The sequence below is a fragment of the Schistocerca nitens genome, chromosome 8 (genome assembly GCF_023898315.1).
Source record: "Schistocerca nitens isolate TAMUIC-IGC-003100 chromosome 8, iqSchNite1.1, whole genome shotgun sequence".
Classification (NCBI taxonomy): domain Eukaryota; kingdom Metazoa; phylum Arthropoda; class Insecta; order Orthoptera; family Acrididae; genus Schistocerca; species Schistocerca nitens.
This window is the reverse complement of record NC_064621.1, coordinates 417,957,567-418,101,745: the sequence shown is the minus strand read 5'-3', so window position 1 is coordinate 418,101,745 and position 144,179 is coordinate 417,957,567. Positions and strand designations below refer to the sequence as shown.

The 144,179-nt window shown below is 41.3% G+C and overlaps 1 protein-coding gene, 1 non-coding gene and 1 pseudogene across 2 annotated transcripts; 2 read left to right on the top strand and 1 right to left on the bottom strand.

The window, feature by feature from the left end:
- Nucleotides 1-47,442: 47,442 nt before the first annotated feature.
- On the bottom strand, nucleotides 47,443-143,242 carry LOC126199269 (sialin-like). The gene is made up of 9 exons (XM_049936078.1): nucleotides 143,190-143,242; nucleotides 134,802-134,989; nucleotides 129,262-129,495; nucleotides 99,277-99,364; nucleotides 82,016-82,263; nucleotides 58,578-58,733; nucleotides 58,365-58,494; nucleotides 50,765-51,006; nucleotides 47,443-48,808 (listed from the first exon to the last, which is right to left on the bottom strand). Exons 1-9 carry the CDS (start codon nucleotides 143,206-143,208, stop codon nucleotides 48,653-48,655), a joined length of 1,461 nt encoding a protein of 486 aa, XP_049792035.1. The 5' UTR covers nucleotides 143,209-143,242; the 3' UTR covers nucleotides 47,443-48,652.
- On the top strand, nucleotides 51,527-51,644 carry LOC126199925 (5S ribosomal RNA; annotated as a pseudogene).
- On the top strand, nucleotides 87,741-87,812 carry Trnat-agu (transfer RNA threonine (anticodon AGU)). Its single transcript has one exon. It is a non-coding gene; the product is annotated as a tRNA-Thr (tRNA).
- Nucleotides 143,243-144,179: the final 937 nt, after the last annotated feature.

Sequence of the window (144,179 nt, the reverse complement as noted above, 5' to 3'; positions counted from 1 at the left end):
TCTTTTATTTCCATCATTGCTTCCTCGATGTACAGATTGAAGAGTAGGGGCGAAAGGCTACAGCCTTGTCTTACACCCTTCTTAATACGAGCACTTCGTTCTTGATCGTCCACTCTTATTATTCCCTCTTGGTTGTTGTACATACTGTATATGACCCGTCTCTCCCTATAGCTTACCCCTACTTTTTTCAGAATCTCGAACAGCTTGCACCATTTTATATTGTCGAACGCTTTTTCCAGGTCGACAAATCTTATGAAAGTGTCTTGATTTTTCTTTAGCCTTGCTTCCATTATTAGCCGTAACGTCAGAACTGCCTCTCTCGTCCCTTTACTTTTCCTAAAGCCAAACTGATCGTCACCTAGCGCATTCTCAATTTTCTTTTCCATTCTTCTGTATATTATTCTTGTAAGCAGCTTCGATGCATGAGCTGTTAAGCTGATTGTTCGATAATTCTCGCACTTGTCAGCTCTTGCCGTCTTCGGAATTGTGTGGATGATGCTTTTCCGAAAGTCAGATGGTATGTCGCCGGACTCATATATTCTACACGCCAACGTGATTAGTCGTTTTGTTGCCACTTCCCCCAATGATTTTAGAAATTCTGATGGAATGTTATCTATCCCTTCTGCCTTATTTGACCGTAAGTCCTCCAAAGCTCTTTTAAATTCTGATTCTAATACTGGATCCCCTATCTCTTCTAAATCGACTCCTGTTTCTTCTTCTATCACATCAGACAAATCTTCACCCTCATAGAGGCTTTCAATGTATTCTTCCCACCTATCTGCTCTCTCCTCTGCATTTAACAGTGGAATTCCCGTTGCACTCTTAATGTTACCACCGTTGCTTTTAATGTCACCAAAGGTTGTTTTGACTTTCCTGTATGCTGAGTCTGTCCTTCCGACAATCGTACCTTTTTCGATGTCTTCACATTTTTCCAGCAGCCATTTCGTCTTAGCTTCCCTGCACTTCCTATTTATTTCATTCCCCAGCGACTTGTATTTCTGTATTCCTGATTTTCCCGGAACATGTTTGTACTTCCTCCTTTCATCAATCAACTCAAGTAATTCTTCTGTTACTCATGGTTTCTTCGCAGCTACCTTCTTTGTACCTATGTTTTCCTTCCCAACTCCTGTGATGGCCCTTTTTAGAGATGTCCATTCCTCTTCAACTGTACTGCCTACTGCGCTATTCCTTATTGCTGTATCTATAGCGTTAGAGAACTTCAAACGTATCTCGTCATTCCTTAGTACTTCCGTATCCCACTTCTTTGCGTATTGATTCTTCCTGACTAATGTCTTGAACTTCAGCTTACTCTTCATCACTACTATATTGTGATCTGAGTCTATATCTGGTCCTGGGTACGCTTTACAATCCAGTATCTGATTTCGGAATCTCTGTCTGACCATGATGTAATCTAATTGAAATCTTCCCGTATCTCCCGGCCTTTTCCAAGTATACGTCATCCTCTTGTGATTCTTGAACAGGGTATTCGCTATTACTAGCTGAAACTTGTTACAGAACTCAATTACTCTTTCTTCTCTTTCATTCCTCGTCCCAAGCCCATATTCTCCTGTAACCTTTTCTTCTACTCCTTCCCCTACAACTGCATTCCAGTCGCCCATGTCTATTAGATTTTCGTCCCCCTTTACATACTGCATTACCCTCTCAATGTCCGCATACACTTTCTCTATCTGTTCATCTTCAGCTTGCGACGTCGGCATGTATTCCTGAACTATCGTTGTCGGTGTTGGTCTGCTGTCGATTCTGATTAGGACAACCCGGTCACTGAACTGTTCACAGTAACACAGCCTCTGCCCTACCTTCCTATTCATAACGAATCCTACACCTGTTATACCATTTTCTGCTGTTGTTGATATTACCCGATACTCATCTGACCAGAAATCCTTGTCTTCCTTCCACTTCACTTCACTGACCCCTACTATATCTAGATTGAGCCCTTGCATTTCCCTTTTCAGATTTTTTAGTTTCCCTACCACGTTCAAGCTTCTGACATTCCACGCCCCGACTCGTAGAACGTTATCCTTTCGTTGATTATTCAATCTTTTTCTCATGGTAACCTCCCCCTTGGCAGTCCCCTCCCGGAGATCCGAATGGGGGACTATTCCGGAATCTTTTGCCAATGGAGAGATCATCATGACACTTCTTCAATTACAGGCCACATGTCCTGTGGATACACGTTACGTGTCTTTAATGCAGTGGTTTGCATTGCCTTCTGCATCCTCATGTCGTTGACCATTGCTGATTCTTCCACCTTTAGGGGCAATTTCCTACCCCTAGGACAAGAGAGTGCCCTGAACCTCTATCCGCTCCTCCGCCCTCTTTGACAAGGCCGTTGGCAGAATGAGGATGACTTCTTATGCCGGAAGTCTTCGGCCGCCAATGCAGATTATTTATCAAAATTTAGGCAGTGGCGGGGATCGAACCCGGGACCGAAGGCGTTTTGATTATGAGTCAAAGACGCTACCTTTTTTTTTTTTTTTAATCTCATTTTGTTCGTTTTCGTTCGTTGTGTCTGCTCGGGGCGGACGTCGTAAGACATCCGTTTAAGTTCGTTGATGATCGATTGACTCAGTTTTTTTATTACAGAGGGCGCGTAACCCTCTCACCGAACACGCTGAGCTACCGTGCCGGCTATCCTTAGACCACGGTAACCTAAGGAATCACTATACTACCTTGTAATTACGCATCCTGTCAGAAAAGGCCAACAGGTGTAAGTTTTTTGTAGGCCTACATTTAAACAAGTGTTAGTGAGTGTTAATGAGAAAAGTATAAATCTTCTTTTTGATGTCGAAGTATGTAAATCTCAGTGCAGGGCACCTGAATTATGTGAAAATTTATTTTTGAAAGGAAATATGTGGAGCTCACGCTACACCTTGCAAAATCCACACTAGCCGGTACATCAAACCGTTCTTATGCAAGGAAGCGATCTGTTTTGAATGAAATCTAGATAAGCCATCTGACAACAAAACAAAATGACTTTGTCGGCCCTGAATATTGCTATTCTTTGTCTTTAGTCCTGCAGACAGTCACTGTACCAGAACTTTTACTGTAATTACATACCAAATGAACATAAAAATTAAGCCTCTGACTTTCTGATAAAACTGCTGAAAATTCACAAAATAGCACTTTACAGAAACCTTTTACTAGTATTAGGCCTAATTCTCTGAACTGATACTGATAATATTTTCACAAATACACTCTGCTAATTACTGCGCCTTAAAGAGAACATGCACTATGATGGTAACCTGCTGAGTGAACGATACGCTCGTCTACTCTGCAACTTGTTGCTATTAGGAATAATCATGAGATTGTTGAAAATCAGATTTCATATTCCCTACTTGTGATGGGCAATGGAAGACGGTATCATACCAATTTTTATAATTCTTCTCAGTACACAACTCACAACTCACGATGTGCAATGCGAGTGTACAAAGAGAGTCATGAAAGTAATTCAATATTGGGAACTAATCTTAACGACTGACAAATAAGAAGAAATAGTCCAAGTTTAACTGTGCTTCGTTAAGCCATAGCAACAGTACACCTTCTCATAAAGTTCTAACTCCTAGAAAAGTTAGCTAAATATTTCTTAATAACTCCTGCGTACAATTGTCCCCCTTGACATTATTGTTTAAACTGTAAGACTAGACCATATGCTTTATTTTAAAATTTCTACAGCAAATTTCAACCATACGCAGTGTTCTAACAGCTACACAGCTACAAATATGAAAAGCTAAATTACCCTAAAAGTTGACTGTTATCATTTTACCGTTAATATAATCTCATTTGCTCAATATCTTGCCTCAAAACGTATTATTACAAAATCCTTTTCAAATAATGCTGACTTCACCACATAGCAGGCCAGCTTCCATCCCATTTAAACCACCTATATTTCCAGACTCTCCAACACACTCTGCTACTGATATTGTCTTACTTACTCTGACAAAGCGAAGTTAACCTCTGTGACCCTCGCCTCTGGTCTCAAACACATGTTTACAAAGAATATGGTTTTATCGATATTAAAGACGTCGAGTAGATTTATCAAATTCGCAGCTTCGTTCACATCTATGGCCAAAACTTCCTCAAATTCTTCATGACAAGAGGGCAGCCCCTTTCAAATATTCTAGCGTCCACTGTTCCACTCACTATCCCCAAATAAAAAATTGACTATATGTAAACCCATAACAACCAGAATACCAACATGCAAAACAAAAACGTTAGGAACTTAAGCACCAACCAAATACGTTTGATCGTTTCTCATTTTTCTATGCTAGCGGCTTTCCCTTTGTAATAGAAGAGTGAGAAGAAGTGGATTCCATACGACGTCGCTCTGTTAACTGACTATTTCGCGATGAGAACTAAGCTATTATTAAGAAGTGCCAATACAAGTTCCTGATTCATAAAACCTCTGGCAGCTAGTGGTACCAATCGTGACGTCACGAATGGCATCACTAGTGTCCGTCGGGTAAGTCTTGCACACAGATAAGGGGTGCTAAGATAAATTCGGTAGTTCTTCCTGTCTTTGCAGTCGCAGCAATATATATAATAAATGGATGGGCAGAGGTGGGGGGGGGGGGGGGGAGGAGTGAGAAAGCGTGAGACATTTCTTCGCAAGAAACTTCGCTTAAAGGACTAATATTCGATCCTAAATTGAGAATGAGCGAAGATAATTATCAATTCTTACTGTCCCTTTTACACGTTCCGAATTGTGAAGCAAGTGGGCAGAGAATAACGCCTATCAAATAAAAATATTTTGATACGAAAATATTGCGATTCCTAGCATAATTTCTCCTTCAAGTTCTGATAGCATCTCTTCTCTTGGCGGTATTGTTAAAGCAGAGTTTTTATTTCCTTTTTACTTTCCTCCCAGTTGTTTGTAGTCTACACTCTTTTAAAGCACGGCGTGTTTCTTTATTTCTCTTGCTTGTGGCAGTATTATTTTGTGGTAGTGATCTTTCAGTGACAGCGTGGAATGTGTAACTAGGTTTGCATGCGTATCAAAAATTTCCTGGCATGTAGGATGCAGAACATTACGTATCTTTAATAGACAGTCATCTACACAGCCCTGGATTGTAATAGCACTTTTGCTATTCACGTTACACTTTCGGAGATCTCGTTTAAATTTGAGTTTTACTTGATGATAGACTTGGTAGTGAAGATATTCTATTTTGTAAGAAGTAGTATTCAGGTAGATATACAGGCATACCAAATATCTGTCTGTGCAAAGACAGGCAGCTAGTTCTTAATGCAGACGAATGTAAAGAAGTGCACTGCACGAAACACGTAGGCGTGGTATTGTAAGAGTTTTCACTAATTTGCTTCGTTACTATTGACTTCGTACTGCTATCTTGTACTTCGGTGGCAAAACTGTGTTTGCAATATACGTACACTGACGGAAAAATATCGCGACACCGAAAAATAATTACTGCAGAATAATGAATGCTGATGCATTAATAACCAGGGTAACTAGCAGAATGCTGAGAATGGAAGCATGCAAATGTGCATGCATTATTTTGTTCAGGTGTCCGATGTCAGTTTGTGGGATGGAGCTCCGTGCCTGTCGCTCTTGATCGGTGAGTGCAGGAACGGTTAATGCTGTTTGTGGATGACGCTGGGGTTGTCGTCTGATAATGTCCCATATGTGGTCGATTGGAGGCAGCTCTGGTGATCGCGCAGGACAAGGCAACATGTCGACACTGTAGAGCAAGTTGATTACAACAGCGGTATGCGGGCGAACGTTATCCTGTTGGAAAACACCCCCTGGAGTGCTGTTCACTAACGCACACGGCAGTTATAGTGTGTATTCAAAGCATGCCTGATCTGCATCCTTATAGTCAGGTCAATACCACCGCTCATATGCGGCTGGTGCGAAATTTGATTAATCATCATCTTTCAGATGTATAAACACATCTACCAAGTTTCGTTTATGTCGTACAACTCGTTCTTGATGTTGCGATATTTTTCTGTCAGTGCATATAAACACTTCAAAAAAAATTTTGCATCACTTTGATTCCGAGAGTTCCGGAACCTGTACTGAAAATTTGAATAGAGGTCAACATAAACATCATTTCCTCCCTTTTTATTGCTCATGAAAACCACACGTTACATGTTGTACCACGATACAGCGAGACCCTCAGAGGCGGCAGTCCAGATTGTTGTACACCCAGTACCTCTATTCCTTTACTACCCTTTTTATTGCTCATGAAAACCACACGTTGCATGTTGTGCCACCATACGGCGAGACCCTCAGAGGTGGTGGTCCAGATTGCTGTACACCCAGTACCTCAAATCCTTTAAAACCCAGAAGCACGTCCTCTTGCATTGATGCATGCCTGTATTCGTCGTGGCAAACTATTCACAAGTTCATCAAGGCACTGTTGCTCCAGATTGTCCCACTCCTCAACGGCGATTCGGTATAGATCCCTCAGGGTGGATGGTGGGTCACGTCGTCCATAAACAGCCCTTTCAATCCATACCAGGCATGTTCGATAGGGTTCATGTCTGAAGAACATGCTGGCCACTCTAGTCGAGCGATGTCGTTATCCTGAAGGAAATCATTCACACGATGTGCACGATCGGGACGCGAATTGTCGTCCATGAAGACGAATGCCTCGCCAATATGCTGCCGATTGGTTGCACTATCGGTCGGAGGATGGCATTCGCGTATCGTACAGTCGTTACAGCACCTTCCATGACCACCAGCGGCGTACGTCGGCCCCACCCCAAAAAATCAGGGAAGCTCGACCTTGCTGCACTCGCTGAACAGTGCGTCTAAGGCGTTCAGCCTGGCCGGGTTGCCTCCAAACATGTCTCCGACGATTGTCTGGTTGAAAGCATATGCGACACTCATCGGTGAAGAGAACGTGATCCGAATCCTGAGCTGTCCATTCGGCATGTTGTTTGGCCCACCTGTACCACGCTGCATGGTGTCGTGATTGCAAATACGGACCTCGCTATGGACGTCGGGAGTGAAGTTGCGCATCATGCAGCCTATTGCGCACAGTTTGAGTCGTAACACGAAGCCCTGTGGCTGCAGGAAAAGCATTATTCAACATGGGCGGTCTGAGCGACGCATGTCACTGACAGTTCCTGTCTCTCTGTATCTCATCCATGTCCGAACAACATCGCTTTGGTTCACTTCGAGACGCCTGGACACTTCCCTTCTTGAGAGCTGGTTCAAATGGCTCTGAGCACTATGGGACTTAACATCTGAGGTCATCAGTCCCCTAGAACTTAGAACTACTTAAACGTAACTAACCTAAGGACATCACACACATCCATGCCCGAAGAAGGATTCGAACCTGCGAGCGTAGCAGTCGCGCGGTTCCGGACTGAAGCGCCTAGAACCGCTCGGCCACCGCGGCCGGCTTCTTGACAGCCCTTCCTGGCAAAAAGTAACAATGCGGACGCGATCGACCGTCTAGGCATGGTTGAACTAGAAATAACACGAGGCGTGTACCTCCTTCCTGGTGGAATGACTGGAACTGATCGTCTGTCGGACCCCCTCTGTCTAATAGACGCTGCTCATGCATGGATGTCTACATCTTTGGTCGGGTTTAGTGACATCTCTGAACAGTCGAAGGGACTGTGCCTGTGATACAACATCCACAGTAACACGTCTATCTTCAGGAGTTCTGGGAACCGGGGTGATGCAAAACTTTTTTTGATGTGTGTAGTTAGTCTAAATAAACAACATTGACACATGTAAAATTTACATAATAGAAACATCTCCTTGTCGTCGGAGATCTTTTCAACGAATCAGCCAATGTCTCTGCAATCTGCAATTGGGACAGATGGAATCCCAGTAAGACATATTTGAAAGAGGCCTTCCAGTTTCGACGTTAGCCTGATAACCAAGATTAGCTCCACAAAAATCTTCGTCGAAACCTGGGGTTTCATTTCTGGGACAATGTCAATTGTCACAGACAAATATCAAAATTTAGTGTACGTGTTTGTTGTGTGTGTCGGGTTATGTGTCCTGTGTGAGAGCTGATGCGTTAGACGTATGACTGTACACCGTTCTCCAGCCATTAGAGCCGTGTGGTTCTGGTCATCCAAATACTAGGCAATGTGGTAGTGGGACAGAGAACGTTCTCTGTCTCCAGATATAAAAGGAAACGGTCTGACGCATTCACTGATTCATAATCGGACAGCGCAAACCACCAAGCATAGAGATTTGAAATTTGGAGAGGGTGTTGAACTTACACTTTAGGCATCGTTTAAGAAGGGATTTTTCGAAATTCCATCCCTAAGGGGATGAAGCAGACGTTGAAAGGTTCTTTTTTAAAAATTATGCCGCTATTAAGGCAATTTTGAAGCAAGATCTACTAAACCTGGTATTTTGTTTCTCGCTCAGAAAAAAAAGAAACTACATGTTTCACCACTTTTGTAAATTCCACCCCTAAGGGGGTGGGGTGGAATAGTGAGTGAAAGATGTTTTTGAAAATAAGTCATTATTAAAGAACTACTAAAGGATTTTCAAAGTACCACTTTGGAAATTGGTATTAGATTTCTCTGTCAGAACCAAAAAAAGAAAAAAAAATGTTTCATCGTTTTTAGAAATACAACTGCTACGGAAGTGAAATAGGAGATGCAAATTTTTACGAAAATATTTCCTTGGATTAAAACATTTTTAAAGCTAAATAGATGAAAAATTGATATTTGACCTCATTGTCAGAAATAATGAAACATGTGTTACGGGATGAAATAATGAAACATATGCTCGGGGATGGAAGTAGCTATAGAAATATCACCACAAGAACTCAAAGTAGGATTAATAATAACCTCCGACTCAGGACATTTGGAAAATTCCCTGCTTCTATGGCCTTCATTAGTGTTAAAAGTTTAGAAGGTGCAACTTCTGAACCAAGTCAAAGAAAGCTATTATCAGTCACCACGATTAATCGGCTTTGTCAGAAGGCATAGAAAAAGAAACGACTCTTAAATATATAATAATAATAATTATTATTATTATTATTACTATTGTTAATAACCCTTTAGGAGAGTGTTAAAACACAATCAATTTTCATGGCACTTTTTGTCTCTTACTTTTTTCTTCCCAAAAACCTCTCATATATTCACTGTTTTTCTTCTTGCTCTCTTCTGTACACTTCTTTCCTGGTTTCTTCTCTTTTGGTATTTTCTCGAATTTCTGTTTCCTGATTTTTTCTCTGTATTTTTCTGTTTTTACTTGATCTGTGGAGATATTTAGTTTCTTGAGGTCTTCCATGGTTTCCTTTGCACAGTTAGTTTTAATCGTATTACTCATCACTACGATAAAAATCTTATTGATCAGTCTATTTTCGTTCATCCTATAAACGTGTGCAGTCCTGTTTTCTGTACATTCCCAGGTATTTGAAATTTTCTACTTGTGCTATCTTTCCATACTTTGTTACCAATGTGTTTCTGTCTGTGGATTTTGTGTCCATGTACTGGGTTTTTTCATACGAAATTTGTAGTCCTCTTTTGGCTGCAATTTCATGTAGTGTCTCTAGGGCTGCAATTTCATGTAGGGTCTCTAGGGCTCCTTTGGCTTCTTTTCTGTTATTTGTTGTGATGGCTATTTCATCGGTAAAGACCAGACATTTTATGCTAATAGTTCTATTTTTGCGTCTCCCCATCTGTACCCCATTGGCTCGTTTGTCCCATGTCCTGATTATTTTCTCTAAAACTGGGTAAAAGAAAATGGGTGACAGGACATCTCCCTGTCTCACTTCTGTCTTTACTTCGAACAGTTCCGAGATCTCTCTCATGAACTTCAGTTAGGATTTTGTATTTGTTAATGTTTCCTGGATTAATTTTCTGGTCTTGTTGCCTATCTTCATTTCCTCCAGTGTATTGAAAAGTGTTTCTCTGTCTATGGAATCGTAGGCCTTCTTGAAATCAACAAATCTTATTGCGCGGTTTCTATTCTCGTTGTTAATACTGTTCTCAGACACCAGATCTGTTCACTGCATGATCTTCCCTTCCTGAACCTTGCTTGGTACTCTCAAATATGTGGCTCCGTTTGAGGTTATAAGCGATTTAACAGGCCTTTGGATGGAATTTTGTAAGTATAAACATATAATATATATTTATATGTAATGTAATTATATATATTAATTAAAAATATTAAAATTATTTAATTATAATTATGTATATTATATAAATACATAAAATTATGTTTGTTATAATTACTCCACAAATGTGAGCGAAGCAATGGTCGCTAAGCTAGTTGGGTTTAAATGAGAGGGACTTACCAGTACCAGTATTTGCCTAATAAAATAACAATGAGTTCAATGTTACTGGGTCGCTTAATTGCATCGAAATTATCTGCATTTCGTTAAGGGATCATACGTTCCTATAATCTATAGTATAAAATCCGTTTTTGGGAGTCTGTCTTGGACTTATTGTTGCAGATGGCCTATCTAGCGGCTTCTAGGGACAACAAAAAGTTCATTTTCAGTATTTCGAGTAATTATTGGCCGAATTTAAAAATTTAACATGCTATCGTAATCTTATCATTAAGAGTAAGTTTAACACGATAAGTGTTGCAATTAGAAACTAAGACCTTGAAGCTGATGGCGCTCAAATATTTCAACTTTGTTCATCCATTGCTCAAAAATGATAAGATTTAGCAACTTCCAACAAAGTTCACACGTAAGTTCAAGCCTTGACGAAAATTTTTCTCGCTGACAGCTCCTACAAAATTATGGAAGGAAAAAAGTTTATCGTTGGTTACATTTTCGCTGTTCATTTCGTCAAACTTCAGCATGTGCATGATGTTTAAAATTTTTATTTCTTGACTACTAATGCTATTCGCAATACACTTTGCAGACATTATATATATATATATAATGAATGCACCTGCAGAATTAAATCTCTGTACGGGGCATAGTTCAGGGCGTTATGACGTGTCAAAAACTAGCTTCTCCTTACATTGATGTGTAGTAAACTATCAATGTCAGGCGTGACGTTTTAATATATCATTTCTTTACTACTTATACCATTCGCAACACATTTTGCGTATAATATCTACATACATCAGTAAATGCACGTGCATCACAGTATCGCAGTACCGAAAAAAGTTCATAAGATACGACGTCAGAAGTAACGAGATGCGTCAAAAACGTGCTTCTGCTTAAAATAGAGCGCAAATTACCGATCCTATATTTATTGAGCGGAATGAAAGCATTTAGCGACTTTCAACAAAGTTTAAGCATAATTTCAATCCTTTTCTACAATTTTTCTCATTTACATGCTTATCGTGAGAATAGCGGAATTAGAGTGCTATTAGGAAGAGCTCGTGGCCGGCCTCGGCCAGTGCTTTTAGTGGTACCACCTAAAAATAGGTGTGTCCGATAATTTCACGTTAATTTCTCCACATTCTGGAATCAATCAGCAATATCATCATCATGTTCCTCCTTTGGATTTCAGGAATAGAAGAATTGGAAGTGGACGGCCACGAACTTAAGTGCGTTTTCTTCATGTTACTGAGCATATTTTCAGTAGGAACAAAATTTTTGCATGAGCTGCTCTTCTCAGACACTGGCTCGCAAACAAACACCCGTTCACTGTGGGCGTGACGGGCCTGTTACTGTTTTTTACTTTCGTAAGAGTAATCTTACTAAAACCTATTTCACAATCATCATTTGAATCTGTAAGGGATAAACATTAGAGCGTAAACTTTGATAGGATCTGGAATCCTCTCTCACCAGATAAAGATTTCATGTTAAGTACGTTCCCCCAAGATACGTCCACTTCTGAATAGTTCTTAATATTTTCGTCTATTTTTAGGATAATAAGTATCCTCCAGTCATCATAGATATTTTTTTGACGCTTATCACCATCTAGAGAGACTATTCTTGGCAATTTTGACATCAGTGGTGTAAGAGAGGGAGTTTTTTTCTTTGCTTGAAAGAGCCATTTTAGGCGTCAAAACTGCAACCAATGGAAATACGTTATCATCAACATTATACCTCTTTTTCAGTTCTGAACATCCCGTCAGCATGAAATCCCTATATCAGCGGTAAAAGTCTTACACGGCATCCCGTTCATTATATATTTCTGGTTTCGGAACTGCCTTCAGAACTTCAACTTATAAACACGTATCGCTGTCAGGAAGAAACTGTGACTTGTTCTTGGTTTCAATGTCAATCAGTTTATTGGTTACGACATACTACCGGTCAATGTAGCAAGGCATTTCCTTGTAGCGTTCTACCATCTTTACATGTAAGTCAATAATAAAAACTTTATCACTCTAGAAATACTTACTCAAATTGTGCATTTTGTTGAAATATAGGCCAAAAATAAATAAAATAACTTTAAAAAATTCTCATGAGGGAAATAGAGACGCAAAACTTTCCAGTGGTTTACAATTCTCATTACAACGGCCCGCAAAGACAGCCATCTTGTCTGTGATTGATGCAACAATTTAGGAATTTTGATATCCAAAAACTTTTGAAATTCATGAAGTTGTGCCTGTTTCCTAGCATTAGCTTTAAAATGGTTATGAATGTTTCTTCACAACGCCTGCGAAGAAATTCACAAGCTTCACTAGCACATGTGTGAAGCGAGTGACATATACATTTGAGAATAATTAGTCCAGGACGTTTTTCAGTTAACCCAGTAGCAACAGAGTTTCTTGACCTCACCATAGAATTAGAGGCATCAGAAGCAAATTCTATAATATTGTTTCCAGCAACGCTTTACTCAGAAAATGAAAGCATCAGATTAGAATAAAGGTGTTTACTTGTTGCACCTTCGTTAGCATTGTCATACTCATCCTGCTTAAAAACTTCACACAGTTGCCAAAATTTACTTTCAATTTTATTTGTGTCTTTATCAAAGTACCTATCCACGACACACGACGTTTTCACAGACCCTGCGGCTGCTGGCTTATCTACAAGAACATTGAAATTTGTATGTATCAGTTGTTCTGCAAGTTAGTTCTTATGTCTCTCTCCTATCGCCTTCTTCACGATCTGGTAACATTTACAGCGACGCAAATGTATAGCGTTAGCGAATTTAGAATGGGGAAAGTAACTCTTAACTATGCGCTCCAGGTGACCTGCGACGTTGAAAGGACGTTTGTGTTCTGCTACGAATCCTGCCAATTTAATTTCAGTAACGTGAGTCTGGTTATTCAAAAACGCCTCAACTGTAAATGATTTTACAAATGTACTCAAAACTGTCTGCTTTATAGCTGGCACCACGTTTACGTTTTTGACATGATTTTCGCTTTTCGAATGTTTTAACACATCCCAATTCAGATACAAAATTTACGTCACGGATTCTACGTCTAGTCCTTTTTAGAGATCGATTCATCAGTGCACGACCAACCTTTAAATTCAGGATTAGTTTCCCAAAATTTCTATATTTTTGTTTCCGCCTCTTACATTTAAACACGCCATCTGTACAGTTTTTGGGAGTACTATGACTACTATCACTGTCCTCTGTTTCCATTGACACAAGTTTGCACTACTTAACACCTTAAAAATTGCTCAATGTCCTCACTTGAGACAACAAGTTAACTGTAATAGTTTTCACCTATGTGTTAGCACCGCACAGGATGTAAAGCAGTTAATACGTTGAATTCCCCAGGGGACTCATCTCTGGGAAAAGCTTAAGTTAACATACGGAGGAGCAGCGTAACGAAATTGTGGAATCCCACGGCTGGACAGACCGGCATGTAGAATGCTCAAAATCGTATTTACGCAATAAACTATCAAAAATGAAATACACCTTCAAAATTAAAGTAACAGTGTTTCAAAAGACCGTGCAATTGACGTGCGATTCGTAAGGTGGATCGTATGTTCGTGTACCGTTATAAATTATTATTGTACATGTACGATTCAGATCGTGTGGTTGGCAATGCTGCAGAAAATACACAACATTCGCACGTAAAGTGCATGTTGCGCAAATTCACTCCCAACGTCCATGGCTCTAAGTACTATGGGACTTAACATCTGAGGTCTTCAGTCCCCTAGACTCAGAACTACTTAAACCTAACTAACGTAAGGATATCACACACTTCCATGCCCTAGGCAGGATTCGAACCTGCGACCGTAGCAGTAGCGCGGTTCCGGACTGAAGCGCCAGAACCGCTCGGCCACATCGGACGGCTCCAACGTCCATGACGTGGTCCACCTTTGCAACCACGACACCATACAGCGCGGTACTGATGGGCTCAACAACATGCCAAATGGACCGCTAAGGATTGGCATCATGTTCTCTTCACCAATGAGTGTCGGATATGCCTTCAACCATACAATCGTCGAAGACGTGTTTGGAGGCAACCCGGTCAGGCTGAACGCCTTAGACACACTGTCCATCCAGTGCAGCAAGTTGGAGGTTCCCTGCTGTTTTGGGGTGGCATTACGTGGGGCCGACGTACTCCGCTGCTGGTCATGGAAGGCGTCGTAACGGCTTTACGATATTTGAATCCGACCGATAATGCAACCATATCTGCAGCACATTGGCGAGGCATTCGTCTTCATGGACGACAATTCGCGCCTCCATCGTGCATATCGTGTGAATGATTTCCTTCTGGATAACGATATTACTCGACTAGAGTGGCCAGTATGTTCTCCAGACATGAACCCTATCGAACATGCCTGGGACAGATGGAAAGGGCTGTTAATGTACGACGTGACTCACCAACCACTATGAGGGATCTACGCCGAATCGCCGTTGAGGAGTGCCTTCATAAACTTGTGGATAGTATCCCACGACGAGTACAGGCATGTATCAGTGCAAGAGGATGCGCTACTGAACGATATTGCTCGACTAGAGTGGCCAGTATGTTCTCCAGACATGAACCCTATCGAACATGCCTGGGACAGATGGAAAGGGCTGTTAATGTACGACGTGACTCACCAACCACTATGAGGGATCTACGCCGAATCGCCGTTGAGGAGTGCCTTCATAAACTTGTGGATAGTATCCCACGACGAGTACAGGCATGTATCAGTGCAAGAGGATGCGCTACTGAGTGTTAGAGGTGCCGGTGTGTACAGCGATCTGGACCACCACCTCTGAGGATCTTGCTGTATGTTGGTAAAACATGCAATGTGTCGTTTTAATGAGCAAAACAAAGGGCAGAAATGATGTTTATGTTAATCTCTATTCAATTTTCTGTACAGGTTCCGGAACTCTCGGAACGGTGATAGCGTTAAACTAGTTTAGATGTGCGTATATTCCCAAACATATATTAAAAAGCAGCCGTGGAATATAGCGTACATGCATGTGTCTGTTATACCTAAACTTAAAATTTGCATTGCGGGATTATCGTGTAAGCAACAAGTAAAAATACTAAAGGTTCCAGTAATTTCGCCTGCGAGAAATTTTCTAAATAAATAACTTTTTTACGAAGTATTAGAAGGTAGTCTTTAAACTTTCTGTTAATTTCAAATAAGAATGCTTTATACACTATGAACGTACATGTGATGCAGCTATTTTTGTTCGTTTTTTTTTTTTCACTGACAATGCTTGTAGTGACTGAAAAGTGGGCAAAGGAGTTTCTCCTGCCCGACGACGTTCAAAGAGGGAGAAGGGTGCTATGTGCTCTGCCCTTGATGTGCGACCCACATCAGTGTGACGACTCTTCCTTTTTAGTATCGCAGAATTCGCTTCTAAAATTATTGATATCTGTTAAACAAGTTATGAAAGGCTATAAATCGCCAGTCTTTGAAAATGAAATCTATGTAGTGTAGTTAATGACACGATTTTCAGTCGGGATGGATACTAAACTCACACAAAACCGGTTTCATTAGTACAGACCATGTATCCAGCTTTTATTAGAATAAAATAGTCAATAATTTATTGATTGAGCATGAGAATGAAATCGATGTGTTGCATTATCAAGGTTTTGCTTGTAGCACGCGTTCTTCTTCCCACAACACTATTTGTATAAATAACATTTCAAAAGATATTTCTCGTTTAACACATCCCATACACACGCTCTTCGGCAATTCAGGTCCTTCTAAATCCGAAAGTATGGGCTGTCTTTACACCACAATCCGCACCGATAATTAATTATTGATGTACTATATTGAAGTTTTTTGTGCATCTCGCGCATCGGGCCACCATCCAGTCCAATAAAAGCAATTACGTCTCTCTTGACTCCACTATTCTAAAACTGTCTCCATCTCCTCTGCCTCTCAGCGTTATATAGGCAGGACTGGTTTAACGTACAAGCATAGCTGCGCAACGTTAATCAGAACGTTAACTTCGCTAATCGTTAATCAGTTACTAAAAAACCTTAACTTCATTAAACGTCAAAGCGTTACTTTACAGGCGATTTATCGAAATTTAAAGTCGATCGTTAACGCGTAATACCACACTGTGTCTGTAGTGAAATAAGCAAGTGAATCAAACGTATTACCGTTGCTTAAATAGAAATTTTAGGTTGGGGAAATTTGGGTAGGACACTGAAGATGAATAAAAAACGGTTTAATCAATTAATCATTTAGGTTTATAATTATTTAGTTATCAGTGCTAAATTTTAATCGTGTACACGCCAACGCTTCACGCATTCTGGCCCTTGTCAGGATGTAAAAAGCGATCAGTCATGCCCAAATAACTTAAAACTGTGAGCTGTCCGGCAGTCAGCTGTAGTTGGCAGGCAATCGATTTTGCCAAGTAAAGTGAAATAATTTATGACTGATTAAACCACCTCGTTATCACGACAGCTGTAAAGGACTCGAGACTTAGTGATAGATCACTTATCAATGGTAAGCAATGAAAACCTCGTAAATCCATTTTGTGAAATTTTGCCGTTGAAGCAAAAGGTTTCTAAAAAACAATATAAAGTGATACAGAAAGTTGCTACTTGTGTAACTATAGCATAAATCTAGTTATTGACACATTAGAGAAATCAATCCATGCATCTATCTTTGATTATGGAGTTACTGGTTGCTGGAATTACGAGTTTTCACAGACACATGGAGTTACGAAGTTTTTATTGCCTACCATCGATATTACACTTCGTAATTCTCATAATTATCACAGCAAAATCTAAAATGTTTAACTTTTGCTTTCAATGCAATCACGTAATAACTGTAACAAGTATATTGTTAAAATGATATCTGTCTGTAATCTAGATTTTAAAAGCCCTGAACAAGAAAAACTACACTACCGTTCACAAATATAAAAGATAAGATTTTCTTTGTTGCCAAAACGAATTTTTTTTAAATTAATGACCCGTACTCGTCAAATATTCGTAGGTATGTTGATTTGAATTCCAATGAAAAAGTATATAATTACTTAACAAGATGTTGCTTTAAACGAAAATGATCATCGACGATGAATCTGACTAGTGTTCTCTTCTAAACTGAACTTTTTCTGGGGTTATAAATTCATATCAGCTTCTCAGATGACTTCGATTCGACCATTTATAAAGGAATCATGTTCGTGACAAAAGTTTATTATGCAATGGTGCACATGAACTTGCGACACACCGCTGCCAGCTGTTGCTTCTCTGTCGTATTGCTTTTCTGAGATTACTGCTTCTGATTCCGCTGTCTATATCTGAAAGCCAAAGACTGTTTATGCTTTTGGCTTCCCTCGACCAGATCCTGCCTTCACTGTTTCTTCGAACTGTACGTACCGCGATTCGTACATGTTGTTTCAGATTGTTCAGGCTCGAAGTATGAGGCCAAATTGTTGATTTTTTAGGCAAGCACCATATGCAATAGAAAAGTATTTGTCATCCCGATTGGGATACAAAATTAACGTAATCACTTAAATGCGACCACAGATTTTTATCAGTTGTAAAGCTAGAATTGGCGAGGAAAGCGTTTCTGAAGAAGAGAAATTTATTAACATCGATTGTAGATTTAAGGGTCAAGAAGTCGTTTCTGAAAGTATTTGTATGGAGTGTAGCCATGTATGGAAGTGAAACATGGACGACAAATAGTCTGGAGAAGAAGAGAATAGAAGCTTTCGAAATGTGAAGAATGCTGAAGATTAGGTGGGGTAGATCACATAACTCATGAGGAGGTACTGAATAGAATTGGGGAGAAGAGAAATTTGTGGCACAACTTGACGCGAGGAAGGGATAGGTTGGTAGGACATGTTCTGAGGCATCAAGGGCTCACCAATTTAGTATTGGAGGGCAACGTGGAGGGTAAAAATTGTAGAGGGAGACCAAGAGATGCATACACTAAGCAGATTCAGAAGAATGTAGGTTGCTGTAGGGACTGGGAGATGAAGCTTGCACAGGATAGAGTAGCATGGAGAGCTGCATGAAATCAGTCTCTGGACTGAAGACCACAACAGCAACAACAGAGCTAGAATCAGATTCCGTGCTTTAGTCTCCACAGTTAGTTCACTAACCAAAAGTGGTACTTAACGCGAAATCAGTAAACAAACGATCAACAGCCAAGACCTATAGTTATTCTCGTTCTCACTCACTGAACGCGAAATCAGTAAACAAACGATCAACAGCCAAGACCTATAGTTATTCTCGTTCTCACTCGCTGTTTACCACAAAAGTCCGCACCACAACTTAGCCACATCTACTTCACCGGAACTTGTGAGAACATGATTTCCGCTGGCGGCGTGGCGTCATTTCTGTCATAAATGGCAGGTACCTGATTAACAATTAACGGAGGCAAAGAAAATTAACGGAAGTTAATGTTCTTCAAAAGTAAGTTAAAAGTTTATCAGTTAGTCGAAAAGTTAACGTTGTTGACTAATGGTTATCGGATTAACGGTCTTAGTGGCCGCTCGGTGCGTCAAGCTGATTGGGTCGCCAAAGGCACCCAAGTGATAAATCATTTTGCGTGATATAAAAATGTCATATGCAGGATGGAATAATGATAATATTATGAAAAGGATAGATTGCTACTCACCAAATAGGGGAGACGATGAATAGCAGACAGACACAGCAAAAAGACTACTGAACACGTAAGCTTTGGAGTAGAGGGCCTTCTTCTGATATAAACATACAAACACATACATTCACACAACCGAACGCAGCTCACACACACATGACCACTGTCTCTAACTGCCTGGGCTTTAAGTGTGTCCGTATGTTGTCTATTTCAGAAGAAGGCCTTTTGGCCAAAAGCTTACGTGTTTAGCAGTCTTCTTGTCGTGCCTGTCTGCGACTCAGCATCCTCGCTACATGGCGAGTAGTAATCTGTTCTTTTCGTAATGTTGTCATAAAAATGTGATACCGTATTTTACGGACTATAAGGCGCACCTCAATTTTAAAGAAATGTTTTAAATAACATTTTTACCGTCTTTATTATAATACAGCAAACCAAGACTAAAAAAATTATTATTTTATAAAGCCGAACTGACCTTTAAAATCGCTGAGAAATTGTGATCTGAACTTTCTTCTTCCTCTTCGTCGTCATCGTTGTCCTCTTCATATATAAAATGGTCCTCACTGCCATCGAGAGCATTCTTATGCTACACTTCTTGAAAGATTTAACAATAATGTCTTCTCTCACTCTGCGTTGGTTGGTTGGTTTGGGGGAGGGGAGGGGGAGGGGATTAGACAGAGAGGCCATCGGTCCCATCGAATTGGGGAAGGACGGGGAGGGAATTCGACCTTTCCCTTTCAGAAGAACCATCCCGGCATTTTCTGAAGCGATTTAGGGAAATCACGGCAAACCCAAACTGGATGCCGGACGTGGGTTTGACCGGCGTCCTCCCGAACGCGAGTCTATTATGCTAAACACTGCGCCACCTCGCTCGGTCTCTCACTCTAGACCACGACTATTCTATCCAATATGGCACATATGTTTGACTGTAGGTCACTTTAAAGCTCCCTTCGGCGTGAATTAATGTTGGGTTTCATCCATCACCCATTTGTTCCATTCCTCTCCCACATGCACTTTAAATGGTTTATTTATTGAGGTATCAAGAGTTGTGAAGTACGTCCTCCCGAAATAACACCAATCTCTGTATTACCCAGTCTTAATTTCTCTTTCAAATGATTCTTCAAATGACTACTAACTGATGTAGCACAAGAAGTAAACTATTCTTCAATAAAGCACCTTTCCTTCTCTCCCACACTCTGTTAATACACAATTTCATACCAGCCTCCTCCATCCAACCCTTGTCAGTAAGTGAACAACAATACCTGGCTGTATTTCAGAAGGTTTTGCACTGTTTTGCTCTTGAAAATGATAATAAATTAAGTTTAGTACCGTCAGAACAGCAGGAAAGGACAACAGTATAGTGTATTTTGTCATGTCCACTTGTTTTTGTAGTTACTGTTTTAGCACCATTCATGGAAATAGTTCAGTAATTCGGGACATGAAATGCCAGAGGAATTTCGTCCGTATTCGCTATTTGCCATAGTTCCATACTGGTTTTCTTTCGATGCTGAATAATAAAACGATGGAGAGATAATATTTTCTCCTCATACGCTTCTGAAATATTTTGGTTTTGCTTCATAAAACTATAGCAACAACCAACTCCATCCTTAAAATCTCTTTAAGTTCCTCTCTAACGCTAGTTTACGGGCGGGTATTTGAAACATTTTTGTATTAATTCCAGTGTCATTTTGATTGTGTCCATGAATCCATTTCAATACGTCATGTTCTAGTTTTGCCATTTTGCATACTGTCCTCAATTTGCTTATTTAGTCTTCCTCATTTTTTGTCTGTTCTTATTTGCTATCCCGCCAATCGCGACTGGTTTTTCCTGTTGGTGGAAGGCCAAAATGCCGCTCAGCTGTTCTGTTTCGATGTTCTCCTGCATATGCTATTAATTTCAATTTATAGCCTGCATCGTATCAATACTTTTATTTTTTTCTCCGTTATGAAACTAGCTGCGGCAACGGCCTTGCCGCAGTGGATACACAGGTTCTCGCGAGATAACTGAAGTTAAGCGATGTCGGGCATGGTCGGCGCTTGGATGGGTGACCGTCCAGGCCGCCATGCGCTGTCGCAATTTTTCGCGCTGCACTCAGCCTCGTGATGCCAATTGAGGAGCTACTCGACCGAATAGCAGTGGCTTCGGTCAAGAATACCATCATAAAGACCGGAAGAGCGGTGTGCTGACCCGATGTCCCTCCTATCCGCATCCTCTACTGAGGATGACACAGCGGTCGGATGGTCGCGGTAGGTCACTCGTGGCCTGAAGACGGAGTGCTATGAAACTAGCTACTGACAAAAATGTTGTACTGTTACCGATAACATAAATCACTTTCAATTCAAGTTCATTGGTATCGCAGACTGCAGTGACACATCATAGGCTAGACAGTGTTATGGGCTTGTGATGGCGGGACGGGAGGGACACAGTATTAGCAGACTTGTGAATCCCCCCAACTCATGTCTGTTACATCGGTACACTGCTGCTGGCATTTGAATCCAATTTTGCCAGATAGATGGTTGGTTGGTTTGGGGAAGGAGACCAGACAGCGTGGTCATCGGTCTCATCGAATTAGGGAAGGATTGGGAAGGAAGTCGGCCGTGCCCTTTCAGAGGAACCATCCCGGCATTTGCCTGGAGTGATTTAGGGAAATCACGTTGCCAGATAGAGACAGGTTTCCTGTGACATCGAATATTCGGCCATTTTTAAGACTGGGGGGAATTTTAAATCAAACACTGCAACTCTTTATATCAATTTCGAATATAAGACGCACCTGAATTTTGGAGGAGATTTTTCGAAGAAAAATGTGCGTCTTACACTCCGTAAAATACGGCAGTTACCTTTGTAAACACCCTACATGTAATCACGTAATTTATCTTCTGTACATTATATTTATGATAAAAGTAAAATGGTTGTGATTTGATATTATAGAGCCGGCCATAGTGGCCGTGCGGTTCTAGGCGTTACAGTCTGGAACCGAGCGACCGCTACGGTCGCAGGTTCGAATCCTGCCTCGGGCATGGATGTGTGTGATGTCCTTAGGTTAGTTAGGTTTAATTAGTTCTAAGTTCTAGGCGACTGATGACCTCAGAAGTTAAGTCGCATAGTGCTCAGAGCCACTTGAACCATTTTTTGATATCATAGACCTCAGGGCATTTTGATTACTACATTGCCTCTGCCCTTCACATAAAATTACAGAGCGCTTCGCCAGTGCTCAGTGATACGGTAGACTCTCTGGGGGCACAGAATCACGAGCCCCAGCCAGCTGCGGCGCCTCCCTCCTCTCCACCCACAATGCGTGGCCAACAATGACACAAAAACAATGTGGTAGCAACATTTGTTCCAGACTGCAATCGCTATGTTCAACGCTCGTCTAGTACTTTTGTGAAGTCACTCCGCATTTTTACTGTGTTCATCCTAACGAACCAAATGAAAAAAAAAAAAAAAAAAAAAAGCCGGCCGAAGTGGCCGTGCGGTTAAAGGCGCTGCAGTCTGGAACCGCAAGACCGCTACGGTCGCAGGTTCGAATCCTGCCTCGGGCATGGATGTTTGTGATGTCCTTAGGTTAGTTAGGTTTAACTAGTTCTAAGTTCTAGGGGACTAATGACCTCCGCAGTTGAGTCCCATAGTGCTCAGAGCCAGCCAAATGAAAAAAAAAAGAATGTCGCTGGCCAATACTATCTAAAACGAAAATCGCAAGAAAGGGAGGAAAACTAAAAACGAACTACTGCCATACAAAATTCCATTACGTTGCCTTCTACAAACAGAGAAAAATTTTGCGAAGCTGCTATTTCTTCACATATCATTACAGTGAACTTAAGTGATGACCTCCCTACAACTACAACTGTCTCTTATGAGTTGAACCATTGCCGGTGAAGGTATGAGCTTTTGCTACTTACTTGTTTCTAAACTCAGTTTCTTGTTTCTAAAAATTACGAACTTTGTATGAAAATTGAAATTTGTTAGCGTAGTTCTTTATTCTTACAGTCAGCAAATAATCTGTTATCAAATAAGTAAAAGTAACTTTATCTTCAAAACACAAGGAATTGAGTAAACTCTCGACTAAATGTAAACAATGTTTGAAGGTGTGTTTGTCTGTAAACACGGTCTGCAGTTGTGTAAGAGTTTGGCTGATGGTTGTGAGGGACCATGCACACCAGATAGGCTGTGTTCCCTCAGGGATTGTATACAGTGTTTGGAAGCTATTGAAAAACATTCTCGAATTGGGTAAGCTGTTGTGCAAGTGCTAGTGTGAATCCCTACACCGTTTGTGGACCACTGAAGTGCTGTTCTGTCTAGAGGGATGCAAGTGGTACTCAAGTGCGATGTTTACTGATGTATGTTGTGTTTGGCTATTTTCTGCCAGAAATTATTGAAGGAGACTAGGGCAGTACACTGAGTGTTGATGAAAGTGTGGGAGGTTAACTCGTTTATATAGCAGTGCCCGCATTGTACTTTTGTTGTTTTGTGTTGTGTTGTGTTGGTCATTAGATACATGTTTGATCTTTTATGAATATGGCTGTGTGTACAGGTCGATAATTAGCACTGATGACTGTGGAATTGCTGTTGATAGCAGTAGGAAATGAATTTGTTTACACGTTTAAGGTGACTGATGTGTATGCACAGTCACATAGATGACAGAGTCTTGCCTGATGTGTGCTACACCTCACAGGTGTAACTGTAATGTCATGCAAGAGTTTGGCTCACTTTTAAAAAAGAAAAAAAAAAAAAAGAAAAGAAAAAAAAGAAAAAAAATGTCTAGCGACCATCCAGCCTTCAGAGAAGTAGAGGTAGGGGTGTAAGTATGGAAGCGTGTGGGTAATGTGGAAATGTCTAGTATCTGGCCTGCAGAGTGATGCACTCTAGCGGGGCAGCCAGAAATTGTTGCAATAGTTTCTATTTGTCACGGTAGAGGGTTAGCAGGCAATTGAGCAACAGACGCCGTGACGGTGATGCAATTCACGTTCGCGCATTTTCTAAAACTTTTTCGAAATAAGTTGTGGTATTACATTTATCTACATACTTTCTAGTTATCTTTCTTTACGTCTGAAGGCTTGTAAATGGAGGTGTATAGAAGGTTTTAGCAGTCCTTTGTCAACCTTAAATGGATAGTTACTTAATGTAATCTACCGAAATTTAAAATGGCCATTGTGTAGGTAATGTGGAAGCATACATACGATGACATTGTGGAAACGTTTCCTCAATACCAACATCAAATACATTGCGTCTAATACGGTTTGCGTCTGTTTCTAGAAGCCACGGAAGCTAACTGATCGGAAACCAAGTGCTGTTGTGAAGAAGTGGGATGTTGAAAACATGATTAAGGCTATGATACCCTTAAGGGAAAAGCAGGTGGGGTTAAGAAAAGCAGTAAAAGCTTTCAGTGTACCTCAGACGACACTTCAAAAGTTTGTGCATAGTGATATGTCACCTGAAGAATGTGTTTCTTTGAGACTTGGACATAAACCTGTACTACCTGATGCTATTGAGGAACAGTTGGTACAGTATCTCAGTGAAATGGATAATCGCTTCTATGGCCTTACCAGATTAGATGTCAAGAGAATGGCATATCAGCTAGCGGAAAGAAATAATATTAATCATCCTTTTACTTCAAATGCTGCAGGTAGAGCTTGGTTTGACCTTTTTCTTAGATGACACAAAAATAAACTCACAATCCACAAACCTATGGGGACCTCATTCTCGAGAGCAAACGGGTTCAACAAAGAAGCTGTAGACACGTTTTTTGACACTTTGGAAGCTGAGTGCAGTAAACACTCCTATAGAGCTGATCGTGTGAACAATGTGGATGACACTGGGATCTCTATCGTCCAGAGCAGAATACCATATGCAATTGAACTGAAAGGTAAACGTCAAGTAGGTGCCCTCACATCAGCAGAATGAAGATTCCTGATGACTGTCATATGCTGTATGAGTGCTGGCAGTACTTTCATACCACCAATGATGATCTTCCCCAGGAAGAAATGGACTGATACTCTACGGAAAGGAGCACTACCTGGAACAATTGGTAAATGCCGTCCTTCAGGCTGGATTCAAACTGAGCTCTTCACTGACCACTTCATTTCTAAGGCACATCCCTCAAAAGAATCTCCTGTGTTGTTAATTCTTGATGGGCATAACAGCCATGCCAGAAACCTTCAAGTTATAGAACGTACAAGGAGAACCATGTTACAATGGTGAACATCCCGCCTCACACCTGTCATAAAACTCAGCCTCTTGATAAGACCTTTATGGGCACTCTAAAATCCTGTTACTCCGTTCGCCAATGGTTGCCGCACAGCAACCGGCCCTTAGAACCATATGACATATCTGAGTTGTTTGGGAAAGCTACCTAAAGTACCAGACTGGCTCTATTGCTGCAAAAGGATTTTTGGAGACTGGAATTTTCCGATGTGACAGGACTGTTCTTGCAGACATCGACTTTATAGCTGCCACATCGGCTTTAGATGAGGCCAGAAGTCTGAGAGGAACTTATGAGAATCCAGCATCTCCAGGTGGAAGTAATGACCTCAGACAAGAAGACACTCAGAACGCATTCAGACCTGTGACAACTGACAGCCCATGTGAAGATGACCAAAGAGAAAGTAGAATGTCTATATCGTTGTCAATTACCTCATCGAACATGTGTGTGTCTCCACAAGATATCATAACAATCCCTCCTCTAAAGAGGACGGCTTCCAACAGAGCTCGTAAGCCAGGTTCATCAGCTGTTTTGACATCTTCACCTTATAAAACACGCCTTGAAGACTCCTTACTGAAGGGTAAACAGAAGCTTCCAAAGGCACCTGCCAAAAGCAAGAAAAAACGTGAAGGTCCTCCTAGAAAACCATGGAAAAAATGGCTTAAGTTATCTGAGAATTCAGATGAAGAGCACAATGCACCAACTGTCTCTTCAGGCGAGTCAGATTTGGATCTCCCAGTTGCGGAAGAAAAACCTACTGAAGAAGATGCCATTTGTATTTTTTGTGGAGGCGCATTTTCCAAAGACGTTCGGGAGAAATTGTGGATTATGTGTGTAGTGTGTGAGGAGTGGAGTCACTTTTTGTGTGCCGGATATGAAGGAGATATTTACATATGCGATTTTTGCAAGTGAACTTCGCTTATGAAGCATTTTTCTATTACAGTTGCGTTTAAAAATATTTTTATATAATTTAAATTTAATATAAAATAAAATAGTTTCAAACATTTTTAATAGTTTTCGTTTGAAGTAGTCAGTTGCCCACAATTTTAAGGCGTTTCCACATTACCATCACTTCTTGAAAAATTAATGAGTTGTTGTGCAAGCAGAAAATGTTTTTTTAATTTTTAACATATTTAGTTTTTGTGTTTCATAATATTACATTCATTGCTAAAACATTATGAATTAGCTTTGGCTAATTTTTGAAGCTGAAAGAGAAGTAAACATTTCTTTTACACAGTAAAAACAAACTGGGTTTCCACATTTACACCCCTACCTCTACAGATTTTTAAAGCATTGCAAGCAGGTGCCTGCTTCGATCGCTCAACTACCGTGTGCAAATCTGTTGCATAAGGAAAAGGGTGAATTTCCTTCAAGTGTCATGTCCATTATTTCACGCTTCGTGTTACTAAGTTAAACGTTGTAACATTCATCTTAAAAAGTGTACGGCTATTCTTGGATATGGTTTTCTGTAATCAGTTTTAAAATGTACTCTACAGTTTATTAAAATAGGTACTAGCGTTTACTAAAAGATTAGAAAGTGTGTATCTGAGAGCGTTTTGTTGAATAAAAACTTAAAGAATTCCGCACAGTTTCGTTTTGCGGGCGTATTGTCCGTGGTCGATAATAGCTAACGCTTTCTTTCCACCATTTCGCTGACATGTTTGGTTCGCATTATTTGAAGTATTTTCCTTCAAACCTTTGACAGTGCTGTCGTTTTAAACTACGTTTCTCTTCACATTTTTGGCAGTCCTGACCTTAAACGTCAGCGAAACGCCAGGAAACTGTCGGCAGTAGCCAGTTCCTACGAAACCAATCTGCAGGGAAATGTATATGGAAGAGCGAAATGCTGAATGTTTTTGTTTAAGTAAGACAAATTTTTACTGGTACATTTGGCCCAGTTAATGCCCAATTACAGAATTTTAGCCTATCTGATTTTTTTTATTTTTTTTATTTTTCTTATCCAGCCTGCTCTTGCGTGATGTTATTCCAGTTCATCAGTAGTCCATTCTATCCCTACAAGAATTTCCATTGCCTCTTGACGCCCCTGTAATGTATTATCATCCCTGCTTTACCATCCCACCTCCTTTTCTTCAACACTTTTAGTGATATCCAGTTCGTTTCGCCCTTTTACTTCATACAAAATGTCAGCGTTTTGGAAAAATATTTATTGTAACGTTCTCAGTCGCAATAAATATTTTTTTAAAATATACAGCTGCGGCATCTCTCATGACAATACATGGTCTGTCACCAAAACTGTGTTAGTTTTAGGGTCATAAAACATCTTTCGTGCGTAGAAGTATTTATCATTGCTAAGTAATAGTTTATGGTGTTACACACATCAATTTTCATATGAAAAATATGACGGAGTTAGTTGCCAATAAATAGTTTTTGTTACTGTGATCGCTCAGTGATCTGCCGCAAGAAATCGTATTTAAAACAAGGCAGCAGACTTGTCCAGGGAACTCTCTGACTCAACATTAATGGGCCATATCGGCCATCACATCTGCAGCTCGTGACGGATATCAGCACGTCACGCAGCGGCCACAGATAATGTTTACAGGAAACCACTTAAACTACAGCTGTGTTTGAACATGACTCGAACGTTTCGAACAGTTTACGTCACAGTTGGGGAAATCTCGAGTTCGACTTTTTGACCGGCCTGCAATCTAGTGTCTTCTGTTGGTACTATCACGACTCGTCTTAGAGTATTTAATGGACTGTGGATTTTAATAACAAAAATAACTGGAAACACAGACTGGACTCAGTCAAGTAACAGTTTTGGAGGACAACATTTTTGTCTTTGTCTGTTAGCTTTACTTAAAAATCAGCATAAATGTTAAATGTTTATACATCCATACATACCGGTACTGAATGAGAACTCGTAAATTTGTTTAGACACAATAGGGGTTTGTACAGAGATAGGATTTAATGCTGTTTTCTCCAATGTTACACAACATTGTTCAATTTCAAGCAGAGCCATAGCTTATTGTTGTGGCTATTTCGTAGTTTCTTGCGTATCCCTTACACTCGCGCCACGCGAGTCAAATGTCACGTGATTTTTCGAACAAGCTCGACACTATATCGAACGCTGCGGCGTATCGTGAAACCTCAAGCCTGTTCTGTTTGCTCAGCCCAAACTTTAACCTTACTTTGGTCTTGACAAGGCAAATTTTTATATAGTAAACTATTCTGAAAGAGATTACATCCTCTTTACACAACAAATAGGTTCGGATTGCCCTGACAGAACAAACGTGCTACATCATCTCATTGTTAGTTGTCACGAGGCAGCACATAGACGGCACCATATTGTCAGTTTCCAGCCTGAAGTGTTGCCAGTGCTTTCGTCACCGTTGAGTCGTTTCAGGGGAGCGTCGAAAGTCTTCAATCTGCGTTAACAAAGAAAGAACTGGTGAAACCAAGTTAATATTAGCAAAAATTAAGAGTGATAATAAAAGACCGTCATTTCACATATCAAATGAATATTAAATTATCGATATTATATCTTGTGTCTTAGTTTTGTTTTCCTTTTCAAAACCTGAAGTCTATTATACTGTGGAGAATTTTATGATGCGGAAGGATTTGCAGACGCCAGCACGTATTAGAGAAAGGAGAAGCTTCTCCAAAGAAAAGGGCATCGAGCTTCTGCGAGTTGTCATTTATGTTGCCATCATTCAGCAATATAAGTAGGAAGCGTTTCTCGTTTTCGCCCGAGATGCGTGGATAAATCGTCACTAACCACTCTCTCCACACACATGCCTTAGGTATTCATGAGCACACACGCCTTATGGAGAACTGTTGGAGCAGGCGAGATGGCAGCAGCTTAGTACGCCGCTTTTCAGCCTACAGACTTTGTTAAAAAGATGAAGAGAATAAATAATAAAAACAGGCGATAAAATCGGAGACTTAAAGAGTAACATGGCGAAAAAAAAATCGTGGAACTTAAAACAAAGAACAGAGGGATGATGATGCTAATAAAATACATACGAAGCAGACAGGTAAAACAATAGACGGACAATTAAAAAAAACACGGCGACAGTCTGGTTTCTGTTCGTAAAAGACATAAAATTCACACCTAGCGACAGCATGGTTTCTGTTCGCAACACGAGAAAGACGAACAACACTGAACAGTCACTGGAATACTGCACTAAAAAGTTGGCAAATGTGACGTACCACAGCCGAGAGTAGGTGGGGGGAAACTGGACAGATGATGGGAAAATAAAAAGGGGGGAGGAGAGGAAAAGCGAAGGGGGGGAGGCGCGAAAGGAGCCGATGGAGGATGAGGACCCGTAAGAGGGGTGGGGGGTGCTGGGCAGACACGACAGGGAGTGGGGAAGGCAGGGGGGGGAATACAAAAGGACTCGGGGGGAGAAGGGAAGTAGGGTGAGGTTTGGTGGGGAGAAAACAGGATGGCAGGGGGGGAAAGAAGGATCCCAGGGAAAGGGCAGAGGAAAGGAGAGGGGGTGGGGATCAGAGTTGATAGGAGGGATAGATGGAGGGAGAGAGGGCATCATCCAGGAGGGGGAATTGATGGAAGGCACCTTGGGAAAGGAGATGAAGGGTGTAGAGATGGAGGGTAGGGGGGACACAACAGTGAAGGCGTGGCAGGGGGAGGGGATGGGAGAGGAGCAACCAGGGGGTGAGGGGGATCAAGGCGGCGGGAAGTGTAGAGTATGCAGATATGTTCGAGGAAAAGGAGCAGATGGGGGAAAGGAATGAGGTCATAGAGGATCCGCGTGGGGGACGGGAGGCATATACGGAAGGCGAGGCGGAGTGCATGACGCTCAAGGATCTGGAGGGACTTATAGAATTTGGGGGGGGGGGGCTGATATCCAGGCGGGACTGGCATAACAGAGGATAGGACGGATTAAGGATTTGTAGGTGTGGAGGATGGTAGAGGGGTGCAACCCCCATGTCCGGCCAGAGAGGAGTTTGAGGAGTCGGACGCGGTTGTGGCTTTGGATTGGATGGAGCGGAGATGAGGGGTCCAGGTGAGGTGACGGTGAATGGTGAGGCCAAGGTAGGTGAGGGTGGGGGTGAGGCGGACAGGATGGGCGCAGATGGTAAGGGAGGAATCCAGGAGCCGGAAGGAGTGAGTGGTACAACCTACGATGATTGCCTGGGTCTTGGAAGGATTGATTTTCAGGAGCCACCGGTTACACCATGTGGCAAAATGGTCAAGGTGATTCTGGAGAAGGCGTTCGGACCGTTGGAGGGTAGGAGCGAGGGCGAGGAATTCGGTGTCATCGGCATATTGCAAGAGCTGTAGTGGTGGAGGGGTGGGGTGTTGGGGCATATCTGCTGTGTACACGAGGTAGAGGAGAGCGGAGAGGACAGAGCCCTGGGGCACACCTGCAGAGGGGTAGAAGGTGTGGGAATTGGCATTATGGATGGTAACATAGGAGGGCGGCGGGAGAGGAAGGAGGCCATCAGACGGATGTAGTTGACAGGAAGGGCGTAGGTTTGGAGTTTAAACAGGAGACCGGGATGCCAGACACGGTCGTAGGCCTTTTCGAGGTCGAAGGAGACAAAAATGGCAGAGCGACGGGAGTTAAGCTGGAGGGAGAGGAGATGAGAGAGGCGGAAGAGTTGGTCATCGGCAAAGAAGGAAGGTCGAAAGCCACATTGGGTGTTGGGGAGGAGGTGGTTTTGGCGGAGGTGGTGATGGATGCGCTGGGAAAGGATGGATTCCAAGAGCTTGCTGAACACCGATGGGAGACAGATAGGACGATAGGAAGAGGCATCAGATGGAGGCTTGTTGGGTTTGGAGAACATCAGGATACGGGAGGTTTTCCACAGGTCGGGATAGAAGCCAGTGGCAAGGATGACATTGTAGAGGGTGGCAAAGACTGAAAGGAAGGAGGGAGGGCAGTGTTTGAGGTGGCGGTAGGTGAGTTTGTCAAACTTTACTTCACTGAGAGAACAGTTCTCTTCATACTGTGCGTGTAGTAACATTCTTTGAGTGGATAAATTTTTAATGATTTGTTGGAATTATTTCGTCCTCATGTCGAATAAAAGGATACATTTGTACTAAAATTTATTCCTTTAACAATAACAGACGACATGGTTCCATTTGAACCACCTAGAATTTCCTAATTTCGTGAAATATGCATGGTAGCGACATCTGTAGGCCACCCTTTATGTCTCCAGTAGGTGCTACGCTGTAGCAGCTCCAGTATGAACTACTTCATTTGTTTCAAATCCTAGCAGTTAGGCGAACAAACGTAGGGACCAATTTGTATGCGTTTCATGATTGTCTTTGTTTTCAAATTGTATTTGAATCTGTCTGTATAAGACATGTTTTGCGCATGGATTAGGTGCAGCAAACTTTTCTGTTCAAATTCATGCTCTGTATATTGCGACACTAATTAAATATATGACTTTATTTTCCTAACTCTTGTTGTAATTCCTTTTGTAACCACTGCTGCACTAAGGACGACATGACTGTGACAGGTTGTTGTATTTCCAAAATCACAAGATGTAGTCTCGTAGAATAAAGGAAGAGGCAACTCTGGCGTTCCTTTTGGAGGGGATTTCTTCTGGTGCCGACTCAGAGATTGACGGTAGCCGTGAAAGTGGAGATGTGTTAGCTGAAGATAGTGATCTTCGTTTGGGGATCATATCCTATAGCAAATAGTTTCCCAGGCTAATCAGAAAATCCTGGATGTCCAAGAACATCATCAGAACCATTAGCAAAATAATGTAAAATTGTTTTTCCAGTTGAAAGACGTACAATAGAAGCAAAGCAACTACTAATACACGGCACCTCAAGCACCGTGTACACTGCTCCACAAAGAAGGAACCTCACAGCATCAGACTGAAGTGTGCTCTGTGTCTAGTATCCCTATGCCGATATGCAGAAAGGAGCTGCTTTTTACCGTACCACCAAACCTAACGACATTTCGTTTGCAGTGGCTTCATTTGAAGCTATGTGTTCAATTAAGGTATGTAACACTTGTTTTTCACATTTTTCTGTCTTATGTATGCCTGATAAACTAGTAATAGGAGAGATAAAATTCAAAGAAGGGTTACATACCACACACCTCTCAGTTTTGCGTTTAGAAATAATTTTCCACCTACTTGATCGGATGTGAGCAGCTTATCGGTTTATTACAAATTGCATTTTATGTTGCAGGAAAAACGACCTGTCTCAAACACTATAGACTTATCGGCTGACTGCTGCATTATCCAGATAAAGTAACTGATGACTTACCATAAACTCTTGTAGGAAGACGCTCTTTTCAAGTAACTGGTGTTAACTTTCCTGCTGATAAGAGGGGTAGAAGATTTACACCTGCAAACTACAAAAGAAAATTTTCATACGGTGAAGAAATCTGTAGAGAGTGGCTCATTTTTTCTGTTTCACAAGATTCAATTGTTTGCTTTTGGTTACAAACTGTCTCGCTTGCAAGTGCGTCAGGGTTTCCAGACTGAAAAAATATGTTCAGACTTACAGTTGTGTTCACGTCTAGGCAAAATGGTCTATGAAGACAATCAGAAAGTCTTTCAGGCTGAGACTGAACATTGGTATGATGTATTAAAAAGTTTGCTTTGTGTCACACAATTACTGAGGGCACACGGATTGGCATTTAGAGGGAAAAAGAATATTCTCTTTAAAGAAAATCAATTCCTTGAAACTAGTTGAGCCCATCGTTATATCTGATGTGTTAAAAGAGCATTTGCGAAGAGTACGTTCTCATGAAACCAATGTTCACTATCTAAGTAAAGTAATACAAAACAAGTTCATCACTCTATTATCGATACACATTCAGGATCACATTTAAAATGAACTTAAAAGAGCAACACACTACGCAGTTATTTTAAAGTGTGCTCCTGACGTGGGTCACAAAGAACGAATATCAGGGGTCGTTCGTTTTGTTCAGGCAGAGCCTTATCAAAGAACATTTCCTGGGCTTTATTCCAGTTACAGACGAGCTGGGAAGATTCTCTTGAAAAATGTGCAATAACAGACGACATGGTTCCATTTGACACCTAGAATTTTCTAACGGTTCCAATATGAGTGGGAAATTATGAGAGTTCAAAGAAAGGATTAGAGACCTTAACCGCCGACCATTTTTTTCCTTGTGTGGCTCATTTGTTAAATCTGGTCGTGAGTGATGCAACGCCATCATGTCCTATTACTGTCAACTTTTTCAGTATTGTTCAAGAACTTTTCAATTTCTATTCTGCATCTATCTGTCGATGGAGTATTTTGAAGGAGCACGTATCTAATTTGACTGTAAAAACTCTCAGCCGTACCATTTGTTAGAGCTGAATATATACCTTGGAGCCTCTTAGGTACTACACTGAACAAGTGTATAGTGCTGTTTATGAAGCTAACGAAGATTCTAAATTGGATGTTTTTGGAACAAACATCACCACTGGTATTGCAAGAAAGCTTCAGGAATTCAGCTTTCTTTGTTGTGTGGTAGTCTGGTATGAAATTATGTTTAACGTCAATCATGTCAACAAAGCTCTCCAAAGAACTACTGTCAATCTACAGAATGCTGTCGACCTGGTTGAAAGTGTTTACGGTTTAAAAGGAAGATGAGATCGGAAGAGGGCTGTAATAGTGTGATAACGGATACGAAAGTGCTTCCTGACAATTTTGGATCTCATCCATCCTTTGAAATAGGAAAGAAAATTCGTCCAAGTCGAGTGAAGAAGCAATTTACCTGTGAGTCTAAAGATGAACCTTTCGATAACGGTGAAGCAGAACAATCCTTTAAGGAAAATATTTTCTGCCTTATAGTCGACACAACTATCTGCTCACTAAACGGTAGATTTGAGCTTATGAATAGTCATAACACTAGCATCAACTTTCTGTACGATATTCTGCAGACGTGGGATGGTGGAAAACTAAAGGCTGCTTGCGTGACTCTTGAGACTGTGTTAAGTGGTGGAAATAAATGTGACATCTTTGAGAAGGAGCCATATGATGAAGTTTTCATCTTAACATCCATTCTTCCTTCTGGTGCTCTCCACAACTTACGAATCCTCTTTACCAATATCTACAGCAGGAGGTGAAAGGAGTTTTTCGGAACTGAAGATGATAAAGACATACCTGCGGTCAACATTATCTCAAGAACGATTGTGTTCGCTGTCAACTTTAGCCATTAAAAGCGATACGTTAAAACAAATAGTTTCAGGCTCTATTTTGAAATATTTTGTAAGTTGAAGACAAGACAAATTTCCATATAATATTTCTGTCTAAGGAAAAATTTGTGAATCTATTTACTGAGCATCTGTAGGATTTATACCTTCTTTTATTAAAAGACATGTTTATCAATTTGCAACTATTTTCATGACAAATTTAGTAAAATTTAGCTACTGTACTTAATTGTGATTTTTCTTCAAATGTCACATACAAGTTATTCAGTTAAACAGTGCCATACTTTTAACAAGTCATTATAAAATTAGATCACATTTCTTTTAATTCTGTTCAACTTTTTCCGATTACAAGTGAATTAATTTGTAAATTATAGACATACAAAGTCTATTATGAAACTAAAAAAATTACAGAAATTTTATGTTTTCATTCTTTCTATCCAGTTTAATAGAGAGCACATTTTTATTGAAGCTAGAAGAATATGATATCTAGTTCTTCCTTTTTATATTAAAAACTTTTAAAGACTTCAAGATTCACCTTAAACGTACGTGAATTATTTCTTCTTTTAATATTTAGCACTGGTATCAGATTCAGAAATTCAATATCTGTTAGAGAGGAATGTCTGTGTAGTACATATTCTAAAATAAAGAACAAACTTGTTTTCACAATCATTAGATTTAGATTTATTTGTAAAGATCTTACCAAAAGCCTAAGGAAAGGAAACTAATGTACGTGTGTGTGTGTGTGTGTGTGTGTGTGTGTGTGTGTTTGTGTGTGTGTGTCTGTGTAGGGGCCGGGAGGGGGGGGGGGAGGTGTATCAAATTATTTGCCACTTGTGTTGAAAATGTTCTCGAACTAGCCCTGTATGTAGGTATTAATTTCTCTGAGCATAGTACTTACATAATATAAAATATTCATGTACAGTATTTTATACATCAATTTACATATGTCGTATAAAATAAATGGCGTATATGACAGAGAAGAAAAAACAAGGAAAAAAACCGAAGAAAATTCCGTCACAGTATCCTTTGAATAAAGTATTACTGCTAATCGATTAGAATCGATCACACAAATATTTAGGTGTAATAGTGGGTAGAGATATAAGGTAGACAACATTACATATATGAAATAAAAGACTGAAACCGATTGTGAATGAAGAAGTATTTATTAGCAGTTCTTGGCGGTTGAATAATGGTGCTTTTGAGTACTTAAGAGCAATGGGGCACCGAGAGGGATTTCTGGGAGAGTTCTGTGGCACGAGTTGTAAAAATACGTTTTTCCGTCGTTTCATTCTGATTCTTACGGGAGCGAGTGGGCAACTAGAGAGGTCATGCATTTGTGCACAGTGTCACTGATCTTAGTTAGATCTACACTCCTGGAAATTGAAATAAGAACACCGTGAATTCATTGTCCCAGGAAGGGGAAACTTTATTGACACATTCCTGGGGTCAGATACATCACATGATCACACTGACAGAACCACAGGCACATAGGCACAGGCAACAGAGCATGCACAATGTCGGCACTAGTACAGTGTATATCCACCTTTCGCAGCAATGCAGGCTGATATTCTCCCATGGAGACGATCGTAGAGATGCTGGATGTAGTCCTGTGGAACGGCTTGCCATGCCATTTCCACCTGGCGCCTCAGTTGGACCAGCGTTCGTGCTGGACGTGCAGACCGCGTGAGACGACGCTTCATCCAGTCCCAAACATGCTCAATGGGGGACAGATCCGGAGATCTTGCTGGCCAGGGTAGTTGACTTACACCTTCTAGAGCACGTTGGGTGGCACGGGATACATGCGGACGTGCATTGTCCTGTTGGAACAGCAAGTTCCCTTGCCGGTCTAGGAATGGTAGAACGATGGGTTCGATGACGGTTTGGATGTACCGTGCACTATTCAGTGTCCCCTCGACGATCACCAGTGGTGTACGGCCAGTGTAGGAGATCGCTCCCCACACCATGATGCCGGGTGTTGGCCCTGTGTGCCTCGGTCGTATGCAGTCCTGATTGTGGCGCTCACCTGCACGGCGCCAAACACGCATACGACCATCATTGGCACCAAGGCAGAAGCGACTCTCATCGCTGAAGACGACACGTCTCCATTCGTCCCTCCATTCACGCCTGTCGCGACACCACTGGAGGCGGGCTGCACGATGTTGGGGCGTGAGCGGAAGACGGCCTAACGGTGTGCGGGACCGTAGCCCAGCTTCATGGAGACGGTTGCGAATGGTCCTCGCCGATACCCCAGGAGCAACAGTGTCCCTAATTTGCTGGGAAGTGGCGGTGCGGTCCCCTACGGCACTGCGTATGATCCTACGGTCTTGGCGTGCATCCGTGCGTCGCTGCGGTCCGGTCCCAGGTCGACGGGCACGTGCACCTTCCGCCGACCACTGGCGACAACATCGATGTACTGTGGAGACCTCACGCCCCACGTGTTGAGCAATTCGGCGGTACGTCCACCCGGCTTCCCGCATGCCCACTATACGCCCTCGCTCAAAGTCCGTCAACTGCACATACGGTTCACGTCCACGCTGTCGCGGCATGCTACCAGTGTTAAAGACTGCGATGGAGCTCCGTATGCCACGGCAAACTGGCTGACACTGACGACGGCGGTGCACAAATGCTGCGCAGCTAGCGCCATTCGACGGCCAACACCGCGGTTCCTGGTGTGTCCGCTGTGCCGTGCGTGTGATCATTGCTTGTACAGCCCTCTCGCAGTGTCCGGAGCAAGTATGGTGGGTCTGACACACCGGTGTCAATGTGTTCTTTTTTCCATTTCCAGGAGTGTATATTGTATTTATACAGGGGTCAAGGATAAATAGCTTGTAAGTCAGTAAACTGTTTTTGATTTGGCTGTGCTGTGAAGGTTTTTCTTCTGTGGTAAATAAAGACTTGAGATTGTAAAATAAGGAAGAGCGATTCTTTATCAGCCAAGGTACTGTGATATTAAAAAAGAGCTGAAATTCTGAAGGGAGGAGATACGCCGTTTCATGTTATACTTGCATGGTTGTATGTTTGCTCCAACATGAGTGTTGGCAAGCATTGTTCAAACATTGTATGCGACACTGATGTATTTTCTGCTGCAAATCTACAGAAGATCAAAATAACTCTACAAAAGTGAATGGAATTATTTACGAATATTTTTTATCATTTTATCATCTCTTAGTGATAAGGATCGAGAGAAGGGACTTCTTTTTCCTTAGTGCAAAATTTCTGAAAATTCTTACGGAATTGCATTGCAGTTACGATGCTGATGATGAATATGTGAGATTTTTGCCTGAGCTTGAACGTGAGGAACTGTCGGATTCTTTGCAAACTATAGAAACCTGGGGCGCTGCTGAAACTTTGTTACCTGCGATTTCTGGTTTTTGTATTAGTTAAGTGCTCTATTGTAAACAAGTAACCATGCACAAGAGTATTTACAGATCTGTAGAATCAGCTTTCGAATTTGTATTATTAAGATGATAAGACTGAAGCTATTTTCTAAAGACAAGAAAAATTATCTTGATGAAACACTTCGATTTGCGAATGACACATGTGATGTGATGGGCATTCCTGTGGAAAAATTTGAAATGTCAGGAAGAAGAGAATGATGCGTGGAGAGAAGGCTGCAGACGACTTTGCAAACAGGAACTTAGAAGGTCAGTGTTAGGATACATCGACACGTATCTACAAGAAATCGATACAGGTTGAAAAACCATATCAGATCGTTTTGCTGTTTTAGAGTCCAGCAATCTGATTACAACCTTATCAGCGGAACTTACCCCAATTGTAAAAAGTTTAGTTGACAATTATTTCTCAAGATAGTATCTTTGCAGAAATTCCACACCTAAGCAAGCTCCCAAAGTGCCAAAAGAAGAGTCTCTTGGTAGGACATGTTTAAGATTCTAACAGTTCATGATTGAATATCAGTTTTCTTCGTCTGTTCCCAAACTCATTGTGACGTTAAGATTTTTCTCAGCTTTGTATTTTTCAGTAGCGTCATGTGAGTTGAGGTTTTCAAAAATCAACTTAATTAAGAATTGTCTTAGATCCATTACGAGTAAAACACGAATCTCTGTGTTTTGGAAATTTTGACATCGAAAATAGTGTAGCTAAAGGTATCGATTTTGATAGCGCAGTTTCAAAATTTGCAGCAGAAAAAGTTAGAAGGAAGAGATTCTAAGTTAAATATGAAGTCACCTACCACTAAGAAGATCTTTGTTTTTGTGTTATTTACAAAAATACGATTTACCAATTTTTCTCCATTAATAAAATAGCTAACGTTATACTTTGCTTACTTAACCACTCGCATCTCAAAATTGTTCCCCTCGGCCCAATAAATTTATATTTTTGTGAGATTGGTGGCGATGGAGGGGGAAGAGGATGACAACTTGAAACTCTGCACCGGTTGCCCAAATGCCTAGCTACGTCACTGGTGCACCACCCTCGCATGTCTGTTGAAACTTCCCGGAAAATTAAAAGTGTGTGTCAAAACGGGACTCGAATCTGGAACCTTCACCTTCCGCGGATAACTGCCCGGCAAAAGGTTGTAGGTTCGAGTCCCGGTCTGTAATACAGTTTTAACCTGCCAGGAAATATCCAATCAGCAGACACTCCGCTGCAGAGTGAAATTTGATTCTGGAAACAATCCCCTAGGCTGTGGCTCAGTCACTTTTTCCGGAACTCCTTTCTTACAAGAGAGGTAGTTCCGCTAGGTATGCATGAGGAGTTACGTGAAGTTTGAAATGTTGGAAAGAGGTACTGACGGAACAAAGACTGTGAATGCAGGTTACGATTCGTGCCTGTGTAGCTAAATCGGTAGAGCGAAGACAAGGATTCTTGGTCCGATTAACAGTACAACACAGTTCTAATCCGTCATGTTGTTTCATATCAGTGCACACCCTGCTGCGGAGTGAAAATTCATTCTGGTGTCACTGGACTGTTCGACTGGGGAGATACATTAACAGAAATTGTAAAAATTCTTAACTGACCGCCAAACGAATTAAGACGCCGTACATTTGCTTAGAAAATTTCAAGAACAGTCTTTTACGGCAGAAACTGCGAATACTCTTCAGTCTGCTATGTATCTACCATGCATATGAAACTAGGCAAATATGAGCTCCCACAGAAGCGACGACGCAGTTATTTTCCCCCACGTTCTTTGCCTTGAATGGAACGGGGAATTTGTGACCCCCATCTTTGTTCGACGTGAATGTGCAGTATTCACTTACAGATGGCAGGTGGTAGCACTAATAGTGGAAGGTATTTAAGCGTGTCGGTGGGGAGGGGGGGGGGGGGCAGGACGCGGAAAACAGTGTATTCGTACACATAATGCGGGAACTGAGCGATTTATCTGACGGACAAACAGAGATAATCATTGCCTTTAGAGCTAAGTGTGGAAGCATTTCCGGAACGGATAAACATGTAAACTGCTAACGTGTCGCCGTAATTAAAGTATACCGTGCATACCAAAATGGTGCTACCCAAAACCGGCGCCGGTGTGGTGCACCACGGGGCATAGACGACAGGGGTGAACGATGGCTGCGAGGCTGTGTAAGGCTGAACAGACGCGCAACTGTTGAGCAACTAACCGCTCAGATGAACCAAGAGGCTACGAAAAGTGTCTCCTGAACGATCGGTCAGTGAATGTTGCTGTGTAGGGGCCTCTGCAGCAGGCACCCGGTACATTTATCTATGGTGAGTGCTATTCATGTGCAACGAAGTCTGCAGTTTGCACGCCAGTACGGCTACTGGACATCCACTGAGCGCCGACAGGTGGCATTCTCAGATGAATCACGTCGTTGGCGTATAAGGAGTGAATCGCCTGAAAGTCAACACCCTGCAACAATCGTCGGAAGGGTCTAGTCCGGAGAAGCGAGTGTTATGCTCTGGACAATCCTTCTGTGACATTCCCCGAATGATTTTTGTTGCTTTCTCCGGGTGATCTCGTCATTCTGGAAGCACAATGGATCAAGACAAGTATGCATCTGTCATTGGGGACCATGTCGACCCCTACATGCCGTTTGTTTTTCCTCGGCAGGATAGAACCTACGAGAAGGACAATGTAACGTGACTTCTCATCCCTACGTTCCAGAACCTCATTGCCTCTGTTCCTGCACGTCTTGTAGCGGTCCACACTGCTCAAGGTGGTTATTCAGGCTTTTGACTAGTGGTCACATTAATGTGACTGTGCAATGTATGTATAAATGGCATGAACATCGCAAATAAGAGAATCTATCATATCTGTTTCATTCAATTCTACTCGGAGTCTAGATGGATAAAAAAGAAATTTTTGAACAAATCTCGGAGTGCTATCTTTACGAGGTTGCCCAAGAACTGTCTGTCTCTTTGAGCAAAGCAAGTGAATGTAACACCCACGACAGTTATAAACGATAGCGGCACTTCAGATAGCCTTTGCACTACTGCTGAGACAATAGCGTGTTACATTTGCGTGTGTCGGATTATTAACACTGGTACTAGAACGGAAAATAGTCAAAGGACCGATCGATTTATGCTCAACGACGCGCTCAACCTATACGAAATAACGTGCTAGATAATTTTGGAAAACTGAATCGGACGACTCTCAAATAGCCATTCCTCTCACAACGCCATACAAAATATTGGAGAAGTAACGATATGACTTCTGTGACAGTCGTTTATTTAACATTTTTTGTAAATCTTGTTAATTTGCATTATTATTTAATATTTAGTCCGATCCATCGCACGCGAATTTGCCTGCAATCAGCCGCTCAAATTGACATCCCACAGACGAGCGACTTGCCACGCGTTTTCAATCCGTGTTTTGAATGTCACTCTGTCGAGAAGTTCTCCTATGGAAAATGAACAGCTTTGTTTGGCAGTAATTGCATTTGTCTTCCGTATCCTCACGAATTCTTGCAAAACATAAATTTAAAATAAATGAGAATTATATTTGTTGAACTTGCTTTGAAACTCTTTCCTTGAGAATTGTAGTTACTTTAGAGGGTATATGTATTACATTTTTCACTGCCTCCATACGTATTGTGTACATTTTTCCAGTGTACCAATACAATTCATTTTACGTTTATTAATTCTCAATTACTTTTTTATTCTTGGGTGTTATAGTTTAACTGCAAGTATTTACACAATTTACTCGATGTGTCTATAGAGATGTTGTCATTATTAACGCTACTGATTACCGTTAACTCTTGTCGTAAATTGTATGAAGGGGAGTTACATTGTATGAAATGATAAGGGACTTCGCTATAACTGTATGAGAGATTTGCCCTGAACGTTTAAATTAAAATGTCCTCTTAACATTAACGTAGGTAGAGCTGCTAGTTGGTTGTATCACGAACATTTTTCCCAACGCAGCACGTCATTGCACAACCTTTTTGCCCGAGTTAAGCAGCTGTTCTGAGAAATAGATATCTTCACCGCGTTGAGGCAGGCCTGTAGTGCTCCACGACAACAACGCACACCCTAATTTGAAGACCATGTACTGCATAGCGTTGAAGAGAACCCGTCAACGAACCCTCGAACAATTGTGCGTGCTATGGGTGTTAGTCACAGCATCGTCTGGAACGTTTTTCCTGAACAAGAATTACGGCCGTACCACTTACAAAGGGGTACACTCTATGGGTCCATCCGATTTTCCAAAACGCGTTGCTTAGTGAACGCCGTTCCTGCACAGCTGCAACGACACACCACTGTTTCCACATGGATTTCTGCTCACAGATGAATCTAAATTCACTAGGGACTGTATTCTGAATTCACTCAACAGCCATATCTGGGCAGACGAAAACCTCGAGCCACGAATGTCCACGGCTTTCAGCACCGGTTTGATATTAACGTGTGGGCCACAAGCTAACTGGTCCTGCATACCTGATGTTCCTACAAAACGTATTGGACCCGCTCTTGGAAGCTGTGGCCCTGAACATCCGTAAGGAAACGTGGTTTGAGCATGACGGTGCACCACCCCGCTTCTCACGTGCGTTTCAGAGACATCTCAACAGAAGACATGGTGAAAGATGGACAGTCCGAGATGAACCAACTGCATAGCCGCCGCGATGGGCGGATTTAACTCCTGCTCGTGGGGCCGTATGCAAAGTTCAATTTACGAGACTCCTCTAGAGACAGAGGGAGATCTCCTGGCACCACTTCTGGCCGCTGCACCAGAAATTGAAGAGATACCAGGTGGGATGGAGAGTGTGTACCAGAGCATGCTTTGTACGTACAACATCTGTAGCAAGTTTGGTGGTCGCCACGTCGAGCCGCTGTTGTAATGCACCAGTACTGTTCCGTACATAACTTAGTAACGGAAATTCTGGGTTATTTTTTGTTTTGGAATAATGTAAACACGTAATGTTTGAGGTTAATACAAACAATTGTGCATAATTGATAAATGGATGTATCGTTATGTTTCCTTTCGAATTGTTACCTAACAATTGTACTGCTCACATCTAATTCAATTCCTCAAGCAGACGTGGATGAATTAAACATTTGAATTGAAATCATTGTAGAGCGGAAAATGTATACGTTTCCCGACATGGATTTCTGTTCAAAATACAGTATTTTGTACTCACTCCCCTCTACAAGTCCTATAAGTTTGTAACAGGAATTTCCGAACACCCTGTATGCAGAAGGCGTTCTCAACATTCAGTGTGTAGTGTGTCAGATTTGACGTACATTAAAAGACGGTGTTCGCCTCCAAATATGAGCCATGTCACGTGAATTATAGAGACGAAATACGAAGGGTTTTAATGTAATCCTTTTGTAATTGTTGTCTACGTATTTTGGTATATATGTTTAGATATCCAGATCGACGAACGGCAGCAAAACCCATCAACTGTGAAGTGAAGAACAGATTGGGTAGCGGCGATGGCGGAGTCCACAGATAGTCTACCATCGCAGATACCTCACCGCGATACGACGCCGCAAGAGCTATTTTCTGCAATGTGAACATTATTTTGAAGTCAAAAAATCGTTGCATTTTATCTGTGACATAGTTCCTGGAGATGTTGACTTTGTCAGACAGTTAGCTGAGGTCGGTTAACTTTTTGCTACGTACTGGACACTATGAAAGTGGTTGAATGCGATTACTATCACGTATAAAAATTATTTTAATTTTGCAGGGTATATGTATGTCAAATAAAAGCGCGACGAGGGTCATTATTATAATCTGCTGATCAATAAGATTACTTACTTAGGTTTACAGCGTAAGGTATTCCTAGCTAGCAAGATAACTTTCGATGCTGGACAGACGACATCTCATAATTAACTAGTTGAAGTTTGATATAGTTCAAATGTGTGGCAAATTCATTATTTCCAGTTGAAATTCCTTTCATTCTTACTTGCTTCTAACATTAAAGAGTTTGCATACATTGTTTGTAACATTTTTACACAGAATAAAACGAAAATTTTCTCCAGAAATAATTATTTTGTCAGTAAAATCGGCAGTCATAGACGCCAGCAGCACGAAATCCGTGATTTTGCTTTATCTTATATCAAGTATTCCACCCTTCGCAGATGACCAAGAGCTAATGAAATAACGTTTTAAACGTTCCCTCAGTATTTCATAGTGCGAAATTATAGATTCATTATTGTCATGTAATAATTCAGAGTGCATCATCATTACGAAGATAACAGAGTAATGCGCCAATCTCATATTTTCTGGTTCTTCTTCGTTCTGTAGCCTTTGATATTATTTTTCTTGCATTGCTTCCAAATACTAAATACAATCCTCTGTAGTTTTCAAAATTATTTTCATGGAAATATGAGAACGAAAATTATTGAGCAATTCGAAGTCAGTACATGTGTGATCCACCATTGTATGCGGTGATACTGGCCAATTGATTTTCTGTTTGTCTTGCTTGATAATAGTAAGAAGAAGCTATAGTTAAGTTGCCTCTAGACGCCAGTATTATTGCTCATTATTTCCAGATGTGCAGTAATGTAGAAAGTGTACTGTGTAGGATTAGAGGGTGTTCACTAATGTTGAGCAGGTGCAAAGATTTTGTGTTGTATTGCACTACCTGTGCTGGTGGTAGTCCTTATTCGCAACTGCGAATTCATTTAACGAGAAATATTGTGTCGTCCTTGGGTACTATTGACAATATTCTTGCCAGTTCCTGCGTGCTTCGTTTGTATTTATCTACTAAATATAGTTCTAAGCAAGGAGAAATATGGTTCATATTACAGTGTATCGAAATGTACGAATGGGATGTTCACATAGATGAATACCAAAACTGGAAAAATGAGCAAGATTCTTGTAAGTTGCTGGATACATAATACATTATAATTAAATTGGATTTGTAAGATTCGAGTATTCGAAAGAACTGCCAGTGGCAAGATGTCGCTGCATAACAGATAAACGCTGACTTGCTGGAACTGCATGATTGCAGGGTGTGTTTTTTGTTCGTAGTGGCAACTATTTCCAGTAATGTATCAAATGTTATATCATCAATGTATAAAGAGTTCTGACAATCATTTCACTTTCAACATCAATTCTATCTACAAGCTTCCGTGAATGAATTTTGGCGCTCCTTATAGCAATTCCATCTTTCTCCTTCTACATACAACAAAGTAGAGCAATTGCCGCAGCAGTGGCAGCTTAATCGTCCAATATATCGAACCAGATTAAATATTGCACAGTCTTATTACGTGTTTTTACTGTGTAGTTTAGAGAGAACTTCAGTAATATTACAGAATATTATTGCACATCACTATACACGTTCGAACGCGGCGTTACATTCAATTTTGGGCAGCTACTCCGTGTTTGTTTTTCCGATGTGTAAGCGTTTTTTTCAGCGTGGAACATGAAATCATGTAATTTTTAATGTTTGTTTGCCGTATAATCAGCAGTAGTACTGTAGACATAACAACGACATTCCTAATTTTCACAAAGGCCTTACCATATATAAAAGTGATTTTCACTTAGTAATAGTAACCTTAATGGCTTTTATTTTGTGATGGTACTTATTTGCTGATATGTTGGAAAAACAATGTTTTCTTAGGCGGAATGATGCTCTCTGATCAAAATTATTCAATAGCATATGAAGAATGCAGTGATGGTAAAGTTTTTTTTTTCATTTTTACAGCGAAACATTATTAAATGGAGGTTTATGTTTGTCATTCCAGCGGCACTTCAGCTGTGTTATGTGGTTATATCCAGTATTTGAACACCAACCTAATAATTTTGGCAGAAGCTAGACGTAAAGTAATGTGTGTAGTTTCACAACACGGTAGCCAATTCCTTAACAAAGCATACAGCCATAGTAAAAGTAAGGGAGATGAAAATGACAGGTCTGTAGGAGTGTGATTTATTAGCAACAACTATCTACTCATCTCTTCAGTTAATTTTCGTTTTCTGTAGAATTATTACCTTTCCGTTAGACACATAAGGCGCAGTGTACTCTAAACAGCAGCGAAAAACACCTATTTTGCGGTAATGTCTGTGTAGGAATTATCAAATTTATTCTGGTTTCAGCCTCCAAATATTTGGTAAGCATTAATAGATGCACAGCAACATGAAATTATTATGCTACCGCTGATCGTGTTCATTTATTTCGTTATTTTCATCACAGCATTTTCTATGGAACGTTAAATTATTTTTCTGCGAATAATCTTCAAAACAGTCTTTACAATAAACTTCCTTTAAAAGGGGATGGGTGCATTAGTCTTGTTGCAGATTTTAAATGATGCAACATCTACAGAATTTATGAAAGCACTGCCCCTTTCATGTTTTGCGTCCTTAAATTTCGTTCCACTTGGTAAAAGCTGTGAAATACTGAACTTTCATTTTTACATCACCTGAAATTAAAATATTTTGCTGTGGTTCAGTGTTTTTTCATTACAATTACGACTAGTTACTTACCGGCCTTACATAAGGTAAACTCATTTACTGCAGACACAGCTACTACATTAATGGAGTGAAACATTGACTGTGCGAAAACCGGAACAGAAGAGAATCGAAGCGTTTGAGATGTGGTGCTACAGACGAATGTTGAAAATTAGATGGACTGATATGGTCAGGAATGAGGAGGTTCTGCACAGTATTGGAGAAGAAAGGAAAAACAGTGACAAGAAGAATGGACAAGATGATAGGATACCTAGTTAGACATCAGGAAATGACTTCCATGGTTATAATTGGAAGGAGAAACAGCATTGGTCGTATTTTTTGGTTTCATTATCCGCAAAATCGATTTTCGGTCACTTAGTGACCATCCTCAGCGCTGTAATATACAATTAAAATTGGTAGGCACTGGTATCAACAAGCAATTTTAATTGTATATTACAGCACTGAGGATGGTCACTAAGTGACCGAAAATCGATTTTGCGGATAATGAAACCAAAAAATACGATCAATGCTGTTTCTCCTTCTAATTATATCCATTATCTGGTCGTGGTGCACAGAACACTCCATGGAGTCGCCAATCAATTGACTTCCATGGTATTATAGGGAGCTGTAGAGGGCAAAAACAATTGACGAAGACAGAGATTGTAATACATTCAGCAAACAGTTGTGAATGTGGGTTGCAAGTGCTACTCTCAGATGAAGAAGTTGATATAAAAGAGGAATGTGGCGGAGCCCATCAAACCAGTCAGAAGACTGATGACAGTAAAAAAAAAAAAAAAAAAAAAAATCACATCCATACACACAATTCAGAATGCGATACCATGGACAGACCAATTAATGGCGTAAGAAATTAAGGATGTACGTTTCTGAAGCTTTTCCTTACCTTGGCTATTAGTATTTTTCAACACAGTCATTAATGGTGGTAAGGAATAAGTGCAATGTAAATAAACCTGTAATGTACGAAGACATTTGGACATACATCATGAGAAAAAAGAGAGATTGTTTTCTGACTGAGCCTTATGGAATCACTTTAATATGCCAGTCACAAATTGAAATTGGTTAGGAAATCTAAAATAATTATAGGAGTGGGTTTAAGACTTGTAATGTTAAGGTTGTTATTTTATTTAGCAGCACCCACTAAGCCGGACAGCAAGAAATTTGGTCTTATTCTTGAATAAATCGTAAAGAGAGTGTGCCTTAGATATCAGGAGTTGGCAATATGGTTTTTAAACTCACCATGCAGACGTTGAAATTGGTTATCATCACGAATATTTGCTGAACTACAAAGCATTTTGAAAATCATAATAGCTATCTGAAACGTAATAGGTCTTACTTTACAGAACGTTTTTTTCACATGCTTACCCCATAGCTAGATATTGTACACAATCCGCAAGACAAGTACAGCTATGAGTGATGCGTTCAAAGACGACATTTGGGAGTATAGTCTTAGGAAGGTATAAAGAAAATGCTCAGAAAGTATTACGCTCAGTTCTTTATATTTTTCATGTAAACAGACAATACCTTGATTTATTTTACATACAAAAATTACAGATCACATGGTCCTGATTCCATCTTTCAGTGTACTTTTACATGCCGCCTCAATTACATCACACAGGGAAAGTATAGAGGTGACCAAAATAAAACTGATCCGGAAATACGAACCAAACCGCAATCTTAATATCATACAACAGCTGCTCAACCTAAAGGTGAGGATATTTTGTGCATTACGTCGCGTATTCTGAGTTCGCATATCCAGATTTTTCGAACCAGGCCTCATCTAATTAAATTAATAAGTGAGGATTCAAATATGCCGATAGCATTCAGAAGCCACCGGCAGAACTGAACATGTGTGGCTTAGTCTGAAAACTTTTGCCTATGCGCAACAGAAAATTTGTTGAGACGAAAAGAAGGATCCTTTGTGAGAGCATTGCGACACGACAATATTTTAATTCCTACTTGCTTGCACAGCTGACCAGTGTTGTGAATTTGTTGAACATTCTTAGAACCTATCTATTGTCTGAGTTTTCTTTTTAGACATTTGAAAAAGTTTCGAATAGCTTTCTAACCTTTTTTTTTCGTTTTCGATAAAGACGTCACGATATGTCCAAAATAGTAGCTATTTTATTTTGGCCACCCTTTATAAAAGTTCAATCAGTCGAACCTGTAGGGGTAATGTATGGTCGAAAAGCCTACGGTAGTGAAAGCGTATGAGACTTACGTTGGCTGTATGCCGTTTCAAGACAACCATACACTTTGGTCTTAAGCCACCTCTGCGGTTAACGGAGCAGTGAGTGGCTTATTTAATAAGTAATAAGAGACATAAATTACACAGTTATTTGGTAACATCACAAATTTACGATTTGTCGACGTTTTTTTCTCAACGTCACTCTGATCCATTTCAGCTATTCCTCTTCTTCACCTCAACGCGTTTCTCGTTAAATAATGAATTAGAATAAAGCTATTCGCTGGTTGGGAGATACAAGCCAACAACGTTCTAGGCCGTTATTCTCTATGTGCTAACATTGCAGTTAACGTGAAATATAGGAATGAGATGCAACAATAATTCATCACGCTTTCTGCGTGTAATCTATTCAGTGCTACATTGGTGTTCATCTTTCTCTGGATATTAGAGAATATTCAGAGTATTTTGTACGCGAAATAGAATTAAACATTCCTCAGATGACACTTCACAAGTTTATTTATGGTACACATTGCTGTTTCCTCTTCATTTTTCTCTTTTCTATCCATGGGGTTTCTTGGTCTTCAGCAGAACCAAAAATGAGATAGAAAACGTAAGGTAATGTGGCCATTCCCATTGATACGTAGAACACATATTTCCATTGCTGCACAGTTTGCTGTAACAGCGTAAACAAACAATGATTGACATTAAGTCTGAATGTATGTTGAATACATGATGTAACACCTAACCGGCAAGAAATATTCGTTAGAGCTTGTTAGAACTGGCTGCCACGACCTGTATGAAATGATTTATTATTAATTTTTGCGTGTTACTGCTAAACAAAAGTCTCCACTTCCAACACAGCCAACTGATCATCCATCAATTGTCATTTGAAATTGACCCTCGAACGAATGAAATGGAACGATAATATGAAAATAATTCTGGAGCAAGTTATTTATTACGCAATGAATAAAAATATCAATGAATGTAAGAGTATATTTATAATACGTACAGACAACTGAGATAAAGGTGCGTTAAGTCGAAATAGTACTGAATCTCTACACAAATGTGTTATTTACGAGGGTTGTCCAGAAAGTAAGTTCCTATCGGTCGCGAAATGGAAATCACAGTGAAAACCAGAAACGTTTTATTTGCAACAGTTATATACACCTTCCACCTACATATTCGCTGCTCCAACTTCGTGTTTTGTCGTAGTGTTGTATTAACTTTCCAATATCCTCGTCATAGAAAGCAGCCGCCTGTGCTTTCGGCCAGATAACTGCACTGGTCTGCCGCTCGTTGTCTGTGGAAAAATTTTGTCTTCTTAGCCAGCGGTTCTTGTGAGCAGAGATGAGACTCAGGGGGAGCCAATTACTGACTGTCTTGTGGGTGATGAAACACTTCTCATCGGAAACGCTGCAGGAGCGTCTTCATTGCCCCTGCACTGTGCGGCGGAGAATTGGCATGAAGAAGGAACTGCTCGACAGTTGTGTTGTGTGGACTGCATGACACAGGCGAAATCTCTAACCAGGCCCTCATACTTGGCGGGAGACGCTATTCCATACGCATCTTAACGTGCTCACTGTTCGCTCAAAACTGCAACGAGCGAAGCGACACGATCGACGGGAATACTAGAGACACTGCCCAACAAATCTGTGCAAAGCTTTACCGGATTTTCCCAGTGGTTTCCATTTCTCGACGGATCGGAATTTACTTCCTGGACAACCCTCGATTATTAGAGGTAGGCACATTAACAATAAATGTGATTCCGTAAGCAGTAAGAACTAAACTGAGTCGCTAATTTTACTGCAAACACCCACATTACAGCCTGTTCTGAAAGAAATGAAAGAACGATACAAGTCGCCAAAGAAAGGGCAATTAGCCATCAAACCATTTTTTGACGGCATTGACCGAAATAAACTTGACAACTTAGCACTTAACTTCTTTTTGTATGAGATGAAATTTATTTCGAAAGCTAAAGCTATTGTAAGTAAAGGGGTGTTTGCACGGTTGTCAGATGCTCGTAAAAGGAGTCGATACACCAGAATTTTGCTCCCCAGCCATTTGGCTTGGCGGAGAGCAGTTAGGAAGTAGTGGAGAAAAGGACAGTGACGATAAACTGCTCAGGAACAAAGAAGAGCCAGCCACCCCACAATGCAACTTTGAAGAGAGAGAGATATAGAGATAGAAATAGAAAGAGAGAGAGAGAGAGAGAGAGAAGCAGGAGGAGGGGGAGGAGAGAGAGAAAGAGAGAGAGAGCGAGAGAGAGAGAGAGAGAGGGGATGGGGAGGAGAGGAGTAGGTCTCCACCTAAAACTCACTATTGGATACAAACTTACAAGAATTTAATAAGATGAGACATTCGAGCCTCTCGCATAGCGCCAATTGATTGCCGCTACTCCCATCGGTCCCAATTAGAGTCAACAACTCAGTCCTTGAATTAACCTTGGGTGGCTCAATTGGCCATCACAGGTTCGGTACCTGCGAGTTGCTCTGAGAAGTAATTTTTATGACTGCTGGTTTAGACGCTCCGTAACTTCTATACAGTAGCTTCCCTATCAACGAGAAATTGACTTAAGATGTAACAGAAATGTAAAAGAGTACAGTGAATGGCAAATGATGCATGAACTTACTCTGCCAGAAACAAAGGCGCTGGTGACAAGTGGTGTGAGGATACCAGTTAGGTTGGAGGCAGTCAGAGCGAGCCCAGCCGCGCTACCGTAGGCCTGCGGGAAGAGGTACAGGTGGTTCATGTAGGAGCCGCCGTACACGGCGCAGCGGCTAACCATGGTCAGCACGAACAGCACGATGATCACTGTGACGTCACAGTTGACCAGCGTCACTCCCAGTAGGCACAGCGCGCTGCCGATGCACGCTGTCAATGAAGAAACCAAACACCTTCTGTGGCGAAGCTTTCCAAGTGACACTGTGCATTATTTGCTTATGATTTTAGGTTTACGGCATGAAGTTATGACTATCTACAGCTATATAACCAATTTAGCATTTTTATGCTAATGTATTGTATCCAGTTGATGTTTTATGAACTAACTTTTCTTCAAGTTGTTTCACCACATCTGTGGCAGGTTGTCGGTTTTTATATTCAGGGCTACCGTAAACTATTCATTCGTTTTCAGAGTTCTATATTTTCCACAGTATTATATGTACTAATAGGACTGATGCCTGAATAGAACTGTAAACTCACTGAGTTTACATTATAGCGTTACAAGTGCAATGCCTTGACACAGTGGCAACAAAGCAAGGAAAGAATTTTTGTGTGTTGGATAATATGAGATGTTTGTCTCTTACAACAGTGCAGCATACATTCTGAAGGAATTCCGGCAGAAAACCAAAACGGAGATTATGGTTGTATTTAAAGTACACCAGTTGCAAGACGTGCCAACGGCCTTGCCGCAGTGGTAACAGCGGTTCCCGTCAGATCACCGAAGTTAAGCGCTGTCGGGCTGGACTAGCACTTGGATGGGTGACCATCCGCTCTGCCGAGCACTGTTGGCAAGCGGGGTGCACTCAGCCCTTCTGAGACAAACTGAGGAGGTACTTGATTGAGAAGTATCGGCTCCGGTCTCTGAAACTGACATACGGTCGGGAGAGCGGTGTGCTGACCACGTGCCCCTTCCATATCCGCATCCAGTGACGCCTGTGGGCTGAGGATGACACGGCGGCCGGTCGGTGCCTTTGGGCCTTCACGGCCTGTTCGGCAGAGAGAGAGAGAGAGAGAGAGAGAGAGAGAGAGAGAGTGAGAGAGAGTTGCAAGATGCAATGGATACATTCACTGCGCGATAACAGTGGTTATGTAACTAAAGCAGAGTTATTAAACATGGTCGAAATTCCTTCAGCAAAGAAGAAGAAGTAAATATTCCAGAACAACTGCTAACATTAGTAACTTAGAAGTAGATATCCTCGGAGTAATAAAGCAAAGGCCTCCGCTCCACGGTGTATACCAGATATGTTCCTTTCAGAGTACGCTGCACAATAGCTCCGTACTTGACAATCTTATACAACCACTCGCTCATCGAAATATCTGTACCTAAACACTGGAAAGTTGCACAAATCACAACAATAACCAAGAAAGTAAAAGGAATAATCTGCTGAATTACAGACCCACAATGAGAGCTGGCAATACTCTCTTAGGATTTAAAGGTTGGCTACAGCGCGCATACACAAGCTCTGGAATCGCAGATATTGTTGTCGCGCTTCGCAGCGCACGGATTAACTAGTGGCAGTTTTGTAGCCAGTGTAGGAGCCCGCCTGCTGTGGTGCGCACGTGTGTTGGGCGAGGGTTCGTCGTCGAGCTGCGTCCGCCAGCAGCAACACAGGATTTGGTATTGAGTTGATATTTTTTATAATATGCAGCGCGCTTATTAATTTAAAGAAAAGGGTTTGTGTATGTGCGTAGCAGCAGACGGTAATTTTGATAATGATAGGAGTTGTATTCTTAAGGGAAACCATCGTTAGGCGAATAGATTAAGTATTGATTTTGTCATTGATTTCTTTTGTAATTGTCAGGGAATTGTTTCACTATGTATTTAATTGAGAAGTGTTTCTGTCTGTCTCAAGAGTTTGATTAATTTGTAATATTAGTTTAATGCCACTGGAGGCAGATTTACATACGAAGCGATTATTCAAAGAGCTTCTAGCGTTTTGTTAATTGAATGAGAAAGAATCGCTTTCAGAATATAGTTTTGAAAAAAAGGAATTACTTATTTGGGTTATCGTTTATCGACTTTAGATTTGACCAAACCCTTTCTCTTGAATTATATGTAGTTGTAGTAAGCAGCAGCAGCCGCAGCAACAGCAGGAGCCGCCGTACAGAACGTGAATTGCACTCAGAATCAATAATAGGTTTTTATATGTTTTTGTTAAATAATGGAATGCAGCAGATCAAGCAGTGGCAGCAGAAAGACCAAGTAAGTTATCTTTTGCGCACAGGACCAATTAAAAAAAAATAAAGTTTAGGCGATCTCTGTAATAGTAAAGTTAACAAGAGTACAAGCACGAGATTTTCAGTAGAAAACACGAGATAAGAAGATAGAGCTCGCGACTTTCACCTGTCGACATGCCTGCCAGGATACTTTTTTTTTTGGATGAGTCGTAGTTAGATATGCATCGTATCTCTACTGCCAACTGCAAGCTTACGCAACAGTAATCATTAGTGGAGGCACAGCATTTTGATCGCTTGCGCACTGCTTTGTATTAACACAAAATTTTATTTCAGCAGTTTTGTCTTTGAATTTGTTGGTGCATTGTGTAATAGTTAATTGAAGTTTCAAAGATAGAAACTCAGTTAACGACAGCAGCTAAACAGGTAGATGAATTATCCATGAAAGTGACGGAACTGAACAGCGGGTTAGAAACGAGGTCAGATGAAACTCAGGCGGTACCGATCGCGCTTACCGAAGAATTTCAGTCTCTGCAACGTTTTAAACAAGGGCAGATGACAATTAATCAGCAAAACATGCGTGACGTAAAAATATACAGGAACAGCTTGCCAGCATCGAAGAAAAGATCGATCGCAGCAATGACACTGGTAGATCTGATAATTACGAAATTGGTAACGACAATGAGCGCGATAATTATGGAAATGCTGACCACTTTTCTCGTGAATATGACACGTTTGCGGGACGTAATGAAGGAAACGTGAGTCATGCTGTAAAAGAAAACTCATCCGCTAAGAAAAATGACGAGTTTGACTATAAGCATTTTCTCACAGTTAGGAAATTTAAAATTTTTCAGAATGCTAATCACTAAATCCACCCTCGAGAGTGGTTACAACAATTTGACTATTCTTTACCACCAACATGGCCAATTGGCCACAAACTGGAATTCATTTGCAGTTATCTTGAAGGAGAGCCTGCAACAAGAATGCACTCAATAGTACGTGAATGCCACACATATGGTGATTTTTATCACGCATTCTTATCTGTTTACTGGTCAGAGACTACACAAGATCGTGTAAAACATTACATCATTATGATGCCAAGTTATGAGCAGTCGAAATTTTCAACTCCAGTGCAATATTTTGAAAACATGATGCGCATGAACACATATTTAACGAATCCGTAGAGTCAGTCGGAATTAATTCGTTTCTGTTTGACAAAACTGCCGATCAGATTACGCCACGTAATTTTGGCAGGTAGGTGTAAAGATGACTTGGAGGCATTCGAAGCTCTTTTGCAAGAATTAGAATTTGAAAACTATAAAAACATACAAAGAGATAATAGTAATCAGTATTGGGAAAATAATAATCCGCGGCGTGACCGTAAACGCGTATGGAACTCGGACGAACCTCACGCGAGCAGGGCGGAAGAAGATAGGCGCGATATGCGTCATCAACCGTATTAAACAGATCATAGACGCCAGAGAAATGATTTTTATGATCATAGGAACTCTCAGTACAGTAATAGAGATCGCGGACCGCGAGAGCAAAGGCGTTATGGAAATAAAAATTATTTTAGAAGGAATGGTCGCGGTAGAGACAACCGAAATTGGCACGGACACGCAAATTACAATTCGGAACGCGGTGCTCCTGCAGAATACAGAGCATCGAGCCCACGTGATAATTATGGCCAAAACAACTACGAGAGCCAAAACAGTTATGATGTTACTGTTTACCGTCTTGTAAATCAATCAGAAGATCAAAACCAATTGAAAGTTGATATAGACAAGATGTCTGTGTGATGCGAAAAGTGGCAATTGACTCCAATAAAAAGTGTGAAGTCAGACACACAAGTATTAGAAGGAATGCGCTAAATTTCGGTTACACGATAAATTACAAAAATCTAAAGGCTCTAAACTCAACTAAATACTTATTGATTACGATTACGAAGATTTTAAATTCGGACGATCATACAGATAACGTTGTGGGGAAAGTCAACCAAAGCCTGCGATTTATTGGCAGAAGATTTAGAAAATTAAACAGGTCTGCTAAAGAGACTGGTTACTCTACGCTTCTCCGCCCTCATTTGGGGTATTGCTGTGCGGTGTGGGATCCACGTCAGAAAGATTGGCGGAGAAGGTCGAAAGTTTTCAATGAACGGCAACTCGTTTAGTTCTACCGCGAAAGTGCCATTGATACGATCCGCGAATAGGGGTGGAAATCATTAAAACAAAGGCGTTTGTCGTTGCGGCATGATCTTATGAAATTTCAATCACCAACTTTCTCCTCAGAGTGTGAAAATATTTCGATGGTACCTACCTACATAGGGAGAATGACCATCGTAATAAAATGAAACTATATGCTTCTAGAGACATTTTCATTTCCGCATCAACGATGATCTATGTAAGGAGGCTGATGTGACGGATGAAAATTTATACTAAAGCCAGGATTCGTGAACATGGCTGCTGTTCACTAGGCAGATGCACTAACCACTAGCACCGTGGCTTTGCTGAACTGCACAAACTACCCTAGAACACCTCCCTCCTCAATGCAAATTCCCATTCAACTTAAACTCGAATGGCATTGCGAAGGCTCTCCAACTGTATTGGAATCGCACCTCGGCATCGAACGAAACGGGGGATTCTGCCTGAAACCCAGCCATAGTTGTTTTAATCAAATGAAACTATATGGTTCCACAAAACTTTTCAAGTCTCAAGCATCTGTGTTGTGTATAGGCAGACCGAAGCAACGAATGAAAGTTTGTACCATGGCTGGGATTCGAATCCGGGTCTGCTGCTCATTAGGCAGATGTGCTAAGCACTATGCCACCATGGCACAGTTGAAGAGCCTCTGCAATGCTGTTCAAGATCAGGGGGAATACCAGGTGGGCTGAGGGGTGAATAGGAATTAGGATTGAGGAGGGAGGCATCCTAGGGTAGTGCTTGCAGTGGTACAAAGGCACTGTGGCAGGGTGACGCCGTGGTTAGTGCATCGGCATAGCGAGCAGGAGACCATCGTTCGAATCCCAGAACTAGTACAAATTTTCACTCGCCTTTTCAGCCTCCATATACAGGGTGGTCCATTGATAGTGACTGGGCCAAGTATCTCACGAAATAAGCATCAAACGAAAAAACTACAAAGAACGAAACTCGTCTAGCTTGAAGGGGGAAACTAGATGACGCTAAGGTTGGCCCGCTAGATGTCGCTGCCATAGGTCAAACGGATATCAACTGCGTTTTTTAAAATAGGAACCCCCATTTTTATTACATATTTGTGTAGTAGGTAAAGAAATATGAATGTTTTAGTTGGACCACTTTTTTCGCTTTGTGATAGATGGCGCTGTAATAGTCACAAACGTATAAGTACGTGGTATCACGTAACATTCCGCCAATGTGGACGGTATTTGCTTCGTGATACATTGCCCGTGTTAAAATGGACCGTTTACCAATTGCGGAAAAGGTCGATATCGTGTTGATGTATGGCTATTGTAATCAAAATGCCCAACGGGCGTGTGCTATATATGCTGCTCGGTATCCTGGATGACATCATCCAAGTGTCCGGACCGTTCGCCGGCTAGTTACGTTATTTAAGGAAACAGGAAGTGTTCAGCCACATGTGAAACGTCAACCACGACCTGCAACAAATGATAACGTCTAAGAAGGTGTTTTAGCAGCTGTCGCTGCTAATCCGCACATCAGTAGCAGACAAATTGGGCGAGAAGCGGGAATCTCAAAAACGTCGGTGTTGAGAATGTTACATCAACATCGATTACTCCCGTACTATATTTCTATGTACCAGGAATTGCATGGCGACGACTTTGAACATCGTGTACAGTTCCGCCACTGGGCACAAGAGAAATTACGGGACGATGACAGATTTTTTGCACGCGTTCTATTTAGCGACGAAGCGACATTCACCAACAGCGTTAACGTAAACCAGCATTATATGCACTACTGGGCAACGGAAAATCCACGATGGCTGCGACAAGTGGAACATCAGCGACCTTGGCGGGTTAATGTATGGTGCGGCATTATGGGAGGAAGGAAAATTGGCCCCTATTTTATCGATGGCAATCTAAATGGTGCAATGTATGCTGATTTCCTATGTAATGTTCTACCGATGTTACTACAAGATGTTCCACTGCATGACAGAATGGCGATGTACTTTCAACATGATGGATGTCCGGCACATAGCTCGCGTGCGGTTGAAGCGGTATTGAATAGCATATTTCATGACAGGTAGATTGGTCGTTGAAGCACCATACCATGGCCCGCACGTTCACCGGATCTAACGTCCCCGGATTTCTTTCTGTGGGGAAAGTTGAAGGATATTTGCTATCATGATCCACCGACAACGCCTGACAACATGCGTCAGCGCATTGTCAATGCATGTGCGAACATTACCGAAAGCGAACTACTCGCTCTTGAGAGGAATATCGTTACACGTATTGCCAAATGCTTGAGGTTGACGGACATCATTTTGAGCATTTATTGCATTAATGTGGTATTTACAGGTAATCACGCTGTAACAGCGTGCGTTCTAAGAAATGAGAAGTTCACAATGATACATGTATCACACTGGAACAACCGAAATAAAATGTTCAAACGTATCTACGTTCTGTATTTTAATTTAAAATACCTACCTGTTACCAACTGTTCGTCTAAAATTGTGAGCCATATGTTTGTGACTATTACAGCGTTACATAGCCATCTATCACAAAGCGAAATTAGTGGTCCAACTAAAACATTCATATTTCTTTACGTACTACACGAATGTGTAATAAAAAATGGGGGTTCCTATTTTTAAAAACTAAGTTGATATCCGTTTGACCTATGGCTGCGCCATCTAGCGGGCCAACCATAGCGCCATCTGGTTTCCCCCTTCAAGCTAGACAAGTTTCGTTCTTTGTAGTTTTTTCGTTTGACGATTATTTCGTGAGATATTTGGCCCGGTCACAATCAATGGACCACCCTGTATAGCCGCTGGTATGTCTGAAAATTTCCAAACTTTTCCTTCCAGGGACTTATCAAATCACATTTTCCGATGTGTACGGCAGTTGACTTTTTCAAGTAGACCATTAGATTAATGTGTGTAATGTATTATTTTGTGTGATCTGGGGTCGTATATTCAGCGTCAGTCTATTTTGCATACCCACGGAGCTCCTGATGAGCAAGAGGCCATGTTCACACCACAATCGGCTTCAGGAACCTTTACCAGTACCATCATTCCTGATTATGTACGGGTCAGCAGTTTGGTCGGTGTTAACGACTTTACTGATAACGGAAAATTAAGTAATTTACGCATAAACCTATGTTAATAACGTTTCAAGTACAATTTACCTACGGCATCCCAAATTCTCATGGTAGTAATAACACGCATGCCTTTTTCGGTAAATTTTTGCGTTAGGAAACTGTATACGCTGCAACTGATCCACCCAAAGAGATAAGGCAGCGCCGATATGAGACCAGCCTGAAACAGAAGCAGGATAGTGTGTTGACATAATTTCTACATGTACCGTAGCGGCCGCATAATTTAAGTGCCGATATACTCACATCGTCAATGTCATAGTGGAGAATATTCCCCACATATGTCGGTAGCTCTGAAAGCAACGTGAAGGACACCCAGCCTGTTCCAAACATGATAAAAGCGTGTACCCACATTGGTGCGTTCGTCAGTATCATTGGCCAAGGGTTTCCGATGAGGTCTTCCTGTACATTTAAATTTATATTAAGGTTCTGATTATTTTTTTGGCAATTGTAGATATTAAGAAATGCTAAAGTACTGACGTACGTGGAACAAAAATTGAAAATATCTCATTTGAACATGTCACATCGAATTTGTAATTTAAAGTCCTCTTAGACGTTCTGTGGTTATACACACGCACGCCACACACACATACACACATACACACATACACACTACTTAACACGCTAGTACAGTTCATATGATTTCTGTTTCTCTTCCGAACTATGAGTTCATTAGTAGTAAACTGTTGATTTGTCATGTTGATAAACAGTTATTGCATGTTGAATAAAAGTTTTGGTACACTATGTGATCAAATGTGTCCAGACACCCCCAAAAACATACGTTTTTCATATTAGGTGCATTGTGCTGCCGCCTACTGCCAGGTACTCCATGTCAGCGACCTCAATAGTCGTTAGACCTCGTGAGAGTGCAGAATAGGGCGCTCCGCAGAACTCACGGCTTTGAACGTGGTCAGGTGATTGGGTGTCACTTGTGTCATACGACTGTACGAGAGATTTCCACAGTCCTAAGCATTCCTAGGTCCACTGTTTCCGATGTGATAGTGAAGTGAAAACGTGAAGGGACACGTACAGCACAAAAGCGTACAGGCCGACCTCGTCTGTTGACTGACAGAGACCGCCGACAGTTGAAAATGTGTAATAGGCAGACATCTATCCAGACCACCATACAGGAATTCCAAAATGCATTAGCATTCACTGCAGGTACTATGGCAGCTAGGCGGGAGGTGAGAAAACTTGGACGTCACGGCCGAGCGGCTGCGCATAAGCTACACATCACGCCGGTAAATGCCAAACGACGCCTCGCTTGGTGTAAGGAACGTAAATATTGGACAATTGAACAGTGGAGAAACGTTGTGTGGAGAGACGAGTCACGGTGCACAACATGTGCAGTTACACAAGCGTCGAGAGTCGACGGAACTCGTCTGGCAGTGTCCATCCACCGCTCTGGAGTCTGAAGATGACTCTATGAAAGAGTCGAAACCGGTCACTCATTCCAATAAAAAATGGCGATCAAGACTGTTTTAAATTTTAATTTTAATATTCGTAAGAAATACGTGCAGGGAAACGAGCAGCGGTCGTAATGTCGCAGTCCCATTACGCTGCGTCAGGGATAATAAGAGCTGCTGACTGCACGGGAAAAAATTATTATTTGTGGGTACAGAGTAAGAATGTAAAGGGCACTGATACAAAATTATTAATAGATGGTGGTGCGCATTTCAACCTTATAAAGGCCAAGGTTCTAAGAGATCATGTGGAATGGGATCCCAGAAAGGCGATTACAATAAGGAGTATCGTGAATGTAGAAATTAGGACAGAAGGTCCTGTGGCAATACGATTGAGGTCCAAGGTAGGAGCTGACTGGGTTACGCAATTGCAAGCCGTAAATGATCGTATCTATTTACCATTTGACAGGTTGTTGGGACTAGAGTTCCTGGAAAAGAATAAAGTAGTATTTGATTATGGCCGTAGAAACATGAGAGTGCAGTGCGAATGGGTTGAATTATGAAAAGCATACTAAGAGGCAACCACTGGTAAACTCGCCGTACAAAGTGGCAGAGAAGGAGTGTCTCAGCAAGCGAGGTATGTGGAGGTGACAAACTATGGTAAATCCCGGCAAAGACAGCCGCGCGCCCAGAAACAAGATCCGCTCCGCAAGCAGAAGATAACAGCCCGTCCTGAGTTGATAATGAGGGCTCAACTAGCCAACAGACCGCCGCCCACATCATCCCAAAAAGCTAGTACGAAACCCGAAAGAAATAAGCGCGAACGAAACGAATGCCAAACTAGAGGACCGAAAAAGCAAAGTACCGTCAATACAAGTGAGGGTGACATATTTCAAGCGCCAGAAGACATTCGGGAAATAAGAATCGGGCCAAGAGAAGAAAGATTTCTAAAAGTTCTAGTGACAAGAGGACTAGGGACCGAAGCGGTAATCCCAAAACAAGAAATTAGACCAGAGGTCTATATACCAGAGGCCATAGTGACTGTCCGGAACGGAATGAGCATAACAATTGTAATGAATACCAAGGAACAAGAGATCTGGTTACTGCACCGGAGGTGTTAGCAGAAAGAGTTCCACCCCCGAGCAGTTATTAAATCCGACGTATACAGCCGGAGAAGACGGAAGGAAGGAAAACCCGACAGAGCTAACTGAAAGAAAGTATGTGTATCTCACACTTAAATTGGGAAGAGCGAGTAGCAATAGAAGAGCTATGTTTAGCATAAAATGATGTGTTTCATTTACCGGGAGACATAATCACGCACACTACTGTAGTAAAGCATCAAATTCTGTCGATAACTGAGGCGGAAGGCGAGATCATAAATCAAAGGCCTTATCGAATTCCCCAAGCGCAGCAAGAAGCGCTGCATACAGAGATAGAGGGAATGTTAGCTGACGCCATAATTTCTCCAAGTAGTAGCACATGGCCGCACGGAGTGGCCGCGCGGTTAGAGGCGCCGTGTCACTGACTGCGAGGCCTCTCCCGCCGAGTCCTCCCTCGGGCATGAGTGTGTGTGTTGTTCTTAGCATAGGTTAGTTTAAGTTACTTTAAGCAGTGTCTAAGTCTAGGGACCGATGACCTCTGCAGTTTGGTCCCTTAAGAACTCGAACACATTTGAACATTTGAACTAGCCCATGGAATTTTCCCCTCATATTATTTCCAAAGAAGTACGATGCAAGTGGAAAACAAAAGTAGCGAGTAGTTGCCGATTATCGGAAAATAAACGATATATCATTTAATATGGTTTGCCCGTTGCCCAGATTCGATGAAATATTCGATAGATTAGGGAAAGCAAAGTATTTCTTAACACTAGACCTCGCTAAAGGTTACTACCAAGTACTGATAAACGAAAAGGATCAGGAAAATATGGCGCTAAGTTCATCTACCGGCCACTTTGAATACAATAAGATGGCGATGGGGCTGAAGACATCTCCATCCACGTTTCAACGATTAATGAATACAGTGCTGATGGGCGTACAAGGCAATAAAGTATTCCTATACCTAGACGACATTGTAGCCTTGGGTACGTCAGTAGATGAGCACAATGCCCGACTCAAGGAAGTGTCTGACCGTCTGTAAAAAGCAAACCTGAAGTTGCAAGCTGGCAAATGTGAGTTTCTCTTCTTTTCTAGGGCACATATTAATGGCGGAGGGTCTGAAACCCGAACCCACAAAGCAGTGACAGAGAAGTATCCCCAACCAAGGGCAACTAGGGAGTTAAAGGCATACCTAGGAGTGGTCAGGTATTACCAACGATTCTTGAGCAATTTTAGTAAAATTGCAAAACTCCTACACGAGCTGTTGAAGAAAGGAGTTCTGTATGTTTGGGATGTAGCGCAGGAAGAAGCATTTCAACAACTGAAGGAGAAGTTAGTTAGTCCACCGATTCTACAGTACCCGGATTTCATTAAAGAATTTATGGTAACTACAAGCGCGAGTAAGTACGTGCTGGGCGCATACCAGAGCCAAGACTCAATGGGAAAGGACTTGCCAATTGCGTATATATCACGTACGCTCAACAAGGCAGAGTTGAATTATAGTATGGTGGAACGGGAGTTGCTTTCGGTAGTGTGGGCAGTTAAATACTTCCGACCGTATCTATTCGGCAGAAAGTTAACGATAATTATGGACCATAAACCACTGGTGTGGTTGGGAAGTATTACGGATACGTCGTCAAGACTAACGATGTTTCGCTTGGAAGTTGGAAGAGTACGATTATCAGATCCTGTATAAGGAGAGTAAACAAAACCGCATTGCAGATACGTTATGAAGTATTCAAAGTGTGATGGATGGCAACAGACAACCACAGCTAGTGGCTGAGGAGGCTGCAGATGAGAAGGACAAGGACGGAGATAAACAGGGAGAGGCCGCGCCCGTGAAGACGAGCATGGAGAGGTAGCAGAGACAGTAGAGGCAAGCAGAGCAGCGAGCCAGGGAGAGCCAGCTGACACGACCGGGATAAGCGGAGAAGCAGCCCTGAGCGCCGCCGATAAATTGGCAATACTAAAGGAGATGCACATATCTCCAATAGGTTGACATCAGGGAATGGGAAGAACGTATTAGCGAATAAAGCAGTACTGTACATGGCCCGGCATGAAAGCCGACATAGAAAAATTCATAAGGACGTGTGAAAGTTTCCAGAAAAACAAGATATGATTAAGTAGCCATTAGGCCTAACTCCGACCCCCGAATTCATCTTTGAAAGATTCGACATTGATTTAGTAGGTCCATTACCAACTACCCAATCTAGAAGCAGGTATATTTTGAAATTTCAGGGTTCCCTCATGAAGTTTGTAGTAGCCGAACCAATCGATCGGAAAGACGCTGACACAGTCGCGCGTAAATTATTGGAGAGCATAATTTTAAACTTTGGGATTCTGACTGCTCTGTTGAGTGACATGGGAAGTAATTTCATAGGAGATACTATGAAGAGAGTTTGTAAGTTATTAAGGATAGAAAAGATTCAGACGACAGCGTATCATCCTCAGGCCAATAGAGCATTAGAGCATACACACCACACCCTGACCGAGATGCTAAGACATTATACACTACTGGCCATTAAAATTGCTACACCACGAAGATGATGTGCTACAGACGCGAAATTTAACCGACAGGAAGAAGATGCTGTGACATGCAAATGATTAGCTTTTCAGAGCACTCACACAGGGTTGGCACCGGTGGCGACACCTACAACGTGCTGACATGAGGAAAGTTTCCAACCGATTTCTCATACACAAACAGCAGTTGACCTGGTGAAACGTTGTTGTGATGCTTCGTGTAAGAAGGAGAAATGCGTACCATCACGTTTCCGACTTTGATAAAGGTCGTATTGTAGCCTATCGCGATTGCGGTTTATCGTATCGCGACATTGCTGCTCGCGTTGGTTGAGATCCTATGACTGTTAGCAGAATACGGAATCAGTGGGTTCAGGAGGGTAATACGGAACGCCGTGCTGGATCCCAACGGCCTCGTATCACTAGCAGTCGAGATGACAGGCACATTATCCGGATGACTGTAATGGATCGTGCTGCCACGTCTCGATCCCTGAGTCAACAGAAGGGGACGTTTGCAAGACAACAACCATCTGCACGAACAGTTCGACGACGTTTGCAGCAGCATGGACTATCAGCTCGGAGGCCATGGCTGCGGTTACCCTTGACACTGTATCACAGACAGGAGCGCCTGCGATGGTGTACTCAACGACGAACCTGGGTGCACGAATGGCAAAACGTCATTTTTTCGGATGAATCCAGGTTCTGTTTACAGCGTCATGATAGACGCATCCGTGTTTGGCGACATCGCGGTGAACGCACATTGGAAGCGTGTATTCGTCATCGCCATACTAGCGTATCACCCGGCGTGATGGCATGGGGTGCCATTGGTTACACGTCTCGGTCAACTCTTGTTCGCATTGACGGCATTTTGAACAGTGGACGTTACATTTCAGATGCGTTACGACCCGTGGCTCTACCATTCATTCGATCCCTGCGAAACCCTATATTTCAGCAGGATAATGCACCACCGCATGTTGCAGGTCCTGTACAGACCTTTCTGGACACAGAAAATGTTCGACTGCTGCCCTGACCAGCACATTCTCCAGATCTCTCACCAATTGAAAACGTCTGGTCAATGGTGGCCGAGCAACTGGCTCGTCACAATACCCCAGTCACTACTCTTGATTAACTGTGGTATCGTGTTGAAGCTGCATGGGCAGCTGTACCTGTACACTCCATCCAAGCTCTGTTTGACTCAATGCCCAGGCGTATCAAGACAGTTATTACGGCCAGAGGTGGTTGTTCTGGGTACTGATTTCTCAGGATCTATGCACCCAAATAGTATAATATATTTGTGCAATGAATACCCGTTTATCATCTACATTTCTTCTTGGGGTAACAATTTTAATGGCCAGTAGTATATTAATAAAGATCAGACGAATTGGGACGAATGGATTGCATTCACAAGTTTTGTATACAACACTACCCCTCAACAGTAAAATGGGATACACCCAGTTCGAGATGTTTTTTGACAGAAAGTGCAGTTTACCCAAATGGTTATAAACGAAATCAGCAAAGGCAATCTACAATTATGAGGGGTATGTGACTGAGCTCCGACACTGGATGCAAATGTTACACCAGGAAGCCCATACAGCAACACAAGAACATAAGGAGAAAATAAGTTATTATGACAAAACGCAAAATCCGAAGGAATTAAGAAAGAATGATCGTGTATTGCTGTATGACGAGAGCATGCATAGGGGACGAACAAAGAAACTAGATAGCCAGTGGCAAGACTAGTTACTGGGGTTGATGTGCAAGGACCTAACGTTACAATTAGGATCAAAGGAACGAAATGTATAAAAGTGCAAGCCAATCGACTAAAGGAATTTCACTAGGGACAAATAGGGAAGTTTCTTAGAGGGCCATAATGTAAAAGAAGGGAGGAGGCAGAAAATATAGGAGCAGAGGAGTGACAAGTGCGTTTTTCTTCCAGATGCCAGGGATGACGGCAATGTGGGTAAAAGCCATTATCAGGAGTATCTTGCAGATCGGCACTGCAGGACGAGAAGTACCGCCACGGGACATACGAGTACAGAAATTTCAGTCTGCTTCGGAGATTTATTACGATAACCAGGGTATAGTTAGCTTGTACAGTACAACCTGGAGAGTTGTTACATATTTTAACCTCCTAGAGCTGCATGAAAAGTTTGAGCAAGCATAGGTGCTCGCCAACAGGGCGATCGCACATTGCATAAGCAAGTTGAATCAGGTGAAAATAAGCACCGGAGAGTGCGAGAACACACAGAAAACTGTGAAGTAGTATGTAGGCAAAATCACAGGACCGAAAGGGTTGATTGACCAGTTGGCCAGGAATGAACAAACGAGGACCAAAAGAGGAATATTAAACGTTATCGGAGATTCAAGTAAAGTGATGTTCCGTACATTAGATAAGGGCGATACAGTATTCTTCAACGCTAAAATAGACGTGCTAGAAGAGCAACAGAGGGAGCTGTTGCGGCTGTCCAAAGAACGAGTAACAATAGAAAGAGCTTCTCTGATAGGGTTAAATCAAACGCTTAACATAGTAACCAAGAATACTCAGATAATTGCAGAAGGGATAAGAAAACTGAATATGCACGTAGAGAATTATGAGAATAGTACTAGCAAAAAGATACAGCAGGTTCTGATTCTCATAACTATCACCCAACAGTTAATATAGATTACAGGAATGTTAATGAACTTGAACGGGAATACGACTTATTGATCTCTGCAATTGTGAAAGTGCAGAAAGCTCTGTTAGTGCCACATTTAATCAATCCAGTATAAGTAGTCAGGTATTTAGAGCTAATAAAAGATGACTTGAAAGACAAAAAAATTCCCGTTGAACTCACCAAGGACCAGGGATATCTATTACTTCGTATATTAGATTTAGACGTATTTCTAGCCGGCAATACGTTAAGCTATTTGTTAAATGTACTATTAGTGGATAGTAATGTATATACATTATATACACTCCTGGAAATTGAAATAAGAACACCGTGAATTCATTGTCCCAGGAAGGGGAAACTTTATTGACACATTCCTGGAGTCAGATACATCACATGATCACACTGACAGAACCACAGGCACATAGACACAGGCAACAGAGCATGCACAATGTCGGCACTAGTACAGTGTATATCCACCTTTCGCAGCAATGCAGGCTGCTATTCTCCCATGGAGACGATCGTAGAGATGCTGGATGTAGTCCTGTGGAACGGCTTGCCATGCCATTTCCACCTGGCGCCTCAGTTGGACCAGCGTTCGTGCTGGACGTGCAGACCGCGTGAGACGACGCTTCATCCAGTCCCAAACATGCTCAATGGGGGACAGATCCGGAGATCTTGCTGGCCAGGGTAGTTGACTTACACCTTCTAGAGCACGTTGGGTGGCACGGGATACATGCGGACGTGCATTGTCCTGTTGGAACAGCAAGTTCCCTTGCCGGTCTAGGAATGGTAGAACGATGGGTTCGATGACGGTTTGGATGTACCGTGCACTATTCAGTGTCCCCTCGACGATCACCAGTGGTGTACGGCCAGTGTAGGAGATCGCTCCCCACACCATGATGCCGGGTGTTGGCCCTGTGTGCCTCGGTCGTATGCAGTCCTGATTGTGGCGCTCACCTGCACGGCGCCAAACACGCATACGACCATCATTGGCACCAAGTCAGAAGCGACTCTCATCGCTGAAGACGACACGTCTCCATTCGTCCCTCCACTCACGCCTGTCGCGACACCACTGGAGGCGGGCTGCACGATGTTGGGGCGTGAGCGGAAGACGGCCTAACGGTGTGCGGGACCGTAGCCCAGCTTCATGGAGACGGTTGCGAATGGTCCTCGCCGATACCCCAGGAGCAACAGTGTCCCTAATTTGCTGGCAAGTGGCGGTGCGGTCCCCTACGGCACTGCGTAGGATCCTACGGTCTTGGCGTGCATCCGTGCGTCGCTGCGGTCCGGTCCCAGGTCGACGGGCACGTGCACCTTCCGCCGACCACTGGCGACAACATCGATGTACTGTGGAGAACTCACGCCCCACGTGTTGAGCAATTCGGCGGTACGTCCACCCGGCCTTCCGCATGCCCACTATACGCCCTCGCTCAAAGTCCGTCAACTGCACATACGGTTCACGTCCACGCTGTCGCGGCATGCTACCAGTGTTAAAGACTGCGGTGGAGCTCCGTATGCCACGGCAAACTGGCTGACACTGACGGCGGCGGTGCACAAATGCTGCGCAGCTAGCGCCATTTGACGGCCAACACCGCGGTTCCTGGTGTGTCCGCTGTGCCGTGCGTGTGATCATTGTTTGTACAGCCCTCTCGCAGTGTCCGGAGCAAGTATGGTGGGTCTGACACACCGGTGTCAATGTGTTCTTTTTTCCATTTCCAGGAGTGTAGAATATGGTCATTACCCGCGGAGTATGACAAGGCAAAGAAGTTGTTCGCTTACATAGAAAAACTATCTAATTATCGATTATGCAAAACGACAGTATGCGCTATAGTCCAGTGACCAATTACACTGTAAAACAGTCACGCTGAGATATCAGACTAGCAAACAAAGGTTAGTTCTAATATCCACTTATGATCACGAGCAATGTGAAGATCGTATGCTACAACCAATACGAGAAATTCCAAAAGAGTGCAATCTAAAATATATTATACTAAACGACAGTATCTGGATGCAGATACAAGACAATGAATGGTTTTATCTCGCACCAAAGGACGAGGGCTTAACCATATTGTGAAATGAACTACTTCCTAACGACGTTATTATTAGAGTCACTGGGAAGCTAAGCTGTACAAGCCAGTTTAAAGTGTATGGTGCGCAAATAATGCCACGGCTTGACCATGTTACTAGTATTAATATCAGTAAGAGGAACATAGTACGTAATCTAAATTTAGACATAGATTGTTGTATAATAGATGATGAGGAGCAAGAAGTCACTCGAATACATATAGTGTTACCTTTAGAGCATATCGTAAGACATTTAAATGACCTAAAGATAGCAGGTCAAAAAATAGATAAACTACAAGATAAAATAAGTTAAAAATCAACGAACGATCTTCCGAGGATGGTCATAGAGTATGTATTCCATGTGGGTATACTCGGGTCCAGTAATAATATGAATAATGACTGTAACATGTTGTTCATGTGTTTATTATAAGTGTTGTAGAAGGTGTGGTAGAAAACAGTGTGAAGTGGGAGGAAGTTGTAACAAAGTGTGTGTGTGACAAATACAGTGGTAATTGAGAAACGTTATAAAAGAAATGTACGATACACTCCTTCCGTACATTCTGAACACTGCGGAGAGGATGAGGACGTAGGAGAATACGAGTTAAAATATATATAGTGTACTCCTCTCCCCGACAGAGTGTGGTGGAGAGAGCAGAGACATACACCACGACTCATTATTAGAGTGAATCACATATACCTGTTGTGGAGACATTAGTACCCAGGACTGACAAAAGATAAATTAGGAAGGGAGAAAACATACTGAGGAAAAATATAATGTGGTGGGAAATCCTTATTATTAAAATATACTGTGTAAAAATGTAATGATGTTTGAAACCTTGAGCATTAAAATATAGTGTGTAAAACTGAATTGTTGTATGTAAAAACGAGCTAATAATGTGTACTACTGTGTGAAATATTGAAAAGTAATATGACTAGCGTGTATATATATGCAAAGTGTCGAAAAATAACCTATGTCAAATTACGTACTATGTATGAATCTGTCAAAAAGACCCAAATATCTGTATGCATAAATTTTGATCCTTATGTGTGTGACGTCATGCAAGTAAGAGTTTAGAGATACATGTCAATGTGTGCATGTATGGAATTCTGTAATGTGGAAAACTAAATGAAAATAAAGGCTGGCAAGTTTCACTAGCACCCGATGTTACAGAACGAAAACTTTGCACCCTCGAAGGTCGAAGCTTACAAAACTTTCCCCTCGGGAACGGGGTTGTCGCGAATAGTAGAAAAACAAGCTAAATTCAGTAGTACAGTAGTACCCCTACTGGAAGCGTTGTTGTTGTATAGTCTTCGGGAGGAGGTTATGTAGTGTCACTGTGTGGCAGGGGCTGGACTTAGAAGAATCCGATGTAGGCAACACTTAGGCCGGCACGCTCGCCTCTGCATCATGAGACTCACGCTCAGGGAAGAATAGGAAGTCTATCTATAAAGTGTCTTCATTGGATAGACTAGTACGCAGGGGATGTGCCAGGGGGTGCTTCCAGTAATAGTAATCCTATCTCCCGCTTTATGATATTCTACTCGGATCCCCGAGATTCCTACCGAGTTCCGTACTCTAACCAACTCGGTAGCCTGCTTTTCAGCCAAGCTAGTGGAGAGCAGGCGGCCCACTAGCAGAAGTTGTTCTCTTGTCGGTGTGTTCCATGATGCGCAGTCATGCAGTATTTCCTACTCCCTCTCAGGACTCGTCAGTGTGATACGACGACTGTTTCTTGACCACAGAACATTTTCCTTAGCAGTAAGTTCAGGAACTTGCGCAGTTAGCTCTTCTTCATTTTATAGTGTAGCTACAGAGGCACAGGCTTCAGCAGAATAACTGCCTTCACACTGCCAACAAAATTTTTTGCTTTTATGCGTCTGCAGACCTGTCAATTATGCGTGTTTGTTACAAAATTAGCAGTGTGCTTATATCTCAAATAACATAGCTTTGTGCGGGTTGATGCAGCGGGGGAATCTACATATAACTACAAAACAGAAGACATACCAAGTGCATGAGCAGTGTAACTGTACCATTACGGGTGCAGTCTGTGTTGTTACCAGATTTCCGATAATGTCATCGATAGTAACACCGTACAACAGTGTCATATTCCCCCATTCCCACCCCTATGACATCATAGATCAACTATCCTTTGTATAAAAATGCTGGAAATTAAAAACAGCCAGATGCGCTACAGAGTTTTCCCTCAATCTTGCTGACATCACATACCACTTGTGCTAAGTGTAAAATGGCGCGAAATTCAAAAAAATACAAAATGGTCAATTATCCTATTAGCGGAAAATTCAAGATGGTGAACAGAGGTGTACTGATACAGCCTGCATGGTTGTCAGGTCCGCTGCGTTTTGCCCTGCCCTGTGATTTCAGAATATATGAGGGTGGGCCTTAGTGCATCTTTATGACGTCACAGGTCCCTTGCCCGCCGGCCGCTGGTGGCCAAGCGGTTCTAGGCGCTTCAGTCTGGAACCGCGCGACCGCTACGGTCGCAGGTTCGAATCCTACCTCGGGCATGGATGTGTGTGATGTCCTTAGGTTAGTTAGGTTTAAGTAGTTCTAAGTTCTAGGGGACTGATGACCTCATAAGTTAAGTCCTGTTGTGCTCAGGGCCATTTTGGTCCCTTGTCCTAGCCGTAAAATTTTCCATCCTAAGTTTAGAGTCCCAAAAGCTGACTTGCCCTATGTTAGAAACTGTATGGTGTTTAAGCATTTATGGTTTGCGTGTGTGTGTGTGTGTGTGTGTGTAGTGGGATGGGAACAACTGCAACTTTATTTAAACAAAAATGTAGTGAGGACCCCTTCTGTGGTCTGTTAACAACGTCACCGTGCGCCAAGTCTGCTCTAGCAGTTTATTCTTAAGTGTGGGCACTACCCACCTGTGCTACTCTGCAGGCTGAGCGCCAGCAGCTCCCAAGCATTGTGGAAAGACTCATAGCACCTGGTGGGGGCTCCACTGACCAAACACCAGCAGTTACCATGCCCTGTGCAGAGGGTCACAGTGCACTGCAACGAGCCCTGTGCATGCAGCTGGCTGTGCAAGATTCAATCAAGTGCTTGGCATGAAGATCGGGAAGTGCTTGATGGTCTCCTACATCTCAACACAACATCTACATCTGCATCTGTATGGATACTCTGCAAATCACATATAAGTGCCTGGCAGCATTTCTGCCCTATTACAATAACTTCAAAATCCAAGACAGTAGTTCCAGTTTCTGCCATGAGTATGTTGTTTATGACCTAAGTGAAAACTGTGGGGAAATTTTTAACATTTGAGAATGCTCTAACCTGTCTCGAAATATGATGGAAAATCAGTTGCTCAATGGCCCACATATACATTCTGCAGGGAAATTAAAACTTCAAGGACACTCGTCCTCTTTAAGAACTTGAATTATGGAATGTTCAGGTACAATGTTTTTAAAATTACCCACTAAAGTTAGTGTGTGGGTGGGTGCAGAAGCTATCAAAGAAGTGTAACCTTCCTTGTTCTTAGCCATGCTCCAGCACTGTCGAAAACATGTCAATGTTATATGCCCCAATCGTGTATCAACTACGTCTGAAAGCTAAACATGTTTGTGTTAATTTACTAATTGAACCGTGACCAAAAACAGGACAGAACAAGGCTGTGTTATTTACAACACTGGATACTCCTAATATTAAATTTTATACAAATCTACATGGAGCTGTTACAGTTGGTAGTCCTAAAGCATAATGTGCATTATATTCTGAACTACATGTGACAAAAGGGGCTATAGACAATGTTCGTCTGTATAGAATTGGTTTCCTTGAAGAGACGGCAGTACTGTTCTTTCCACATAGGAACATAACTGTTTGCTACAAGTGTCCATCTTTCGTTACCTTATGTGCTATGTGACAGAATCCTATTATAGCTAGAGTAAGAGCATTTTTGTCCTAATTGATTCAGTATTAATATATAGTTTTGATATATAAAATCTTTAACTGCATTATTTTCATTTTTCATTTTGTTACTTCTAATAATGAGCTGCTACTGCCAACAACAACTGCAAAATGTGTAACCTGCTATGTCTCTCTAACACAGCAATAGCAGCTGAAAGTATGTATGAACTGGTAAATTACTATCACATTGTAACAGCTGAACTATTAAGTTTCAACTCCGTAAAAATGTGCTAAGTCTTTTCAACATAGCAGCAACCGGACTGTAAAGTATCTCTGACACTGAAAATGTAGGAACTGCTAAGATTCTCTCTCTCCAAGAACTGAACTGTTAACACTTATGGATGATGCAACATAATGCAACTTGTAAAACGATCATTTATTATTATATGTATTTTGATATAACTTTTATACATTGTTAATATACACTCTTTATTTTGTTAACTGTGGAAAGTATAACACTACCATTAAAGTATTGTTATTTTCCTTTTTCTACATCAGCCCCATTCATATTTTACAAATAACGGTTTTTTATAAGCTTTAAGTTCAGGGTGTATTGCATTCAAACCAGTTGTAGCACTAAAAGACAAAGACATGCCTTCCATAAACCTTGCTTGTATGGAGTTTCTGTTTATAGGAGTATTACTAGTAGATGCTGATATAACACATATACCTTTGTTTTTTCGTAGAATCATTGATGATCTGAAGACCATGAAAGCTGTGCCAGTATCTTCAGACCCACTATCTTGGATATGAAAAGTAGTAATTTGGATTTTAACAATGGCACACATGAAATTTGACAGTGATGGATAGCTGTGAGCTATGGATGGTTCCGACGATCTTTACACAGATGTCATTGCATTCCTGAGAGAGTGGATTTGCATGATGCCACATTCCTGATGATGAAAGTAGTCATGATAGGGTGTGACTAAGAGTTATTCTACCTGTGAACTGATGTTTAAAACTACTCCAATTCATTGATGTTTGTGCGTCCATGCTATCAGGATGTCACATTACCAGAATCCTAAATATCATGAATTACCCAATACATCACCATGTTACAGCAAAATTTTAACATAAATGCCCTGACCCAGAGAAATGAACTAAGAGGTTTCAGGTAACAGCACTGAACACTTGCAAAAGAAATGATGAACCATCTGTTAACGGTCCTGTAGTAGCAAGATTGGTATGTGAGTGACTCAGAACTTGTAAAAACCTGTTCTGATGGGTTCATGATCTGCCCTGCAGCTCTTGTGGAATCTTACATCTTGTAGGCAATGAAAGTGACCCATATGTCGCCACTGCTATTGCTAAATCGTAACAGATTACTCCATGCCTCGTTATATTATGGCAAAATTGTAACAAACTACCTGTGTTACAGTGCAATTGTACCAAAATACCTAAAGTTACATGAAAACTGTAACAAACAGTGAAACTGTAGCAAATTGCCCCATATTACAGGAAAAACTGTAACAAAATGTTAACAGCAAAATTATAAACTAAAATTCCTCTTACAGTGAAGTTGTAACACATTACCCCTGTTAACAGCAAAAGTTGTAATAAAATGCTCCATGTCAATGGAAAATTGTAAAAATACACTCCTGGAAATGGAAAAAAGAACACATTGACACTGGTGTGTCAGACCCACCATACTTGCTCCGGACACTGCGAGAGGGCTGTACAAGCAATGATCACACGCACGGCACAGCAGACACACCAGGAACCGCGGTGTTGGCCGTCGAATGGCGCTAGCTGCGCAGCATTTGTGCACCGCCGCCGTCAGTGTCAGCCAGTTTGCCGTGGCATACGGAGCCCCATCGCAGTCTTTAACACTGGTAGCATGCCGCGACAGCGTGGACGTGAACCGTATGTGCAGTTGACGGACTTTGAGCGAGGGCGTATAGTGGGCATGCGGGAGGCCGGGTGGACGTACCGCCGATTTGCTCAACACGTGGGGCGTGAGGTCTCCACAGTACATCGATGTTGTCGCCAGTGGTCGGCGGAAGGTGCACATGCCCGTCGACCTGGGACCGGACCGCAGCGACGCACGGATGCACGCCAAGACCGTAGGATCCTACGCAGTGCCGTAGGGGACCGCACCGCCACTTCCCAGCAAATTAGGGACACTGTTGCTCCTGGGGTATCGGCGAGGACCATTCGCAACCGTCTCCATGAAGCTGGGCTACGGTCCCGCACACCGTTAGGCCGTCTTCCGCTCACGCCCCAACATCGTGCAGCCCGCCTCCAGTGGTGTCGCGACAGGCGTGAATGGAGGGACGAATGGAGACGTGTCGTCTTCAGCGATGAGAGTCGCTTCTGCCTTGGTGCCAATGATGGTCGTATGCGTGTTTGGCGCCGTGCAGGTGAGCGCCACAATCAGGACTGCATACGACCGAGGCACACAGGGCCAACACCCGGCATCATGGTGTGGGGAGCGATCTCCTACACTGGCCGTACACCACTGGTGATCGTCGAGGGGACACTGAATAGTGCACGGTACATCCAAACCGTCATCGAACCCATCGTTCTACCATTCCTAGACCGGCAAGGGAACTTGCTGTTCCAACAGGACAATGCACGTCCGCATGTATCCCGTGCCACCCAACGTGCTCTAGAAGGTGTAAGTCAACTACCCTGGCCAGCAAGATCTCCGGATCTGTCCCCCATTGAGCATGTTTGGGACTGGATGAAGCGTCGTCTCACGCGGTCTGCACGTCCAGCACGAACGCTGGTCCAACTGAGGCGCCAGGTGGAAATGGCATGGCAAGCCGTTCCACAGGACTACATCCAGCATCTCTACGATCGTCTCCATGGGAGAATAGCAGCCTGCATTGCTGCGAAAGGTGGATATACACTGTACTAGTGCCGACATTGTGCATGCTCTGTTGCCTGTGTCTATGTGCCTGCGGTTCTGTCAGTGTGATCATGTGATGTATCTGACCCCAGGAATGTGTCAATAAAGTTTCCCCTTCCTGGGACAATGAATTCACGGTGTTCTTATTTCAATTTCCAGGAGTGTATTACACCATAATACAGAAAAATCGTCCTTCATGCTACAGTAAAATTATGACAAATCGTCCCTCATGCTACAGCAAAATTATAACAAAATGTTTCGTATATTGCAAGTTATTTAGTTCAGTTCTGTCCCGCTGTTTTCATTAGCAAGTTTACTTTAGGAACATATTAAGCCTAGCTGTCACCTTTGTGGCACAGAATAAGTCACAATCATTATTAATTAAATTTAGTTATTCTTCCTATATCATATTTAGAAAAAGGCCTATGAGGCATATATGCTGCTGTTAGATACAGTATCTCTATGCTCCTCATTTCTGTACTCTCGTTCAAAGTCTGTTAGATCCAATATTATGTATTCTTAACATCAACACAACAGTAGAAAACGCACTACCAGCTACATGACCAAGTCTATGCCTAATAGTTAATCAGAAATTACGCTCCAGAGAAGAGGTATTATTCATATCACTTCTTACTTTGCCCAGTGCATACAATTTTGTGTGGCTTTTTCAGCTTCCTAGTTGTCACGATTTTGAGTCTGTGACATAACTTGTGAGATTGTATTAACCTTTCAGCACATTTCCTTAGCCACTTGCTTGGCAGTATGTCTGAGAGATCAGGATGTATAAATGCTGTGTTCATTTTTGTTACATTATTATCGTACCTACAGCATGCTGTTACGTTCAGATCTTAAACGCCACTGCCTGCCTACTATTTATGCCAATGAGTTTGCTTTCATCACATTGTCCTGAGACATGTGTGTTGATGATAGACTGTTTTGAGTGTTCTCCACCTCCATTCTGATGTTCAAATTCCTTTATCCAAAATGATTTCATGAGAACTAAATCATTATTCTTCCAAGGAAACCCATTTAAGTTCACTAAGCATTTCTGCTACACTTTCATATGTATCAGCCTGTTAAGATCCTCTGAATTCAATTGACTGTAGTCATGTCTTATCGATAAGAGCTCCAAACACTTGAAAACTACTGCAGCATTTATGGCACTAGCACTTTGTATGCAGTTTCCTTTCCAGGTGTATTGCATTTTCCCAGAATACTTCCATTTGCCTTCCATAACACCGATATTACATGATTGTTCCATTCAGTAGTATTAAACTAGATACTTGTACAATGTCTATCACTTATCTTGTAATTAAATACTGTCAGGTTCTTTCTGTGTCTTATAACCATTGTTGTACATTTAAAAGTAGCACCTTTCATGATACTTAAAGGGAAATTTGCCCTGGCTTCTCCACAGTTACTTACAGTTGCCCAACAATGATACTTTTTTCTATGCAACAGTATTGTCACCAATGCTGCTGGCCCTATCTACGAAATTGCTTGTGTATACTGAGCGTGCAACATCCAATAGCCAGTACGTCACACTGTCTGCTGTTGTTGTTGTTGTTGTGGTCTTCAGTCCTGAGACTGGTTTGATGCAGCTCTCCATGCTACTCTATCCTGTGCAAGCTTCTTCATCTCTCAGTACCTACTGCAACCTACATCCTTCTGAGATCTGCTTAGTGTATTCATCTCTTGGTCTCCCCCTACGATTTTTACCCTCCACGCTGCTCTCCAATACTAAATTGGTGATCCCTTGATGCCTCAGAACATGTCCTACCAACCGATCCCTTCTTCTGGTCAAGTTGTGCCACAAACTACTCTTCTCCCCAATCCTATTCAGTACCTCCTCATTTGTTATGTGATCTACCCATCTAATCTTCAGCATTCTTCTGTAGCACCACATTTCGAAAGCTTCTATTCTCTTCTTGTCCAAACTATTTACCGTCCATGTTTCACTTCCATACATGGCTACACTCCATACAAATACTTTCAGAAACGACTTCCTGACACTTAAATCTATACTCGATGTTAACAAATTTCTCTTCTTCAGAAACGCTTTCCTTGCCATTGCCAGTCTACATTTTATATCCTCTCTACTTCGACCATCATCAGTTATTTTGCTCCCCAAATAGCAAAACTCCTTTACTACTTTAAGTGTCTCATTTCCTAATCTAATACCCTCAACATCACCCGACTTAATTCGACTACATTCCATTATCCTTGTTTTGCTTTTGTTGATGTTCATCTTATATCCTCCCTTCAAGACACCATCCATTCCGTTCAACTGCTCTTCCAAGTCCTTTGTTAGATATTCAAGTAAAAACTTCAAATGCTTCAAACAGGATGGTTTTAGAAAGTCTCAGATTTATTTTGTTTGCTTTAGTTAAGTTTCCAGACCACATCATAGATTTTTTAGCGTTATATAACAGCTTCCTGCTCAAGATTCTATTCTACTGACATACAAGACAACTGCTCTCATGCCTATAATGGAACTTTTCCCTGATATGGCTACTGACAAATTTTCTATCACAAAAATGTCTACGTATAGTAAAAATAGATGGTAAACAAAGGAAACTACAGTCGTACATCAACAGAGTACTTTTCATTGCAATGTAGCAAGTTGAATTAAACTATAAAGCGATGTAGCATGTATGGACATCTTAGTGGAGCCCATATGTCTCACTCAGAGGGACGTGCTCAGGTGCATGCCTAATACTTCATTGGTTCAGATGGGGTAGCTTGGGCTGCAGCATTATACTCTTGCCACAGTGCCATTAGCTTCCACACTCTGGTAGTGGACAGTTCCACATTCATGTGTGATGCAGGTGTTGACTTAGATGTCTGGGGAGCTGGCCAAGCAATGGACTCTGGGTGTAAGATAGCGTGAGTTCCGATGCAGATGTATAGCAGATCTACTGTCATGATTCATGAGATCACCTCGTGTCATAACCTGTTATTCATTGGTGTCTCTCTTTGGCTTCAAACACTGGCTCCACTGTTAAGATACGCTGTGGTACATCTATTGCTGACAGTTTTTTCGTCTCGAAATGCATCACACAACAAGGTTACTGACCACCACTGTTGTAGTATGTTGTTCTGTTCATTGTTTATATTTGTACCAATTTTGATAGTCAGGATTCAGCTTTTAAATTAGTAGAAACGTGTTTAGCTGACAAATGTGCTGGATACATGCCTGGTGCATATAAGATTGACAAGTTTTTGACAGAAATGGGGTTTAATTATGAGCAAAGCAAGTTACTGATGGCTTCATAGCCTCTACTCATATCACATATTAAATTTTGGTTGGGATTTTTTAAAACATGTCACGTAAACATTCTGTAGCTTAAATCCTCCCAGAGGAAGGTGTGCTTGAAATTTTAATTTCCCTACAGGATGAATGTATGGGCCAGTGAGCAATTGTAAACATAGAACTATTTTGAATTTCCTTCCTTTTTTCAATATGGGTTAGAACATAAGTGTGATTCTTGCATTTTAAAAATTTCTCCTCCATTTTCACTTTGTCACAAATAACGTACTTGCAGCAGAAAGTGAAACTACTATCTTGGATTTTGAATTTCCAGCAATTGTTACCTTATGACAGATGTGCTCTGTGGTTGCGTAGGAGATCACCAAGCGTTTCCCACACAGTCTATTGAACTTACAGTGGCTAATTGGAGAGTTACAGTGGGTGGCAAGGCACTGCAGCCCTCTCTGCAAGGCAGGGTACCTGCTAGCACTCCGTCAATGGAGTGGCATGGCTGGGTAGCACTTGCACTTACCAAGATACCACCGGAATGGACTTGCTGCCTGGAGGCCTCCTAAGCAGACTGCAGGAAGACTCTCGCTGCATATTTGTTTAAATAAAGATGTAGTTGTTCCTATTCTATTACACGCACATACACACACACACACACACACACACACACACACACACAATGAATGTTTAAACAGCACAAATAGGGCAAGTGAACTTAGGGTGGCAAATGTTTGAATATGTAAGGTGCGTTTTAAATGTAAGGAAAGTAGGTTTTTCATTTTCGCACCATTTTACACCTAGTATAATTCACATTTGACCTCATAGTTTTGCACTAAGGCCTACTGTTTTAGATCCTGATGCCATCGAGCTGAGGAAAATCCAGAAGGTCTGATAACCATACAGGCTGCACCAGTATCCTCAGTTCCACAATTTTGAATTTTTCACCAATAGAATAATTGTCCATCTTTTTTCTTTCTTTTTTTACTTTCTTGCCATTTTGCACTTATCGAAAGCGATATCTGATGTCAGAAGGTTTGGGGAGAACCCGGTAGCACACTGGGATTTTGAATTTACTGCCATTTTCCACTTAGGACATCTGACCTATGTCGTCGGGCGTAGGAGTGGTGTGGAGAAATCTGTAATCTTACGAGGTAACGTCAGCGATGATGTCACCAGAAATCTGGCAACAATGCAGACTGCACCAGTAATGGTACAGCTATACTTCTCGCCTGATGTGCGAAAAAAAAACTACGTTCTGTCGGAGGTTGCCCGTTACGATTTGTCTTGTTGAAACATCAATCACAAAATTATTTCATTCAACGAGTCTCGAGTGCCAGTGGGAGATGATACGGTACAATCTCTTCATAGAGCACCGACGTCGGTAGAGTTCAAATCTATCAGTGCTGCCCTATTTACGTGATTTGCCTGTTTTAATCGAAAGTTTATCTGAAGTAAAAGTTAGCTGGTGATAGCATAATGAGTGATGAGTCACATTTCATTGAGATATTTGTTTCATTCTATAAGGTAAATGCTACGAGAGAAAGAACTGTATTTGACGCTAGTCGATGGATGAATGCATCTGATAATTGAAAGTTGTTGGTTCTGGACACTTTCTTGATTATTGGTCCTCTGACTTCCTCTTGTAGTCGCTAAATCTAAATATCTGTTGATCGCTTAATGTATGGTATTACAGATGCTTATTGGTACAAATATTATCGTATGATGTAAGTTTCCATGAAAAGTGGTGCATACGCTCTCCTTAAAAGAAGCACTGCTGCCTTCTGTCATTTTTAATTCATTTCTTTATGTTGGTATGCTAATTTCGAAACAAACTGGACTGTGCTTCTGATGTTAAACAGATTTGTGGTTAGGTGATCCGTCTGTAGTTTTACTTCGTATCTTCCTTCTGATTTACTTTTGGGTTCATGAGTGTATAGTGCATGTTTTTCAGCAAGAAGAACTACATCCTAGTTTCGTGATTCTGTGTAAGCTGCTGCAAAAAGTGGGAGGGGGAAGTTGGTTGCAGTTTACCTGGTGGCCATCGCAAAGGGGATGTTCCTAGTGGCGGCCGGAGTGGCCGTACGGTTCTAGGCGCTACAGTCTGGAGCTGAGCGACCGCTACGGTCGCAGGTTCGAATCCTGCCTCGGGCATGGATGTGTGTGATGTCCTTAGGTTAGTTAGGTTTAATTAGTTCTAAGTTCTGGGCGACTGATGACCTCAGAAGTTGAGTCGCATTGTGCTCAGAGCCATTTGAACCATTTGAACCATGTTGCTAGTGTAGCAGTGCTTTGCTGGCCTGGAGTCGATACCTGCGTCCAAGCACTGCATCAGCAGGCGCTGTGGTGACGTTGTCGGTGGAGTAGCCCATTTGTACAAGGCAGCAGTGCCTGTGGATACGGGGCTCTGTCGACAAATGTGGAGATGGACAACGCTTGCGCCTCGGCGAGGGTGTATGAAGATTGTCAGACGATGTTTTCTGGACACAGAAAACATGAAAGCAGTTTTTCGTGGGCATTACTGGAGTGCTGGGTGAAAATATTTTCCCCAAGATAACATCTTTTATGCTGCGTGAGGAGCAGAGACCACTTTGGCTGCGCTCTTTTCGTATTTTTGTGCGAGCAAAAGGCACCAGTCTGGCGGCGAGCCTGGGAAAAGATTTGAGCACTTGCTCATTCAGAAAATCTCATTAGGTGGAAGATGTAACTCCGTCTTTAAACTTTCCATTGGGCAGAAGCTTTGGAGCCAGCCTTCGGGCTGGGGGAAGAAAGAGCAAGAAATTATAATACCAAACCCTGGAGCCGAGAAGCATCGGAGTCTCGGGGTGATTACGTGGTAGGCAACCTTGCAGTAAAATTGTTTTGTGTCTTGACTTTCATTACGCACTTCTCACAGCAACTACTGGATTAAAAATGTCACACTTATGAACTGCGAAAGGGGAAGGACGATGAAAGCGAGAGACAAGTAGTCGTCCCAAAATTGATGTTTGGGGCTCATCCGGTTGCGGCAGTGGACGTGCTGCAGCAATAGTTTCTGGCACTCAGTTGATAAGACGTATCTGCGGCACGGGGATTCGAGACTATAATGAATTTAGCTGCGTTTGGACCACTGTTTGGTTGTATTCATTCTGTAATTGTCGTTCTATACTGTGAATGTTCGCTTAGCTAACCAACGACTTACTGGGCAAATTTTGGTGTCTAAGACTATGTAGAATATATCTGTCAGATTTATGTACCCACTCACACAACGTGCACCTAATGATAAAGTATGAGGTTGCCTTTAAAATCCAGTATGGTATTATTCATTTGTTCACCCACTGTCAATATGGTCTTGCCAACCTTGTATTATACTAGTTAACTGTATCAATTTTTGTATGTAGTATGATGTCATTATTCCTTCATACTTCGCCATATGAAATTAGTGTACCTTGTTGTTCGCATGTGAAGGGGAAAAAGGGGAATAAATGTTGTAATTCCCCTGCACTCTGGATTTAAGTATTTGTAAATTGTATCGCATTTAATGTTAGGTCTTATAAATGCATAGATACCGACCCCACAACCAAGTTAAAGGGCCTCATTTTGAAATCGTTTAAATCATATATTTTCATTAAAATATTTTGCGTTCCTTTGCCTCACAGTTTTAATAAGTATTTGTATTCATAGGAGCAGTCGGTCAAATATAGGTCCAGGCGGAGCAGACACTTTTTACCGAACTGCCGTTTGTAGTTCGGTCAGTATCTTGCAATTTCTTTAGATCTCCGAGAACAGGAAAGAAAGAAAAATACTATGATATAATCAATTACAAAGATGCTGCAAAGGGCAATACCGTTAACAGGTATCTTACACGCATTCATTGCGGAAATAATAATAACAAAAATATATTCTTAAATGGATCAAATAAACAACTTTTATTGTCATACCTTATGGTGTGAGTCAGTATTCTTCTCAGTCCTTTTTGCACGATTACCCTTCGTATTTTCGAGGATGTAGATCTTCTCTTTCTCTGAGACTCTGGGGTGAGATTCCGGCTCGTCATACACAAAATAAAACCACGGAAGTACTGAGAATATTGTGATGCCACCGTATATGTAAAAGACAGAAGTCCACCCCAGATTCTTCACCATGGATCCTGACGACGACATGGAGAGCACAGTACCTAGATACGTTGCTGCAACAGATAACAACTGAATTAATTGCTGTTGATTGATGTTAAGAACATTAAGGCGCCGCAAGGAAGGTAAATGTGGTCTTCCTAAACAGTGGCATGGTAATTATCTTGATAATACACACATAAAAAAAAGTTTTGCATCACCCCGGTTCCCAGAACTCATGAAGATAGACGTTGACTGTGGATATTCTATCACACAGTCCCTTTGACTGTTCAGAGATGTCACTAAACGCGTCCAAAGACGTAAACAACCATGCATGAGCAGAGCCTATTAGCCGATCAGTTCCAGTCATTCCACCAGAAAGGAGGTACACGGCTCGTGTTGTCTGTAGTTCAACCATACCTAGGCAGTCAGTACCGCGGTTCGATCGCGTCCGCATTATTACTTTGTGCCAGGGAGGGCTCTCAACAAGGGAAGTGTCCAGGCGTCTCAGAGTGAACCAAAGTAATGTTGTTCGGACATGGAGGAGACGGAGAGAGACAGAAACTGTCGATGACATGCCTCGCTCAGGCCGCCCAAGGGCTACTACTGCAGTGGATGACAGCCACTTACGGATTAGGGCTCGTAGGAACCCTGACAGCAACGCCACCAAGTTGAATAATGCTTTTCGTGCAGCCACAGGACGTCGTGTTACTACTCAAACTGTCCGCAATAGGCTGTATGAGGTGCAACTTCACTCCCGACGTCCATGGCGAGGCCCATCTTCGCAAACACGACACCATGCAGCACGGAACAGATGAGCCCAGCAACATGCCGAATGGACCGCTCAGTATTGGCATCACGCTCTCGTCACCGATGAGTGTCGCATATGCCTTCAACCAGAAAATCGTCCGAGACGTGTTTATAAGCAACCCGGTCAGGCTGAACGCCTTAGACACACTGTCCAGCGAGTGTAGCAAGGTGGAGGTTCCCTGCTGTTTTGGGGTGGCATTGTGGGCGGCCGACATACGCCACTGGTGGTCATGGAAGGCGTCGTAACGGCTATACGATACGTGAATGCCATCCTCCGACCGATAGTGCAACCATATCGGCAGCATATTGGTGAGGCATTCGTCTTCATGGACGACAATTCGCGCCCCCATCGTGCACATCTTGTGAATGACTTCCTTCAGGGTAACGACTAGATTGGCCATAATGATCTCCATACATGAACCATATCGAACATGCATGGGATAGATTGAAAATATTGTTTATGGACGCTGTGACCCACCAGCCACTCTGAGGGATCTACGCCGAATGGCCGTTGAGGAGTGGGACAATCTGGACCAACAGTGCCTTGATGAAATTGTGGATAGTATGCCCCGACGAATACAGGCATGCCTCAATGCGAGAGGATATGTTACTGGGTATTAGAGGTGCTGGTGTGTACAGCAATCTGGACCACCACATCTGAAGGGCTCGCTGTGTGGTAGTACAACATGCAATGTGTGGTTTCCATGAGCAATAAAAAGGGCGGAAATGATGTTTATGTAGATCTCTAGATAACTTTTTTTGATGTGTGTACAATTAAACAAAAAGACATTACATGATAATTTATGAACTGTGAGCGTAAAATATGGACAATTTAAACAATCATATATAGCTTAGAGAACTATTCAAGAATGTATTGATAGAACTACGTCTATATACACTACCGCACTCTAGTTTCAATAAATATAATAATTGAAATCTAATTCCCTGGATAAGGAGGAGCATAACAACGAATGGAACAGCACAACATTGGTAAACAAGTATTTTTTATGTGTTTGTTTTCGTCTACATGCAATATCCAGCAGAGCGTTATGTACGTACAAAACAGTTATCTGAACACGTATGTTTGTTTACCTTTGTGACGAAAGAATTCTCAGTCCCTGTAGTCTTGTGGCATCCGCAGTCTACTTCAGCCAGTGGTACATTACATACTGTATAGTTACCGGACTTCAGTTCCTTAGTGACAGTTGGTAGTGTGCACATCGTTATTATGGCTCCAAGAATGGAAATATCTGTAGACAAATGTACTGCAGTTGTAGAACTCAGACAAGCAGGTTTATTGATTTCCCAAACTGCGAAGAAATGTGGTGAGTCTATAGGGAGAGTGCAATACACCCTTCACCGCCGGAAGGGAACAGGTAGCAATAAGGACCTACCACGACCTCCTAAAACCACTAAAAATGATAAAAAATTCATCAGAATTACTAGTAGGAGGAATGGGTTCAAACCAGCAGCACAAATTCGCGCAGAACTGTTAGAAATGAACAAGAAAAGTGTATCAGTCTCGACAGTAAAAAGGAGACTGATTGATGACGGCTTCAAAGGACGTGTGGCAGCAAGGAAACCCCTTCTGAAGCCCACAAATAAAAAGAAGATACTCGAATGGGTAGGAAACATAGCATGTGGACGCACGAAGAGTGGGAAGAAAATTTACTCACAGATGAATCGAAATTCGAGATTTTTGAGAGCAGAATGACATTTTTCCGTCAATCTGAAGGAACAGGAGTGACTCATTAGTGAACTATACCTACAGATAAACACACTGGGTGTTCTGTTATGGTCTGGGGGTGTTTTTCAGGAGGTAGAGTTGGCGACGTTGTGATAATACGAGTATAAGGATGTATGGTCCAGAGCATTATCACCGCATACTTCAGTATCATACGATGTCATGCAGATTGCACTTAATAGGGGAAGAGCTCACATTATAACAGGATAATGACCGAAAGTGAAAAAGATTTACGTGATCTGCTGTATGGAATTAACAGTCTAATGAGTACAGAATATGGATTGAGAGTAAATCTAAAAAAGAGAAGTAGCGGAAATGAGAACAGAGAGGAACTTAACATCAGGTTTGATGGTCACGAAGTAGATGAAGTTAAGGAATTCTGCTACCTAGGACCAAAATAACCAATGATGGACGGAGCAAGGGCATCAAAAGCATGGACTGTGAGAAAACCGGAACAGAAGAGAATCGGAGCATTTGAGATATGGTGCTACAGACGAAGGTTGACAATTATGTGGACTGATAAGGTAAGGAATGTGGAGGTTCTGCTTAGAATTGGAGAGGGAAGCAATATGTGGAAAATACTGTAAAGGAGAAGGGACCGGATGATAGGACATCTGCTAAGACATCAGGGAATGACTTTCATGGTACTAGAGAGAGTTACAGAGGACTAAAACTGTAAATGAAGACAGAGATAGCAATACATCTAGCAAATAACTGAAGAAGTAGGTTGCAAGTGCTACTCTGAGATGAAGAGGTTGGCACAGAAGACGAATTCGTGTTGGGCCGCATCAAGCCAGTCAGAAGACTGATGACTCAAAAAAAATCATCGAATGGCCTTCTATAAGACGTACGTTTCATCGAGGGAGAAACCGAAAGTACTGGAAGATGTGGTGTGGTCGTCCCAAAGTCTTGACTGTAATCCTAGTGAAATGGTGTGACGTGAAGTGGACAGACATATTTGGAAATTTCGCATAACAAGCAAAGAAAGTTTCTGGAATGTTGTTGAGCATGTGTGGAATCATGTAGTCTGACAATGCATTGACAGCAAGCTTCGAGTTTGTGAGGCAGCTGGTAAGTCCAGGGGAGAATACTTTTATGGAACTGAAATATAGTTTTTCTGATTGTATTATTTATGTTTAAGTGAACATAATGATATTTTTGGAGAAATAAAGTTTTGTTTGTGTTCATAGTTAAAATCAGAAAACAGTCAAGTCTTATTGAAATTAATGAGCGGTACTGTATATTCTCTGCAAGCCACTATAGAGTGTTTGGCGTAGGGTAGTACGTCCCAAAATTATCGATCTTCTGTCCTATTCCGTTCAAGTCCTCAGCGAGGGAAAAATGACTATTTATATGCCACAGTACGTGACATAATCCCTTTTTTTCTTAAACTTAAAACCTACGTGAGACATACGGTGATCGCAGCAGTCATCGAATAGCGATTCTCTGAGTTTTATACAACATGATTTTGTTGTAGAAACCTCCACTGTCTGCTAAAGATTGCTAGTTAACTTCCCCTGGCATCGCTGTTCCCCTATCGTTGGTGCTATTACGGCCTACAGCCATTGCAGCAGCGCATTTCTGAATTCGTTCGATCTCAGGGGCATAATGCAGGCATTTTAATGGTTATTTCCTGCTCTCACTAATTTCACTTCTCTGAAATGTGCTGCCTCTTGCCAGGACCTTATAGAAGTTTATTTCCAAAAGGTGCTCGACAACCCCGGCCTTCATTGGAGAATGAACAGCCCGCCATGCTATGACTGCAAACCAGTGACGCCTGATACAGAGAGATCAACCCATTGTTTTCGAACTGGAGAAAGCCATCTACACAGGATCAACTCTGGTACGCACAACAGCCAAGAGGATGACCCAACGCTGGGGCTAGGAATTGTATGTTTTACGAGCTGCTGATTTATGTTATGGGCAATATCTGGCATTCATCCACATTTCAAGAGAGCTCTATACATTACACGAAGATGAAGTTTTGTTTAAGTTTTTTTGCATGTTCTTGGCAACATCCAATCTCAGTACTTTCCTGTAGACAAAAGAATAATCAGCAAACTCACTTTTGGTGCAACTGGCCCTATCTGAGAAATCGTTTGTGTATATTAAGAACATTATAGACCCTGTTACGTTTGCTTGGTGCACTACCGATGTTAACTTTGTGTCCGTGGACCGAAACCGGAACTAAAATTCAGAATCTGGTTCAGCATGTATTCAACTGCTAAGACTTTCCACAAGAACATCCCTTATTTCATGTGGGTGGCACATAACTGATGCACTGTTGTAGGTCGATGGTATGCACCAGCATCTCCTCAGTGAACATAACTGCAAAAAACTTTTCTTCCAACACAGTTTTTTTTACTTTTTTCCATCAACAACATTCATGAGACACTCGATCTTTCCAATCTAAATTACTCGTACTTTCCACATAACACAAGTCTTTCTTCGTTGCAAGCAGCGATTATAGAGTAGCGCACCCAAGACGTTAATCTGATATTTTATTTGAGGTGAACATCTTGGCAGAATCGTCCCCCCCCCTTTCCATCTCCTCCACTCCCCCCCCCCCCACCTCATGGTTCCATCTCTGGCTGATAACTGTAAGAGGAAGCGTAACCAAAATTTCGTGTGAATAGCTCATAGCTCACGAATATTTCCTTATCTTGAATGTTCACGTTTTGTATTGCTGAAATAAAACAGAATTAATCTGAAAAAGTAAGAATTTAATGGAATGTAACTACATGGTTCCAGAGATCTTTTGCAGTGGCCTACATCTGTGATGTGTACATGCCAACTGAAGTGACGAATGAAAATTTATACCAAAGACAGGATTCGAACCTAGATGTCCTGCTCACTAGGCACATTCACTAACCATTACACAAACGAGGCAGAGTGACTTTGTACAATCGCACGTACTACCGTAGTACGCCTCCCTCCTCAGTCCAGATTCCCTTTCAAGTCACAGCCCACAGTGTCAATGCAGTTGTGCAAATCCTCTGCGCCAGGGTGGCGTAGTGGTTAGCGCATCTGTCTAGTAAGCAGGAAACCTGGCTTCGAATCCCAGCCTTGGTACAAATTTTTGTTTGTCGCTTCTGTCAGTATACATCACTGACGTCTGACACTTGAAAAGATATCCTTAACCATATAGTTTCATTTGATGTGGATTTCAGGTACGACCCCCTTTTCGTTCGATCCCGAGGTGCTATTCCAATTCAGTTGAAGACCTCTGGAATGCTGTTCAAGAGGAATAGCAATTGGGCTAAGGACCACATGGGAATTGTGACTGAGGATGGAAGCTACTAAGGTATTCCGTGCAATTGTGCAAAGCCACTGTGCCAGGGTGGAGTAGTGGTTAGCTCATCTGCCTAGTGAGCGAAGACCCGGGTGTGAATTCCGGCCTTGGTACAAATTTTCATTCGTCACTTCAGTCTGCATATATACGTCACAGACGTTCTAAGTTCATATGACAGTTTCCTCCCCCTGAAACTGAAAAGATGTACATGAAACAGGAGTTCGATCTGTTAAAGGAAACACGACTTTGTTGGCAACTCACACACTTTACTGTAGTAAATTTGCGGTTTAAACTGAAAGGGTACAGTACCGCCCGACATTGAACATAGGTACAAAATACTTCATTATTCTTGTCAGAACAACACATTTTTTGTGTAAAAATAACTCAATTTCAATTAATGCAGCGAAGCCGGATACCAGTGTGGGAAAGAATGACAATTTATTTATTTAATTGATCACATGTGCACTCCCTCAAAATAAATCCCTACATCCAGTTTGGTGAGATCTGTGAAATGAATGAATGTATGGTCGTCTGCTAACCGCAGATGGTGAATGTGGATATATGATCATCTTTGAGTCGATCCTTTGACCACCTTTGGTGGGACCAAAGAGATGAAAGGTACCAGAGCTTTGAGCGCCTGAAATGTGGCTGACCAATAAGGTAGCAAGGTGCTTCTCCCACTTCGACAGAGGTGCGAGAGAACCGGAATACGGCCATGTTTCAGCACTCTGCCGCTGGACCTTCTGCTGTAAAGACCTGTTTTTTGTTGTGCTCCGTAATGAAAGAGTGGAGGCATGGTATGCATGTGGAATATTTAAGAGTAGTTAGAATTAATAATTTCTCTATCTCAGGAACTTTTGTGGGGAGAATTAAATGTCAGGCAGGTAATTTTAAGGGGATTGTAGTAAACCAACAGTCACAATGAAACCACGTGTAGTTATAAGTTGAGATACTTCCGTGTGCTTAAGTTAAGCCGAATTACTAGCGTGTGTACAATAAGCTGAAATATTTAAGAAATAGCGTGTGTATCATAAGTTGAAATATTTAAGAAATATCATTCCGTGTGACGCTAGATTTAAACTCTGAGAGAGAATCAAGGTGAGTCGGCCGTCTATCCAGCAACGCCACTTGGCTTGCATTGCACAGGAAGACGTGCGTTTATCTCGAGAGTTCACAGTAGGAAAGTAGAATTACAAAGTGGGGCAATGTCGTGTGAAACTGGGATAAATATTGATTGAAGTGGGAAAGCGGAAAGTGATAATGTTGTAACCATTCTTTGTGTAGTATTTCATATTGTTGTGTTGTGTATGTCATGTAATTTGGGTATGTGTAGTTTGCATGGGGGAGTAGCAAGGTAGTTTCAAAAGATTTGTGGGTTATGCTTGTTCCTTCTGTATCGCTCGATCTGGAGGAAAGTTTCGTGGGGATGATTGTGAGAGTCGAAGAGTGAGATATAATAAAAGATCCACCATCCTATCCAGAAAGTGCACTGTTGCGGTAAATAGATTACGAGACCATAGTATAGAGATTCACTAATGTAAAGCCATGCCCACTGGGCGAAATTTCTCATGTGATATTGTTGTAGGTCGTAGAATTTGTGTGTTGAGGAATAAATCAGCTAGTGAAAAGAAAGAGATTGGTGGCCTTTTTCATTAAATTGTATGTTGTCATAATGTCCCGAATTTATATAAAAGCCGTTAAATCAAAGACAAAAAGTAAATGTGGTATTGCCAGTGCGTAGTGTACAGTCAGAGTTCTATAAATCACTGATAGTCAGATGCGTGTTTCCGTTGCGTGTTATTCACACAGGAGGGTAATTTGTAACTAAATAGTAAGATACGAGAATTCATGTTACTCAATAAATTAAGGAAGAATCCACTCGCTTGGCAAACCACTCATCTTGCAGGCCTTACTGCTTGATGCCACAGTATGAGTAAGGCAAGTGGGGCCTCTCATAATTTCGACCCTGCCAGGATATTTTTTGCCAGGATATTTTTGCTGTTAGGGTTTGCTGTTAAGATTTTTTTTATTTTTTGATGGAATATATTGTGATAGCGCTAAGAAGTAAAATTTTTTCTGTTTGCAATTTCTTTCTGGATTGGTGAGGATCTTTTATTTTTTTTATGTAATTAATTGCTATATCGAACAAGGCTGGAAGATCGTGGTATAATTTTTTTTGCGTAATGTCCGTAGTAACTAGGTTGCAGTCTAAAAGTGTAGTCACCATGGAGAATAGGGATTCTGGGGTGAACGTAGCAGTGCAGCAGGAAGTAGCTGTTGACAATGGGCTAATGAGCGAGAACGACAAACACTCAGAAGGGGCTGTATTGTTCAGTGGACCGCTGCAAGGGGATCCTTTATGCGGCGGGCTTTGTCCACAAACGCGGGCTTTTCCTGACGACGTGGGCGAGCCGGGACTAGGTTAGGTATGCAGTGAAAGTGCAGCTACCCTTAGCGAAGCTATGGTTTCTCAGGCGCACGAGGTGAGCTCGTCGACAGTAGGAAATAACGACGTGATACTGCAGTTTTTACAAGCGATGAATAGGGAGACTAACGAAAGATTAGAAGCGATGAGTAGAGATAATAAAGCGATGAATAGGGAGACTAAGAAAGGATTGGAAGCAAATAACGAAAGATTAGAAGCGATGAATAGGGAGACTAAGACAGGATTGGAAGCAAATAACGAAAGATTAGAAGCAATCAATAGAGATAATAAGGAGAGAGATAGGGAGAATAAGGAACGATTTGAAGCAACTAAGAAAAAATTGGAAGCAAATGAGAAAAAATTGGAGGCAATGGATAGGGGAAATAAAGAGGCAATGAAGAAGCTACACACAGTTATCGATGAGCGTCTGTCCGCAGTTAATAATCGGATAGATGAGGGGGAGAAGAATCTGGGTGCGGTGAAGCAAGTTTGTGATGCCGTGAAAGAAAAAACCAATAATTTGGAGGTACGAATAAGTGCAATAGAGAGCGATATTACAGAACAGAGGGGCGTGTGGCCGGATGAGTGAATCAAAGAGATAGTGGAGGACTTACTTGCAAATAAACCAGGGGCATTAGACAGCGTGGAAGCTCAAGTCACACGGCAGGAAATGGCGCTAAATAAACACAGGGACGAAGTTGCGGAGGTAGTGGCCAGAATGAATACGATTAGTGCAGATGTAGAAAAGATCAGTATAAGAGGCGAAACGGGCTCTGACAGTACGCAGCGAGAGGTTTATGCCGACCAGGAGGAGATACAATCACTATTACAGTTTAAAGAGGCACAATTAGAAACAAATAGGAAACATAGGGAAGAACTAGCACAGTTGCAATTAGCGTGCAGAAGCGAAGGTGAAACACCACCAGGTAGACTGCAGAGGGAGAGTGAGATAAATTCAGAAAACGAAAATAGGCAGAAAGAGGAAGACGAACTCAGAGAGTTGGAAGAACGGCTGTGTCGGATAAAACAGGTGGCAAACCCAACTGGGTATAGTCCAAGGTCGGAAAACAAATGCGGAAGAAGAATGTAGGAGGCACTTCGTGTCGGTACAAACGTACACTTGCTTTCCGGATCCTGATAATTACCAACATCCATGCCTGTGGCTGTCTCAATTTCAAGATTCATTACCTTCATCGTGGGGACCGCTCCTCAAAATGAAGTTTGTGTGTAACCATTTGAGGGACGAGGCTAGAGCAAAAATGCAGGAAGTTATTAAAGACTGTAGTAGCTACAAGATGTTTTGTGACAAGTTTTTAAATGAATTCTGGTCGAAAAGTAAGCAGGACCAGGTTAAGCAAAGCATATTGATGATGCCAAATTGTAACGAAGGTGGTATAAGAGATCCAGTGTCGTGCTATCAGGAAATGCTGAGACGAAACAGGTATTTGGATGTGCCATACGAAACTGGGGAGCTCATTAGGATCTGTATAACGAAGTTGCCAGTGAGATTGAGCAGAGATATAGTGATAGCAGGCAGAGGCTTGAACGATTCTGCGTCGTTTCAGCACTTCTTACAGGAACTGGGAAATGAGAGCAACATTGTGAACGGCGACATGACTCATAGGTCAGACAGAGTTGAGGATAGGAACGGCAGAAAGTATCAGAATGACAGGAGAGCATGGAATCCAGGCATTTCTTTCTTGTCGTAATAGATTGAAGGATAGGAGAAACTAATCCAACATATCAGCCCTTAATATCTTGCTCCAAAACACATGCAGCTGGCACTGAAAATTGTCTATGTAGCAGACATACTCTACTGATATGTAGAAACGCAAATACCATACTTCTGATCAGAGAATAAAACACCAGTAATGGCATCTGTTAGGCTGGTCTATCAGAGCAAAATTTGCAAATTTTTATTTCGAACAGCAAAGTAAAAGGACTGTTTCCGCAAAGAAACCAGTTGCTAAAATGTTATGTACTATTGCCAATGAGTCCAGTGTAATTAGTGTGAGTTGATTATTGCAGGTGCTTAACACGTAATGGAAAAAGTAAACATTGTGATCTGTATGGAATAGGGTACGTTTATACTGCTGTTACAGGTAACATCAGTAATGTGATCGAAGTTTTTAAATTAGATGCCATCTGATCTATAGTATGTCATTGTCGTGGTGACAGTTATAATGAAGTGCTGTGTATGGTTATTCGGAATCTGGTGTTAGGGCAAGAGGCCACTAGCACCTAAGTTTCTAACACTTGGGCTGCCCATTTCTCCCAGCTTGTATATTCTCTGCACACTTTAATTTTCATGTAAGCACAGATTCCTAACTAGGAAATTCTTTACTGTGTATAGCGGACCATTCAGAGTGAGGCGGATTGTCCATGAAAATGCTGTACTGATTGAGACGATCAAGGGAAAACAATCTCGTGGGCTTCATCACATTTCTAACATCAAATTATGGAAAAGTTAAGGATAGATCTAAAGTAGGCGATTTATGGTAGATAGTCAGTGTATTTATTTGTGGTGTGAACGTTGTGCAGGGTCAAATCGAACATAAGAATTATCAGGCGGGATGTCAGGAAGTATGACGGAATAGACTGGTCGAATGAGTCATGAACAGGAGTCGACAGAGTGGTGTATGTACGTATTTTTTTGTCATATGAATGAGGATCAAGCAGAAACGACGTGATGATTAATGAGTGGATAAAGATGGTAGATAGAGAAGCGACGTGATAAATAGTAGTGGATAAAGGTGATATTTAAGGAAAGAAGCGACGTGAAGCAGTATGATTAATAAAGAAAGATTCGACGTGATGAAACAGTGGTAAATAAAGGTGAGTAGAATTAATAATGTGGAGATGTCTTAGATGTATGTTACAGAGAGGCCTGTGTATGCTGCAATAGAGATTGATGCCAATGGCGAAGGAAGACCAGGAAATGATGGAGTAATGGACGGACAGAGAGCCGAAATACGAATGAAGAGATGAGGACAACTGCACAATGTGAAAGGACATAAAGGGAGTATGAGATCCGGATGGTGAACGTTGTGGAATACTGACGTAAGATGTAATATAAGTGTAGATCTAATTCTTAGCACAACATTTGCGATTTGGCAAAAATAATATTTTTTGTTGTTGTTGGAGCCTGGTACCAGTATAACTAATCAAAACGGTACCAATAATGTGTACAGTTATTTTGCAGGTTGAATAATTTGTATATTTTTTGTTCTTAGATGAAATGTCGCAATTCTAAGTTGGTGTTTAGCAGAATGATTAATGGGTAAAGTGAATGCAGAGGTAAGCCGATGGAGAGAGGTGCCAGAGTGAAAGGACGAATTCGGAGACTGGAATGCTATCTCTGAAACAGCTTCATGTGTTATGTGGTTGAGTATAAGGGAGCAAAGGTATGGTATGTTGTCGTGAGTGTGGTGGTGTTAAGGTTAGCTGACTTCTAGACCTATTCTGTTAGTGTATTAATGGTTTGAATGAGAAGGAAAATGTGATGTCTGGTGAGTGAGAGTCGTAGAGTAGTGAGATCAATGCGCACACTCCTGTGAAGGGGATGCTACCGATCTGTAACTAAAACATTATTATGTATTGTTTGATTTGGATGAACCTCGATGGCAGGTCAGGATCTGACATCATGTGGATGGTTCATACGTGTCCTAGAAATGTTGTTATATATAATAAAATGTAAAATATGTAAAGAGATACTGATTTCAGTCTGTCACAAGCACAAAGGTGCATTGTATGTTGTAGATTTAGAGTCACCAGTTTCTAAAATGTTTATTGTGTTAGGATGTTAAAGTAGTTTACTATTTAACAACATGTGGTAGGTAATTGTGAGCTGTGTAGATTATTTCTTATTTTTTTGTTAGAACACTTTAAAGGGGTATTAATTTCAGTCTGTCACAAGCACAAAAGTTCATTGTATATTGTAGTTTTAGAATCAACAGTTTCTAATATTTTCACTGTGATAGGAGGTTAGAGTAGCCTATTATTTGATATTGTAATTATGAGCAGTATAGATTGCTTATTATTCCTTTTGTTTTATTTTACACTTTCATGTTTTGTATGAGGGACGACAGGCAATCAATAGCACAAGTGTGGGCTGTATATAGAAAAGAGATAAATGTTGATGTTGTATGTGTAGAAAACTAGGGTGTATAATTTTATGTTTTTTAGAACAAAGATTCTTTTATTACCGATGTATCTAATAGATCATACATGTAATCAATGAGTATTTAAATAATGTAAGAATATCCTTTTGTCTGTAATGTTGCGAGATGCACGGAAGGCTCTGACTGATTGGGTGTCGTAACGCCCATACCGCTAGCGGGCCGAGCTGACGTTGCCATGGCGACGGGTGACAGAGCCGCGGCACTCCCCACTCCACTGCCGGTCGAGGTACACTCCACGCGCCTGCTACAGCAGGTCAACGGCCTGGGGCGACACGCACGTACCACTGGCCATTCATGAGTTCCGCCACCCTTACGACTGGGGAAAGTATCCCGCGGAGGCAACAGCAGGTGGTTTCTTCTGCTCAACGGCGTGCACAGCGGCGCCACGGCAGAATGGACGACGCGCGGCAGAGCCCGGTGGGCATTTGTTACCAGCAACTATTGACTAGTACTGGACTGTGGAGCCGTGAAACAAGATGACTGCTCGTATGTCTACATAAGGTGGAAAGTGAGGGACTGGTGTTTCCACGTTGTGAGTGGTGGAAAAGATTTTGTCTTTAGCAGACAGGACGATTGTTTTGTTTTGTCTTGACCACTGAACAGTGGGATCCATAAGCTTTTGACAGTGACTTGTTAAGTGGGCTTTGTGAATTGCATGTGGGACGCTTGGTATTCTTGAAGAGGACAGTTGTCGTTTGGTGACTAGTTATTGTATGAACGCAAGAAACTAAAGTGGGACATTGACATTTGTATTTGTAGTAGGAGACATTTCTTGAATTAGTGCGGGAATAAGTGCTGTTTGTTGGAACTTATGACTTTTAATTACACCATGAACTGAAAGGACAGAACCGTGGGTAATAGTAGTTGTAGGGCCATTTCTGGACGACCAGATTCGTGTGGATGGTACTCAGAGTGACTATGACATTTGTGTTTAATGTGAGATACAGTGTACTGTTCAGTGCGTGCATCAAAATGCCGATTTGAGTGACTCAAAGACTTTCGTCCGGGTAACCATGGGAGAGCTTTGACACCGAGACAGTGTTTCTAGGAAAACTATCAGCAATTTTTTTGACCCCAAGAAAATCACAGAATGAAATGTTTCCGTGTGACTTGCAAGATAGGGGATAATGTATTTGTAATTGTGTACATGTTTTCTTTTTTTATATGTTTCATTCCTGAAGGGACAGCAAGTGTAATTGTATTTCATTAACATTTGTGTTTAGAATAGTTAGTGTTTGTTTTTTGGTTTGTTCAAATGGTTCAAATGGCTCTGAGCACTATGGGACTCAACTGCTGTGGTCATAAGTCCCCTAGAACTTAGAACTACTTAAACCTAACTAACCTAAGGACAGCACACAACACCCAGCCATCACGAGGCAGAGAAAATCCCTGACCCCGCCGGGAATCGAACCCGGGAACCCGGGCGTGGGAAGCGAGAACGCTACCGCACGACCACGAGATGCGGGCCTGTTTGTTCTGGGTTGTCAAGTTCACGTAGCATGTTTATTAGAATATTTGGTACAATGATGCTTTAATTATTAGCCAGTGGCGTAATACTAACGTAGTGGCTGGCTCTTGTAGCTTTGATCAGTAAAGTTGTCACAGGGGACAAGAGTTTGCATTGCACAACAAATATCGGAATTAACTGATGCATTGTGATGTCGTGGACAGTAATGATCTTATTGGTGTGTTGACTGAAGCCACTTATTTTATTATCACAGTGGTGATATTTCACATTAAATTGTAACGAAGGCTAGTAAAACAAAAAAAAATGCAAGTTCTTGTCGTCTAAATGTGTGACAACAGAGAAATGAACAGTAGAGTAAGATACGAGAGCTACTGGTAGATTCAAGCACTTATTGCTAACTATTTATTGCGTGTATTGATCAAAGTTGATGGACTGACTAGCTCAGCAGCAGGTATTTGTACTGATGGATAAGGATAAGGTTAAACTCACTGTCGAGTAGTTGTGGCAATTGCTTAGGTGATGATAGTTAATGAGGTATGACATGATGTGTTAGACGAACTATATTACGTAACCAGTATGTAACTTGTGGTATATTTCATTGTTTTTCTTCTCAGTTTTATTTCTCTGTAGGTTTGAGGTATATTTTAGAGTAATGGTATAGAGCCTGACATTCTACGTGTAACTAGTGTACGAAATTTTTTTTCTTTTGTTGATTTTGTTTTGTATTTAGACATTGCCATGTAAAGATTATTACAACGCAATTTATGAATGTCAGATTACTTGTTCTGTGTTTGGACAGTGAGCTATTTAAAATTTCAGGAGTACAATTAGTATTTTTTATTTGTTTTAGAATTATTGAAATTTGGATTACTCATAAAAATAACGAAGATCTCAGTAACTAAAGCAAATTTTATCTCAACATTATTTTTTTATTTGTATGATATAATGTTTTATTTGTCATGTGGATTGTTGCAAATTTGTATGTGTACGTTACTCCGGATTGTGGAGAGTACAATAATGCAAGAACTGTCAATAATTTGGTAAAGTAACAACATTTGGTCGTCAATTTGAGATCACCAGGGGCTAAGGTCTCCTCCTGGGTATTTTGATAACTTGCTACGTTTGTTCCAATACAGTTTTCTTAAAAAAATGTTCGGAACTACCCTCGCATTGCAAGGATAGTACCGTGCCATTTTTTTCTGCATGGGTAGCCGGTGGTGAAAGGGTACAGTACCGCCCGACATTGAAAATAGGTACAAAATACTTCATTATTCTTGTCAGAACAACACATTTTTTGTGTAAAAATAACTCAATTTCAATTAATGCAGTGAAGCCAGATACCAGTGTGGGAAAGAATGACAATTTATTTATTTAATTGATCACATGTGCACTCCCTTAAAATAAATCCCTACATCCAGTTTGGTGAGATCTGTGAAATGAATGAATGTATGGTCGTCTGCTAACCGCAGATGGTGAATGTGGATATATGATCATCTTTGAGTCGATCCTTTGACCACCTTTGGTGGGACCAAAGAGATGAAAGGTACCAGAGCTTTGAGCGCCTGAAATGTGGCTGACCAATAAGGTAGCAAGGTGCTTCTCCCACTTCGACAGAGGTGCGAGAGAACCGGAATACGGCCATGTTTCAGCACTCTGCCGCTGGACCTTCTGCTGTAAAGACCTGTTTTTTGTTGTGCTCCGTAATGAAAGAGTGGAGGCATGGTATGCATGTGGAATATTTAAGAGTAGTTAGAATTAATAATTTCTCTATCTCAGGAACTTTTGTGGGGAGAATTAAATGTCAGGCAGGTAATTTTAAGGGGATTGTAGTAAACCAACAGTCACAATGAAACCACGTGTAGTTATAAGTTGAGATACTTCCGTGTGCTTAAGTTAAGCCGAATTACTAGCGTGTGTACAATAAGCTGAAATATTTAAGAAATAGCGTGTGTATCATAAGTTGAAATATTTAAGAAATATCATTCCGTGTGACGCTAGATTTAAACTCTGAGAGAGAATCAAGGTGAGTCGGCCGTCTATCCAGCAACGCCACTTGGCTTGCATTGCACAGGAAGACGTGCGTTTATCTCGAGAGTTCACAGTAGGAAAGTAGAATTACAAAGTGGGGCAGTGTCGTGTGAAACTGGGATAAATATTGATTGAAGTGGGAAAGCGGAAAGTGATAATGTTGTAACCATTCTTTGTGTAGTATTTCATATTGTTGTGTTGTGTATGTCATGTAATTTGGGTATGTGTAGTTTGCATGGGGGAGTAGCAAGGTAGTTTCAAAAGATTTGTGGGTTATGCTTGTTCCTTCTGTATCGCTCGATCTGGAGGAAAGTTTCGTGGGGATGATTGTGAGAGTCGAAGAGTGAGATATAATAAAAGATCCACCATCCTATCCAGAAAGTGCACTGTTGCGGTAAATAGATTACGAGACCATAGTATAGAGATTCACTAATGTAAAGCCATGCCCACTGGGCGAAATTTCTCATGTGATATTGTTGTAGGTCGTAGAATTTGTGTGTTGAGGAATAAATCAGCTAGTGAAAAGAAAGAGATTGGTGGCCTTTTTCATTAAATTGTATGTTGTCATAATGTCCCGAATTTATATAAAAGCCGTTAAATCAAAGACAAAAAGTAAATGTGGTATTGCCAGTGCGTAGTGTACAGTCAGAGTTCTATAAATCACTGATAGTCAGATGCGTGTTTCCGTTGCGTGTTATTCACACAGGAGGATAATTTGTAACTAAATAGTAAGATACGAGAATTCATGTTACTCAATAAATTAAGGAAGAATCCACTCGCTTGGCAAACCACTCATCTTGCAGGCCTGACTGCTTGATGCCACAGTATGAGTAAGGCAAGTGGGTGCCTCTCAAAACGAAAGCTTACATGCGTATGTTTCCCGAAGAAAAATGATAAAGAAGCATGATTGAGATAATTATTTGGTTAATTATGGAGCGTTTGCCGACATAATTAATAATCTAGAAGAGGTTACATAGCGGAGCGATCAGTTCATCATCTTACAAGCGTTCTCTGTTTCCAACTCATTGCAGTGATTCAAACAATATCTGAAAGTACTCACTGTTGGAAGAAACTTCAGAGCTGTCCACTGCACTCCGACTGTGTGTGATCTGTTAATCACTGTGAGGTGATGTTAGACTAACCTGAAAACAGTGCTCCTGTTATTCTCTGCCGCTCACTCTCGGGGAACCACTTTGGGAAGAGGACGTGCATCGCTGGAATTATGACGCCCTGCAAAGGAGAATGCGTCTGTAACTGAAGACGGACATTAAGTCCACTGATATATTTTTTCTTAATATTCAGCTATGTTTCCGTTCGTTTTGCACAACATTTTAGTATCCTTCTAAACGGCTACTGTTGCGCTTTATTACTAGGTACAGGGTGAAAAGTGACAACTGGTGACGCCGGAATATTTGCAAGGGAGGTTCAGCGGAAGAGCTTGGCGGTGGTCTCTTAGACGCTGCATGCTTTCAGAGGCCGGCCGAAGTGGCCGTGCGGTTAAAGGCGCTGCTGTCTGGAACCGCAAGACCGCTACGGTCGCAGGTTCGAATCCTGCCTAGGGCATGGATGTTTGTGATGTCCTTAGGTTAGTTAGGTTTAACTAGTTCTAAGTTCTAGGGGACTAATGACCTCAGCAGTTGAGTCCCATAGTGCTCAGAGCCATTTGAACCATTTTGCTTTCAGAGGGACTTAGAGTAAGGCATCATCGGAAGCGAGGGATTAGCACACAAAACAGGTATTCCATCTCAGTTAGGTGCTTTGGTGCTGTGACTGATTCCGAGGGACGAAAAACTCCCCATTAAGTTAAATTTACGCCTGAACAGCGATATGCACCGAGGTGAAACAATGCGCGGGCTACCTCCTAATTTCGTGTCGGACCTCCTTTTGCGCAGCGTAATGCAGTAATTCGAAGCAGCATTGACTCACTAACTCGTTGGAAGTCACCTGCAGAAATATAGAGCCATGCAGCCTCTTACAGACGTCCACAATCGAGAAAGAGTTGCCAGTGCAGTATTTTGTGCACGAACTGACCTCCCGTTATGTCCCATAAATGTTCGATGGTATTCATGTCGCGCCATCTAGGAGGCCAAATCATTCGCTTGAAATGTCTAGAATGTTCTTCAAAACAATGACGAACAATTGTGGTCCGATGACATGGAGCATTGTCATCCGTAATTGAAGTGCATGAACGGTTGCAAATGGTCTCCATGTAGTTGAAAGTAGCCATTTCGTCAACGATCGGTTCGGTTGATCCAGAGGATCGAGTCCAATTAATGTATACACAGCCCACATCTTTATGGAGCCGTCACCAGCTGGTACAGTGCCTTGTACACAACTTGCGTCGATGGGTGGGTGGGGTCTGCGCCACACTCGAACCCTACCATCAGCTCTTACTAACTGAAATAGGGACTCATATGATCAGGCCACGGTTTTCCGTAGTCTAGGATCCAATCAATGTGGTCATGAGACCAGGAGACGCGTTGCAGGCGATGTAGTTCAGATAGCGAAGGCACTTGGGCCAGTCGTTTGCTGCCATAGACCATTAAAGCCAAATTTCGCTGCATTGTCCTAACGGATACGTTCATCGTACGTCCCGCAATCATTTCTGCGGTTATTCACGCAGTGATTGACAGTTAACACTGACAACTCATCTCAAACGCCGCTGCTCTCGGTTAAGTGAAGGCCATCGGTCACTGCGTTGCCCGTGGTGAGAGGTAATGCCTGAAATGTGGTATTCTCGGCACGCTCTTAGCGTTGTGGATCTCGGGATATTGGATTCCCTAACGATTACCGAAACAGTATGTCTCTTGCGTCTAACTCAAACTTAGTCTTAATTCCCGTCGTGCGGCCATAATTGCGTCGGAAAACTTGTCACATGAATCACTTGAGTATAAAGGTGCGCCCCCGGTAGCTGAGTGGTCAGCGCGACAGATGTCAATCCTAAGAGCCCGGGTTCGATTCCCGGCTGGGTCGGAGATTTCCTCCGCTCAGAGACTGGGTGTTGTGTTGTCACCATAATTTCATCCCCATCGACGCGCAAGTCACCGAAGTGGCGTCAAATCGAAAGACTTGCACCCGGCGAACGGTCTACCCGACGGGAGGCCCTAGTCACACGACATTTACATTTTTACCTGAGTATAGATGACCTGAATACACATAACAGCTCCGCCAATGTAATGCCCTTTTGTACGTTGTGTACTCGATACTACGGCCATTTGTTTATGTGCATATCGCTTTCCTGTGACTTTTGCCACCTTAGCGTATAACGTCAGTAAGAAAGCAAGACCAAATCGATATATGCAGAAATCTGACACACGATAATTTAACACAGATTAATATAACAAATTTAACAACGCTGTATCTTATTTGAAACGTTACTATTAACATTTTTGTTTAAGTAATGAACTACAAAGGAAAATTTATAAAGCAGATGCAATAATCAGCAAGGTGTCTTTAGATGGCGTTCCGGAAACGCCTTCAGCTAACGGGAAGGTATTCTGGGTAAACATATTTATTTACCCCACACCGTTAATAAACAATATCAATAAAATACTGACAACTGTGAAATTATACATGTGTTAACTCTTCTTATTCCACTTTAACAGTTAAGTAACAAATTGTGCAAGGTGGTATAGTTTCGCTAGCACGAGATGAAAACCAATGATAAAGTGTTATACAATGGTGTACAAAACTTAAGGCGAAAGCAAATTTCTCCTGATCATTCAATGCCAAATAACATAACTCAATGAAACTAGGCCCATACAGAGAAAGAACTGCTACAGTGACAACTAACACTTCCCTTTTCTGCATGTTTGTTCCTCTTACGAGAGACTAGAAAATCTCATGTACACTGGGCATAGAGGGATTCTTGGTGTTCTGACTGGATTTGTGCAACTGTATAGCGAGTTTGGGAAGCACAAACCAGCGTAACAGCTGGATGACTTGGGTGTCTGTGAAGTCTTGTTTTAAACGGATTTAATTTAACACACAAGAGAGTTCATTGAGCAATGTTCATGTCGTAGGGAAAAAGGACTGCGAGACAAAAACAGTCTTGGAGGAGATAGTGGAGGTGGCAGGAGGAAATTGTATATTAGATTTCCTTTTGGTAGCTGTAAGTTTTTATTCGTACTTCATTGCGCAAAACGTCGTCCAATTGACGATCTGCCGGTAGCTCACGAATCCAAAAACCGAAGCACGGTCCTTCGAGACTGAAGCAGTATGAAGGCCTTAGAAACTATTGAAGAACCTTTGTATCGAAGGGCTTCGAAGATAAATTTAGGCCGACGACACTAGTATAAAATCTGGGATACAGAGATAGTGAACAGTAGTTAGGTAATTTGCGTATGCAGTGTCTGTCACTGGTGTCTGAAATGGACGTGGTTTCCGAAAATGAAAAAGAGATGTGAATGTACGGATACGTAAAGGCCTTTTTAGTATTATTACACTGCATTTATTAGATCATCACCTTATTATCAGTTGTTTACGATTACAAAGAAAAAGAATGATATACTGCAATATCTTGTGTTATTCAAAACCATTCCGTTCTGAAGTGAATTGTCCACTTCTCTCGTGTCCTACCTGTTATTTTTTCCCAACTAATAATCAGAATATGGACAGAGAAAACAACAAATGAATAAGGCAGTTGGACACATTATTAGGTCACTAAATCACAACGCAGATTTTAATTTCTTTGTTTTATTTCGTAATGCAGCTTGATTGTTTGTCTTAATTTTGGAAAACATGGAAGAATGGCTGCCTCGCTAGATGCTGCTTTGGACCCCATGAGTACAGTGTTGCTTTGCCTTCCGCTGCAGACTACTGCCCGCCTAAGAACATACATAGGTTGGCGAGTATCGAATTCAAGGTATTAAAATGAAATTCTAGACTGCAGATAACTTCCTCCTCCATCCGAGTGCTGGAGAAAAGATTGTGGACAGCAGAGCTTGCCAAAGATTTGGGGACACTGCTTGTGCCGCTGGTTTAGGTAGGTATCCACGTCTCTGGACGGTGGCCGCAAATCTCCAATTTCAAGTCGTCGTGTCAGCATCTTTCCTAACACTGCTTGCGCATAAGATTCCTACTCATGTTCAGTATTTGTTGATAATACTTACTATTTTGTCATTCCTTCGACCAATTTAATCCATTATCACACAATCAATAATTATGTCAGTATTTTCATTTGGAAACGCGATTTCGAGTGGCAAGATGTCGAAGAACGATTAAGTGTTTGTTGCTATTTTATTAATGAACACTGTTAAAGAAACAAAACAAAAAAAATTAAAAAATGGCCGAGAAAAATTCTTCAAGCTCATTTTCTCACTGAAAGAAGATGTCTCCAACGGCTTATGAAAAATTATTAACGACATCACGAGACATAATACGGAAACAATATATGATATTTATACAGGAAATTGCAGTTGATAGAAGTAATTGAAATTCCTGACGAAAGGAAGTTCATTTGAGTGATATTTAGTATTGTAATAATTAGCATCAAACATCAGCAATATAGCCCTTACGAAATCTGCAAATCAATTATATTTCTCATGCTGTAAGCTTTCTAATTAATTAAAGAAGATTATTATTCCGTATGGTATGAAGTACAGTGCTACAATAGAGTAATATACAAATACACACAACTAGCGATTAAAGTATTAGCTATACAGATTTAGATCTTCATCGGCATGTAACTAAGTATTTCTACACTTGGATGTCCAGATTTCGTAATCATATATGATAATTTCACGAGATTGAAGTGCATTTAACAGTCCAATAGTTATTGTATAAATGTCCGAAGTGGAAGCAGTTTTCTGTAGCAGCAGTGTTGAATACCGCAGTGATTTAGGGGGACATGGACCTCATGAGGGCCCAGAAAATGAAACTTTTTTATTTAATAAAATTCTGTGATTTTTCCCTGCTTGTAAAAATATTTCTTGTCTAAACTATTTATCGTCCACGTTTCACTTCCATACATGGCTACACTCCATTCAAATACTTTCAGTAACGACTTCTTGACACTTAAATCTATACTCGATGTTAACAAATTTCTCTTCTTCAGAAACGCTTTCCTTGCCATTGCCAATCTACATTTTATATCCTCTCTACTTCGACCATCATCAGTTATTTTGCTCCCGAAATAGCAAAACTCCTTTACTACTTTAAGCCTCTCATTTCCTAATCTAATTCCCGCAGCACCACCCGGCTTAATTCGACTGCATTCCATTATCCTCGTTTTGCTTTTGTTGATGTTCATCTTATATCCTCCTTTCAAGACACTATCCATTCCGTTCAGCTGCTCTTCCAAGCCCTTTGCTGTCTCTGACAGAATTACAATGTCATCGGCGAAACGCACAGTTTTTATTTCTTCTCCATGGATTGTAATACCCACTCCAAATTTTTCTTTTGTTTCCTTCACTTCTTGCTCAATATACAGACTAAATAACATCGGGGAGAGGCTACAACCCTGTCTCACTCCCTTCCCAACCACTGCTTCCCTTTCGTGTCCCTCGACTCTTATAACTGCCATCTGGTTTCTGTACAAATTGTAAATAGCCTTTCGCTCCCTGTATTTTACCCCTGCCACCTTCAGAATTCGAATGAGAGTATTCCAGTCGACATTGTCAAAAGCTTTCTCTAAGTTTACAAATGCTAGAAACGTAGGTTTGTCTTTCCTTAATCTATTTTCTAAGATGAGTCGTAGGGTCCATTGCCTCACGTGTTCCAATATTTCTACCGAATCCTAAACTGATCTTCCCCGAGGTCGGCTTCTACCAGTTTTTTCATTCGTCTGTAAAGAATTCGCGTTAGTATTTTGCAGCTGTGACTTATTAGACTGATAGTTCGATCATTTTCACAACTGTCAACACCTGCTGTCTTTGGGATTGGAATTATTATATTCTTCTTCAAGTCTGAGGGTATTTCGCCTGTCTCATACCAGATGGTAGAGTTTTGTCAGGAATGGCTCTCCCAAGGCTGTCAGTATTTCTAATGGAATGTTGTCTACTCCCGGGCCCTTGTTTCGACTCAAGTCTTTCAGTGCTATGTCAAACTCTTCACGCAGTATCATATCTCCCATTTTATCTTTATCTACATCCTCTACCATTTCCATAATATTGTCCTCAAGTACATCGCCCTTGTATAGACCCTCTATATACTCCTTCCACCTTTCTGCTTTCCCTTCTTTGCTTACTACTGGGTTTCCATCTGAGCTCTTGATATTCATACAAGTGGCTCTCTTTTCTCCAAAGGTCTTTTTAATTTTGCTGTAGGCAGTATCTATCTTACCCCTAGTGAGATAAGCCTTTACATCCTTACATTTGTCCTCTAGCCATCCCTGCTTAGCCATTTTGCACTTCCTGTCGATCTCATTTTTGAGACGTTTGTATTCCTTTTTGCCTGCTTTATTTACTGCTTATTTATATTTTCTCCTTTCATCAATTAAATTCAATATATCTTCCGTTAACCAAGGATTTCTACTAGCCCTTCGTCTTTTTACCTAGTTGATCCTCTGCTGCCTTCACTACTTCATCTCTCAAAGCTACCCATTCTTCTTCTACTGTATTTCTTTCCCCCATTCCTGTCAATTGTTCCCTTATGCTCTCCCTGAAACTCTGCACTACCTCTGGTTCTTTCAGTTTATCCAGGTCCCATCTCCTTAAATTCCCACCTTTTTGCAGTTTCTTCAGCTTTAATCTACAGCTCATAACCAATAGATTGTGGTCAGAGTCCACATCTGGCCCTGGAAATGTCTTACAATTTAAAACCTGGGTCCTAAATCTCTGTCTTACCACTATATAATCTATCTTAAACCAGTCAGTATCTCCAGGCTTCTTCCATGTATACATCCTTCTTTTATGATTCTTCAATCAAATGTTAGCTATGATTAAATTGTGCTCTGTGCAAAATTCTACCAGGCGGCTTCCTCTTTCTTTTCTTACCACCAATCCATATTCACCTACTATGTTTCCTTCTCTCCCTTTTCCTACTGCCGAATTCCAGTAACCCATGACTATTAAATTTTCGTCTCCCTTCACTATCTGAATAATTTCTTTTATCTCATCATACATTTCATCAATTTCTTCATCATCTGCAGAGCTAGTTGGCATATAAACTTGTACTACTCTAGTAGGCATGGGCTTCGTGTCTATCTTTGCCACAATAATGCGTTCACTATGCTGTTTGTAGTAACTTACCCTGACTCCTATTTTGTTATTCATTATTAAACCTACTGCTGCTTTACCCCTATTTGATTTTGTATTTATAACCCTGTATTCGTCTGACAAAAAGTCTTGTTCCTCCTGCAAACGAACTTCACTAATTCCCACTATATCTAACTTTAACCTATTCATTTCCCGTTTTAAATTTTCTAACCTACCTGCCCGATTAAGGGATCTGACATTACACGCTCCGATCCGTAGAACACCAATTTTCTTTCTCCTGATAACGACATCTTCTTGAGTAGGCCCCGCCCGGAGATCTGAATGGGAGACTATTTTACCTCCGGAATATTTTACCCAAGAGGACGCCATCATCATTTAACCGTACAGTAAAGCTGCATGCCCTCGGGAAAAATTACGGCTGTAGTTTCTCCTTGCTTTCAGCCGTTCGCAGTACCAGCACAGCAAGGCCGTTTTGGTTAGTGTTACAAGGCCAGATCAGTCAATCATCCAGACTGTTGCCCCTGCAACTACTGAAAAGGATGCTGCCCCTCTTCAGGAACCACACGTTTGTCTGGCCTCTCAACAGATACCCCTCCGTTGTGGGTGCACCTACGGTACGACCATCTGTATCGCTGAGGCACGCAAGCCTCCCCACCAGCGGCAAGGTCCTTGGTTCACGGGGGTGAGCAGTGAATATATAGCTCTGAAAAGACTCAAATTATATTTAAATAAATACTATACTATCATTAAAAGAATAAAACATAAAATATTGTTGTCGGACAGTAAGAATACTTTGATTAATAAGGGAAGTAGCTAATTTTAGCTTACTTTGAATACGGCTCAGGGTTCATTAAATAAAATCAATATCTCAAAGTTAATGCTTTAACACAGTATGCCTAATACTTTCAGTCAAAAAGTATGTAAATAGCGGGTTTTAATTGGGTCTTCCACCCTAAAATTATTTAAGTATTTAAAAATAACTAATACAGCATTATAGTACTATAGTAATACAGTACCAAACTAGTACTAATATTTCGAAACTGAAAATTTAACATTATGTATATATTTAATTCTGTATTTTATAGAGATTTTTAATATTGCTCTAAATGCCATTATTAGGGCTAGAGTATCTTTAGAGAGGTGCAAATGTCGACCGTCTGACTGGATTACTAAATATGAAGTCATTGATGACTGGTCGGATATCCAATTTATCCAAAATATCTCGGTGGGCATGAAGAACAGCCAAGTTGGCGCTCTCAGGTGAATGCTTCTGAAAAGTTCCAGACTTTTGTAGGATTCCCTGACGGTGTTAATTAAGTCCTTGGCTAAAGTCACAATATCTCTCATAGACGTAAGATCGCGGAGACTGTCTACAACTGCCGAGTCTAAACTGTGAGCAGTGCAGTGCACATAACGTGTTTTTGGTCGTGTATCCAATACTAACTTTTTTAGTCCTTTGAACCTACTTCTCATATTCGGGGCACCATGATAGCACTGTCCCCTTAAGCTATCCATTGACAAAATCAAGGCGAACAAAACTGTCTTTTAAAATACTAAACAGAGTTTGTAATTCAGTGTTGGGGGTCTCATATAAGCCAATAAAGTCTTCGTTGATGATTAAGGAATCATCGACAGTACCAATACAAAATGACACTTGTTTGCGAATCGAAGAATCACTTGTTTCGTCAACCATAATAGAAAAATGTTCAGTCTTCTTGCTTTCAGCCGTTCGCAGTACCAGCACAGCAAGGCCGTTTTGGTTAGTGTTACAAGGCCAGATCAGTCAATCATCCAGACTGTTGCCCCTGCAACTACTGAAAAGGATGCTGCCCCTCTTCAGGAACCTAGTAGATCAATAATCTCGTTTTGAATATCGTGGGACGTCCGCTTATACCCCGAACGCCGTAACCAATCTTTAAACTCAGTTATGTCATTCTCTCGAAGTTCCAACAATTGAAAAAAATTTGAGTTTACATCTTCGTGCCCTCTAATTGCTAGTCCTTGTAGGCATAGAAATTGCACGGTAGTAAAAATTGTCTCAAGAGCTAAACTGCCTTTCTTCATATCACTATCTAACTGTTCATTCAATTGGAAGGCCAGACTTCGGTTAGTGATAGAATTTAGTTTCAGAACACCTTCTTCATGCGTAAACATATTTTCATGAAGACAGATTTTTTTCAGATCCTTTTTCCAGTTATAAAATCCTTCGGAAGTAAATGCACCTTCTTTTTTTTGAAGAAAATCGTAATAGATTTTTAGCATCTGTCTCTTTGCAGGTTTTGCAAAGAACTTTTTCGATAGATGCTTCATATTCCAGCCATGTATATTTGATCAACGAAGACTCTGAAATGATCTTCCTTTACTGGATTGTCCATGTTTCGGCTGTGAACGGTTCTCGCATGAAGATGACAAATTTATCCATTGCAAGCTTAATTCACAATACACTAAGAGACTAAAGTAAACGAATAAAATATAGTCATATAAAATAGTCCACTAGACACTATAGTCGGAATGTATTTTAAAAGGTATCTATCGTCAAACAAAGAAAATAAAAAATTCCAACATATTCTTGATATTTTACAAAGCATAATTAACTAATCATTTTCTTAAATTATTGGCGGGGAGTGGGGGGGGGGGCTCCAAATGAATTTTTGAAGAGGCTCGGGCCTCCCCTCGGGACATATGGACCTGGCGCCTGTGATCGTTCATGATAAACTAATAAATATTTGGAGGTATAATGTGAAGTTATCAGTGTTTGTAGAGCACAGTTTATGTGATTTGCGGAAATTTTTTAAAATATTTATCCGTAATGAAAGGGTTTTCGAAATATGCAAAATTGTCACTAGTTCATCAAAAAACTACATTAAACGTGCTCAGCTCAGTGTCAAGAAAACTTCCGTTAAAAATAACACTCCTTTGAAAATTTGGTATGTCAGTTAATGCAGCTGCTTATGCCTTCCCAGCATGAAAATGCTCTTACGTCCTGCATCTTTTGTACGTTTTACATGGATTTCTCAAACACACTATTATTCATCAGTTTGAAAAAATTCTTTCCGAAATCATCATCTGCAATCACGCTTTTTTTGTACCTTAATTTTAATAGGTGTCCTCAGCCAGGGAGTTTGCGTGAATTATTAAATTTAAGGTTGTTGGTTGGTTGTTTTTGGGGAAAGAGACCAGACAGCGTGGTCATCGGTCTCATCGGATTAGGGAAGGATGGGGAAGGATGTCGGCCGTGCCCTTTCAGAGGAACCATCCCGGCATTTGCCTGGAGTGATTTAGGGAAATCACGGAAAACCTGAATCAGGATGGCCGGACGCGGGATTGGACCGTCGTCCTCCCGAATGCGAGTCCAGTGTCTAACCACTGCGCCACCTCGCTCGGTACTTAAATTTAAGGAATCTTTTTTAAAGCTAGTTTATGTTGTAAACATTTTGTATATTCCTGCAGTGAATAACGTAGTTTTTCGTATCATGTAGGGTCAAAAATAATTTCTTAGAGTACTTACCATCATGTGGTGGTGAAATTTTTGACGGACATAATAGAAAATCTGAATGAAAATGATCAGCACTCTCGAAATATTCGAGAAAAACTTTTAAATGTACCCTATGTCAAAATTGTCTCGTACATTTTCCACCACAAAAGTTTCAACCCACTCTGGAGAAAGCTATACAATATTTGATACCTGAAGCTACTGCAACATCGCCCAATGTAAAGGCTATTCACATCAAGATACATGATATAACATTCCTCGATTTTGTGATCAGGTCTTGAATATGTTGTAGGCAACTGCACCTCAGCTAGACCAATGAACAATACCACCTCTAATGCCTCTTTCAACAAACTGAAGTAATTCGCTAAAACTGAAACAAATGAGCCCTCGGTCACAATTTTTTGGTCTTATTAATCAGGTTTCAATATTTCTAAGAGTGCCTTCATCAGAATTTAGACACTGAAAGTGGTCCGTTGTAACCTGTGGCTGTACAGGTATGAACAGCCCTTAGAGGCTCGCCTTCACACTTTACTTTTAAATATTTTGTGACTATAGCCCTTGTGGCATGTTACTTATTTTTTACGTGACATGTAAGTACTGTCTGTCTTCCTACATTTTTTTATATAAAAATTTTTTTCTTCCCACAAATTTGTAAATACGTTGTAGACCACTTTAAATGTCTAAATTCTGATGAAAGCACTCTTAGAAGTGTTGAAACCTGGTTAATAAGACTAAAAAATTGTGACCGAGGGCTTATCTGTTTCAATTTTAATTTATAAACGGTCACTGAACCAAGTAGCCATGTTCAAAACTTTGTGAAGTTATTCGATATCGGTAAGAAGCTGCAATTCCGCTTTAGAATTTTTCCGCAGAGGATCACATGCAAACCAGGTGAAGTAACGTAATGCACAGTATCCAATTCATATGTCTTAAGGCATAGACGACGAAATTTTTAGAACATGCCAGCAAGGAGCACCATGTCAATTTTCAAATACAAATGGAAATACTATCCAAGTGTTTTAATACAGTCCATACGTTCAAGCTCTTTGGTCCTTGCCTTGTGCTAAAGTCTCGCTTTTTAATGTCTCCAACGTTTCAATCGAAGGTGAGTGATCTTCCAGCAAAGACGATTCATTGCTCACATATTCATACATAAAAATTCCCTGCCGATCAGATAAAACTATCATCAGGAAAATATGTCCTCATTGTACTGAGTAAATCTCATTTCAGGCGTGGTGCACACTTTTCGAAGGAACAAGCCAAGAAATTTAACGAATCGATAAATCGAAAATTTATATAGCAGTCCCAGTCTTGATACAATACAGCATTACTTTTCGTAAAAGATTTATGTTTCTCCCAGTAAAGATGACCTGTTGAGCTGCAGACAGGCACAATGAAAGGACTGTTACAAACTGAGCTTTCTTCAGAATGGATAACACACACATTACCACAACCAAGAACACCTCAGGCACACTTGACTGCTACCTCCAGGTGCTCTGGTCAGAATGCAGCTGTGTCTCGTCGTCCTGAAGAAGCAATCTAGAATGGGCGTTGGTAGAGAGCGGCGCGGAGTGAAGATGAGGGGACGAGTATTGGGAGGATATGGTAGGACAGTAGCGCTGAAAACTGTTGTGTGGAAGGTGTGGGGACAGTAGCGTACTGTAGGATGAGACCTGGACGATTTCGGGAACGAAGGATGTGTTGTAAGGATAACTCTCATCTGCACAGTTCAGAAAAGCGGATTGTGGAGGTGAGGGTCCAGATGGCCTGGGTTGTGAAGCAACCATTGAAATCAAGAATGTTATGTTCAGCTGCATATTATGCTACAAGGTGGTCCGCTTTACAGTTGGCACAATTTGGCGATGGCCATTCATCCTGGTGGACAGCTGTTTGGTAGACATACCAATATAAAAAGTTGTGCAATGGATGACGCAGAGGTGGTATATGACACAACTGCTTTCACAGGTGGCCTGACCACTGATAAGGTAGGACAAGCTGGTGACAAGACTGGAATAAAAATTGTTGGGTCGGTGGATTACGTACATCTTGCACCTGGATCTTCCATGGATGTGGGTCTGAGTCTGCAGGACGTTGGGAGAGATAGTGTTCAATAGCAGCAAGACGGTGGGCATGTGGGGATTGGTGTACAGGGAAATGGCGTCAACAATGAGGAGGAGTATTGCTGGTATTCCAGCCTGGACTTTCTGATGTTTGATTAATATTTCTACATTTATAATGGCAAAAGAGAAATTCGACCCAGATTTAATTTAACTTCTTTCTTGTCAACTTTCAACTTTTGTTCCATATGTTCATGATGAAGAAATGCCTATTGTAACTGCTCAGATTGTGGAATACAACACGGATTGCATAGTATGGTACTGCATCTGGCATGTGCCGTACCTCGACACACACTGCTGAAATGGCAATGGTCTCTGTGTTCATATCGCCTTCCTCAAGTGGTTCTGGTCATAAGCGGCAGACCTCTGCTAAGCGAAACTCTAATTCTTCTTATTTCCATCTTCCTAAAATACCTTCCTCGAGTGGAGTTCAGTTTTAATAACCACCCCCTGCCAAATAGTCCTGAATACTTCTGAGCAGTTCTGAACATTCCTGCTGGATCAGCAAGTGGTGGGGATGGAAACAGTGTGCACAGGCACATTTCTAGAATTTTTTATCTCGTGTGAAATGCCTGCCCAAGCTCCCACCAATTTTCACGTCTTTTCTGACACACGGAAAAGGGATAAGTTCTGACTTATCAACCTATGAATCAACTTTTCTCATCCTCATTTCCAAGAAACATAATCTCAAAAGCATCTGCGCCCTCTAGACAAGCATAATCAAGCCAACGTTAATCATATGCACGTATTCTATAACTACTATAATCTTATTTCTCCTCCACATTTCAAGTGGATATGCAGACTCAAGGAAGTCAAAATGTACGTTTGTTTCCTCATCTTAGTGCAGTATTACCTTTGTTGGCAAGAATTATAATTTCACAGCGCTTTTCTCTGTAGTGTATGAGCAAAATCTTCAATAAGGGCACCTTCTCGCAGTCAGTTGCCGATGACAGGGCACCAACTGCCCTCAGCTGAAAACGCTAAATGCAGAAGGATATGATCACATTTTACAGCACTGTGTAGTGTGTACAGCAGAGAAATAGTTCGTGGAAAATGATTGTATCAGCATGAAAATGCTCCTTGCCAAAAAAGCAGCATCTCTCAGACAACGTTGTGTGGACTATTACATTTCTGAAACGGACTGTCCTGCCCAGAGTCCTAAACCAAACATGACGGAACATCTTCAGGATGAGTAAGAACATCGTCTTTGCTCCAGACCCCCGTGTCCAACATCGCTACCCTATCCCTAACGGATTTCAAGCTGTCATAAAGGCGAAGGATGTACACATCTTGTATTAATTTTAGAAATGGCTCTGAGCACTATGGGACTTAACATCTATGGTCATCAGTCCCCTAGAACTTAGAACTACTTAAACCTAACTAATCTAAGGACAGCACACAACACCCAGTCATCACGAGGCAGAGATATTAATTTTAGAACATTGCAATTTTTGCTAGGGTGACTTGTTGCAGTTTTGTTGTAATGTGGCAACAACTGGGCTGTATGATCAAATGCTTATATTTCTTGTCTAAAATAATCCTTGCAATAATACACATGATAATTAAATAATATGTATTGAAGGAGAGCTCTATTAGCTGTCTGAAATTAGCGACGGCTGTTGAAAGGTTCAGTGTAGCTTTATATCATTGATGTAGACGGCGGTAAAAATATGTGCTTTCAAAACAGTTCACGTAATTGCAGTGCTTGTGTACATAACAGATTGCAGAGTGCAAGGTAGCAGCTAGCTAGGCAACCATCTTACCGCAGAGGAGGCTGTCGACTGCTAGTGAGTATTGTTGCATGTGAGATGGGGGGCTTAGATTATCTCACGTGCTTTAAAGAGCATAGTTAAATAATTTTTATCACCGCCTGGTTGTGGTCAGCTACAGCACAGACATGCAGACAGGGAAGTATTGAAGTTGTGACTGCGAAGGCTTTCCCGGCGTAATACTTGATAATATTCTTCTCGGGTGTGCAGCCGGATCATAACGTCTTCATGACACAATATTTCCGCGGTCCAACTGGCCGCCATCTTCAGGTGAGAGTGCTGGTGCACGATCTCGCCGGAACTGACTTCCCAGCGCAAGCGGCGGCTCCTATATAGGCCGCAGAAGGCCCACAACGCGTGCGCGAGAAGGTGCCGTAACTGCCCTCTAGCGCAAGTAAACATTCCGCGCCGCCAATTGTGGAAACAGGTGAAATCGAGATATCGCTATCAAAATTAAAAAAATTACAAAAAAAATTTAAAAATTTTATTCCGACGATCGAAACACAGACCGTTGTTTTCTAGTGTCTGATAACACCGGGTCCCAAGTCTTACTTAAAAGATAACCCTTGTCTCTATTAATAAGATAATGAGATAAACGAATCTCTATGGATTCTTTTAAAACACAGTCCCAATAGCGAGATGCAGGGGCAACCATTTGTGTCTCTTTATATAGCATTCTCTGTCCCTCGGTGAGACAGTGCTCCGCCACTGCAGATTTCTCAGGTTGAAGCAACCGTGTGTGCCGCTGGTGCTCAACACATCGGTCCTGAATGGTCCGGATTGTCTGACAAATATAAGCCTTCCCACAGTGGCAAGGTATCTTGTACACACCGGGCTTCCTCAAACCCAAGTCATCCTTAACAGAGCCAAGAAGCGCTCTAAACTTGGCTGGAGGACGAAAAATACATTTGATATGATATCAGAATTCTTCCTATCTTCGAGGAAAAGCCACCGATTTGCAGGTATCTTCTGGTGGTTCAGGCGAAGGTCCGAACTGGAAAGCACGACGGATCTGTTTATCTGTATAGCCATTCTGCTTGAACACAAGATGGTCCAATTCTTGTGTCAAGCTTTCTCCATCTGAAATGGAATAAGCTCTTATCGCCAACGTCCGCAGGACCCCCATACGCTGGAACGATGGATGACAGCTAGAAGCATGCAGGTAACGGTCCGTGTGCATAGGCTTTTGATAAACACTGTGTTCCAGTGTCCCATCATCCTTTCTGTACACCAGAAATTCCAGAAACGGAAGCTTTCCATCACTTTCCACCTTCATGGTAAACTTGATGCTAGGATACAGGGAATTAAAATGATCTAGGAGGCGGTCAAGAGCTTCTCTCCCATGAGGCCACACCATAAACGTATCGTCAACGTACCTCCAGAAATAGGTTGGTTTTAAGGACGCCGTCTTCAGTACCATGTCCTCAAAATCTTCCATAAAATGATTGGCGGTTCAAAATATTTGTCATTGAATAAAAAGCACGTCGACGTCAGCACATGGTGACAAAGCCTGGTTGTTTCCTCATCCAGTTTCTCACCAATTAATTGCAAGGATTCTTCCAGAGGAACCCGGGTAAAAAGCGACACGACATCAAAGCTCCAAGCAAATCCCAGGGATTAAGAGACAAGGACTTCAATCTCTGAATAAACACCATAGAATTGGGAATGTGATGTTCGCATTTACCGACGTGAGGGCCAAGAACAGATGCTAAATACTTGGCTAGATTGTAGGTAGGAGCACCCAAATTACTCACGATTGGACGAAGCGGAACCCCTTTCTTATGAATCTTGGGTAGACCATATAATCTCGGTGGCACGGCAGCACCAGGATGTAGTTTTTAGAGAACGTCGTCAGGTAAAGAACTCTTCTTCAGCAGTGAAAGCGTCTTCCGTTTTATCCGTTCAGTCCTGCAATGTTCTGTATGCCGAGTCCTCAAGTAAGAGATCCATCTTTCCCAGACAGTCATCCCGTGACAGAAGAACCGTTGCGTTGCCTTTGTCCGCTGGTAGAATTATCAGATCTTCGTCTTCTCTGATGGACCGGACTGCTGCCCTTTCGAGAGAGGAAATGTTACTCCGTGGAGGTGGCGCCCGCCGCAATGTATGTGAGACCTCTTGCCTAATCTCCTCAGCTTGGTCCTCCGAAAAGCTGGACACCGCTTGTTCGACTGCGCAGATGAATTCGGTGATAGGCACATTCCTTGGTGTAGGGGCAAAATTCAGGCCTTTCTCCAACACTGACAGCGTGGCGTCATCCAGGTCTTTACTCTGAGGTTAATCACTGTCCGTCGACTGGAGTCGTCATCAGATATCATGGGTTGAGAACAAAGCCGTTGAAACTTCGGAGACTGTTTCCTGACGGCGCTCCTGGGCGTCCAATCTGATAGTGCCCAAGAAGAACTATCCACCCATTCCCAGGATGCATCCGACAGCAGCGACGATAACTCCAAGTGCAAGAAAAGTAAATCCTTGGATATGATATCCAGTTGTCTTCGAGTGAAGCGAATGCACTCCTTGACTAAGGCGAAACTGGCACGCTTCTTGATGTTGTTGGCCGTTTTCGTATCAATAAAATGCACAAATCTAGCAAACTTAGGTATTACTCTTCCATCGCGGCATCTCAGCAAAAGGGCGAGGGCACTCAGCACCTTGCCTTTCTTCTTACGAAGTTTATCAAACTTCTTCGTAAGTTCCACCATCTCCTCCCCGTAGAAGCTTCTAAAGTGACTACGAAGGCTTTCCCGGCGTAATGATTGATAATATTCGTCTCGGGTGTGCAACCGGATCATAACGTCTTCATGACACAATATTTCCGCGGTCCAACTGGCCGCTATCTTCAAGTGAGAGTGCTGGTGCACGATCTCGCCGGAACTAACTTCCCAGCGCAAGCGGCGGCCCCTATATAGGCCGCAGAAGGCCCACAACGCGTGCGCGAGAAGGTGCCGTAACTGCCCTCTAGCGCAAGTAAACATACTGCGCCGCCGGTGGTGGAAACAGGCGAAATCGAGATATCGCTACCAAAAATTAAAAAAAAAATAATAAATTTTTTCAAAACTTTATTTTTTTTTTAAATTGAGTCCTCAAGTGTGTGTGAGTGTGTGTGTGTGTGAGAGAGAGAGAGAGAGAGAGAGAGAGAGCCTGCAATTCAGAGGCAAATATCTTTGAAGATAGCGTCATTGTGTGCAGATAAAAAAAAATAATAAATTTTTTCAAAATTTTAAATTTTTTTTAATTTTTGGTAGCGATATCTCGATTTCGCCTGTTTCCACCACTGGCGGCGCGGTATGTTTACTTGCGCTAGAGGGCAGTTACGGCAACTTCTCGCGCACGCGTTGTGGGCCTTCTGCGGCCTATATAGGGGCCGCCGCTTGCGCTGGGAAGTCAGTTCCGGCGAAATCGTGCACCAACACTCTCACCTGAAGATGGCGGCCAGTTGGACCACGGAAATATTGTGTCATGAAGACGTTAAGATCCGGCTGCACACCCGAGAAGAATATAATCAAGTATTGAAGTTTCTTGCCTATGAATATCTGTTTTCTATTGTGATGCAAAACAGGTATAGAACACACACATGCAAGACTGAGTTTCACTTATTATGTATTGATCGTAGCTTGCATTTTTCCTAGATCATGTTCCTTGTGAATGTGTGGAACCGATATAAGATTCTTCGTCAACAAGATAGGACTTGTTGACTAATGCTTACTGATCACTTTTTTCCCATCGGAACTTCCTGACTCAGCACGGTGGCGCGTTAGAAAGGCTGGAAGAATCACGGCAGTTGCTTATTTTCGTTGCTCCACCATCACAGACGACACCATGATTGTAGTCACCATCACCAGTCATCACTTTCTTCTTTCCGCACGCAAAATGTAAGTACGACATGCACTGTACAGTCTTACTAATGTAAACTCTTTCTTGGTTATTAGTTGCTTGTTGTAATACAAGAAAGATCTCTTGGTGTTCTGTATTCGGTCCGCCATCATGCGGCGTGCTTCTGTGCTGCTCCAGGTGCAGAACATCTGATCTCAACGAGATGATAACAAATCGCTGGGAAAGTCTTAAGAGATTACATGGCTTACTCTGCTTGCAGCTTAGACGACTTGAAGCACGTGTGCACTGGGGAAAGTGCAATACGCAATGAAAGACTGTTGGAGAAGTGGCAGTGTCATCTAATATTGAGCATGGTATGTCGCAACATCAGGTAGTCCTGATTTAACTGAGAGAATGCAAAATATTTCTGCCACCAATCTCTTCAAGCATCTGTTTTGTTGAACTTGACTCTCTCAACAGTGGCGCCAGGTGCATAATTTCTTATGGAAGAGAGAACAATATGGACACAGGTGATATCGAAAATAGTCGTGTGTGATTTGCCTTTCATATGAACATAGCGGATTAACTGTGTGTATAAAAATCTCAGTTTATATTCGCAAAGTACCATTCAGTGGGGCTATAAGAAACATTGACATTGTATCTCTGAGATTGTTATAGCACCTTGTTTAATTCACAACCGTGTTTAGTTCTCTTATACAAGGCCTCTGATTTTGGTTGTGATCTGAATGATTTTCAGAAGTAAATGTGAAGGTAGCACATTCGCTTAAGAGGGAGTGCTTTACATATTCTGAATACCTTGTTGCTTTTTAAACATATGATAGTTATGTGATAGTTATGAATGCATCTGTTGTACTGAGCTGTTTCTGTTTCAGTGTAACAAACTGGCTGATCTTTACATGCCGGATATATTATCAATTTTGTACACAGTTTGCCTTCAAAATGCAGTTCAGTGCCTTTTCGATTTTATTAAGGCAGATATAGCAATCAGAACTTGCTTGTCTAATGCAGATATCTCACATATTTCTAAAATTGTAATAACCTACTGTTTACAGTAGAAGATATTGAAAAAAACGTACAAAATGACGATTAAATTTGTATTTTTACGCTGTGTGTGTGTTAACAAGTGAAAGTCCACTTTGATTTACAGTATGAAAATTTTTTATGATAAAAATTATATTTATTTATTTTTTTGGCGTTTTTTTTTTTTCGTTTCACCATAATATATTAGACTGGTGATTATGGGAGCAGGTGTGGAAATAATTCGTGATGTTGCGTGGCCATAAATGTCAGTTATTTAATGACTACGAAAGGATAGAAGTAGAGAGGGACAGGAAATTTACTGTGGCGTATAAATCATAGAGATTGTGATGAGACTGTGTGTGTGTGTGTGTGTGTGTGTGTGTGTGTGTGTGTGTGTGTGTGTGTGTGTGTGTGAGAGAGAGAGAGAGAGAGAGAGAGAGAGAGAGAGAGAGAGAGAGAGAGAGAGAGAGAGAGAGTGCCTGCAATTCAGAGGCAAATATCTTTGAAGATAGCGTCATTGTGTGCAGATGCCTGTGAATATGGTGTTACTTCTGGTGACATTTAGATAAATTTTTTCTGAAATTCTGCATATTCAAACTTGGCGCCGTTTTTATGCAATTTAAATGATTAACAGTCTTACTCTAATATTTCGCAGAGGTTGACTGGGGAAGAGGAGGGTAAATGGGCATGGGGAAGGGAGTACAAGGCACAACTTGGCAAGTTCTGCTATCCTGGATTTTTAAACTTCCGGCTATCACCACGATCTTGCATTTTCTTAAAGTTTTCACCATTACCATCTTCCCTTTTTGGATTTCCCGCCACCGCAATTTTGGATGCTCAAATAAATTTGTTTTAACATTCAGTTTGCCATAAGAATTTCAAAATTCACGCGATCATGGATTTTTTGGCAGCGCTGATTTTTGGCAGAGACTTGAACTGTGCGTCTAGGTTGGCATATGTTTTTTAGGATCCACCTTCCATAACCTAACCTCCCAAAACCTGGTACGAAAGCACCGCGCCACTTAATTTTAAATACTGCATTACAGTGGCAATTGAAGTAACTGAAATGTTTTGATCAAAAACATTTTGTCAAACTATTGATAGCTAGTTCTTACACAAGACGGTATTTCACTTAATATGAATTACTTAAAATATCAATATCAAAACCTCGATTACTTTTTAAATACACTTTCTAGACCAAGCTGATTCGTCATACTTAATCCCCACATAAAATGCTATTGTCCAGTATGTTGTTGTACAAGTATGTTAATGTTTCGAGCACTACCAGTTTCATGTCAACTCTTTTTGGTTGAGATGTGCCAGTGACGTTTTTTCCTGCCTATGCTCATTATCAAATATAATATTACGTAATAAATAAGGAAGGTAAGGAATCAATTACTGTTTATTTGGCTGGAAAACATATAGTGAAAAATTTCCAATTAATTGATGTAATCTGTATATAAATTTGATTGTATGCAGTCATAAAGAATTCTTTCATAAGGTCAGAGGAGAAACGGCCGACTGACTCGAGAGTCAGTGGAAGCTGTATCATGTGAAGGGGCCAATGAGACTTCCTGGACCTTCTAGAAGGTTGTCATATGGATACATTTGCCATGAAACGAAAAGTAAGGTGCAATTTGAGTAGAGGGATGGCTTTTCGGCCCAGAGCGATGGGCTCATCATATCTCTGAAATGGAAGAGATACATAACGTGCACCCACATAAATACTTTTTGGGAAATAAATACATGTATTAAATTCTCATTATCGTTGATCCGAGTAGGTGTTAGTGGTCGTCAACGTTGATGCTAGTAAAATATTTTAATTAAGTTTTCTAAGAAAATTGGCGTATCAGATGTCACAGGTGAGGAAAAGGTTACTTGAATGGATAACCATTCCTTGTTTGACAGAGATCGTTACGAATGTTGGCCAAAGGCAGATCATATCGACAGAGCCAGTCAAATATAAAGTGTTGGTGCTGTAAGCTGAAACAATAGTTAATTTGATGTTGCTAAGTGATATATACACAATCACATATGAAGTGACTTTGAACGGTGAAGAAAGCGTTTTATTTTGAATGAAGGTGATGATTACAGACTTTGACATCGATATGTGTATTTGTGCTCTATAAATAATAACAAATTTTTACAAATCTTGAGATATGGACTCTGTCCTGTTGTACAGTATTATTTGGAGATGTTTCAACTCCGTTATCGTTTTGGGTGTGACATGTGAGTAAATAATGAGTGTATTTAGAAAGAAAAACATGCAGTTTAATATTTATGAAATATTTTGTAAGGTCTTGGAGGAACATGGAAACACTAATAACTTGAATACACAGTATTAATGTTCCACAATTATTTATTTAATGGTTCTTTATGAACCAGCTTTCGGCTTCTTAAGCCATCGGCAGATAACTTCATACCAAGGAGATAGACCACATAACGTCAGTGAAAATTCATAGCTGTACAAAGATTGTGGTACACAGATATTTGACATTTTGTAACTATATCGATATAAAACGCAAGCGTAATGTAATACTTAAAGAGACTCTTGAACAAAAAAATCTTATATTACAGTATATTCGAATATTAAAACTGTATACATACAGTTTTAATGTTAAATATCCCGTAATATAAGATTTATTTGTATGTTTGTATATCTTCTATTACAGCATACTGAAATACTAAAACTATATCATACAGTTTTAGTATCTAAATGTACTGTAATATAAGATTTATTTATTCAGAGTCAGTTCAGGTATTACATTATGCTTGCGTTTTGTATCGATATAGTAATAAAATGTCACATATCTTTGTACAGCTACGAACTTTCACTGAAGTTGTGTGGACTATCTGTTTAGTGTTAAGTTGTCTGCTGAGGGCGTAAGAAGCCAAAAGCCGGTTCATAAAGAATTATTAAATAAATAATTGTGGAACATTAACATTGTATATTCAAGTTATTAATACGCAGTTTAAGTACTACATCGCAATAAAATCGTCAAAACATTTTCTTTCTTCCTTGCTTGTTTAGTTTGCTTTCCTTTGGCTACGTTAAGTGTGTGAGTGCGTGCTTTAGATCAATTAGTTTACTAGATGTTGATTGTACGATAGTTGATTACAGGAAATACAGTCTATAAATGTTTAAAGAGTCTTGGCACCGTAGTCTCGATCGGTAAATATTGCAACTTTCGTCGAGAGTTGTTATTGTACGTAACCTGTAGTAGGTTCGACAAGAATATGGTCAAAACCCACCCTGAAATTTTATTCCGGCAGAATGCATAAAAAAATACAATGTTTAAATTTTAGGTGCTAAGACACACTGCAAATATCTTTTTAAAAAATTGTTGAAGTTACTTGTTTTTGTCATACGAAGAACAGCTTACAGCAGCGGCTTGTTCAGCCTTTCCTGCCTAGAGCGCGATTGGCTGTGGCAAGAGAACGTAGCGCCGCATAGTGCTAATATCCGGAGTGACACAAGCGAATTTGCAGCACCTAAACTACATAAAAAAGTCACGTATCATTAATGTTTTTCGAGTAATAGTCAGTTCTTATTGACAAATAGATTGTTGCATATGTAATTCTTGCAAAGGTCACAAGCAGAGGAAAATAAATCAAGGTGGTATTTGATGTTATGTTACAGATAATTTCCATCAAACGTGACTTGTATTACTGAAACAAAATGTTTCTTGCACATAAATCATTTTACAGCAATTCCTGTAGACAGTTCTTATAATAACTTCTGAATCATCTATAGTTAAGTAACAATGAAACTATTTCTAATTTATTCACCACAGTCGTCGCAATAGAGCAAAGTGTCATTTGAAAGAGGAAAACAAATATTTTACTTAAACCAGTCATACCTGATGAAAGAAAGATTAATGCTTTCAGGGAGTCACAGTAACTACTAACTTTATTTAGACATAATTGCGGTGGAGTAAGAAATTGTCCTGTCCTTTGCTCTGATTATTGTGCTGCATACAGAGCATAATTAAAGCAATTCCTAAAAAGTGCCAATGGAAACTGATAAGTCGTAAACGACTGAAAATTAAGAGTACTGTTCTCCTGATAATCCACAAATGACATGGAGCTATTAGAAATTATATTGTCCGACAGTTTTTTTAAAATATTTTACACACTTGAAAAAATTTTGTATTGAGAGCCACATTGATTGTGCCGGATGGAATCTGAATTATATCAAGTATTTTCATCGTTCTCCTGAAAGACAGAGGTATCGTTATGTCCAGGCTAAATGACCAACAAAAGCAACAAGTTAATCTCTGCAACTGGTTAAAAACCACTTCCAATGAAACATTGTCTTTCCTGTTTTTCCAGATAGTGATAGGCAGGTAATAAGGTTTTTTCCACTAAACAGTCCATTTTGTAGTTTTGGACCTAATATGCTTGGCGAGCGATACAGATGGCCGTACCGTAGGTGCAACCACAACGGAGGGGTATCTGTTGAGAGGCCAGACAAACGTGTGGTTCCTGAAGAGGGGCAGCAGCCTTTTCAGTAGTTGCAGGGGCAACAGTCTGGATGATTGACTGATCTGGCCTTGTAACAATAACCAAAACGGCCTTGCTGTGCTGGTACTGCGAACGGCAGAAAGCAAGGGGAAACTACAGCCGTAATTTTTCCCGAGGACATGCAGCTTTACTGTAAGGTTAAATGATGATGGCGTCCTCTTGGGTAAAATATTCCGGAGGTAAAATAGTCCCCCATTCGGATCTCCGGGCGGGGACTACTCAAGAGGACGTTGTTATCAGGAGAAAGAAAACGCGTTCTACGGATCCGAGCGTGGAATGTCAGGTCCCTTAATCGAGCAGGTAGGTTAGAAAATTTAAAAAGGGAAATGGATAGGTTAAAGTTAGATATAGTGGGAATTAGTGAAGTTCGGTTGCAGGAGGAACAAGACTTTTGGTCAGGTGAATACCGGGTTATAAATACAAAATCAAATAGGGGTAATGTAGGAGTAGGTTTAATAATGAATAAAAAAATAGGAGTGCGGGTAAGCTACAACCAACAGCATAGTGAACGCATTATTGTGGCCAAGATAGACACGAAGCCTACGCCTACTAGAGTAATACAAGTTTATATGCCAACTAGCTTTGCAGATGATGCAGAAATTGATGAAATGTATGATGAGATAAAAGAAATTATTCAGATAGTGAAGGGAGACGAAAATTTAATAGTCAGTGTAGGAAAAGGGAGAGAGGGAAACATAGTAGGTGAATATGGATTGGGGGTAAGAAATGAAAGAGGAAGCCGTCTGTTAGAATTTTGCACAGAGCATAACTTAATCATAGCTAACACTTGGTTCAAGAATCATAAAAGTAGGTTGTATACATGGAAGAAGCCTCGAGATACTGACAGGTTTACGATAGATTATATAATGGTAAGACAGAGATTTAGGACTCAGGTTTTAAACTGTAAGACATTTCCAGGGGCAGATGTGGACTCTGACCACAATCTATTGTGTAGATTAAAACTGAAGAAACTGCAAAAAGGTGGGAATTTAAGGAGATGGGACCTGGATAAACTGACTAAACCAGAGGTTGCGCAGAGTTTCAGGGAAAGCATAAGGGAACAGTTGACAGCAGTGGGGGAAAGAAGTACAGTAGAAGAAGAATGGGTAGCTCTGAGGGATGAAGTAGTGAAGGCAGCAGAGGATCAAGTAGGTAAAAAGACGAGGGCTAGTAGAAATCGTTGGGTAACAGAAGATATACTGAATTTAATTGATGAAAGGAGAAAATATAAAATAAAATTGCAGTAAATGAAGAAGGCAAAAAGGAATACAAACGTCTCAAAAATGAGATCGACAGGAAGTGCAAAATGGCTAAGCATGGATGGCTAGAGGACAAATGTAAGGATGTAGAAACTTATCTCACTAGGGGTAACATAGATACGGCCTACAGGAAAATTAAAAAGACCTTTGGAGAAAAGAGAGCCACTTGTATGAATATTAAGACCTCAAATGTAAACCCAGTTCTAAGCAAAGAACGGAAAGCAGAAAGGTGGAAGGAGTATATAGAGAGTCTATACAAGGGCGATGTACTTGAGAACAATATTATAGAAATGGAAGAGAATGTAGATGAAGATGAAATGGGAGATACGTTACTGCGCAAAGAGTTTGACACAGCACTGAAAGACCTGAGCCGAAACAAGGCCCCGGGAGTAGACAACATTCCATTAGAACTACTGATTACCTTGGGATAGCCAATCCTGACAAAACTCTACCATCTGGTGAGAAAGATGTATGAGACAGGCGAAATACCCTCAGACTTCAAGAAGAATATAATAATTCCAATCCCAAAGAAAGCAGGTGTTGACAGATGTAAAAATTACCGAACTATCAGTTTAATAAATCACTGCTGCAAAATACTAACGCGAATTCTTTACAGACGAATGAAAAAACTGGTAGAAGCCGACCTCGGGGAAGATCAGTTTAGGATTCGGTAGAAATATTGGAACACGTGAGGCAATAGACCCTACGACTTATCTTAGAAAATAGATTAAGGAGAGGCGAACCTACGTTTCTAGCATTTGTAAACTTAGAGAAAGCTTTTGACAATGTCGACTGGAATACTCTCTTTCGAATTCTGAAGGTGGCAGGGGTAAAATACAGGGAGCGAAAGGCTATTTACAATTTGTACAGAAACCAGATGGCAGTTATAAGAGTCGAGGGACACGAAAGGGAAGCAGTGGTTGGGAAAGGAGTGAGACAGGGTTGTAGCCTCTCCCCGATGTTATTTAATCTGTATATTGAGCAAGAAGTGAAGGAAAGAAAAGAAAAATTTGGAGTAGGTATTAAAATCCATGGAGAAGAAATAAAAACTTTGAGGTTCGCCGATGACATTGTAATTCTGTCAGAGACAGCAAAGGACTTGGAAGAGCTTTTGAATGGGATGGACAGTGTCTTGAAAGGAGGATATAAGATGAACATCAACAAAAGCAAAACGAGGATAATGGAATATAGTCGAATTAAGTCGGGTGGTGCTGAGGGAATTAGATTAGGAAATGAGACACTTAAAGTAGTAAAGGAGTTTTGCTATTTGGGGAGCAAAATAACTGATGATGGTCGAAGTAGAGAAGATATAAAATGTAGACTGGCAGTGGCAAGGAAAGCGTTTCTGAAGAAGAGAAATTTGTTAACATCGTGTATAGATTTAAGTGTCAGGGAGTCGTTTCTGAAAGTATTTGTGTGGAGTGTAGCCATGTATGGAAGTGAAACGTGGATGATAAATAGTTTGGACAAGAAGAGAATATAAGCTTTCGAAATTTGGTGCTAAGAAGAATGCGTAAGTTTAGATGGGTAGAAGACATAACTAATGAGGAGGTATTGAATAGAATTGGGGAGAAGAGGAGTTTGTGGCACAACTTGACAAGAAGAAGGGACCGGTTAGTAGGACGTGTTCTAAGGCATCAAGGGATCATAAATTTAGCATTGGAGGGCAGCGTGTAGGGTAAAAATCGTAGAGGGAGACCAAGAGATGAATACACTAAGCAGATTCAGAAGAATGTAGGTTGCAGTAGGTACTGGGAGATGAAGAAACTTGCACAGGATAGGGTAGCATGGAGAGCTGCATCAAACCAGTCTCAGGACTGAAGACCACAACAACAACAACAACAACATGCTTGGCTTGAGGTCCCTGCAGACAGATACAAAGCTGCAGAAACAGTAATCACATTTCGACTCTATGGCACGTCGCAGATTCTGCAAAATGTCTTTACAGCGCTGCACAGTGATTGCGTTTCCGCGCTCGAGGACCTCGGCGAAGAGAGGGCCCCTGTAGTCGAAGAACAATGTCTCGTGATCTTACTGGAATTTATGTGAACAGCTTTGAAGTTTTTAGCAGGGAGGAAGTGGGATGTTTCCATTGTTGGTTTTGCCGTTTGCTCTCGGGTTGTCGGAATGGTCCTGTTGTAGGATGACGCCCGACCCCACACTGCCAACTGGACGGAGACTACGCTTCAGCGAATTGTTTGGGAAACACTGCTACACGCTCCGTGCAGCCCAGATCTTTCACCGTGTGATTTTCACCTCTTTGTCGACCTGAAGAGAGACGTACGTGCACGTCGGTCTCAGTCGGACGGGGAAGTGCAAGATTCAGTGCAGCTGTGTATCTGTCAGTAGCCAACCAAATCCTACAAAACAGGAGTTAATCGTCTGATTTCCCAGTAGGGTAAATTGTCTTAATGCGAGTGGTGGTTACTTTTGAATAGATGCACTCTATAGTCCCCTTGTGGTGGGCATTCGGTTTTCATTTGATTGCCACTTACATAATTGTGTAGGCATTTCTTTTACTTTTCCATGTAGAACAATGTGCCTTAAAGATTTTTGCTATTATGTAGGGACTGAATATATTAATGTAATGTGCCACTCGAAAACACGATGGTTAATACTGTTTCCAGCTGCAGAGCGAGTCATCAGGCTGTTTGAGCCCTTAAAAGATTTTTTCCTAACTCAAGACAAAAAATGAAGTCAACTTACGGTTCATTCACAGACAGATGAGCACTTTGCAGCGTGAAATAAAGGAAATTGAGGGAAGCACGAAAAGTGTAATAGAACTAATGTTCTGAAAAATACTTTTGAAACTGTTACTAAGAGAAAAGAGCGCCATTTAATTTCTTTCAGTCTGTTCTTAAAAGAGCAGAAGTGACGCATTCAACAGAAAAAGCCTTTCAAGAAAAAGTTGGCAAATTTTGTGCTTCTTGTAATGAATGTCTGAGGATGTGGAGCACCTCTTATTCACCATTACTGTCGGTGTTTGATTGGGTGTTATTGAAGAGAGCGGTAAAACGGAAACATGTTGAAGCGACAGTTTTTTATTTGAATGGGAAAAAATTTAAATCGATGACTTCATTCTTTTTGATCAATTCAGATTGTTGGCAAATTTCGTCGAACAAAATCCACACAAACTGAATGATGAAAACAAAGCACTACTGCAGTGTCGCGAGTAGTGGGTGAATTTTTAAAAAGCTGTTGACCATCTTCAGCAGTGGTCTGAGACGGCAACAATTGCAAGGCATTTGTGTAAAATACAAGACCACAACGCCGATGTGGAAGCAATATTTTCGTTGATGAGTATCCAGTTGACTAATGAAACGAACAAAATGAAGATGGAGTCTCTCGAAGCAGTAGTACAGATCCTGTAAAGCTACAAAATCGGCTATGTAGAATTTTATCACCATGTCTCGAAGAACAGATATGATCAAGAAGGCTGGAAAAAGTGAAGAATACCTTTTCTCGAAGGGCAGTCAACTATGGTATATTAAAAATGGGATGAGAAGTTCCACCACAAGATGATTATGGTATATTAATTTTATTTTATTAAAAATTCTATAGCTACAATATTTTGGAAAATAATAATAATAAATTTGTTTTTGTTATAAATATCATTAATTAAACAGATACTGCAGAAATAAATCACAGTAAATTTGTTTTTATCCTTTTTAGTTACGGTACATAGGCTAACGTCGTGTTAACATAATGTATTAACAGAACATTAATATAAAAAATTAAAAAAATTAAAAAATAACCTGTTTACATTTGGGGTGGGAGGCCCATTGGAGCGCCCAGCTCGTTGTGCCCCGTTTCTTTTCTTTTTGGAAAATGATTTGATCACCCTATATATAACCCATACGACGCCTGTTCGGTAGTAATTTTCTTACGATGCCACGTGGACGAAGTGACACTGTGACAAGAACGTCCTTTTACAATCTTTGGGCTGTGGGAAAGCACCCGCCTCGCCCACAGCAGGGCAGGTAACTCACCGCTCCAGGTTAATTCTTAAACATTCCCTCTTTCTTGATTGGCGACTCCATGTTGTCTTGTGCACCACGACCAGATAACAGGTATACTTGAAAAAAGAGACAGCATTTTTTTTCTGTTTTTGTGCCCCCCCCCCCCCCCTCCTCCCAACCACCGTGTCTACGCCCTTGCCGCACGCCAATTTCGCCATGGCTTCGTAATGCCCTGCTGTTGCAGTTGTCGGAGAGGGAACAGGCACGCTTCGAACCGAATAAAATATGTACGGTAAACATAATAGACCGATTTGGAAGACACAGACGCTTCCAATGTGGCCTGAAGTTTCTCGAAGTTGATTGGAGGGTGGGATGTTATTCGGTAAGCAACTCTTGCAAACACATGAGATGTATACGGCTCATTTTCAGAAAGACCGTTGTGTGGCAGTTCGAATGATACATCGAAACGTGAAAGACGTTTTAATGATTCTACTCTGTTACATTTTAACCAGTTAAAATTGTATCAGTTTCTGGCTGCACTCTCATTTTCGCTTTGTGTCAGATTTGGCTCCAACTGAGGATAACGTGATCAAGAAGGCGACAGTATACACATTAAACAAACATATGCAAGGTATTACAAAACAGCAACTGCTTACAGCTATAGCAGAACATTTTTAAAAGCTTTGCAATCGTTACGGTATTGCTTTTTTGGTTGTGTGGTAAGAAGAGGAATGAATGCTTTATTATGAAACATCGAAACGAGAGTATTTTAAGTCATGGCATTTATCTCCCCGACCATTTCAACAGAGCATCAACAAATCTTCCAGCCAATATATTGATAGTTATCTGTAGAGTACTGAATATGGTATTCAGTAGTGTACTTGCAATTAGCAGCCAGAGAAGAGAATATAACGTCCCGTCTACATCGAAGTGATGGATAATTAACAGTTAAGATAACAAACGCTGCGTGTTACGTAAAAATGCTCTACGTATACTTACTGATGCTAAACCGACGATAATGCGTGAAAACATGAACAAAATGGCTCCAGCGTAGGCGCAAAGAGGTCCGAGAGCGGTAAATACCCCTGCGGTGATGAGCCCCATTCCGTACACCCAGCGAGCGCTAAACCGCGCCGCTGCGTAGCCACCAAGTATGTTGGTCGCTGCGTACCCATAGTAATACGACGACAGGATGTACCCCTGCATCTCCTCGTCCCAGTCAAAATCACCTTCCTGGAACAGGAAAAAAAAAAAACTGAATTCTAGACTCGGCCACTAGTGGTGTACTTTATCGCAAGTGATCAAGTAACATATGCAAAACATAAAACGTAATTGTTGCTGCTTTTTCAAGAAAATAAACTGAGACGATACACTCTGGGTTACGTTTCCTTTTTCAAGTAGCTGCAATAATTTCTATTAGTTAGCAAAATGCATCATTGAACCAACAACAGCTGCGGAAATGTGTATCTATTTATCGACTAGTTCGATCTATGAACCATCGTTAATACAGGAATACTACTAAATCAGGTTAAGGGACAGTTCGTTGACACTCAAGTACGTAATTACTCGTATTATCAGTTGCGGCATCTGTCACTTACACATCAGCATTATACATTTTCATATTAGTCATTAAATGAACAAATTGATTGTCCGTTGCACAGTTCCACATACTGTCTCACCAAAGTCGTATCAATAACTCCCACTGCGGAACAATGCAATGGACTGTCAATTTATGCCCTTAAGGGCTACTAGAAAAATCTAAGACAATTGACCCATGCTGCTGACGGCTGCTGCATCTGGTGATAATTACGTACTTGAAACCAAGGAACCTTCCTTTAATCTAATGTAGTAGTTGTGATTCATCAAGCATTCCCGGATATGTTGTAAATAGTCTCACGGGTTTGCAAATTCCACAGTATTTCGTCGGAGCAACTGCCCGACATCTTTAGGTGGTTGAACCTTGCTTGTGGGTAGATGCGACTACGATATCAGCACGCCGACGCCCCTGTATGTACTGTAGAACACTCTGGCGAAAAATGCGCAGGTTCGGAAATCACACACGTGCAATGGTTTAATGATAGATGGCGCCATACTCAGAATGCCCCCTGCCGAAAACCTCAGTGCGGGCCTCCAGCGTGTGCGCTGTACGCTATGTTTACTAACAGTGCGGCCAGACGTCACTCATGTTGTGAAGGGTATGTTCCTGAAACAATATTGATGTTCTCGTTTTGATGTAACAGCAGCCAATGCAGGGTTCCAGGCTGTCCTCAGTTGAAATCCCGCATCCGTGTTGATGAGATTATCAGCTGTACGGATATGCATCCCAGAAAGATGATACCGGGAATAAAACTTCCGTCTTTTCATAAATCATGCGATGTCCTGTATTCAGACAGTGTTCTGCAATTGCAGACTTTTCCGGTTGGCGCAGGCTTGTATGATGCTGATGTTCATCGCAGTGTTCTTATAACGTGCGACATCTCTGACCTATACAGGGTGTTACAGAAAGGTACGGCCAAACTTTCAGGAAACATTCCTCACACACAAAGAAAGAAAATATGTTATGTGGACATGTGTCCGGAAACGCTTACTTTCCATGTTAGAGCTCATTTTATTACTTCTCTTCAAATCACATTAATCATGGAATGGAAACACACAGCAACAGAACGTACCAGTGTGACTTCAAATACTTTGTTACAGGAAATGTTCAAAATGTCCTCAGTTAGCGAGGATACATGCATCCATCCTCCGTCGCATGGAATCCCTGATGCGCTGATGCAGCCCTGGAGAATGGCGTATTGTATCACAGCCGTCCACAATACGAGCACGAAGAGTCTCTACGTTTGGTACCGGGGTTGCGTAGACAAGAGCTTTCAAATGCCCCCATAAATGAAAGTCAAGAGGGTTGAGGTCAGGAGAGCGTGGAGGCCATGGAATTGGTCCGCTTCTACCAATCAATCGGTCACCGAATCTATTGTTGAGAAACGTACGAACACTTCGACTGAAATGGCTCAAATGGTTCAAATGGCTCTGAGCACTATGGGACTCAACTGCTGTGGTCATAAGTCCCCTAGAACTTAGAACTACTTAAACCTAACTAACCTAAGGACAGCACACAACACCCAGCCATCACGAGGCAGAGAAAATCCCTGACCCCGCCGGGAATCGAACCCGGGAACCCGGGCGTGGGAAGCGAGAACGCTACCGCACGACCACGAGATGCGGGCGACTGAAATGTGCAGGAGCTCCATCGTGCATGAACCACATGTGTCGTACATGTAAAGGCACATGTTCTAGCAGCACAGGTACAGTATCCCGTATGAAATCATGATAACGTGCTCCATTGAGCGTAGGTGGAAGAACATGGGGCACAATCAAGTCATCACCAACAATGCCTGCCCAAACGTTCACAGAAAATCTGTGTTGATGACGTGATTGCACAATTGCGTGCGGATTCTCGTCAGCCCACACATGTTGATTGTGAAAATTTACAATTTGATCACGTTGGAATGAGGCCTAATCCGTAAAGAGAACATTTGCACTGAAATTAGGATTGACACATTGTTGGATGAACCATTCGCAGAAGTGTACCCGTGGAGGCCAATCAGCTGCTGATACATCTACATCTACATCTACATCTATACTCCGCGAGCCACCTTACGGTGTGTGGCGGAGGGTACTTATTGTACCACTATCTGATCCCCCCTTCCCTGTTCCATTCACGAATTGTGCGTGGGAAGAACGACTGCTTGTAAGTCTCCGTATTTGCTCTAATTTCTCGGATCTTTTCGTTGTGATCATTACGCGAGATATATGTGGGCGGTAGTAATATGTTGCCCATCTCTTCCCGGAATGTGCTCTCTCGTAATTTCGATAATAAACCTCTCCGTATTGCGTAACGCCTTTCTTGAAGTGTCCGCCACTGGAGCTTGTTCAGCATCTCCGTAACGCTCTCGCGCTGACTAAATGTCCCCATGACGAATCGCGCTGCTTTTCGCTGGATCATGTCTATCTCTTCTATTAATCCAACCTGGTAAGGGTCCCATACTGATGAGCAATACTCAAGAATCGGACGAACAAGCGTTTTGTAAGCTACTTCTTTCGTCGATGAGTCACATTTTCTTAGAATTCTTCCTATGAATCTCAACCTGGCGCCTGCTTTTCCCACTATTTGTTTTATGTGATCATTCCACTTCAGATCGCTCCGGATAGTAACTCCTAAGTATTTTACGGTCGTTACCGCTTCCAATGATTTACCACCTATGGCATAATCGTACTGGAATGGATTTCTGCCCCTATGTATGCGCATTATATTACATTTATCTACGTTTAGGGAAAGCTGCCAGCTGTCGCACCATTCATTAATCCTCTGCAGGTCTTCCTGGAGTACGTACGAGTCTTCTGATGTTGCTACTTTCTTGTAGACAACCGTGTCATCTGCAAATAGCCTCACGGAGCTACCGTGCCTGCACACGCTGTACATGGTACGGAAACAACTGGTTCTCCCGTAGCACTCTCCATACAGTGAAGTGGTCAACGTTACCCTTGTACAGCAGCAACTTCTCTGACGCTGACATTAGGGTTATTGTCAACTGCACGAAGAATTGCCTCGTCCATTGCAGGTGTCTTCGTCGTTCTAGGTCTTCCCCAGTCGCGAGTCATAGGCTGGAATGTTCCGTGCTCCCTAAGACGCCGATCAATTGCTTCGAACTTCTTCCTGTCGGGACACCTTCGTTCTGGAAATCTGTCTCGATACAAACGTGCCGCGCCACGGCTATTGCCCAGTGCTAATCCATACATCAAATGGGCATCTGCCAACTCCGCATTTGTGAACATTGCACTGACTGCAAAACCACGTTCGTGATGAACACTAACCTGTTGATGCTATGTACTGATGTGCTTGATGCTAGTACTGTAGAGCAATGAGTCGTATGTCAACACAAGCACCGAAGTCAACATTACCTTCCTTCAATTGGGCCAACTGGCGGTGAATCGAGGGAGTACAGTACATACTGACGAAATTAAATGAGCTCTAAAATGGAAATTAAGCGTTTTCGGACACATGCCCTCATAACATCTTTTCTTTATTTGTGTGTGAGGAATGTTTCCTGAAAGTTTGGCCGTACGTTTTTGTAACACCCTGTATGTACGTAGTAGTTATTTTCGAGCTCAGATCTAAGTATGTAAATTTACATATAGTTAAAGTAGCTAACAGGAAAGCGTTAATTAGGATTTACAAAATTAACTTATTTTTCTTCTCAGAACAATTGATTTAATTTGTAGTACAGATCGTTATTCAGTGAATCACCTATTTCATTTCTGCGTGTGCATGTGCATACAGACTGCGCAAGCCACCGTCTGGTGCGTTGCGGAAGATACCCCGTAACACTACTAGTCATTTTCTTTCCTGTTCCATTCGCTTATAGAGCGAGGGTAAAACCACTGTCTGTGTGCCAATGTATTAGCCCTAACTTCTCGTATTTTATTTTCGTGGTCCTTACGCCAGATGTAAGTTGGCGGCAGTAGAATCGTTCTGCAGTCAGCTTCAGATGCCAGGTCTCTTAACGTTCTCAATAGTATTCCTCAAAGAGAACGTCGTCTTCCCTCCAGGGATCTCCATTTGAGTTCCCAGAGCATCCCCGTATCACTTGCGTGTTGCTCCAACCTACCGGTAACAAATCTAGTATCCCGTCTCTGAACAGCTTCTATGTCTTCCTTTAAGCCGACCTGGCACGGATCCCAAACGTCGAACAGTATTCAAGAACAGGTCACACTGGCGTCCTACCTGCGGTCTCCTTTAAAGATGAACACACTTCCCTAGAATTCTCCCAGTAAACCGATGTCAACCATTCGTCTCCTCTACCACAGTCTCCACATGCTCGTTCCATTTCATATCTAGTTGCAACGTTAGGCCCAGTACCCCGACATTACGATTTTGTTTTTCCTACTCATGTGCATTAGATACCATTTTTCTACATTTACAAATAACTGCTGTTTATCACATCTACCAGAAATTCTTCCTAAGTCTCGTATATCCTTCTACAGTCACTCAACTTCGACGCCTTCCCACAAACCACAATATAATCGGCAGATAATCGCAGATTGCTGGCCACCCTGGCCTCCAGATATATGTAGAAAATGATAGCGGTCGTATCACAATAGCCTGGGGCACTCTTAACGGTACCTTCGTCTCTGATGAACACACGCCATTTCCTAAATAATTTTACATCGCACATTCATCTCTGCTTAGCGCTAAATCAAACTTTAACAATTGTCATCCTGGGAAACCAACTAACGTACTCTGCAGATGCACTAATCTTTAGTCTTTGATCTCTTAAAAATTTCACAAGACATATTTATCTTCGTACCTGACGATGACCTAAGTCGGAAACCGGATTGTAAAATAATAAATATTGTGGAATATTATACCACTATCTTATGTTTTTCATTCATAATTTAATCATTTAATACCTGTTGTGTGAGGAACATCTACATAGATGGTTTATACTATAACACATCCAATTTCTTTAGGTGATATATACCTGAGCAGCATCGGTGGAGTTGGCGTTTGCGTTGTCTGGCGTAGGACACGTTTCATCTGCAACTTCCGTATTTGTAGAGTGCACGACCATGCCATTAATCGCCACCGATAAAGTGACTTTGAGTATGTACTGGAGGACAATCCCCAGGAAGCCGAGGAAGCCGATTACAGCGCGCAGCGGAATCAGTGCTGCAATAAAGAAGATATTCTGTTATAGCAGCGTAGGTTGGGGGTTCCAACATAACTACACTATTGTCCAAAATCAAAACAACGAACAGCTATTTTCCCGTCCTGTGTGTAATTCACGATATAATCTTACGAACTGTCAACAGATGTCCGTAGAATCGTGTTCTGCACGGAAGGTGGTGGTGTTCCAGACAACGGACAACCACGCCAGCGACGAAGTCAGGGCACCTATCAAACGGATTAGCGCTTTCCGGATAGTACTACACCCATAATCGCTAAGAACACAGTCGCAGATGGTGCAGTATGGCACAGAGAATACGCCTACAGACTCTCTGCAGTGGAGGACCATTGCAAGGGTGCAAGCAGGGAAGTCGAAAACTGATGTGGCCCTATGGCTGCATGTGAATCGTTCAGTTGTTTCTCGGATGTGCGACAGTTTATAGAGACCGAAATTGTTTCCGAAATACCAGGGAAGGGCCGACCACGTCAGAAAGAGAGGACCGTTATTTGGCTGTAAGGGCACGACGGTACTGCCTTAGTGTACAGAAGGCTCCGTCAGAGTGGCTTTTAATGTCGGAGACCTGCAGTATGTGTACCTCTGACGCAGCTTCACAAAATGGACCGTCTAGAGCGGAATCGTGAACATGGCGCCTGGGCGGTCGAACAGCGGGCTAATGTTCTTTTCACAGATGAGTCCCGATTTGGTCTGGAGAGTGATTATTGACAGATCCGCATCTGGTGTGCATGTGGAACACGATTTTGGGACCCAAAAATTGTGGAAAGTGACCGATATCGAGGAGGATCCATAATGGTGTTGGCAAAGATTGTATTGACCACTCGAACAGCTCTTCATGAAATTGCACAGTTGAATCGTCTACTTTTACTTGCTGTCAGGCAACGTGACGGGATCTAGGGACCTCTTGTGCATTTATTGCGAGGTGCTGTGGTCCAGACTTCGTATTAATGGACAATGTTGCTCGACCTCATAGAGTACAAGTGGTTAATGGTTTCTTGGAAATGGAAGATATTGCAAGCATGGCGTGGCCTGCTCGTTTTTACGATTTGAATCCCATACAGTATGTCTAGGACGCGCTAGGAAGATGAGTTGCATCACGTCAGCATACACCAACCACTTTCCAAGACTTGCGAGCATCTCTGCAGTAAGTATGGGCGTTGATGCCACAACATGAGATTGATGACATCATTCACAGCATGTCCCGTCTTTGTCAGGTCTGTTTCGCTGCCAGATGGTTGTTTTGGGGGAGAGACCAAACTGCGAGGTCGTCGGTCTCATCGGATTAGGGAAGGACTTGGAAGGAAGTCGGCCGTGCCCTTTCAAAGGAACCATTCCAGTATTTGCCTAGAGCGATTTAGGGAAATCACGGAAAACCTAAATCAGGATGACCGGACGCGTGATTGAACCGTCGTCCTCCCGAGTGCGGGTGCTGTGTGCTAACCACTGCGACACCTAGCTCGGTATCGCTGCCAGAGGTGGCCACACCCCATACTGAGTACATTAACCAGTTGTCAGAATGCGTGTGCAGATCGGTTAGGTTGGAAAAAACGAAGCACATTTTTGTCTACCGCTATGTATGCTGCAGTTGTTTACGTTATGTATTCTTTACATTGTTCCTACTTTACTGTCACCTGCTTATACTGTTTTGTGGCAAAATAAAGACAACTTTGCAAAATTTCCGTTTGTTGCTTTAATTTTGGACACCAGTGTATGTCTCTGTGTCTATGCTCTTGCGAATTGCCACCAGGCTATGGTGAAAAACCAAATGAGAAGTATGCTAATTATCTTTGTCATTGATTTCCAAATTCACAGGGTACACTGTAAAACAAGTTTGTTAGTGTGGCTATTTTCTGCAGCAAGTTTAATTTTTTTATTTACGTGCGATATTTGTAGATTAGAAAAGCGTTCACGCCAAGATTTTTACATTACTAAATATTTACTTCAGTTATTGGTCTTTTCAACCGAAATCTGCGTTTCTTCTTATCTGGTCATACGTTAGAGGTAACTCTGTCAAATCACTTTGTGAGAGTACAGTGTCCTCACATTGCAAAGAATTTGCCGTATCACAATGTGAATGTCCTTCAAGTTTGTCACTGCACGATTTTGAATTGTACTATGTGCAGGTGATGATTACATTTATTTTTTGTTGCGGTGGGATCTGTTAATGTGAAGCGATCCTTCCACGTGTTTTTCCTGTGTTTATGAGGTGCCGTAACAAGACGACACTATGTCACTGCTGCATAAGAAAGTGAAAGCTGCTGGCTCTTGGAAAGTGAGCCATGCTACCTTTCAACAGCCAAGTCATTGCTGTGAACAGAGCAGTCATTCAGTAGTTTACAAGTTTTCCACCGAGTGGCGCTTGGTGACGTCCAATCATTCTACATTACCGCCACCACTGTACTGTGGCGAGCAACGCAGTCATCATAACTCCCCCTCCCCCCACTCCACCACAGCATCATTGTGCACAGTCGCCCTACCCAGTAGGCCACATTCGATGGGGTGTTTATCAACAAATCCACGTGATGTGAAGTGGCGACACCATTGTGAACGCCATGTGAAGCATTTACTATGCTAGTTAGACATTTATCAAAACAGCAGAGTACCTATTAGTGCAGTGATTAAATGTAATAGAAAAGTGCAACGAAAAATTATTTTTGGATATTGTAATGATGTAAGGTGTGTACATATTCATGTATTTGTCTAAAGTACTGTGTGCCACTGAAATAACATTTGCCTCCTTCTTCCTTTTCTTTTCTATTCGAATCCATTGATTTCCATTGATAGTGGCTATCACCTTAATTATTTATTCATCTGTGTGTGTTTTGTAAAGCCTGTCATTACTTCCCTTTTTGCTGTGTCTGACAATATTTCACCTTTGCTTATGATTAAAGTAATGTCATTAGATTTTATTAATGATTATTACTGTCCGTTTATCAGCGCTTTATTGATTGATCTTATGAATTGATTGCTTCATTGACTAATTAAGAAGTTTGTTACTTTATTAGCTACTTTAATGATGAACTAATGAATTAAAAGACAGAGTAATATTAAAATTTTGTATTTTGTGGGGATACACAGCCTCCAGATGCTTAATAAACGTAAACATAGTTCGTAGTAGGCCTTTTATGTAATTTTATTTAATCGTGCGATTAGCTAATTTCGACTACTTGTGGTCGGACAGCCTACTACGGACCATGTTCACGTTTATTCAGAAGAAAGTTAATTTGTGACACTTAAAAGAATTATATTGTGCTTTAAAGAAACTGAACAGTTTATGAACTAATGTTTTTATCTTTCTTTATCGATCTTCTATGGACACAAAGTGGATTGTTTTGATGGTGCTAAAAATATTTTTTCTTGGTAATGTTGTAGTGCAGTAACTGGGTGCGAACGGTCGTTGCTTCAGTATCAGTGTGGAAGCGATCTTTAGCAAATTGTGGCATGTAGACTAAAATGCGCAATGTTATCAAAAGTGTTAATGTTTACTGAGTGTTTGAATGAATTATAATTCGTGATTCCTTAACAATCGGTGTTCCTACCTGAAGCATCCATCATGGTATCCCTGGAGGAATTATTTAATGAAATTCGCTATACGGAAAGTTTGCTCGAAAAGTAAGGACGGATTGCGACCTAATATAGAGGGGCTGGAGGAATACCGACGGGGCCGTTATAACATCGACACATTTTCGCGTCACTATCTTCGTTTTGTAGTTAACTTTTATCGTAAATTAATTGCTGTGGAACATCACTATTTGTCAGATACGAACAGGTTCTTTTGTGAGAACTGTCAGCGATTTCTGTCGTAACAGTACGTCTACTTGGCGTATCTTTTCCTGTTTGTTTACGTAAGTGTTGCCAGCCTATGGAGTATACCTTTTTGTTCTGTCTCATCTGTGTGTGTGTATGTGTGTGTGTGAATAGTTGTGTATACATGAGTAAATGTTTTTTTTCTTTTTTTTGGAAGTACAGAGATTTTAACAAGATGTTGGTAAATTTGTGGCTAATCGAGGAGGGCATTACGGAGAGCTGAATATGGATCTAATAGCTCTCAGAGAGTGGGTTAAGAGCTGTAGATGACCAGACTACTGGATATTTGGTTTCAACACTATGCTAAGGTGATCACCGAAAAGTGAGGGGAAAGAGGTTTTGTAGCATTGTTCTGATGATCATCTGCTGGGAATCTTTTCTATTATTTTATCTATTAACGTCAACAATGAGTTGTTTTGTACATACACTTGGTCACTCAAAGGGTTTTATTTGCAGCTGTGGTGTATTTGATAATTTGCTTGCAAGGTTAGAAGGTGTCGTATTGTTTATTCTGATTATTTTCATATCTTTTACTCTAGAGGTTGGGTTGGGATTATGTTCTCTGAGATGCTGTGCAAATGTGGAATGATTTATCTCCTACTTTCAGACTCTCGTGTGTCCTCTGTATCGGATATCGAACGTTCTACCTACTTGCCCCGTGTATCTCTTATCACATGTTTGAAATTGTGATTAATATATATCTGCTTTATGGTACAACCCTACAGTATGTTTTTTATTAGTTTTGGAATGTAGTTTTCGACAGAACTATCTGTTTTGTATCCTATGTTAATGCCTTGTTTTTTTGAAAATGCTAGCAGTGTGTGAGTTTGTGTACCATCTTGTGTCTTCTCTTATATTTTCGTGATTTTTATTCCGTGTTATTGTTATGGTACTGGATGTGTGCTTGTGTTTGTGTTTTGGCTTACGTATCGTTGTTGCTTGCTGTTTCGTATTTGATGTTTTTACTTTTAATTTTGTTGTTAGCTTTGTGACTGTGCTACTATTGCACCCTTTGTTTTTGGCTATCTGCATTATAATGCCTAGTTCTCGTTTGTAGTTTTATTTGTTGGATTGCACTGCATTATAATCTGTGGATCATAGGTCGAAGTGCTGCTTGCTTCTGTGCCTTTGGATAGTTTAAGGTTTGGTGTATGATTGTGTCAGCTCTCAAAACAGAAAGAAACAAAGTTAGCGTGGCGACACACACGTAAATTGATGAGAAAAGAGAAAGCAAGTAGACATACAGTTAACGACAGTTATCGCTCGCTGTTCTCGTAAGGTAACTCTACAATTCGATCCATTCCAGTAGTGGTGCCCCACAGCAGTTAGCTGACGAAGTACGAAAACTTCAAAATAAAAAGATGATGACGAGAAAAGTTTTATAAGTGACAGTGCTACCTCTGGCCAATGACTAGAGGAGGAGAAACGCATATTTAGGCTGGAAAAAAGAATAACTTTAAATAATAAAATTAGTATCGTAAAAATCGTGTCGTGAAGTCTTTCCAAATTTATAAATATCTCATATAAAACCATAACTACACTATTCCAAATTAAATCAACTGAAGATGCCTAAATGTAAAAAAAGGCGATATGCGCCTGAAACATAAATAAATATACGCTGATTGCAACATGAAATGGGGTTTTCAATTTATAAATCGAATATTCACAGTTAAAGTTGTGTCAGTCAACTACGTTCCTAATTTGAACAGGAATGGACACACCGTTGTATGTGTGGTACATGTACATAATGTGACTGAATCTACTAACGATGCATTATTACAAAAATCGATAAACAATGTTTCTGTAAATATCACGAAATGCTTCTATGAAATTGGCCTTGCATTAAACTTTAGAAAGAAATGAACCGTCTATTTCCAGAACGTAGTAATGTTGTATTTCAACAAGAATGAATAAATATGGATGAAAGGTGAAAGTATTAGGAGAACATGTTGACAGAAACCCAAGTGGAAAGTTTTACAGAGAACCTATTAAAATATTTAAATTCACATACTGTTCTGACTGTACGTTGCAAGCTAGAAAGTGGCATGTGGTGATGGATACATTCTTTTGGCTATGTTCGACTTCTGTCATTTTTAATGGCATTGGATGCATATATCAAGCGGCCAGTACCTTATCACAGAAGTAGCACATATGGTAATTAAAAGATTGTTTAAATACAGATAGAGTGTAGTAGGTGATAACAATAATAAAACATTGTGGATCTAGCAACAAATATAACTATTTTGGATTATTGAGAAAAAACTTTAAGAAGTTGTATTTTAACATAACAATTTAATTATATGATAATATTAATAAGGCAAACATTAAGAAAGCATTGGATCTCACACTATCGCCTAACAATATGCGAAATTATATACGAGCTATTCGTGGGATTACACTTAGTTACTTGTATCGACTTCTTAATTTTTTTATTCAATAGCAATAATCAAAGATTCTTTAATGTGCCTGTTGGTCGCTGATTTCCATGGCTATGTTCACTGGTTCGAAAATTTCAGACTTTTTTTTGCCACCAGATCCAGTACATTTCCTCATGTACGGCTTGGCTCACCACCTGTTCGCTATCGTCTCAGAAAATACATCTGTCACAATGTCATGACATTGTCTATCCCGGTCTCCCAGTTCATAGACGTCAGATCGAAATATGCTTCCATACTATGGCATGACCGGAGAGTTATTAGCTATTTCGAGAACACAGTCATTACCTGCAGATTTTCACTTGTTGTCGCACAACATAATATTTTGGACTGTTTCCAGACTTACGTGTGGCATCTACACACACACACACAAACACACACACACACACACACACACACACACACACACACACACACGCACGCACGCACGAACGAACACATGCATTCTCACACACAAATCCATGTAGTCATCTGTTTTTAAGTAGTTGGGTTCATTAAATATAACATCTCTGTGTATTTATTCACCTATGAAATTTTTCTTGTCAGTTTACACTCTTGTTTGGAAGTAATAACGATATTCACAAATATGATATTGGAAGAGAAAGAGGATCCAAATTTTAATCGGAAAGAGGTGAATCACGAAGCTTTATACCTGTTTGACAGCCGTCTCATACCACAACCATAAAACTCTTGACAATCTTCGAAGATATGTACAGTACCTGACGAAAACAGTAGTCTTTTCTCTTGGTAAAAGTTTTACACAATGAAAATACTGGATTCTTCAAATCGTATGTAACTAAGGTAATCATACTTTTTGTCTCGCTCCCAGTATTTGGCAAAATGAAAGCACAAGCTGACTGTTCCATTACATTTCGTCTCTGATCTGACCTAGAGGTATCTACACAGGGACACATTAAATGTATCGTTTTTGTGTACAGCATAAGTTCATCAGAGGACTTGTCAAACAGCATTAATAAACTTACGTTTGTACCACACTTCCAAGAAACTTTCTTAACGAATATTGACATCCCGTAACTACATCCATTCTAAGTGAAATTTTGTAGATGCTGTACACTAATATTTATATTTAATGGTTTTTATAAAGATTCATTTTCTCCTCTTTTTATCTATTGATAGTATGAAGATAGCTAGTGGCTGGTCGAAACGTGTTTCAGAATCGTGAAATGTTCACGTGGCTGAGCCATTTTTCCAAAAGGCGTAACGGTCTTTATTCATCCTAACACTACAGACGCAACCACTTAATCTTGATACACAATATTGTGAATAAAATTACATATGTGCATCTATTGCAACTAGATCGACCAAAATATGAATGAAACTGTAAAATTTATACTGTCGCAGCAAAAGAATTGCTGATGACAGAAGAATTCGTTAATATACCATAACCTTTATTTGCAAGATAGGAACTGAGAGAAAAAAATGTCCATTTCAGAAAATTAGCATTCGAAATTCCTGCTTAATTGTATCGAACGATCTTAAAGGCGAAGTACGTGACCTCTACTTTGGATTCACTACGCGTATCAGTGGTACAAACGAGAGAAGTTGAGCGTAATAAGTTTCTGCCTGGTGCACGTTGCAAGATTCCGTGTTATGTCCATTTTTGCCATGACAAAAAGGTGCTAATTTTTAAGCAACGGTGCAAGCTGTTATACGTAAGTTCTTCGTGATTTCTTCCGCGACCATTTTGAAACATTAAAAATCATATATATGTCCGGAGTAAAATTCATAACACGAAGATGTGTTCGTCATATGTAACAGTACGTTGAATATATCCAGAGAAAAAAAAAAGCTTTACGCATCACGATCAAATATGGAATATCATCCACTATGGTGGCGTGATCTGCTTTTATTATTTTCTTTTTTCCCCTCAGAACTACGCTTATAAGTAGGCTTATATGTGAATCGTTCAATTGAAGAAACTTACTTGTACCTCTGCAGCCCATGTTAGCGAAAGCTATCACTACGCAGTGTTATGAGCAAACTGTGAGGACTTGACAACAGAATCTTATTCATTTTATACGCGTCGTATATCTTATCGTTTCTGTAATCAATCTCGTAGTGTCAAATTTATACTTAAAATTATCCACGGAACTCTGCATAACATATGTAGAAACTAGCTCTGTTATCAGATACCGTGCAACTCTCATCGTTACCTATCAGTTACTGCTTATTGTTAGTTTATGAATGAAACGTGTAGCAGTTGTGAATGTTCCAAAATTCCTAAAGAGGTGTCATTGCATTTCTGCACGAAGTACATATTGATTAACGTCAGTTGTTCGCGTTAATTTATCACTGAAGCAGAGAGGAGACAACGGAGATTTTATGAATGGAAGTTTGGGATTAACTAGATTTTTATTGTTTATTGGAAAGTGTATAGAGCTTACATAAAGGAATGTATGTGATTCGACAAATCCGTATTCGTGGAAACATCTGCCCTTTAAATCTTTCCAGTGGTCTCCCACGGGTGCAGGAACATAGTTCCTTTGCAGGTTTTGAGTTCGATTTTGTTAGTGTGGCCACTGTACAGAGCTAAGAACATCGCCTGTGAAAAGTCTGAGGTTATTATGAGTCAACATTGTCTGCAACGTCATTAACATAAAATATGTACAGCAACATATTCCCTCGGCCCACACGATGTCACTTCTACATTTGTCGATCACTCCCCATCCAAGAGAAAGTGATGCGTTCTCCCTACCAAACAACCATCAATCCAGTCATAAATTCCCCGTAATACCCTGTAGGATCGTACTTTTTATAACAAGCTTGGTTGTGGTAGTGAGTCAAATGCTTTTCGGAAATAGAGAAATTCTGCATCTACCTGACTGCCTCGATTCTACGCTTTCATTATGCCATGTGTTGCTACAACTGCCTCGTGGTCACTGATACCAGTTTCGATATGGACGTCGGGGAAAAA

Bases quoted from the DNA above. Each gene is read 5' to 3' on its own strand.
- LOC126199269 (XM_049936078.1), bottom strand. The intron at 58,495-58,577 runs GTGAGTATATCG...CTTCTGTTTCAG, and splicing joins TCCACTATGACATTGACGAT to GCTGGTCTCATATCGGCGCT. The intron at 51,007-58,364 runs GTAAATTGTACT...CTTCATTGACAG, and splicing joins GAGAATTTGGGATGCCGTAG to CGTGCATCGGCAGCGCGCTG.